The sequence below is a fragment of the Lissotriton helveticus genome, chromosome 4_1 (genome assembly GCF_964261635.1).
Source record: "Lissotriton helveticus chromosome 4_1, aLisHel1.1, whole genome shotgun sequence".
Taxonomy (NCBI): Eukaryota; Metazoa; Chordata; class Amphibia; order Caudata; family Salamandridae; genus Lissotriton; species Lissotriton helveticus.
Genome location: NC_136063.1, coordinates 1,996,527,190 through 1,996,671,368, shown reverse-complemented (window position 1 = coordinate 1,996,671,368; position 144,179 = coordinate 1,996,527,190).

The window sequence follows — 144,179 nt, the reverse complement described above, 5'->3', positions numbered from 1 at the left end:
ATTGACCACAGCGGTCAAGATATGACCACAGAAGGTGGTCAGAGATTGTTTGTCGATAAATTTGTGCACAATCTACTTCCAGACTTGTGTAGAAAATTAAAAGATTCGGAAAGTTCTTGGGCAGTCTCATCTTCAGCCCAGATATTAGCTACCGCACAGTACTACGAGAATAGAGACAAGGATGAGAAAGATAAAGTAGAGAAGAAAACTAGAGAACTCAAAACGAAGGTTTTGCTACAGCAAGCATATCCTCCACGTGGTGGTGGTAATAGAAATAATAATGGTCCGAATCACTACCGGAACACTTTTCAGCAGCCGCAGAGAAACTTGCAGAGATTCGATTACAATCAAAACCCGCGTAGGTCCGAATCAGTGTTTATACTGCAAACAAGAAGGCCATTACAAGTATGACTGTCCTGCCCTGCCGCAACGTACAAGCGAGTTTTCTGGTGTACGAGGTCGTGGTAGTCAGCAAGCGCCCAGAGGTAGAGGGCGTGGAAACACCCCTCAGGACACACGTCCCCTTCCACCACAAAACTCTATGAACAGGTTTGACCAGCAAAATAACGTATCTGATAGGACAGCTCAATACTACGTCGATGAGTATTACACAGAAAATGAGCAGTGGGAGAATAACGATTGCTAGGACAGCCTTAGACGAAGAGAGGGAGTTGTTTCAGTTCCAGTAGATCAGAGTGGACCTTACGTTGAGGTGATTACATCGGGTGTGTCAGAACCTTTTCTGTTGGATACTGGTGCTACAAAGAGTTCTATTATGCACTCCAAACTCCCTGGCGCACCTTTGTCTGGCGAAATGAACGTTTCCGTAGGTTTTTCTGGCGCCCCGGTTAGAAATCCGATTTCTGACCCTTTATCTCTTTCTGTTGGTCCTTGTGAATTCGAAGCACCCCTTATTTTGACAACAGGTTGTGGTGAAAATTTGCTAGGATTAGATTTGCTAAAAAGATTGTATGCGACTTTGTACTGTTCTCCCTCAGGAGTACAACTGACTTTAGGTAAGAAAGTGGTCTCTCCCATGTATTTGTCGAGAAATACGCTTCCAACAGAATTGACACTTCTTCCGGATATTCTTTGGGCTACTGGTCCGAATGATGTAGGTCTTTTAGAAATTCCACCGTATGTTGTAACATTTAAGTCGAATGTCAAAATGCCACGAATTCCCCAATACAGAATATCCAATGAGGGCGAAAAAGCTTTGCTAGCGATTGTTTACGAGTTGATTGAGAAAGACGTAATTGAGGAAACACGAGGCAATGTTTGCAATAGTCCTGTTCTGCCTGTTTTAAAATGAACTGACCCTTCTCAGCCACCTGTGTACAGATTTGTGATTGATCTTAGGGAGGTAAATAAGATAGTGGTGCCACAATTCCCAGTTGTCCCCGACATTACAACATTATTGACTATGATTCCAGCATCCGCATCATGGTTTTCGGTGATTGACCTGAAGAATGCTTTCTTCAGTATCCCGATTGCGGAGGAGAGCAGGGGTATTTTTTCCTTTAGTTTAGGTGGTCGCAGTTTCCGCTTTAAACGCGCTCCTCAAGGCTACTGTGAGAGCCCCTCAATATACAGTCAAGCTCTGAAAAGTCAGCTTGACGCAATGGTTTTGCCCAAAGGTTCCACTCTAGTACAGTACGTGGACGATTTGCTCATAGCTGCGGATACTGAAAAAATATGTAAAATGGCCACGTTGGCACTACTGCGTCATCTATGTGATCTACATCACAAGGTGTCACTTTCCAAGCTCCAATATTGCCGACAAGAAGTGACCTACTTAGGTCATCTCTTATGGAAGGAGGGAAGGAAACTGACCCCAGAAAGAATTCAGGCAATAGCGAAATTAAATGTGCCAAGAACACAGAGAGAAGTACGCGCCTTCTTGGGCATTACATCGTACTGTAGACAGTGGATTCCAAATTTTTCGTTATTAGCCAAACCCTTATTGGCACTAACGTGTACAAATACACCCAATCCCATTCCTTGGTCCGATGAGTGCCAGAAAAGTTTTCTCGAATTACGCACAGCATTATGTTCGGCCCCTGTGTTAGGTAACCCCAACTACAGTAAGCCTTTCACATTATATGTCCACGAGAAGGAGGGCTGTGCATTGTCTGTGCTGACTCAGTTATACGGAGATAGACAACGGCCATGCGCCTATTTTTCGGCAACTTTGGATCCAGTAGCACGAGCATTGCCAAGTTGTCTAAGGGCCACAGCAGCAGCAGCTGTTTCTATTCGACAGTCTGCAGGCCTAGTAATGAATAATACACTAATTGTGATGGTTCCGCATGCAGTAGATACATTGTTAAATAGGACCAAGACACAGCACTTAACTAGTGCTCGACTGTCCAGTTATGAATTGACGCTACTAGCGAGCCATGTGCACATCAAAAGATGCAGTACTCTGAACATAGCCACATTATTACCAATTGCTGAGGAATCGGATGCTTCAGAAAAGCACGATTGTTTCCTCAGGACGGAGGAGGAGACCAAAGGGAGAGTTGATCTATCCGATACTCCTCTCGCCGAAAGTGATGGTACATTATGGGTGGATGGTTCATGCTTTAAACTCCCAAATGGTAACGTGACTACAGCGTATGCTGTCACAACTCTGCACACAATCGTTGAAACTGCGCGAATACCACATGGTTCGGCTCAAGCCGCCGAACTCGTGGCACTGACGAGAGCATGTGTGTTATCAATAGGAATGAAAGTGACTGTCTATACCGACAGTCAGTATGCTTTTGGAGTGGCTCACAGTTTTGGTCGATTGTGGAGAGAACGTGGGTTCCTGACTTCGCATGGAGCTAAGATTCAGCATGGTCAGTTGGTGAATGAGCTTCTTGAATCGCTGACGTTGCCCCTGAAAGTAGCAGTTGTAAAATGTAGTGCACACAAGAAAGTGATCGATGATGTTGGTCGTGGAAATGCATTTGCTGACGAAACTGCTAAAGAAACGGAAAAGAATGTGATGAGCCGAATGTATGTTGCGAGCCCAGAAAGATGGACTGGTGATGTTGGAATGTGTGAAGACACGATAGAAAGTGTGAAGTCCATCCAAGCTGAGGCCACGGAGAAAGAGTTAAGCATGTGGAAAGAAAGTACAGGGAGAATGGATGTAAATGGTTGTTGGATTGAATCGACAGAGCAACAAAGATGGATGTTACCCGATGCGTATGTGCCTGCAGTGGTTACAATGGCTCATGGGATGGCCCATATCAGCGCGAAAGGGATTTGCGAGTTGTTGGCCCCAGTGTGGAAGAATTCAGGGATTCCCAAGTGTGCAGAAAATGTTGTCAAGAATTGCATGGTATGTCTGAAGCACAATCCTGGTAGGGGAACTCCAACTCCAGCTGGTCATTTTGCACCTCCTACGTATCCGTTCGAGGTTTTGCAGCTAGATTTCATACACATGGAGAGGTGCAACAACTTAAAATATGTGCTCGTGGTTGTTTGCGCCTTCTCAAGGTGGGTAGAAGCCTATCCCCTAAGGGACAATACTGCCTTGTCCACAGCGAAAGCCCTTGTGAAAGAGTTCTTCCCCAGGTTCGGAATGCCTAGAATGGTCTGGTCGGACAACGGAAGTGAATTTGTGGGTAGTGTGATGAAACGAGTGTGTGAAGGGCTAGGCATTAGTCAGAAGTTCCACGCTGCAAATCACCCCCAATCAGTTGGATTAGTGGAATGTTACAATGGCACGCTTAAACTTAAATTGGCCAAAATCCAAGCGAGCACGGGTCTTAAATGGCCCGACGCTCTACCCTTAGCACTCCCATCCACCAGAATGACTGTGCATTCGCGAATGAAACTCAGCCCCTATGAAATAGTCTTTGGTCGGCCAGCCAACATATGGGGAGTGCCTAGGCCCACGAAGTTTAGCGAGCTGCAACACCCCATTTTGCTCGACTATCTGTATGAATTGACGGCTAAATTGCGTGTTTTATATCAACAGGTCCACAACACCTTGCCTCCGGTTTCCGAGACACCGGGTCACTCCATTGACCCTGGCTCCTGGGTTCTGGTCAAGAATTTCCAGAGAACAAGAAACGACCAGCCCAGATGGACCGGACCGCACCTCGTCCTCCTGTCTACAAGGTCAACTGTTAAAGTGGAGGGGAAGGCCAATTGGGTCCACGGGATCCATTGTAAGAAAATACCCTTCCCTCTGCCACATGACCAATGGGTCCGGACAGGAGGCACTGATTTAAAGCGCACAACTGATGAACGCGTAGAAGAAGCTAAACGCGATTGTGACAGTAAGGACATTTTTCAAGAAACTACGCCGCCATCAGAACAATTGAACTCTGTGGAACCTGAGCTACTATTTCCGGACCAGACAGCACCCGGGAAAAGACGCTATAATTTCCGACCGAGAAAAACAGACTAAAGTAAAAGTGATTTATTTTTTGATCCGAGAGAAAAACCTGTGGACTAATAAAATCATGAGTTTTTTCCTTCCAAAATGCTATTTTGAAAATGCAGATTCTCCCATCTAGGTAACTTGCTTATTTTTGTTTTTTTCGAACTGCCATCCGGGTTCCGCTGCTAGGGTCGCGGTTGACTAAAGACTTTTGGGTGCAGCTGACAACAATAGGTTGCCGGTTCCAGTTGGTCGAAGGGAGCCACCCTAGACTGACGGAAGCATCCTTTAGCAGAAACAACCTACCGCCGCGGGCAGCACCTTAGAGAGGATGGAGTTTCCTGATGTGGAGAGAACTGCCAGACAAATGAACTTTAAGCAGAGACTTTTGAAAACAATGAGAAAGAAAATTTTTATAATGATGTGTATTTTTATGATATTTAGCGTAATGGTGTTTTTGATAAGCTATGCTTTATTCTCTTTTCATGTGACATTCACGCCTACTACATCGCCCATACCTCCCCCTACTGTTTCCTCTCATTCTTTCCACTCTTTGCCTGACCACGAATCAAATAGGAGATTAGAGTTCATTAATAACTCCTTCATTCAGCTATTACACCAACACCAACTTGTGATGAACACAACCAACTGTTGGGTGTGTGGTCTCATGCCCCACACCACGGATAGAGGTATCCCCTATTTGGTCCTGCCATTTAGTCACAATGGGTCAGTATGGGCATATAGGACAATGTTCATATATGCACGAGAAATCCAACCCCTACGTTCTGTAAAGGACAACCTCAAGACTAGCGCTCTAGTGAAGGGTATAGTTGACATGATCAAGGAAGTGACTTCTTACGAAGATACCCCAGACGATGAGATACTTGCATATGTAGGTTGGAATGTGACCGGATATGGCACTACACTAAGTGAGAAACAGCAAGCCAAGAGATCGTCCCCTATCTGGATCGTACCCCATCAAGGTCACCTGTGTCTGCAAGGTATTGGTAGGAATCCCATAGCTCAGCTAGGGAAGAGTGTCTGCACAGAAACGTATGTTTTTGGATCTCAGACTTCCCCTGCCTTTTTAGCCGCAAAGGGTACTTATTTCATCTGCCAGGATAGAGCCTATACATGGTTGCCCCCTGACTTCTCAGGCTCATGTTTTGTTTCATTCCTGTTACCTCCCACCTACACAGCAGCGGTGGATTACCATCGGGCAAGGGTAGTTAGAGGTGTTTTGAGTAAAGAAGACACTGCGGGTCAAGAATTTGGTGACTTTGCAATGGGTATTCTGCCGTTCTGGGGAGCCATGGTTAACAGCAGAAACATAAGGCAATTGACAAGGGTAGTTGAATCCACCGTGATTGAAACTGCCGGTGCCCTTAGTAACCTGACTGCTGAGCTCCAGTCGGATCGACTGATGACCCTTCAGAACCGGGTCGCTTTGGATGTAATACTTGCGGACCGGGGTGGGGTATGCAAATTGATCCAGTCCAGTTGTTGCATTTTTATTCCGGATAATGCTCCAACAGTGTACAGGGCCATCTCCAAACTACATAAGATTTCCGAAACTATCCATGTGGACAAAGGAGATTGGTCATTAATGGGATGGTTCTGGGGGCTGATATCTGCCTGGGGATGGAAAATTCTGATGGTCATTGGGATGGTCTTAGCCATTCTTTTCCTGTTCTGTCTATGCATACAGTGTGCTCCTGCAATATGTGGCCTCTGTGCTACATCATGTGTAAGGAAGCCTGTGTCAAGACACGAACTCAGCACTAGAATGATGTTGCAGCAACACCTCAATGACTTTATGAATATAGATCTGGACTCAGATTAACATGAGGATAGATTAATTGCCTATGTAAGGGCAAAAGGAGGGTCTGTGGTTCTGAAAAATATGGATCCGTAATAGTACCGGACTCGAGAATAAAAACTTCGTCGAAATAGGACGAATTTGGTATCAAAAGACCGGAAATGACGAGTACATCAAGTACATGTATTTTCAGTATATTCGAGTGACAATTTCACCTCGAAATCGTCATTTACCTTCTGAACCCTTAGTTGCATGTTGCCCTCTACATAGGCCTTAATCCAGTCGAATTTGATTCCACAAGGACACGTACTCCTTAATCGACTTCTTCCTGACCCCAGTACAAGTTAGAACCATTGCCCCAGGCCGAACTCGTTAGGTCAGTTCCCTCCCAGTGGCCAAGCAAGATAGTATCTAGGCCCAACCGGCCATAAAGCCATTTCAGCACGCACACCTGCCATATCTCGCTCACATCTTTCTTCACTCCTTTTCCTCACTTATTTTATGGTGGGGAGGTGACCATCTTTATTAGGGGTCCAGCGATATCTGATGAAATGTTGGGCCTTGCCGGATGATTTGTTATGGGTATCACGACGTGAAATATGTACATGTCATCATGACTCTGTTTTCTTTTTGTAATCAGTAACCATAAATGAAATACCGCGCACCCAAGGAATGTTTCGCCAAAGGGCAAATGTTATGTATAAGAAGAGAAGCCTAACTTTGTGAAAGTGTGCAGTCTCCTGAATATACTGGCATTGTACTTCTAGGACCCTGTCACCTTGGTTGCAACCAATAAACTAATCTTTGACTTCACCTAGAAGACTCTGAAGTTTCTGTGGGTCTGACTCAGGAGAACCCGAGGTCTTTGGTGTGTTGATCCCCTGGCACCGCTGGGTTACCGGTTCGGTACCGGTTCCTAAAAACCCAGTACCTCAGGGGGAGCTGCTGAAAAATCAGGCTAACCGGTGATGCCCCTTGGGCAGATAGACAAGCAGGTCCCGTTATCATCATTGTTCTTAGAACAGCTTTTAGCCAAAAGAGTCCCATGTTGTGGATTTTGGCCATCTGGGCACCTTAAGCACCACTCACAAGTTTTCAGGACTTGGGAAGTACCACTTGGAGAGTTGGGAGTCATTCAGTTTGGATAGTATAACAAAAACAAGAGCAACCCTCAAGTCCCTGTAAATATGGGTACCAAGTAGAACCTAAAACAAGCATTCACATAGAACTCATTTAAAGGCAAAATATGGTGACACAGAATTAGAATTAATCTATACCAACATTTAAATTTCCACTATTCGACAGGAAAATATTTGTCTGGATTTAGTCTATGTAAACATTAATTCAAAAGGAACAGCCAGTATCAATTTGCTTCAGCAGAACATTTGCAAATATGTGAGTGATAAAAGATTGTTGGTAAAAAAGAAGAAAAGAAAAACTCTAAGGGGCCCAGTAGGATGACGGGCGAACTTTGTCCGCCTGTCATCTTGTCATGTGGAGGGACCCCCGCCATAAGGGCGGGGGTCACGTGCGGGGTATTAGGATGCGCCCGCCACTGTGGCGGGCGCATCCTCCATTTTTAACATTGTGGCGGGCAGTGCTCTCAGCACCGCCCGCCACAATGCTAAAAATGCTTGTATGCATTTGCATACACAAAGCGGCAGGCACCGCGCGATGCCTGCCGCTTTGTGTATGCAAATGCTGGGGGGTACCACAGGTACCCCCGTGTGCACCCCCTACCTATCCTTCACTCCGGGGACCCGCAGGTGGTCACCAAAGTGAAGACCGCATGCCTTTCCATCGCCGCCACGGAAAGGCATCTCTGCAAGCCCATGCCAATATGGCTGGCGGTGTCTATTAGACACCGCCACCATATTAGACCTTTTCCGCCCCAGTCGCAAGGCGACCGGTGCAGAAATGCGGCAGATGGTATTTCTGTCCGCCGCGGACCCTTCAGCCATGCTAATATGGCGGGGGTCATTCTGGTTAGGATGGTGGGTGGATTGCCCCTGCCAGGCCGGCGGTGGCTACCGCCAGCCTGGCGAGGGCAATCTGCCCGCCATCCTAATGGGCCCCTAAGTGAGAGAAAACAAAACTAAAGAAGAAAACACTGTGCTCAATTGTGTGAGCGTGTATGGTATAGTGGTAATTGTATCAGAAAGACGGGAAATCTGTTAATGAAAGACACAGAGGGGAATTCTTAATGTGTCCTCTACACATAGGTCCGGTCTGCTTTCTTTTTGTTGATGAAATGAAATGAAATGAAATGAAAATAGATTTATAGAGCGCATGGATGCCCAAGAGCGTCCCAGCGCTATAGAACAAGAGCAACTGAGGAGGGCGCTAGAGTTTAGGAGTCCAGAGGAAACAAAAAAGTTTTAAGGAGCTTGCGAAACCTCAGATAACTAGGTTCAGCTCGAATCCTGACCTGGAGAGCATTCCATAGGGTGGCCGCGTTCATTGAGAATCGGCGCCCTCCTGTACGAGCTTTCTTGACTCTCTGAACTATGGCCATATTTCTGTGATCTGAGCGAAGGGACCTAGTGGCCTTATATGGACGGACCATACTCCCTAAAATGGGGGGTCCCTTCCCCTGTAAGGACTTATGGGCAATGCATAGGGACTTGAATTTAATCCTTTCACGTATTGGCAGCCAGTGAAGGGCTCTGACGCAGGTTTGGCTGAAGATCTACGCGAAGTGCCAATAAGCAGCCTGGCCGCCGAGTTCTGAACACGTTGGAGGGTGTTGTTGGTAGATTCCGGGGCGGCTAAATGGAGGGCATTGCTATAGTCTAATCTACACAGAATTAGTCCTTGAATAAGCAGTTTTCTCGACTGCGCTGGTAAGAGGGGAAGAATCTTACGGACAGAGCGCAGAAGGCCTACGCATATGCCAGCTGTCTTTTTCGCTTGCGTCCTAAATGAGAGGTCCTGCTCAAGCCATACCCCCAGACTTTTTAGTTTGTTCTTTGGGTTGGGAGGGACCCCCAGGTAGGAGGGCCAGGTGGAAATAGGTAAGGATGCTATATGATGGCCTAGGAGCATGAGCTCTGTCTTGGCTCCATTCAGGATGAGTAGGGATCTATTCATCCATGAGTGGATTTCAGAGAGGCAAGAATGAAGGTTTTCGATGCAATGTTTCTCTTGGGAAAGCGAGACGACTAGTTGGGTGTCGTCTGCGTAGGTGACTACTTTAATCCCAAAAGGACTAACCACGGCCTCCAGTGGGGCCATATACACATTGAACAAGGTAGGGCTCAACGAAGAGCCCTGAGGGACCCCACACTGGAGGGGGGTTAGTTTGGAGCTTGCATTACCCTCCCACACCTGAAAGGTACGGTCTTTCAAAAAAGATGAGACCCACAGCAAGGCCGTGCCCGATACTCCCAGGTTAGTCAGGCGCTGGATTAAGGTCTTATGGTCCACCGTGTCAAAGGCTGCACTTAGAACCAGGAGGATCACAAACGCTGATCCTCCCGAATCCAAGATACACCTTGCCTCTTCAGTCACTGCTATCAGGGCAGACTCTGTACCCTGACCTGGGCGGAAGCCCGTTTGAGAGTTGCGTAGTAGCCTGTTACTTTCCAAGAAAGAGGAAAGCTGCTGGTTTGCAATTTTCTCCGCAATCTTGCCAATACCCTGTAGCAACGAGATTAGACGAAAATTGACCAACTCCAGCGGGTCGAGCTCTGGTTTTTTTAATAAGGCTTTTACAGTGGCCTGCTTTTAGCTGGGAGGAACAATTCCCTGAGCGAAAGAGGCATTCACAAGGTCCGTGGCCAAGGGGCAAATAGTGGCTGACACACGTTTCAAGATATACAGGGGTGCAGGATCACTGGGGGATCTGCTCTTCATAGAGGTCAGAGCTTTTTGGAAATCCTCCCTTGATACCGGAGTAAAAGCTTCTAGGAAGGGACCAGAAATATGGGCATTGGGTTGAACATGGTCAGATGCTTGATCATTTTGTGGTAATGTTTTTAATATACTTTAAATTTTGCTTTAAAAAAAGACCGCTAATTGGTTACATCTGACTTCCGATGCCTCATGCACCATCGGAGGATTAGGTACCTTAAGGAGATCTTTCACTATCTTCAATGTCTCTCTGAAGGAGTCAGAGGACATTCTAATTTTTTCCTCAAGAAAAGCGGCCTGGGCCAGTTTCCGGGATGATTTATAAGATAGCCACTCTGTACTCGGCTTTATTATGAGAGGCCAGGTCTTTTCTCCACGTGCATTCTGATTTTTTACAGATTTTCCTAAGCTCTTTGAGTTCTGGCGTATACCATGTGATTTAAAAATCCTGCTCTTCTTTACGATTTTTTTCTTGTGTAAGACCGAATCAAGAGAGCTATTCAGCCAGTTTGAGAAGTTTTTATGCGCCTCTAAAGGGTCCGGATCAGGGAAGGGAACTGCACCAATCTATGGGTCCAGCTATCAAGAGGAAGCTTGGACCACTCTCTCTCTAGAATGCGTGGAGCCTGTACCTGTGGGTAGCCAATGCTAATGTGCCAAGCAAATAGAACCAAAAAGTGGTCAGACCAGGGTAAGGGAAGAGGGGGACTTGATTCTAAGTGTAAAATATTTGTAAATAAAGGGTCAAGAAGATGACCTTTGGTATGAGTGGCATCTTTGTTTTTAAGGTACAGCTCGAAAGATTGTAGCTCAAGCTTAAGATCCGTTGCCATCTTATCGCACGGGTCTTTAAAGTGAAAATTTAAATCCCCCAATAGAATAAAGTTAGGTGCAGCTGCGGATAGATCAATGGTAGTTTCTAACAAAGAGCCCGCAAACTGACCTGGGCTGCCCGGGGGGCGATATATCAGGAGACCTGATAAAGATTTATTCGGGGTGATTTGCAAGGTGAAGTGAACGCTTTCACAATCAGTGATGCCGCCCTCTAATATCCTGCAAATAAACTTGTCCCTATGCACAATTGCTAGCCCACCCCCTTTACCGTGGGACCTATGTTGACACTGCATAAGAAATCCCGAAGGAAGCGCATCAACAATGTCCGACTCTGAGTTCAGGGACAGCCATGTCTCTGCTAAGAACAATATATCTAGTTTAGCATCCTGAATCATAAAATTTATTTCTCAGGAGTGTTTCGGCAGGGACCTACAATTTAGAAGTGCCATGCTAAGGTCGGCCGTGGCCTGTTCGGTGACTTTCTTCTCCTGAGTGGGATCCAAACATTGAAAGCCTCTCAGAGGCGGGGCATCTGGTCTGAATATCAGATGTTCTGGGGGGTTATTCTTAGGTTGAAGTTGGAAAAGCATTTCGAGCGAGAAGGCGATGCTGTCCTTAGGAGAAACTAGGCCCGGGCCAGCAGGAACGGGCACAGATGGGGCGCGCCCGCTGCGCACGCCCGCTGTGCGGACGGAAAGTGAAGTTCGTTCTATAGTGCCTGGGCCCAAATCGGCGGCAACACTAGACTGCTAAACTCGTCCTCCCCTAAGATGGCGCCTAAAGTCTGCGCGTTGGGGAATTGAGGCCCATAGGTAGCAGGAGCCCAAGATCGGCTTTCTGGTGGCGGAAGGAGTCCCTTGATGCTGTTTCGACCCTGTTTCCCAATACTAGGATCTGATCAGGAACATGATAAACCTGAGGGCTAAAGAAATATGCAAAATTACCAGGCTGAATGAATAATTGGTAAACAGAAGAAATAGGCAAGATACATACAGCCTGAGTATCAAGGTGGTCTCATTTAATCATTTGATGACCATGAGATGTGCAGCAAATTGGGATATTAGCAGGACCAATGTGTGGTATTCACTGGTGCACTTAATTTGCAGAGTGAGTGAATTTAGGCTGGTGGCATCAAAGGCCAAGTCATGGAGGCATGGTTGTCCGCTGTATAGTTCTGCAATGTAGGGAATGCAGGTTTAGTGATATGCCCAACACAATGCTAAGAAATGGTACACACAGATAAGGGGTGGGGACCTTACCCAATTGACCCGTGGAAGAAAGCTTCCACATGGTGATTGAAAATTATGTAATTTTAAGTTGTCCGGCTGGGGAAAATTGGGCATTTAGAAAAACAGTCCATTGATGCTATGTCAGAGATAGTGACAGTGAAACATGTAGGAAAACTGTGCTGAACACAATAAGAACTCTCACTTTAATTAGGCCAATGTATAGGCCAAGCTTCCATATAGGTATTGAAAGTAGATCATTCTTAAGTAGCCCTGCTGTAGAAAAACAGGGCATTTAGACAAACAGGACTGTGCTCGCAATGTCAGTGGCAGGGAAAACTTACAGGAAAACTGTGCTGAACACTGTAACAACTCTCACTGTAATTAGGTAAAGTATTCCCGAGCAGTCGATGAACACAATCTCCCTGTCAGAGATGCTATAATTTCAACAACAGTGCTCGGCTCACCCGAGCAGGATTAGCTATAGACAACGTCCATCCGTGCAACCTCCTTGAGGGAGAGGTGTGTTGGTGGCATGCTGACAGGCATGTCAGTGGGAATGTCAGTCCTAGATGTCAGAGTGATGAGTTTCTGTGGTCGGCTGCAGCATCGTAATAACTGGCCCAATATTCTATCAATGTACACTAAGTTCTTGGGTGCTAAAGGTGAATAATAATTAAACAATAAGGTAAGAGGAAAATTGTTTTTTGTAAGACATATTTTGTTAAAAACAGGAGAGGGGGCTCAAACACTGCATGTGAAAATGCACCGCATGTACCAGAAACCTATGTCAGCCCTTGCTATTAAGTTGTTAGTTTTTTGGGGAGGTTAGGACCTCCTACTTGGCGTAGAGACTGCCAGGGAAATATACATGTCCTGGTAAAGAATATGACATGGTATAGAGATAATTCATGATTAAGCATGGGCGGATCTAGCGGATCTCGCGTACGCGAATTTGCGGATTAACGGATTCGCAATCCGCGAAAATACGCAAACTCTCGCGGATTGGCGGATTTTCCCGTTTTTTGTGTTGGCGAGCGTTCGCGAGGATTTGTGGACAATTTAGCAATTGCGAACTTACTTTTCGGCTCGCAACGGCCGCGACTATGTTGTTTCTACGTCTGGTTTATCATCACAGGTTCACAGCACCCTCTGTTTCACCACTGCCACCCTCTGGGACACGCATGCCACCCTCTGGTACATCCTCACTGCCACCCATTAGGTTTGTTTATCACTGTAGATTATGGGGGTTGAAAAAAGCAAGCACACCTCCCCTACTTCAACTGCCATGAATTAATTTGGGGTTGATTAATGTGTCAGTTATTTTGAAAGTTCCAGTCTGGCTGGCACCTGCTTCCTTCCTTATCTGTAATTTGCTTTCTGTTGCAGTGCAATTTTTTTTCACAGGACCTATATGGTCTACTTGTAGCTATTCTATGAGCCTGCTGTTTGGGTCATAGCAGGGTCATAGAATAGTTGCAAACTCTGGAGGGGCCCCTCAGGAAGCACTAGAGTGAATGTTACTAATGTTAAGTTTGAACTTTTGCACCTGCTCATTGCTTTCAGTTTAGCAAAAATCGTTTTTTCTGCAATTTCGCGCATTTTTTGGGGCGCGAATCCGTGCGAGATCGATTTCGGAAGCCGCGAATACTTGCGAATACACTTATTTTTTTTTTTGCGGCGTGTATGTTCGCGTGATTTTGTGCGTGTTCGCAAGGCGCTTGTAGCTATACGTTTGCCAAGTTTCCCTAGCGGTCGTACACGGGCGCGGCCATCTTGTTTGCGTGACGTAATTCCGTTTCCGGCCGCTATGTGTAATCTCGCAAAGTGTGCTGCTCGCTAGTACAATTTCGCGCGTGCTCGCGAGGAAAATCTCGCGCGAACTTACCCACGCGGTCGTGAACGGGCGCGGCCATCTTGTTTCTCATTCATTGCTATGGTTCTGGGCATGCTTTCTGTATCCTCTCTGAATCTCTGCCATCCTTTGCTTGTTTGAAGTTTATTTGATCTATTTTACTTATTATCTATCCCTCTATTTTTCTAGCTCTATATTTTTGTGTTTTCTGCTACTTTTAGTTACTTTTAAACTACTTTTTTAAACTCTTTTCTTTTCTTCTTCACTATTCTATTTCTTCTTTATCATGTAACTTTATTTCTGCCCAGACCATGGTAAAGGGAGCCGGGAAGCACCCTGAGAAGGGGAAGGGTCCCGCACCCCGTGCCCGGCTCCCGTGCGGGCATTTGAGGGGGGAGCAAGTGGTGCCACGGGAGATCTTTAGCGCGGAGGAGGTGGGCGCACTAATCTTCTACGTCCAGCGCCGCCTCCCCAAGACCATCCTGGGAGGCGGCAAGATCGCAACCGGCTATGGCATCCGGGAGCGCCGGAAGCGGTGGGAGAAGGTGTGCCGGGCCATGTTTAAGCTCTCTGGGGTCCGGCGCACCTATAACCAGGCCACCCACCGCTGGACGGATGTCATGGACCGGGAACGGGACTTGCTGGACGCGCTCGGCGTAGAGGTCCCCGGGCTTGGTGAGTAGTAGTAGCTATTCATCACTACTCTGTTTTATCCGGCTCTGTTATTTGCAAATCTTTGTTCTTTACCAAGAGCAATAATGCTGCCGATTACATTGTAGGTAAATTATATTTCAAAATCTTCTATGCATTTCACGTGCACTGCTCTCATTCTCAGTAGCCTTGCTTGCTACTATGCTTATTTGTTTTGTATTTTGTGTTCATTTCATTGGCCTGAGAAATTATGTATGAGTGTAGTGTAGTCTTAAATTCAGAATGAAAATTCTGTTGCCCTCATCTGAGAAGTGAACTCCATCTCCTCTGTAGATATCTTGCATGTAGTAACGCAAGTTATTGTTGTACAGGGAGCCCATTCCATGGTCTCTCATGTAAGCTGAAACAGATTTGTTTACATGCTTCCTCGACTTCTCAATTTGTGGACAAAATTGGTTTGACCACCTCCATTTCTGTCTTTGGCATATATTTGAATATACCAAGGCAGTTTGAGGAAAAAGTGCCATCAATTGCTCAAAGGTGTCCTTTAAAAGCATTTCCAGACCTACCCCAGTCAAAGTGCCCAAATCATTACCTCCACAGTGCACAATTAACAGGTCAGGTTTTGGCAAATGCATAAAGGTTTTCACCAATGGTATCAATTGGTGACATTTTAATCCTCTGTGGCCAAACCACTTAATTTCCACATCTTGTAAATTGAGGTTAGGTAAATTTCTGTTCTTAGCATACCTGTGAGCCCAGTGGATATAACTATGTCCAACAATCCAGACAGAAAACATGGTGAGAGAAGGTTCTGCTGCAGTCAGATGAAGTGTGGCAATGAAATGGCAGTTGAAAAAATGAGAGTTTAAAATGAAAAAAACGGTGGAGTTTCTGTGTTAAGGAAGCAGTAACAGTGATTGGTGGATTTTGATTGCTGAAAACAGAAAGTTAGGGTGCATGGATGAGTTCTTTGAAAGATGTATTTTGAATGGTCAATAAAAAATCATTAAATGAAAGATTGCAGTGGATACGCAGGTGCACTGAGAGTTCAGAGTTCAATTGCAACATTGTTGTGTGAACTTGCAAACACCAGAGGTCTTCCAAGAGGTGGTTGCCATGCAGAAAAGGCATGAAATGGCAGAAGGGGGAAGGGTTTTCATTTGAAAAAAAGTGAGGGAAGAGTTTTGATTGGGTGACATGAGAGATATGTGTGAAGAATTACAGCATTTCTGTGCTTTTGATAGCTGCAGACTCTGGAGTGCATACCTTTTGCTCTGCTGAAGACAAATTGGTGTGTTTCTGAGACTGTTTTCAAACTCAAAGTATTTGCTAAGGTGAGAAAATATTTCTTTAATTTAGATAGAGAATAGTGTGCTTTAAGGAGAAAATTATGAAGAAAGTTGTGTTTTTCAAATGTTGCTTTGTCTCAAGTGTTTTACAAATAGATTTTGTTTCTTTGAGAAAATGTAATTGGAGAAAATGTGAAGTATTAGTACTGACAGGGTGTTTTTCTGCATAGGAGCTGTGAAGTCTTTTCAAATTATGACTAGAAAATCGTTTTTGAGGAAAATTAATGGTTATAATATTTCTGACAAGGACATAATGGTGTATGTTTCTTTATAATGCAATTGACTGTCTCTGATGTTATTTTTCCCATTTTAATGTAAGACCTTTCTCTGTGGCGCAAATTGCTTGTAAATATGCTCCCACCTGTGCATGGCAAATTTAGATTTTGAATGTTTGTGTTACATAGCCATGTTAAAAGTGATACAAACATGCTGCAAAGGCAATCAAAAAACGCTTTTATGTGTCTTAAGGACATTTTAAGTAATTTTCCCATGTGCAGTGTTTTGAAATTAATATTTGAAAATCGTTTTTGGGGAAAAGGAATTGTTTTTAAATTTATGACAAGGACATAATGGTGTATGCTTCTTTATAAGGCAATTGACTGTCTCTGATGTTATTTTTCCCATTTCAATGTAAGACCTTTCTCTGTGGCGCAAATTGCTTGTAAATATGCTCCCACCTGTGCATGGCAAATTTAGATTTTGAATGTTTGTGTTACATAGCCATGTTAAAAGTGATACAAACATGCTGCAAAGGCAATCAAAAACGCTTTTATGTGTCTTAAGGACATTTGATGTCATTTTTCCCATATTACATTAAAAGACCTTTCTCCGTGGGGCACATTCCTTGTAAATATGGTTACACTTGTGCATGGTAAATTTAGATTTTGACTGTTTGAGTTACATAACCATGTTAAAAGTGACCCAAAAAAATTGCAAAGGCTTTCAAAAAACACTTTCATGTGTCTTAAGGACAATTTAAGTCATTTCCCTGTGGGCAGTGTTTTCAAATTATGAGGTAAAGGAATGTTGTTAATTTTTATGTGCGCCATATGCCCCCAAATTTCTTTTTCAGGGGTGCAGCAGGGTGTTCTTGAGACACCCCTGCACCTTTGGAAAAATTCCTAATTTGCGATGAGCTAATTGCTAATCGCAAATTGCACCTTCATTCCTATGGGCATCCTGGCCCATGGAAATGAATGGGTAATTTGCAATTAGCAATTTGCTCATCGCAAATTAGGAATGGTAAAGAATCGCTATTTATTCTTTAAAATTTGCTATTTTGGAAATGCAAAATAGTTTGATGATACATATGGCGGTTGATCTCTAACAAGATAAGAAGCTTAGGGATACATTTATGATGACTGGCGCAATGAAGTGGACATCACTTACTTCATTGGTAGAGCTTTACATGTATTATCTCCTCTGTATTCTTCATCAAGCGTAACTTTAATCTGCAATCCTGAGTAGACCTCACCTTAAACAAACCTCTGGATAGGCCACACCTTATCGTCATCATGAATTAATCATTTAAAATGCTAGGGACAGATTTATGATAGGTGTATGCCTCTTTTGCGCCACTTACAAAACACTGCCCATGGGGAAATGACTTAAAATGTCCTTAAGACACATGAAAGTGTTTTTTTAAAGCCTTTGCAATTTTTTTGGGTCACTTTTAACATGGCTATGTGACTCAAACAGTCAAAATCTAAATTCACCATGCACAGGTGGGAGCATATTTACAAGGAATGTGCTCCATGGGGAAAGGTCTTATAATGTAATATGGGAAAAATGACATCAGAGACAGTGAAATGCCTTATAAAGAAACATACACCATTATGTCCTTGTCATAAATTTACAAACCATTCCTTTTCCCTAAAAACGATTTTCAAATCAAAATTTGAAAACACTGCACATGTGGAAATGACTTAAAATGTCCTTAATTCAAAATTTGCTATTCCTTATTTTGCGATTGCACTGAAGGATTTGCAAATTTTGCGATTCCTTAAATGCAATGTATCAAACAAAAAATATGTAAAAAATGACATTAAGGATTTGGAAACTACCACCAACTTCTAGTTTGTGGTAATTTGCGAATTCTTTTCAAAAAGCTTTTTTTCCAAAAAACAAAAGGTGCCATATGACGCCAATACATGCCCTTAGGGCATGTATGTGCGCCATATGCCCCCAAATTTCTTTTTCAGGGGTGCAGCAGGGTGTTCTTGAGACACCCCTGCACCCTTGAAAAAATTCCTAATTTGCGATGAGCTAATTGCTAATCACAAATTGCACCTTCATTCCTATGAGCCTCCTAGCCCATGGAAATGAATGGGTAATTTGCAATTAGCAATTTGCTCATTGCAAATTAGGAATGGTAAAGAATTGCTATTTATTCCTTAAAATTCGCTATTTAGGAAATGCAAAATAGTTTGATGATACATATGGCGGTTCATCTGTAACAAGATAAGAAGCTTAGGGATACATTTATGATGACTGGCGCAATAAAGTGGACATTACTTACTTCATTGGTAGGCCTTTACATGTATTATCTCCTCTGTATTCTTCATCAAGCGTAACTTTAATCTGCAATCCTGAGTAGGCCTCACCTTAAACAAACCTCTGGATAGGCCACACCTTATCGTCATCCTGGATTAATCATTTAAAATGCTAGGGACAGATTTATGATAGGTGTATGCCTCTTTTGCGCCACTGTGCGTCACTTTTATGATGCAGCGGCGGTGCAAAAGATTTGCTATGAGGCGACAAAATTACAAATTGATGCATTTAGGCAGATGTGTCATGGTGTAAAAAAAACGTGCCACATGAAACTGATGCAGCAGTGATGCAAAAGATGCACCATGTTGCAAGACAGGCCTCACTTGGGACATATGTATCAAGCTAATTAGCATTCGCAAAGATCAAAATTCTGCAAATTTCGGCCTTTGTGAATGCTAATTAGACAAATGGTATGTATCAAACAAGTTTGATGCAAAATAAGGAATAGCAATATTTGCTATTCCTTATTTTGCAATTGCACTGAAGGATTTGCAAATTTTGCGATTCCTTAAATGCAATGTATCAAACAAAAAATATGCAAAAAATGTCATTAAGGATTTGCAAATTACCACCAACTTCTAGTTGGTGGTAATTTGCGAATTCTTTTCAAAAAGCTTTTTTTCCAAAAAACAAAAGGTGCCATATGACGCCCATACATGCCCTTAGGGCATGTATGTGCGCCATATGCCCCCAAATTTCTTTTTCAGGGGGTGCAGCAGGGTGTTCTTGAGACACCCCTGCACCCTTGAAAAAATTCCTAATTTGCGATGAGCTAATTGCTAATCGCAAATTGCACCTTCATTCCTATGGGCCTCCTGGCCCATGGAAATGAATGGGTAATTTGCAATTAGCAATTTGCTCATTGCAAATTAGGAATGGTCACAATGTGTGGTTGAGGCAAGATGGCGGCCGAGTAGCTGAGGCCGAAAGCAGTAGCAGAACAGTGGAGCCCATGATCACCTAACTCTATCCGTTTGCCGGTCAGAACACGGGAAATAAACAGGAAATAATGACATAAATCTGTGGATACGGCGCAAGCGGCTCTTCTTGCAGAGTGAATGCGGATGTTCCTTTTGCTCACCTGCGGCTCGGTGCGGCCGAACGCCCGCGGACTGGTTCCTCTCCCCGCCACTGTCCGTGCCTGCATCAGCGGTTTGGCTGGTGACGAGAGCCGGCGGAGATTGCGGTGCGAGGTTGACCTGAGGCGGGTTGGAGGGATTTTCTCGGTGGTGGTGGCGGTGTGGCCGGCGCCTGCAGCGTCTGCAGCTTCTCGGCATCGGCAGAGGAAAGGAAGGCGGGGCAAGGGCGAGACTCCGCGCAGTGGGCCAACGGGAGCTGAGCAAGGCCAGAGGCTGATACAGGGAGCAAAATCGGCAGAGCCAGGTGCCGAGCAGACTACGAGCGGAGAAGCAGTGAAGATAGAAGGCAACCACAGTGCCAACAACATAACCAGAGCAATGGCCCCCAAACTGAACACTGGTACAAAAACTGCCACAGAAAAGAAGAAAAAGACCGGGGGTGAGACGGTACCAGCAGAAGCAGAGCAGAAAGTGCAGTCCCCCCAGGCAAAGAAACAAATCGCTTCCAGAACAAGACAAGCTACGGCTGCGGCTCCCACTGCTCCTATTGCTGATTTTTTCCCTAAGGTGATCAAGGAAAAAGGCCTAAAAAATATCTTGGTAATGGAGGGAGGGGGGAATGATCAGTCAATAGCTGAAAATTCAGCCATGCCAACACCAAACACTCTGGATGTGGCAACCGCGATCAAAGATGGGCCTGAACAAGTGAAACAAGGGGAAGAAATTAATAACCAAACAAGGAAGCCCAATGTCATTGAGAGATCAGAAGATGACGGTAGCAAACCAACCGAAGGTGAGACAAAGGTGGGACCATTATGCTGTGGACAGGTTAGCTCTGAAACAGGAGATCCTCAATTGGATAAGGCTGATATGGACAAAGATGAGCATACGGCAGATGTTTTGATCGAGCTGGAATCAGCAGAGACGCCTAAAGTACTCCAGGAGCATCTGGGGGGTCGTCCTGATACGGAAAAATGCAAGGAGAACGAAAAAGTTCCAAGCGAATGCTTCTTCTCTGTGTCAGAGGGGGGCGAGTGGTCAGAGGAGGACGATAGCTCCAATCCTGGATCAGATCTGGACACAGAAAGTGATCATGAGCTGGAGTTACCGGTAACAGCAGTAAAACCACACAAAAACCGAGAGAATTCTCAAGGTGAGCTGAGTTGGGACCACTCATCAGCAATGCCACTGCAGGGCAGCCCTGGAGGAGCAGCGGCTCAGATGTCGCTTCTGGAGACCATCCATAAAGAGATTTTGGCACACAGGGAGGAAGCCCGACAGGAAAGCCGAAAATCTAGAGCAGCAGTAAGAAAGATGCAGGGCGCAGTAAGGAAGCTATCCAAAGTCTGTGTTAACCTGGGGGATCGAATGACCAATCTCGAAGATAGAGTGGTCTCAACAGAGGCGGAGGCTGCAGCAGCAACCAACAAAGTCGAAGCCCAGAGCTCACAAATAACAGACATCCAGTGGAAGCTGGAGGATATGGAAAATCGGCTCAGGCGAAATAACCTCTGGATTCTGGGGGTACCAGAGGGAAGGGAAGGGTCCGATATAAGGGCCTATGTTACTAAACTGTTTGAGCAAGCATTCCCTGAGTTATCGAGCTGGGACTGGGCCACAGAAATTCAACGAGCCCACCGCTTTCCGTTTAAAATCAAAAGGGGGGCGAAGGAGGATGAAAGACCAAGAGCAATCCTTATCTTTGTGAGCAACTTTTTGCTTAGGCAGGCGATTTCAGAGAAGGCAAGACCAGATGCTAAGAGGAATGTAGATGGGGTATCCTTCTTCGTGCGTCCTGATTTCTGCCACACAACAGTAGAGAGACGCTGGCGACTCAGACAATTGAAAAGAAGATGCAGGCCTACCTGGTAAACCCAGCCCAACTAAAAATTATCAATGATGGGAGAACAATCTATTTTTCCTCAGAAATAAAGGCCAAAGAGTATCTGGAATCTCACGGGAAATAAAGTAATAGTCGGGTAGAAGTAAAGTAGTAGACCTTAAAAATACCTTAAAAAAAAAAAAAAAGGGGGAAAAAAAAAACAAAAAAAAAAAACGACTGAACACTGATATATAAATGGAGAAGTACGGCTGGTAGGATGTAATGTAGAGGGGGGTAAGGGGAGTCAGAAATGGCAAACGATTGGTTCTGAAAGGGCTCCACTGTTCATACTGCGCCCATCACACGCACAGACCAGGTCTGAGCGCCTCACGAGCAAGGGAGGGGGAGTGGTGGGGAAAGAGGGGGGTGGGGGAGTGCTGGAAGGGAGGGGGAGGGGTGGGAAGGGCAAAAACAAAAAAAATGGAGATAAGGAGTTTTGAAGTGGAATATGTCAGAGCTAGCAGTTATTCGCAGGAAATAATGATAATCAAGATTCGACAGGGAATGTTAGATCAACATTATAGAAAAAATGGTAAATACGACAAGCATTAACATTTGTACGGCTAATGTAGGCGGCCTGAACGACCAGAGGAAAAGACTTAATGTAGAGTACTTTGTAAAATTTAACAATATTGATATCCTTTGTATGCAGGAGACCCATCTCCCCTGGGCAAAACAAAATCTGATGAAATTGAAGGGGTATGAAATTCTATCTTGCTCCACACAAACATCAAATATCAGGGGGGTCGCTATATTGGCTAAATCCTATTTGGGGGGGGCCAAACGTCATAAATCTGATAGCGGTGGTAGATGGGCGATTGCAGAACTCAACCTTGGGTACACCCTATGTGTAGTCTATGGGTCAAATCAAGATGACCCCGAAGTTTTTGATTTTCTGGAGGGAGAGTTAGCAAACTGGCCAACACCCATGATAATCTGTGGGGATTTTAATATATCGGTGGATTGGAATGATCCGGCGGGCTATTCTGGGAGGAAATCAAGGGTATTCCGAGCCTTGGACTCCCTCAAGAATTCCCATGGGCTCAAGGACGTCTGGGGGGACAAGGAGCCTATAAACCCAGGCTACACCTACTTCTCTTTCCCTAATGCGAAATATTCCAAGCTGGATTACTTTTTGATCTCCCTCTCGGAAATGAATAAGGTTGGCATCAGGAAACTCCCGAAATCAATATCCGACCACAACCCACTAATTATGAACTGTACAATTTCAAGTATGGAGAGGAAACTAAACAGCTGGTCGTTCGAGCGTAAGCTTCTGTTAGATACCAGATTTGTATAACACATTAGAAACTGGGCAGAGGAATTTTTTGATGTCAACAGATACAGCACATCCAGAAATATGGTTTGGGAAGCCTTCAAACCCTCTCTGAGGGGGGAAACAATTAGCTGCTCAGCTAGGCTCAGGAGGGAAGATAGGAGAGAGGTAGAGAAGCTGATGGATGAACTTGCAACGGTAGAAAAACAGCATATTAGAGAAATTAGTTTGGGGCAGGATGGTCATGGAGGCCTTACAAGAATTACCAATACAAAAGCTAACCTCCAGAAAATAGCTACGGAGAAGGAGGCTAGAAGCCATCAAGCAGCAAGGGCTAAACGGTATGAAACAGGGGAGCAGGCAGGAAGAGCTTTAGCCCTGCAGATAAGACAGGAGAGAACTAAAAACATAATTCCCTGTATACAGGACGAAGGTATAGAGTTTACAGAGCCTAAAGAGATACTGAGAGTATTTCATGGGTTCTACCAAAAATTATATGATGAAGAGGAGCAGACCAGAGAGCCAAGTCCGGGCTTTATAGACAGGGGTCCCAGAGTAAGTGTACAGGATCGGGAAGATTTGGAAAAAGATATACAGATAAACGAGGTAACGAAAGCCCTACATGAGTTAGCCGCGGGTAAGGCCGCAGGTCCTGACGGGATACCCCTAGAAGTGTATGTGTGCCTAGAAAAACAGATTACCCCAATATTGCTTGACCTATTTAATGGGATTCTATATACAGGGAGAGTACCAGAATCATGGAAAGAGACAAAAATCATTATCTTTCATAAGAAGGGGAAACCCAAGGAATCACCAGGATCATACCGCCCCATATCGCTCATAAATGCTGACACAAAGCTATATTCAAAGATCTGGGCGAGTAGATTGGGGGGGATGATTGGCAATCTTGTGTCTCCGTGGCAGCATGGGTTTGTGCCAGGGAGGGGCACCACGGACCATATTAGAAGGGCAACAGCATTGTTCGACGCTCAGGGTGCCGCTGGGGAGGAGATGGCCATGATTCTCCTCGACGCGGAGAAAGCCTTTGACCGCGTGGTCTGGGATTATCTCTGGGGTATATTGGTAGGCAGAGGGTTCGGTAACAATTTTTTGAGGGCAATTAAAGCCATGTATTGTAATCCAGTGGCTAGGGTCTCAGTCATGGGGCATCAATCTGATAAAATAATAATCAAGAGAGGGACGCGCCAGGGGTGCCCCTGCTCTCCAATTCTATTCTCTATGTATATAGACCCCCTTATACAAAGAATCCTGGCCTCAGGACAAATAAGCCCAGTGGTGGTCAATGGATTCACTACCAAATTATTGGCTTATGCAGATGATCTGGCAATAACTACTGTGGACCCCCACCAAGCAATGCCGGAAATTGTACAAAAGGCCAAAGAATTTGGCAACTGCTCTGGGTATAAGCTGAATGAGGGGAAAACCCAGATCATCTGTACCAAGAATATTATGAAAAGTGATCATAGGTATGTAGAGTGTGCGACATATCTCGGGGTTAAAATTAATTCATCAGTTGAGAAGATGGTTGAGGAGAACTATCTTCCGCTGCTGGGCTCAATTGAAAAAGAGCTTAGAAGAATTGATGTCCTGCATCTATCCCTTATAGGTAGGGTGAATGCCCTAAAGATGACCATGTTTCCCAAAATATTATATCTTTTTAGGGCTATTCCCCTATTTATAGGGGAGACAATGATCAGAAAAATTGAATCCACGTTTGTCAGATTTGTGTGGCAGTACGGTAAAATCAGACGATCTATAAACTATCTATCTTTACCGGTAGATAGGGGCGGTCTGTCATTTCCGAACCTTAAATTTTACCATTTGGCATGTCTGTTCACACAAATGAATATATTGATTCAATCTGAACCCTTGCCAGCAGTAGGTTATAATGAAAATCAAGATCCTCCCTCCATCTATGAGCTATTGCTGGGTAGAAAAGCATATGGGTTATTACAGTGTGAAGTGGAACGGAGATTCTACAACAGGACGAGATATAGGATTATCGAAGGGGTTTGGTGGACGTGGAAATCCATAGGTAAAATTCTAGGAATCCCCAAAATAAATGCTAATACCAATCTGTGGAAATCAAGTCTATTCATCCATCTTGGACAGAATGAGAATAGTTTAATTTGGAGGGCACAAGGGATAGATGCTTGGGCGATGTCATGATGGGAGAGAATATATATAGCTTTACTGAAATACAGCAGAGGTTTGGGATCCCTGGGAATCACTGGCTGCTATATTGGCAAGTCGCTCAAACTATTTCAGCAATAAGACCAAAACTAGTGATGACACCAAACTGCCAACTGATTGAGTATATAAAAAGAGGGGGAAGGAAGATTGGTACTGCCTATAATTTTCTGGTGTCCGGGCTCCCAGATGATCTGGATAAAACTGAGGTGGCTTGGTCACATAAGTTAGGGGATCCAGACGTAGATATAGATCTGGCCTTACTTTTAAGCAGTAAAGTATTTCGAGCTTCAAACTTAAGGGCCCAACACTACAAGACGGTGTTTAATCTTTATTACACCCCCGCAAAATTGTTTGGGTGGAGGTTAAGGGAAGACGATAAGTGCCCAAGATGTAACACAGGCCCAGCAGATTTGATACATATGTTTTACGGCTGCTCTAGTCTGGCCTCAATCTGTGGTGAGATAAGAACCTTTCTGAGGGGGCTGCTAGGTAACAATATCAACCTATCCCCCACACTGGTTCTTTTAGGAGCGGACTCTAAACTTAAGGTCGGGAAACATGCACAAGCATTGTTATTTATTGCCGCAGCAGTACTCCGTATGCTAATCTCTGCTGGGTGGAAAGATTCCAACGCCCCCACATTTCAGATGTGGATGTCTAGGCTGCTGGGTATCCACAATCTGGAAGCCTGCCTTTATGAATTAAAGGGTAGAAAGAAGCAGGAGTTTGGTAGGAATATTTGGGCACCGGTTAAGATCTGGAGAAACTCTGATTCATGAGATTTGTGGGGACTTAGCCCCTTTGCTTTTTCTTTAAGAATTATGACTGCATGTTATTAACTTTTGTAAAGCTCTGATTAATGTATTGCATATTATGAAATCTTTTTACATTCTATAATATATATTGTATCTATATATCCAGATATGTATTGATTCTGTAATTGTAACTGCCTTATCTCTAATAATAAAGAAAAAAAAAAAAGCAAATTAGGAATGGTAAAGAATTGCTATTTATTCCTTAAAATTCGCTATTTAGGAAATGCAAAATAGTTTGATGATACATATGGCGGTTCATCTGTAACAAGATAAGAAGCTTAGGGATAGATTTATGATGACTGGCGCATCACCAGGGATGTGCCAGTCATCCTGCGCCGCTGTTCCGCCACCCATGGTGTGCTGCATTTACAATGCGGCGCAGCATGGGGCAAAAATGGCACAGATGCGTGACGTATCTGTGCTGTAAAGGTGGCGCATTGCTGGAGTTGTATTGCAAGTGTGATGCAGCTCCAGCAAGGCTCAGAGGTGCCCCATCTCCACAATGTTGCGTCAAGACCTATGCCTGCTTAAAGCAGGCGCAGGGTTTTGATGCAGCTTTCTCCTATCTGATTGGAAATGCGGCACACCATGGGTGGCAGAGCAGCGGTGCACGTTAACTGGTGCATGCCTGGGGATGTGCCATTTAACATAAATCTGCCCCTTTACATTTAAGTATGTGCAGGGGACACAGAGTCGGTGAGGCTTATCCAAGGTTAAGAAGAGATGAGTCCTGTTCACTGAAAAATTAGACATAGGCTTCACCTGCTCAGCATCGCTGGACATGGCTAAATAATATCTGCAAAATGTTACTCTTGTTAAACAATTTTACTATTATAATCTCTGAGATTTGTCTCTTACTCTGCAACATCTCATTGTTGTTATCTTTCTTTAAAGATAAAGACAACATCAACATGAGCGATAATATGCAATCAGTTGATTTTGACCTCATCATTGAACTTGTAATTGAAACATCAGTGGATGTTGATCCCTTGGATAATTTAAATCCTGAGGATGAAGAAGAACGTGATGAGGATGCAGATTTGTCCGAATTATATGACATAGGGTGGGAAGCTGACCTGCTTGAGCCTATGGAACTATAAACATTTATTTTAAAAATTTATAATAAAAAAAAAGTAAAAATGTAAACCGTTTAATTTAAAAATAAAGACACCTTCAAAAACAGGTTATGTGTAGTGTCTTCAATAAAATATTAAAATATGCTCATAAAATTAGATCAGATTCACATATAAGATAGCACAGGTAACATGATTATAAATTCCATTTCTTTTCTGCTATTTCTGTATTCTAAAATTGCCATGCACTAAAAAATCTTATATGTAAAAATGTAAAGTAGTGTTTTAAGTTTTTGATTACTGTTATTGATGTACTGTTGGGTAATAGTGGTTAATAACATTTTTTAATATATTTTACCACAGATTCAACTGCAGATCATTTCAACATTTCACCATGCCAACGAAAGAAAGACTGAGAAAGGCTGCAAAACGTCAAAGACAGCAGGTGATTGAAAAAAAGCAGCAGTCCTCTAACAAAAAGATTTGTCAAGTCAACAAGAAAGCACCGGGTAAGAGTACAAAAACATTCATAAGAAATATTTGCAGTAAAAAAAATATTACTACAGAAAATGTTTCAGTCCAGAAAAAGAGAAACAATTCAAATGGAAAGGAAAGGCCAATCAAAAATGTTACTGCTAGAGCAAGAGATAACTCTGTGCATGATAGTAGAAGGAAACAACAGTTTAGGGACATTCGTAAACGAATGTTCCGCAACAGGATAATTGGCAATTTGTTAAAAAATATTAAGAAAGGTCAACAGAAAGTGGTTTTTTATAAGAGAAAAAAAAAAGTTGAGAAAGTTATTGATCAGGCATTTGAAATTAAACGTAAGTTATTTATTTTGATAATCAATAGAATTAGGAAGCTAAACAAGGCAATTTATGATTTCAAAAGAAATAGTAGATGGAAGAGAATAGTTAATCGTAGTAATTTTTGTGAAGTTTTTTCTGGAGAATGGATGCATAGTTCAAGCTGTGAGGCATTTTTTAATGAGGAGAGTTATTTCCAGGATAATGATTTGGTGCATGCAGTTGACACCAGTGGTCGTGCTTATGAAGTGAAAGATGGTTGTCCAGTTGAAAAAGAAAAACTTGTGATAACAGAGGCAGAAGAGGTGTTAGGTAATGAGGTTTTAGGAAGACGTGCTAAGGGTCCTGTGTACACCTGGAAGTGTAGTAGTATTTGCAGTGTGCGACAGGATTCCATCAATTTGCTTTGTGATTTTGTACGGTCATTTAATAAGAAAAGTTTGAAGCAGAAAATAAGGTTGTTGCAAGAATTAGATCCTTGCAGAGTGAGAGAAGTGACAGGTTTGCATGGTCATTCACTGGCTTGTCTTTCCAGGAGAGTATGCCAGAGTGTTTTTCATCATTTCAGGATGCTAGCAGTGCATCATAATAAAGTGAGGAAATTAGTTAGAATGTTGTATTATGCTAAGAGTCCAGCAATTATGCTTAAAAAATTATGTGCTGCTCTTTTGCATGGTTCTGAAATAGATGTGAAGAATATATGTGAAGAAATTGAGTTTTGTTACTTTGGAAGTAAAGAGGAGAATGTTGAAATTGACCAAGAAGAAGCGGGTAATGTGGAAGATAGTGTACAGGTTTCCAGTACAGATAATTTCCAGAGGGAAATTGCCACGTTTCAGGTCAAATCAAGTGAGAGGCCCAATTTCACTTGTGTGTGTTGTCGACGCACTTATTATAAGAATCAGACTAAGTTAGTGGATTTATATGCAAAAAGTGAAAGGGAAAATAATAGTGAATGGAAGGATTTCGCAACATACTTGATGGTAGAAAATTGTTTTGATTTGGGATTGGATCAACGTGTGTGTACTTATTGTTGTTGCAAATTAAATCAAAACCAGATGCCTGCTAGAGCAGTTCATAATAATCTGGAATTGGTTGAGATTCCTTCTGAATTGAAGGATTTAAATACTTATGAATCTATTTTGATTCAAAGTATCCATCCCTTTCAGGCTATTGTAAGAATGGAGCCAAAGACAGGGAAATTGCCTCCATCAGATTTACAGAGAGGATTAAAGGGAAGAATTGTTTATTTGCCTCTAGATTTGAAGAAAAACATTAACACAATTGGAGTAGAAAAAGTGGACGAGGAACCTCTGGTTATCTTAGTTAATGGGGTTCCGACAAAGAATAAGAAAATATGGCAAGATTTAGTAGATGTTAGGAAAGTTAAAAAGGCAACATTGTATTTGAAAAAAAATAATAAATACTATAAGAATGTATATGTTGTAGAAGAGGAAGTAAGTGAGGAAGAGGATAGCGATTTGTGTGCTGGTCAAATTGAGAAAGTAGAAACTTCTACTAGTGAAGAAATATATGAACATTATAGTGTTCATCCTTTGCATTCCAAGGAAGTCATGGGGAATGCTATTGAGTTGTTTCAAATGAAACAAGCCAAAGGGAGTCCCATTAGTGTTTGGGAGGAAAGTTTGGAAGCTCGGTGTTTCCCACAGCTTTTTCCAACAGGTCAGGGAGGAAGATATGATGAGCGACCTCATCAAATTCCTGCTTCTGAATACCGGACTTTGCGATTGTATGCAGGAGATGCTAGGTTTCGACAATGCATTCCTTATTTGTTTCATCTCCTGTTTGAAAGCGATCTGTCTGGACTGTCATATGCAGTGAACCACATCTTGAAAAGTGGTATACACATGCAAAACATCTCGGCAAGTGACTTTATGGATAAAGTCAATGTCCAAGACAGTATTTTGGATTCTCACCTGATTAATCTCATGGCGTGTCAGCGTGGTACTAATGAGTACTGGTACCGTCGTCATGGTGATTTAAAATGTATGCTGAGGAACTTAGGTACTCCCACATGGTTCCTCACTCTGAGCTGTGCCGAGTATGGCTGGGAAGACTTACTTGAATTTCTACGAGAGGCAAATGCTAACGTAGAAAACATCGAATTCAAGACACCCGGAGAACTGTGGGGTATATTACCAACAACTAGCGATAATTTTTGTCTCTAACTTGTTTAGAGACAAAAATTATCGCCGCACATCGGCGATTTTTATCGCAGATAAACCTTGCTATTAGCAAGGTTTATCGCAAATGCGATAAAAAACGGCCGCAATGCATGAATATCGCTGAAAAGTCAGCGATATTCATGCATTATCGAGCAAATGCTCTTAGCCATGTTATCCACCTCCCATTGGATAACATGGTGAAGAACTGCTCAGGGCAGGTGTTAGCTTTTGGAGATATTCGCGCTTAGCGCGAATATCTCCAAAAGTTGGTAATAGGAGATAGCGATGTTAGCGACTGTTTCCAGTCGCTAACATCTTGGCACGCCCACTTTGCATGTCATTAGTGATAAATATCACTGACATGCAAAGCGGGGCCCAAGATGGTCGCTATCTCCTATTAGCTGTCACTAACTGGTGTTAGCGACAGCTTGGTAATAGGGACATAATTTTATCTCCGCTTTCTTGGCTTTTAAAGCCAAAAAAGCGGAGATAAACCCCTTGATAATATACCCCTGTGCTCTTTGGATCCAGTCAATGTATGTAGGTACTTCAATCATAGATTTGAAGCTATGATGTCTTTCATCATGAATAAGAAGAATCCACCTCTTGGAGAGGTGTTGGATTTCTTCTGGAGAAAGGAGTACCAAGCAAGAGGTGCTCCTCATATACATATGTTGCTGTGGATCAAGGATGCACCTAAATTTGGAACGGATCCAGAAGACTCAGTGATGAGTTTTATACAACAGTATTCTACGTGTGCTGTTCCAAACGCAAAGGAGTAGAAAAGCCTAAGAGAAAAAGTTCTGCGTTTCCAAAGCCATCGATGTGGAAAGTACTGTCGTCGTAAATTCCGAAACAAGGACAAGTTCTACACCAAATGTCGTTTCGGTTTTCCACGACCGGTGATTTCTAAAGGAAGAGTAAACAGTTTGATGTCTTCGCTGCGACATAATGTGATGAAGAAATCACCTAAAAACACATACAATTTGAAGAGGAACGAAGAGTCCAAGTACATCAACGACTACAACCCGGTGATTTTGTCCATGTGGAATGCTAACATGGATATACAGTTTGTGGCTGATAACTGTATGGCTGTGGCTCGGTATGTGACGTCTTACATCACCAAAAAAGAGAAGACAGAATTGAAGGATATGTGGGAGGACATTTCCCATGAAAAGAGCCTCAGCAAGAAGTTGTACAGTTTCAGTCTGAAGATGTTGTCGCATCGAGAAATCGGAGCGTACGAATGTTCTGACCGGTTGTCTTCAGCAAGTCTCTATGCCAAGTCCAGGAGTATCATTTGGGCGAGTCTTGGTCTTGCTGCAACGCGTAATCGAGTTCTCAAACCTGTGCGGGAAATTGAGTATTTGGCGGAAAAGGAGCCAAACAGTACCGACATTTTGAAGACCAACATGTTGGATACATATTATCCAAATCGAAGCAGTCACCTCGAGAATGTTTGTCTATATGAGGTTCTGCAAAATTACATATTCAAGAGGAACATCAAAGAAGATACTGAGAAAGGAGTGTATGCTGTAATAGGAAGTGAGGGATGTCTGGTCAATCAAAGAAAATGCCACTTGGTAAACCATCGAAAATTGAGTGGCGAATCTCCTGAAAAAAAGGAGTTTTTCTATTTAGCACTTTTGCAACTTTTCAAGCCTTGGCGTGCAGAAGAGGAACTGCTTGGAGATTTTCTCTGTTACGAAGACTCTTTCAATGCCGCCAAGGAGACCATAGAATGTCCTGCTTTTCCCAAATATGTACAAATGTTGAATGCGGAAATTGAGCAGGAAGCAATGATTGCAGCCGAGATTGCCAGAGACAGTTCTCAGGACAGTCAGAGTTCTGCTTCATTGAGTCAGGATCCACTAGGAGGACCTGTTATCGAAAATGAAGCTGCCACTGCTATGAATGAAGTGGAAAGAGCCATGGCACATGCTCAGGAGGATGCGGTTAACTTAGAAGAGTTGGAAAGACAACTCAACGTTGAGCAGAGGAAAATATATGACGAAGTTACCATGCAAATTGATCATGGATTAAGTCATGACAAGAAAGAGTGCTCATGTACGTCGTTGAAGCCTGTCCGACTGTACGTGAGTGGAGAAGCGGGAACTGGAAAAAGTTTCCTCATTAAAGCAATTTCATGCTATTTGCAGGAAAGGACAGAGTCATCGCTGTCTTGTGTTGTCACCGCTCCAACTGGACTGGCAGCACATAACATTAAAGGGATTACTTTACATCGTTTACTGATGCTGCCAGTGGAGCATGACAACAAATTACAATATCACAAGCTATCTGGAGATGCTTGTTTTGAAGTTTCAAGAATCTTGAGGAAAATGAAACTTCTTATCATTGACGAAGTAAGCATGGTTTCCAATGTCATGCTTGCCTTTGTGCATTTGAGAATGCAAGAAGTTCTCAAAACAGAGTATGATGTGTTATTTGGTGGCAAACACATCATTGTTTTCGGAGATCTTCTGCAGCTGACACCAGTGAAAGGGCAACCTGTGTTCAAAATGGTCACGCATGAAGATACCAGGAAGTGCCTAGGCAGCATTGGCAACGTCAATATATGGTTAAACTTCAATTATGCTGAACTGCATGAAAATATGCGTCAGGCGAAGGATGAAGTTTACAAGACTATTCTACAAGATGTTAGAATTGGAAAAGTGACCGAGCATGGGAAAGAAGCTTTACATGCACGATTACTGTCAAATTTATATCCAGAACAAGATGTTGTGCCTGAGAATATTTTTCAGAAAATTACTGAGAAGAAATCTGGAATATGTTTGATGCCAACTCTTGCAGAATGTGCCAAATCCAACAACAAAATGTTGCATTTAGAAAAGCAAGAGATTGTGAAACTGGAAGCTATTGACAGAGTAGAGCATATGGGATCAACAGTTATTTTGTCTGAGAATCTGAAAACAAAATTGGATTCATTAGAGAAGAGTATATCTAAAACTGCAGGTTTTGAAAAGACTCTGAATGTGTGCTTGAACTGCCGTATAATTTTAAGAAGGAATTTACATGTTGAAAGAGGTCTGGTAAATGGATCAATGGGTAATGTTGTTGATTTTGTAAAATACAGAAATAGAGATGGAATTGAATTTTTAAAAATTAAATTTGATGGCATTGAGGAAGTACAGCTAATTGGTCGTTGCTCTGCTAGATTTTTGCTTGTAAAAGACTTATATGTTCGCCGTAAGCAGTTTCCTGTTTGCTTGGCATATGCGGTGACAATCCATAAATCGCAAGGTTTAAGTGTAGACAGTGCATTGGTGAATATTGGCAGTTCTGTGTTCAAGGAGGGTATGGCATATGTGGCATTGTCACGAGTTAGAACTTTATCGGGATTGTACTTGATTGAGTGTGATGTCACAAGCATTTGTGCGGATCTAGATTGTGTTAAGGAATACAATAGGTTAAGAAGAGAGTATGCGCCACATTTGCCTCAATATCCTTTGTTTGAGAAACGTGTGGTAGGCCGGAAACGAAGAAATGTAACCAATACTGGGGAGGTTGTAGCAAAAAGACGAAAAGTCGATGAACCTGAAATTATAAGCAGAAACAAAAAGAATTCTGTTGAAGATGTTGTTGGTTTTCAATTTGAAAACAGTTCTGGTGTCAACTGCTATGCTAATGTAGTGGTTAATGTTTTGTTTTCTCTAGAAAATGTAAAAGAAGAGATTGTGGTCAATTCTGATCAAAGATTTTGCAGTTTGTTAAATTCTGTGTTAGAGAAATGTAGCACTGATAGAACAAACATAGAAAGTGTGTCTGAAATTCGAAATCTGTTAGACAGATGTTCAGGCCAAACACAATTCTCTCAAAATATTCAGCAAGATTGTCAGGAGTTTTTAATGTATATGCTTGATGTATTGCATGCTGAAGGTGTAGATGTATATCAGCTGTTTGGGCTTTCTTATCAATGGCAGCATGACTGCGAGAACTGTATGGTATCAAGTACTACTAGTGTAGACTCAGAAAGATTTATATATTTAACTTTGCCAGACAGTAAATCAGTCTCCTTTAATAAGCTAGTAAAAGCAGCTGATCACAACATGGAGTGTAGCCAATGTAAATCTGAAATGATGTCCACATTATTTATACGAACATATGGCCAGTATGTCATTTTAATGTTCCAACGATGTAGGCCTGATGGAACAAAATTGACAACTTTAATTAAAAATTTTGTGGCTTCGCAGTTGTCAATATCAGGAAGGACTTTTGTAACTGCAGCAATTATATATCATGACGGTCCTTCAATAACATCAGGACATTACACAGCTTATTTAAAGTCTAGAAATGGCTGGTCATTTTGCAATGATTCTGTTTTAATTTTCAAAAAAAATTGCCGTATGACCTTAAAAACTCTTACCTGGTGTTTTTAAAACCAAAATTTTAGGGAAAGAATCTCGGGATGTGCTCTGTGGAATTTCAAGAAGTTCTAATGGCTCCTACACGATTTGGCCTTGAGGATAAGTGTAGTTCAGAGACATAACTTCTAACCATAAGACTGGACGTCATGGAGAAATAAGTGCACTTTGAATGAGTTCAGAAAAATTATTTCTTTTTATAAGCTAATTGAAGCAGCCAATCAAAACATAGAGTAGAGGGAATGTAAGTCTGCAATGCTGTCTACTGTTTTACATTGCTTTGTGATTAAAAGTGATGTAGAGAAATAAATAATTGTAGTAGTCATAGAGGTAGTGTATGTCTGCTTCAAAGTAAGCAGTATCAGTGTCATAGGAAATGTAGAACATGACTGAGCAAGAAGGGGAAGATATTACTATTCCAGGATTGTGAAAATGATCTTCAACATTTTAATTCTGAAAGTTGCAGAAATGCCAAATGACGGGATTGGCTTACAAGAAATCCAAGAGTTATAAATGGCTCTGACAAGATTTGGCTTTGTGGAAACTTGTGGTAGAGAGCAAGAAGTCATTTATTGCATGTAACATGTTTTTAAAAACGATGGAGGTTTTCTTTCAGAAAGTGGCGGGCTGAAAGTAATAACAGCACAACAGAGTGTAAGCTGTTCATAGGACATCCTTTGACGTAAGTAAGTTAACTTTAAGGAGTTCTGAATTCTGATTTGTTATGTTGTATGGGTTTTTTAAACACAATCATTTTGATTGTGTTTTTTTTCCCCGCTGTTATATGATGAATACCTTCAAGTCACTGTTTTTAGTGAATTTTGATACATTCTGAGAACAGCAAAAATAAACCATTTAACATGTATAATTAATTCTGTACTGTTTGCATTTATGATGTATATGTAGAACTGTGTAGGACGCATGGAGAAGGTGAGGCTTCTGTGAGTGTCAAAGTTGTTGCATGCAGTGCTGCACTTCTGCGTACTCTTTCATATGCTGGACTACATCTGCACAATGAGATACCTAAGCAAAGGAAACACAAGTGATGTGATTGTGAAATGAGCAAAAGAAATTGCACGTATTTCAATTACATCTCCTGTGTTTCCTATCATTACGAATCACATTGTGCAGATCAAGTTTAGGTCTGTCCAGGGAAACATAGGAGGTTTGGACTTTGTTCAAGAGTGCAGTGGACATGACTCACTTCATTGGTAGACCTTCACATGTATTATGTCCTCTATTCTCTTCAACAACTCGAAATTTCATCTGCAACCCTGAGTAGGCCTCACCTCAAACAAACCTCTGGATAGGACACATCTTATTGGCATCCTGAAGCAATCATTTAAAATTTTAGTGTCTTGCGACACTTTTCTGAGGCAACATCAATGCAAAAGATGCACCATGTTTTAATATAGGCCTCACTTCATCTGCATCAAGATACTGTTAGTTTAAAATGTATATCTTTAGGACTGTGTAGGGGGCCTGGAGAAGCAGAAGCTTCTGTAAGTGTCAAAGTTGTTGAAAAACTGTTTGTCCTTCAATCTTTTCCCTTGTCTTTTGTAATTTTTAAATACATGTTTTAATATTTTTCAAATGTTTGTTCTCTCTTTCACAGATTGAAAGTATAAAAACTAAAAGTGAGTAATTTAACGACAATTATAAGGTAAATGTTTTGTACTCTTTTCGTTACATTTCTATCACATTTAACTTCTATTAGTTCCACTGCTTCATTTCTTTAACCCTCAGTTTCCTGCCTTTGCTACTTCCCTCATTCCTTTCTCTATTACCTACTTACTCAACTCCTTCCACTCTTTTTCTCAGTCCCTCTCTTCTCATAGTTCCTCACTCTTGTTCACTCACTCCGTCTCTATTACTCTTAGTGTCTTTGACTGATCACTCTATCACTATTTGTTCATAATGCTTTCTCTGTGTAGTTGAAGCACACTAAGGGGCATATTATGAACACAGCCAATAAAATTATTGCTGTTTTTATTGGCAGAAAACTGGTGCAAAAGTGGTTTTAGGGGCAGTTTTCTGCCGCAAAAGCGGCTTTAGCGACACATTTCTGCCAATAAAAGCTGCAAAACTTTTATTGCCTATGTTGATGATATGGCTCTATGTTACTTACATTTCTTTGCTGTTTCAATTAATCTTTTTCTGTTATTTTTTGTTTTCTGTTTTCTATTTTTTCTCTCTGTTATTCCCCATGTTTTAATCTTATTTTGAACATTCACTCACATTCTCCAAGAAACTCTTCTTTGTTAATGTTATACTCTCTTTTTTTTTCTATCACTTCCTTATCTATTTTGTTTTTCACAATTATACCCTCTTCCGTCTTTTCTTCCGTAAATAGATCTATTAAACAGTATCTCTTCTTTACTCCCTATAGCTGTCTTTCTTTTAACATCACTCTCTGTTTACTTTCCTTATACTTACTCTTTTTATTTTTTTATTTTTTTGGTTAGCTCCCGGTCCGCGTACCGGGAAGCTAACCGGGAAGCGAACCAAAAGAAATAGAGCTTGCCAGAGTGCTAAACATTCTAGCAATTTTTTTTGAAAGGGGAGGTAGTTCTGAAAAGAACTTTTTTTAAAAATATTTTTGTTGTTTTATATATTTTTTTTTTGAACATTTTTTGTTTTTTTTGTATTTTTTGAACGATTTTATATTTTTTTTGGTTTTTTTGGGGGGGGAAACAACAAAAAACAGGCATTGAAAAGGGCTCAACAGGAGCAAAAAAAAAATTACTGGGGGCGGTTAGGGCAATTATGATGTTCATAAGCCAGGTTGATAGCATTTATACTCATATTACCACATGCTATCAACGCACCACAGTGCATACAAGTATGTTTCATGTGGCCAAAATTCTCTTGTATGTTTGGCACAGTTTCCCGTGCCTCTGCTGGTGTCAATGAAATTGACGATCTTGATCTGGCCACAGGAGTTGATTTTGGATTTTCCTCCAAATCCCGTATTTCCGCCCGGCTGTAATTAAGTGGATGCTTCCTGGTCATGTGCCTATGCATAGTATAGTTCCCATAACTATACTTCTTATCCGTCCCTCTTGATAATTTATCTTTGCAGATGAGGCAGGTGACATACCTCGCATTCACTTTTTTTTGGCCAGGAGGGATTGAATAAAACTGCCAGATGAAACTGGGTTTCTTATGGGAAACCCGGGGCAACTCTTCTAAGAACTGTGGTTCTTCTCCCTCCTCTTCCTCCATTTCTTCCTCTTCCTCCTCTGTGTTGGTCATGACCTGGGGAGGTGGTCCTCTCTTCCCATGAGGAGGTGGAGGTGGTGGTGGGGGTGCACCAGCTGAAGCAACTACTGAAGCCATTTCTGAAGTATTAATAAAGGTCTTCCTCTCACAATGATGAAAGTCAGAGTGAGGAAAGAAGGAGGGGTTTTCATCATTTGGGAAAAACAATAGTTCTCAACCAAAGAAAAGTGTTATTTTTAGGTCACCTGACCTAGCCTTACATGATTATGAAACCAAAAGTGAAATGAACCAATGAAAAGTTTTATTAACAAGTCACATGACCTCTCACGCTCATGTTACGCGCTGCGGAACGCGCCCCGGTTAGCTTCCAGGTCGCTGCGCTTCGCGCCTCGGTCCGCGCCCCGGAGCACTTCCGGGTGCGCTAACGCGGTACGTCACAAGACGCATTACGTGGCAACGCGATACGTCGCGCTTTCGCGACGCGCCGCGGATCACTTCCGGGGTGCTGCGTTTCGCGGCTCGGTCCGCGCCCCGGGGCACTTCCGGGTACGCTAACGCGGTACGTCATAAGACGCATTACGCGGCCACGTGATACGTCGCGCTTTCGCGACGCGTCACGATGTTGATTTCTTACCAGTTCGCGGACCGGGTCGCGGCATCAATTTGAGCTAACGGAAAGCTTTCCGGTTCGCGGACCGGGAGCGAAACAAAAAAATATTTAAAAAAAAATTATTAATAAAAATATAAAATATATTTTTGGATTTAAAGAAGAATACATTTTACAGCTATAGATATTAGCTTTTAAAAAACCAATGAAATTCACTGAAAAAACCATAGGTTATAGACCATATATAGTTAGGAATTAGCATTTACAAAACCTTGAAAATTCACTGAAAAAACCATAGGTTATACACCATATATAGTTAGGAATTAGCATTTAAAAAACCTTATTTTACTCACACAAAACCATTGAAATTCCATATATAGTTAGTTGTACTAACCACATATCGCGCACCCGCAATCCACTGCTGATCATGTCACATATTACATCATTCATGACATGGTCAGTGACATCACTGATGACATCACTGATGACATCTCAAATGACATCACTGATGACATCACTGATGACATCTCATTTGACATTACTGATCACATCACTGATGACATCATTCATGTGATAATACGATGAAGCTCTTCAGACTCTAATATAACCTTAGATACACTCAGTGTAAACAGACACTCACAGACTGTCACTCATCCATGGAGTTACTCACACACCTAGTCAGTCATGCAAAGAATCAATCACACCTCCATTTCCCCAACTATACAGTTATACACACCTTACTTATTCAAAGATATACTAAAACATATTTACTCTCTTATACAATCCCTGATACAAGTTCACAATGATCCATACAGCCACTCACACATTCACTGGCTCTTTTGCACAGTTATTTATATATGTCAACTCTCACATGTACTGTGTTTTACATATGTACTTACTTTGACATGTAGCACTGAGATATCCATTCACTCACCAATACACTCATGCACACAGTCAACCGCCCATACAGCTGTTTCCACATGCACTTTTGAACCCATACATCTAGTGAATCAACTGCTCACACATCTATGCACATAGTCATACACCTCCCAGCCACCCATACACACCCTCAGTCTCCCATACAAATACTTGGGCAACCAATCAATAACCCATATAGTTAATCATATAGCTAATGATCAACACATGCAGCAGTTTATAGAACAACAGACATAATGATGCACAAATTGAGACAGTTTAGTCACTAACCCATGCACTCAGTGAGACACATTTAATCACTCACTCATACAGTCAGTCATGCACCTACTAAATCCTTCATCCAGACATTTATACATCCACTCATTCTTAAATATGTAAGACATATTTTAACTTTACAGAAAAATACAGTCACTGGATGTTGTCATCAGTGATGTCATCAGTGATGTCATTTGAGATGTCATCAGTGATGTCATCAGTGATGTCATTTGAGATGTCATCAGTGATGTCATCAGTGATGTCACTGACCATGTCATGAATGATGTAATATGTGACATGATCAGCAGTGGATTGCGGGTGCGCGATATATAGTTAGTACAACTAACTATATATGGAATTTCAATGGTTTTGTGTGAGTAAAATAAGGTTTTTTAAATGCTAATTCCTAACTATATATGGTGTATAACCTATGGTTTTTTCAGTGAATTTTCAAGGTTTTGTAAATGCTAATTCCTAACTATATATGGTCTATAACCTATGGTTTTTTCAGTGAATATATATATATATATATATATATATATATATATATATAGAGAGAGAGAGAGAGAGAGAGAGAGAGAGAAAGCGAGAGTCTCTCTCATTTATATATATAGACTGATAAATCACCGGGGTGACCCATCATCCCTGCGTGTGATAGACTTTTAGAAAACCTTTCAAGATACATTGATTTCTTCTTGCAGGACTTTGTCAAAAGTCTTAGATCATTTGTGCAAGACACGTGTGACTTTCTGAGGAAGATACAAAATGTAACATGGAAGCCCACTTATTTATTGGTAGCGCTGGATGTGTCCGCCTTTTTGATGAATAGGTCAATTGTATTCTCTCAACATATCAATATGCTGCTCAAAATTTTATTATTCTGCTTGGAAAACAACTTATTTTTATTTGACGGAAAAATGTATCAGCAGACTCAGGGGGTTGCTATGGGGGCCAGCTTCTCCCCCAGCTATGCCTGTTTGTTTATGGGGTGGTGGGAGGAGCTCATCCTCAAGCAACAACATGAGCAGATTTTTATCAAGAGTGTGGTAACATGGCTGCGCTATATCGATGATTTGTTTACAGTGTGGGACAGTGATGCTGGGAATGCAACTGCTTTTTTTGAGTTATTGAATAACAACACAGTTAACCTTCATTTTACGTCCGAGATAAGTAAAGAAATGGTCACATTCCTGGATGTAAGAGTCCAGGTCATTAACAATAGGTTATCTACTACCCTTTATAGAAAACCTACGGCAGGCAATACACTCCTTCACGCCTCCAGTGCGCATCCGCCTCATCTTATCAAGAGCATCCCATATGGGATATGTAGCGGGAAGGTGGACTTTAATATTAAACAGAAGGAAAGTCAGAGTAGGTTTCTAGATAGGGGATATAGCTCAGATGTGATCGAGTCGGCAATTGACAAATCTAAATCGTTGGCTTAGACAAGATCTGTTGAAATTCAAGGAAAAACAGACCAACCAGGATTTGAGAAAAGAACCCACAAGGTTGATTTTTTGCTTTTCACGTCAGGAAAAATAAATTAGGGCAATAGTGAGGAAGCACTGGCCCATTGTGAAGGACGACCCAGTGATTCGGGAGTTACTACCTAATAATCCATCTGTATCCTTTAGGAAAGCCAACAGTACGGGTATGTCACTAGTCAGAAGCAACCTTGAAATGAAAGGAAAGGGTTCATGGCTTATTGTAAGGAAAGGATTCTATAAATGCTCTGTATGCAAGGCCACTATGGTGTAACCACCACGACCTACACAACAGCATTTGGCTCCAGAGTTTGCAAAATAGGTCAACATCTTACGTGCAAATCTGACTCTGCAGTGTATGCGCTTACCTGCAGCTGTAATTTGAAATATGTGGGCAGCACAAAACTACCAGCGCATAAAAGAATTTTTCAACATATTTGTGCTATTTGCAACAATGATGAGAGCTACCCTGTTGCAAGGCATTTTAAGATGAGCCATAATAGCGATCCAAAACATCTGAGATGCTATGTTATTGAGGCCATAACTCCCCAGAAAAGAGGAGGTGACAGAGAGTCAAAATTGAGGAGGTTGGAAACAACTTATATCCTGCAATTTGATTCTAAGTACCCCAGGGGGTTGAATACTACTGAATATTTATATACTTTCTTATGATGATGTGGGTTAACTTATCAATGAAGAGAACTTTATGGAGTCTTTGGGGCAAGAGAAAGTACTGATGGGATATATTTTTACCTTATGAAATGACGACTGTTGATTGGTTCCACCTTACATGAATTTATATTTTGTAAATTTTAGGATAGTATTTATATATTTATGATATTTAGGGATTGATTTTAGAAATCATTAGTGGAAAGTGTATTTTTATGCTTCCATATATTTTTTGTGATTTTCTGATGGATCTACCTATAATATTGATTGTATTTATTACTGTCCTGAAACTTTCTGCACTTTAGAAATTGATGCAATTTACACAACTTTATCCGCTCATAGTAGAGGTGGTGTCTACCACATGCGCTGCCTTGAACTGATGATTATAGGATATTGTGGAAGATAATGTGAGCCCGTTAATGAGTTGAGTTTTAAGGAGGCCACCTTACTGGAATCTGGAACTATCGAGTGTTATTAAGTCTTTTATGGGATTCACTAGGAATTGTATTACACTGATTTTGTTAAGCACTTTATTAGGTTTCACTGGTTGGACATAGTGAAGAACTGAAATAATTTTTGCATTTATGCTGTTATTATACATTGTATATTTAAATGTACATTTATGCCTTTCGGAGTGATCTGTTAAGCAGGAGTCGAAAAAGCAGGGGGTGGATGCAAGGAGCTTTTTCTCCATGTTAGTTTTCATAGGAAACTTTATACACAGCTACTGTCCAACCTGCTGAAAGAACTACACCAAATTTTTCAGAAAGGTAGCTCTTGGTCCAGAAAGCACTCCTTTTTTAAATGGTGTAAATCAGTTCTGTAGTTGCAGAAAAATGTAAAGAAATGTTCAGTTGATTCATGACCCCGTCCAGTCTCGTGCTGATATCAGATTGGCTGCCAGCACTTCAAACTAGGAAGTGTTGGCAGCAATCTTGTGACTCGCTTGAACCGAGTCACAAGATAAAAAGCAAAAATAAAAAAGTGGGGCAGGGTAGAAACACCCTGACCCCCAAGGCCTCTAGGGAGGGTCTCACAGGGTCGTCCCATGGGACAAAAGGCATTAAAAAAAAATCTGTGGGAGTTGCGTTGGATCCACAACTCCCACTGAAATAAAAATAACAACAGAAATCTTGGATCTACTCAATGCTACCCCTCCTGAGATCACTTTCCTCATGGAAACCTTGACCAACCCCTGCTCCGGACCGTACATCGCCATTGCCATCCCCACCAGCTACAAAATCTCCTGCAAGTTATGCACCAACCACCCAGGAGAAGGCACCACCATTGTCCACAAAAGCATGCTCCTACTAGCCATGCACGCTAATGACCCAACGATGACCATGGAACACCACCACTTCCACATCCGGACCAACTCCACCACCACCCTCTGTGGCACCCTCATCTACAGGACCCCCAGCCCAATCCCCCTTCACCAACTCCATTGTAGACCTCCGCGCACCCCAGGCTCTCGTATACACAGACTACATCAATTTCCCCCTGGACAACCCTAGTGACCAGAACACTGCCTCCATCCGGGAACATTGGTTCACTGCACTGACCCACACAGCCAGTCACATGCTCAACCCTGTCTTCTCCACCAGGGGGACAACAGATACAGCTACACCATCGAACTCTCCTGGACCGACCATCACTGCGTACATCTCGCCTTCGACACACCCACCTTACACCACCTTCATCATCGACCCCCAGCCGAATCAACGACACTTAAGAATTTCTCATCAACTTCCTAAGCACAACTACTCCACCAATGCACACGGACCCCAATTCTGCAGCACGTAACCTCCACCAATGGATCTCCAACTATGCCAGGCACCCCTCAAGAGATGAGCAGGCAAACAATGCTCATAGGTGGCCAGCTAGTTCACCCTCACCATCCACCAGTCCAGACACACCTGCAGACATCTTGAGAAGAAATGGAGCAGCAACAAACCCACACGCCACTTCCTGCTGAAAACCTCCAAGAAAACAGCCCTCTAAGAGATAATCAAAGCCAATGCACACAACAGCAAAGAACTCTTCATCATTGTCTAGGAGCTCGCCAGCCTTAAAAGGGAAACCACGCAGCCCCTGCCATTAACATTTTTTTAAAACAAATAAATTAATAAGACGTCTGCAACAAATTCAGCACCTTCTTTCACCACAAGAAAAGGAAGATCTACTTCAGCTTCAACACCCTCGACCAGGCCCCGTCGCTCAACACCATCGCACAAAACCAAGCCGCCTCTCAGCAGACCGTGCTCTGCTGGACACCACTCACTACAGAGAACAGGCTCAAGACCATGAAGAGCATCCACTTAGGAGCCCTGACAGACGCATGCCTGTACCACATCTTCCACAGAGCAGCCACCACGATTGCCCCCCAGCTTTGCCACACCATAAACTGTCCCATTTGAACCACCATCTTCCCCATTGACTAGAACCCCAAGATCAACCCCTAGCTGAAGAAGCCATCCTTAGACCCAACGGACCTCAAGAACTTCAAACCGATCCCCCTGCTCCCATTCCCAGTAATAGAGAAGTCCATCAAGGCCCAGCTCTACGAGTTCATCAAAGCAAACCACATCCTGGACACCTCCAAATCAGGCTTCCGAAGCAACCACAGCACAGAGACTGCTCTCCTCACCGCCACAGATGACATCCGCTCCCTCTTCAACCGGGGTGAGACCACAGCTCTCATCCTACTAGACCTCTCAGCTGCCTTCAACACCGTCTCCCACTGCACCATAATAACTGGACTCCACGACACCGGAATCTGGAACAAGGCTCTGGACTGGATCCATGCCTTCCTCACCGGCCGGACCCAGTGAGTTAGACTACCACCATTTCTCTCAGAACTCATGTAGATCAGCCGTTGAGTCCCCCAGGGTTCCTCCCTGAGTCCCACCCTCTTCAACATCTACTTGGACCCTTCGCAGCCATTCTCAGTAGCCACAGTCTCAACATTGTCCCCTACACCAATGACACTCTGCTGATCTGCTCCCTCACCAATGAACTCATAAACAACAGAACCAACTTCCACAGTGGGATGAAGGCCATTGTCACATGGATAAAAGACAGCTGCCACAAGCTCAACTCAGACAAGACCGAAGTACTCATCCTGTTACTCAACTTTCCAGCCTGGGACGTCTCTTGGTGGACAGCCACTCTGGGATCTCTGCACACCCCGATGGATCACGCTGCAATTGTGGAATCATACTGGACTCTTTGCTCACAATGAACAGCCAAATCAATGCAGTTTCCTCAACCTGCTTCCGCAAGCTCCACCTGCTCTGAAAGACATTCAGATGGATCCCCACAGATTCCAGAAGAATGGTTACCCACACACATGTCTCCAGCAGACTTGACTACGGCAACAAACTCTACACCGGTGTCACCCAGAAACAGCTCAATAAACTAAAGAACATCCAAAATGTCACTGCCAGACTGGTTCTTGACATCACCCGCCACAGACACATCATGCAACACCTCCAACAACTTCACAGGCTCCCAGTCAACAAGAGTCTCACTTTCAAGCACCTCACTCACACCTAGAAAACTCTACATGATAAAGGACCAGCGTACCTGAACCCTCACCTCACATTTCATGTACCCGCCAGACAACTCGGATCTACACAAATCTCCCTCGCCTCCACCCTTCGGATCCACAAGACCAGAACCAAAAGAAGATTGTTCTCCTACCTCGCCGCCAAGACCTGCCCCTGCACCTCAGGCAATCAGCATCATTGACACAATTCAGAAAAGACATCAAGACCTGGCTCTTCAAATGATCCTCCTCCCCGTTTCACCAGCAGACCCCTGCCCCAGGACCTTGAGACCCTCATGGGTGAGTAGCCACACTGTACAAGCCCATGATTGATTGATTATATGAGAGAGCTGCATGTCAGTAGCTCCCTGTGTGTAAACAGCAATTCTGCGTCGTGCTGGGGATAGGGAGCCGGCCGGGAGCGCGGGTGGCCTTCAGGCTCACCTTGTGGTCCCCAACGTGTAATCCCACGCTACACCCTGGTGCCCCGGTATATGGGCCTGGGAGTGGAGCCACATGGCCCGCCTTACATTTGTTAAAAAAATTATAATATAGAAAGAGGCAGGCATCAGGGAAAGGGATCCCCAGTCTGATAATGGCTTGAGAAGGGGGTGCTTGGCCCCCCACCCTTCAAATAATACAATAAGAAATGAATTCCACTGTACTTCTGAGGACCTCAGGACTAAAGTGGACTTCTTCAACAAACCAGAGGAGCACCAGGAAGCACGTTTGCAGGGTTGTGGCTTCTGACAACCTCTTAGCAATCCAACTATGTGAGTCTTATTGGAGGTAACAGGAGGGCTAGTAAGCCCTCAAGGTACCTTAATTGCCAATGGGACTTCAACCCCATACTAGCAGTACACTGCGAGGTGCGTTTGCAGGGTGTTAAAGAAAGGGGGCATGGCCTCTGATAAACTCTCAGTAATTCTGTTGTGTGGGACTTACTGGAGGTAACAGTAGGTATTGTTAGCCCCCAAGGATGTCCTTGGAGGCCAACTACCCCACCTGTTATCTGCAATGAGTCGCCCACAGGGGATTGCTAAGAGATCTTTAGAGGGCACGCCCCCATTCTGTGGTGTAAGAATGTGATGGGCATTTGCATGGCTCTGACATGTTGATGTGAGTGCACTGATCTGTTGGATTGAGCCCATAACCTGCGGTAAGAAGTCTTGTTTGTGGTGTGTGAATGGCGTGTGAATGGACCATACAGCTGTTGATGCCTTGAAGTTGCTTTAAGACTTACCTTGAGTAGTCTTGGTTTCAATATTCCAGATGCTTTGATAAGTATTTGTGCTTTCAAACCAGTATTTCTGGAGGTGCTAAGACCAACCAGTTTAAATGGTGGATAAACTTTCAAAAATGTGTACCAGATGTATATCTGTGGTAGTAAGATGGCTCTACTAAGAACTCCTTGCTTTTTTTCTCATTATCTGGAGCTGCAGGTTTTAGGCCCTAGTTAAGCCAGCATCTAGTAAAACCTGCATATTTTTAAACTAGACAACCAGGGGCATTCAGGGGTGCATGACCTGAGTGGCCCTCACCAGATAATATTACCTAGAAACCCATGCTAAAGTCATACTTTTCTGGAACAAAACACATATTTTCATCACATTTCTGTGATGGAAAGACGTGGAATCTGTGTGGACCCAAAGGTTTCCTACCACCAGAGTTCCGACATGTCTCCCAATAAGAGCAGTACTCCACTTGTGTGGATGGCCCATGAGAAAACAACACAAAATGCCCTAAATCTCTACGTTGAGAGAAACGCATTAGGGGTAGGTGTGGTTTTTGGGGCCGTGCTGTGGTGCCACCTTTGCAAATCTACGAACCACCGACATTTTTGAAAACTAGAGAACCAAAGGAGTACAGGGTGGTGGGCCTTGCATGGATCCCACAAGATTTTCTTGACTACAATGCTCTACAAACCTCAAACCTTGTCCGAAACTGTAGGAGAGTTGGACCTGCCTTCTATGGTTACACCCACTTTTTGCTTGTGTTTCACTGTTTTTTAACTTTAGTCTGGCTGGGGCCCTGCTATCCAGGACCCCAGCCTAGCTGCTTCCCTCCTAAATGATTGCATGTACTTTAGGTACACTCCAGTGTGGTTACGGGGGTATACTTGTGAGTACCTAGTATATGGTACACTAGGTACTAAGGGCCACAGGGACCTACCAGGGTCTGAAGCATGTATTATACCACCCCTTGGAAGGCTTCCAAAAAAACACCACAAGACTGCTACTGCAGCCTTTGTAAGGTGGTGCATGCACCCCTTACAAAGATATAGGTTACCTATATCTACCTTTACTCACTGACACATATAAACGTCTAAGTCACTCCTACGGCAGGCCTTATCAATCCTGAAGGCAGAGTGCTTGGTTTTGTGTGAGAAGGTGCCCATGCATGAGCTGGTCCCCTCTGCAGCGTTCGGAGTCTATTCTCTGAGGCTGTTCTGTGATGCAGCCAGACCATATACGCTCATGTGCATTATAACCTCGCAGTAAATGCTAACTTTAGGCCCAGATCTCTGTACTGGGGTGAATGTATGACATTGTGCTGCATTCTGTCCATCAATTGTTGTTTTTGCATTTGTCACCACGAGTGGGATGGGTATGCTCAGACGTGAGTCCCATGCTCTCCACACCACTGGAGTTAAGCTATCCAGGCTGATGACGGCTGATAGCCAGAAACCGGTAATTGGATGCTTGATTCCGGTCCTGGAAAGACATAGCTTGGCAGTTCGGGCTGGACTGTTCCCATGAGGCACAGGGTCAAGGCTGATTTGCATATGGCCATGTCTGACCTGGGGTAGTGTCGAGAGCAAAAAAACGATGGATTTAGGCCCAGATCTCTGTACTGGGGTGAATGTATGACATTGTGCTGCATTCTGTCCATCAATTGTTGTTTTTGCATTTGTCACCCCGAGTGGGATGGGCATGCTCAGACGTGAGTCCCATGCTCTCCACACCACTGGAGTTAAGCTATCCAGGCTGATGACGGCTGATAGCCAGAAACCGGTCCTTGGATGCTTGATTCCGGTCCAGGAAAGACATGGCTTGGCAGTTTGGGCTGGACTGTTCCCATGAGGCACAGGGTCAAGGCTGATTTGCATATGGCCATGTCTGACCTGGGGTGGTGTGGAGTGCAAAAAAACGATGGATTTAGGCCCAGATCTCTGTACTGGGGTGAATGTATGACATTGTGCTGCATTCTGTCCATCAATTGTTGTTTTTGCATTTGTCACCCCGAGTGGGATGTGTATGCTCAGACGTGAGTCCCATGCTCTCCACACCACTGGAGTTAAGCTATCCAGGCTGATGACGGCTGATAGCCAGAAACCGGTCCTTGGATGCTTGATTCCGGTCCAGGAAAGACATGGCTTGGCAGTTCGGGCTGGACTGTTCCCATGAGGCACAGGGTCAAGGCTGATTTGCATATGGCCATGTCTGACCTGGGGTGGTGTGGAGTGCAAAAAAACGATGGATTTAGGCCCAGATCTCTATACTGGGGTGAATGTATGACATTGTTCTGCATTCTGTCCATCAATTGTTGTTTTTGCATTTGTCACCCCGAGTGGGATGGGTATGCTCAGACGTGAGTCCCATGCTCTCCACACCACTGGAGTTAAGCTATCCAGGCTGATGACAGCTGATAGCCAGAAACCGGTCCTTGGATGCTTGATTCCGGTCCAGGAAAGACATGGCTTGGCAGTTTGGGCTGGACTGTTCCCATGAGGCACAGGGTCAAGGCTGATTTGCATATTGCCATGTCTGACCTGGGGTGGTGTGGCGTGCAAACAAACGATGGATTTAGGCCCAGATCTCTGTACTGGGGTGAATGTATGACAGTGTGCTGCATTCTGTCCATCAATTGTTGTTTTTGCATTTGTCACCCCGAGTGGGATGTGTATGCTAAGACGTGAGTCCCATGCTCTCCACACCACTAGAGTTAAGCTATCCAGGCTGATGACGGCTGATAGCCAGAAACCGGTCCTTGGATGCTTGATTCCGGTCCAGGAAAGACATGGCTTGGCAGTTTGGGCTGGACTGTTCCCATGAGGCACAGGGTCAAGGCTGATTAGCATAAGGCCATGTCTGACCTGGGGTGGTGTGGAGTGCAACAAACGATGGATTTAGGTCCAGATCTCTGTACTGGGGTAAAGTTATGACAATGTGCTGCATTCTGTCCATCAATTGTTGTTTTTGCATTTGTCACCCTGAGTGGGATGGGTATGCTCAGACGTGAGTCCCATGCTCTCCACACCACTGGAGTTAAGCTATCCAGGCTGATGATGGCTGATAGCCAGAAACCGGTCCTTGGATGCTTGATTCCGGTCCAGGAAAGACATGGCTTGGCAGTTCGGGCTGGACTGTTCCCATGAGGCACAGGGTCAAGGCTGATTTGCATATGGCCATGTCTGACCTGGGGTGGTGTGGAGTACAAAAAAACGATGGATTTAGGCCCAGATCTCTGTACGGGGGTGAATGTATGACATTGTTCTGCATTCTTTCCATCAATTGTTGTTTTTGCATTTGTCGTCCCGTTGGGATGGGTATGCTCAGACGTGAGTCCCATGCTCTCCACACCACTGGAGTTAAGCTATCCAGGCTGATGACGGCTGATAGCCAGAAACCGGTCCTTGGATGCTTGACTCCGGTCCAGGAAAGACATGGCTTGGCAGTTCGGGCTGGACTGTTCCCATGAGGCACAGGGTCAAGGCTGATTTGCATATGGCCATGTCTGACCTGGGGTGGTGTGGAGTGCAAAAAAACGATGGATTTAGGCCGAGATCTCTGTACTGGGGTGAATGTATGACATTGTGCTGCATTCTGTCCATCAATTGTTGTTTTTGCATTTGTCACCCCGAGTGGGATGGGTATGCTCAGACGTGAGTCCCATGCTCTCCACACCACTGGAGTTAAGCTATCCAGGCTGATGACGGCTGATAGCCAGAAACAGGTCCTTGGATGCTTGATTCTGGTCCAGGAAAGACATGGCTTGGCAGTTCGGGCTGGACTCTTCCCATGAAGCACAGGGTCAAGGCTGACTTGCACATGGCCATGTCTGACCTGGGGTGGTGTGGAGTGCAAAAAAACGATGGATTTAGGCCCAGATCTCTGTACTGGGGTGAATGTATGACATTGTGCTGCATTCTGTCCATCAATTGTTGTTTTAACTTTGGGATGGCTGTATGGAAACATGTTGTGTTTGGTGTCAAACACTTTGGAATCCTTCCCCCCCACCAGTCCTGTCACGGGGATAGAATTCCACCTTTCTAGAAGGAGAGACATGTACACACTGGTCTAACCGGTAATAGTTTAGAAGTGCCCTGGCATCACAAAATGGATGCTGCAGCCACAGACACAAGTCTGGCCTCCCGCTGCTGACCGAAACTCCGGCAGGGGAGGCCTAGAAAATAGGTTTGCTGTCACAGGGAGGTGTAACCACCTCCCAGACAGGCTTTAGTGTTCTGGGGCTGGGTGGGTGCACTCTAAGAGTGCTTTGATGTCAGCACTGGGGACACATTTGGTGTCCCTGTGCATAGCCCAGTTCAAACCGGTTGCAGGGGCTACCGGCCCCTGCTCTTGTGCGAAACTGGACAAAGGAAATGGGTGTAGACACCCCTCTTTCCATACCCTCCCATAGGTGGGTCGCCAAAGTATGTCCAACCCCTTTCTTAGGTATAAGTAAGGAACCGCTGGCAACAGGACTTTAGATTACACCTAGACGAAACTCTGAAACTTCGACGCTCTACTAAAGACTAGAGGATGGAAGAATCTCCCTTTGGGTCAAGGAATGACTCCCCTGCTCAATCAGGCACCAACAAAGCATTTGCCGGTCTGCATCTTCAAAGCTCCCGCCGGACTCTGAACTATTTGCAGCCCAGGAAGAGGATTTCTAGACTTCTCAGAGGCCGACCCGAGTCCCCAGCAAATCGGACCCCGCAGCCCTCACAAGTGATGTGGAACTAGAACCCCTGGACACCTTGCACATTAGCTAGTGCATTAACTTCCTGACATTTCCTGAAGTTGTGCTTTGGGTTACTTGTAGCTCAAGCCTCAGCACTATCGGCACTGAAGATTGTGGGTCTGCACTCCACGAGTGTTCAGTGAGCCCACTTCCTGCATTTCAGCTGAAGGCTCATTTGCGATCTCTGGTCCCTCGACTGGTGGGTCCCCTCAAAGGCAACACTGATTTTCCTTGGGCTTCCCTGGTTGCGCCAGATGTGCCCTAACTCCCCACCATGTGGTGAGTCCTTTGGACCTTGCGTGTCCACACCAAAGCATTTCTTTACTTGCCAAGGCTTATGAGATGCAATCCGGGCATCGACACCGCAGCACTAAACATCCTTTGTGGAACAGCTCAATTCCAGGTCCTGGTTGTCATCGATGCCTCCTGGTCCTCGTGGCTGAAGAGTCTCTTTCACCTGAAATCATCCGACATCGGTAGGCATGCGACTATCGTGCCGCTGGTCACTGGCAAGTGGCCCATACTCTGTCCCCTCTGCTCTGTCCCCTCTGTTTTCAGGTTCTTCTCATCTCCGATCCAGGCTTGGTTCACACCGGACACTTTCCTCTATGACGGCAGCAGCACTTTGCAGCAGATCGCCATTGAAAACAGCGACAAATCCTAACACCAAAAGACACCTATGCACCTGGCTTCCTTTGGTGAGGTAACTCGAGTACTCCAGTGCTCCGATGGGTGAGGGCCCTAGAACCCCTTAAGTCTAAAGAGGTTTGCTCAAAGTCCTCTTCTAAGTGTCCTTAATCTCTAAATTTCCAAACGTCACTTTCCCCATAGAAGTTAATGGTGATTCGAGGTTGTATTCTCACACTGCACCCCCCCGTGGGTCCCCTGTGTCACTACCTTGGGTGGTTCCTGGTGGCCCCAGCGGTTTTACAGGCTCTAGGCCATGTGTCTATGCAAGTCGTGGTTCTTATACAACTTTCTTAATATATGCCTGGAAGACTATAGTGCAGCATATCTTGATGATATTGCTGTCTTTCACTCCACCTGGGAGGATCACCTGGTCCACCTGAGAAATGTTTTGGAGGTCCTGCAGAAAGCATGCCTAACTATCAAGGCTACTAAGTGCCAGATAGGGCAGAGTCAGGTTTTGTTCCTGGGCCAGCTTGTAGGTGGAGGCCAGGTTCAACCATTGCAGAGCAAAATCCAGACCATCATGGACTGGGTTGCTCCAACTACCCAGACTCAGGCCGGAGCTTTCTTGGGCCTGACTGGGTACTATGGAAGACTTGTCAAGGGGTATGGATCCATTGTGACACCCCTGAATGACTTAACTTCCAAGAGAATGTTTAAAAAAGTTCAGTGGACTATCAGCTGTTAAAAGGCATTTAATGACCTGAAGCAGGCCATGTGCACTGAACAAATTCTGCAAAGTCCTAATTACTCCAAAGACATCATTGTTCAAACAGATACATCTGATTTGGGGGTAGGGACTTTGCTGTCACAATTGAATGATGAAGGTCAGGACCAGCCAGGAGCTTTTATTAGCAGAAGGCTGATCCCTAGAGATAAACTTTGGTCAGCTATTTAGAGGGAGGCCTTTGCTGTGGTTTGGGCTCTGTAGAAGCTGAGGCAATACTTGTTTGGCACTCACTTCACTGTTTAAACTGACCATAAATAAGCCCCTCTTATGGATAAAGCAGACGAAGGGAAAAAAAACCAAACTTTCGAGGTGGTCCATTTCCCTACAGGGGAATGACTATACCGTGAAACATAGACCTGGGAGTAACCATGCCAATGCAGATGGGCTCTCCAGATATTTCCACTTAGAACATGAAGACTCAACTGGTCAAGGTTATTATACTGTCCCTGCGTTGGGGGGTGGGGTTGTGTAGGAGAGTAGGATCTGCTTACTAGGGTTACCACTACTTTTTGCTGGTGTTTCACTGGTTTTTGTACTTTGGTCTGGTTGGGGCCCTGCTATCCAGGACCCCAGCATAGCTGCTGCCTCTCTAAAATGATTGTATGTACTTTAGGTACACTCCAGTTTGGTTACTGGGGTACTCTTGTGAGTCCCTAGTATATGGTACACTAGGTACCAATGGCATAAGTACCCCAGAGGCCTACCAGGGGCTGAAGCATGTACTATGCCACCCCTGGAAGCCTTCCGAAAAGACACCACAGGACTGCTACTGCAGCCTGGGTAAGGTGGTGATTCACCCCTTATTAAGATATAGGTTGCCTATATCTACCTTTAATCACTGACACATATAAACCTATCAGTCAATCCTATGGCAGGCCTTATCAATCCTGAATACCAAAGGGGATGATGGACAGGGTCGGACTGATTTGGATATGGGCATGTCTGAACTGGGGTGGTGAATTGAGCTAAAGAATGATGATGGATTAAACCCAGATCAGTTGACTGGGGGTGAGTGTTTGATTTGCTCAAGCACTCCGTCCATCATCCCCTTTGGTATCGCTTTGTTCACCCTAAGTTAGCAGGGTATGCCCAGACGTGGTTCCCTTGTTTACTTTGCCACTGATAGCCTGGCTGATGAGGGTTATGAACCCGAAACCGGTCCCAGGATGTGTGTTCCTGGTCCAGGGAAGACATGGCTTGGCAGTTTGGTCTGGACTGTTCCAATGAGGCACAGGGTCAGACTGATTTGCATATGGCAATGTCTGAACCAGGGTGGTGGAGTGAGCTAAAGAATGATGATGGATTAAACCCAGATCAGTTGACTGGGGGTGAGTGTTTGATTTGCTCAAGCGCTCCGTCCATCATCCCCTTTGGTATCGCTTTGTTCGCTCTAAGTTGGCAGGGTATGCTCAGGCATGGGTCCCTTGCTCACTTTGCCACTGGATTCAAGATAACCTGGCTGATGAGGGTTATGAACCCGAAACCGGTCCCAGGATGCTTGTTTCCGGTCCAGGGAAGACATGGCTTGGCAGTTCGGGCTGGACTGTTCCCATGAGGCACAGGGTCAGACTGATTTGCATATGGCAATGTCTCAACTGGGGTGGTGGAGTGAGCTAAAAAATGATGATGGATTAAATCCAGATCAGTTGCCTAGGGGTGAGTGTTTGATTTGCTCAAGCGCTCCGTCCATCATCCCCTTTGGTGTCGCTTTGTTCGCACTAAGTTGGCAGGGTATGCCCAAAAATAGGTCCCTTGCTCACTTTGCCACTGGATTCAAAATAGCCTGGCTGATGAGGGTTATGAACCCAAAACCCGTCCCAGGATGCTTGTTTCTGGTCCAGGCAAGACATGGCTTGGCAGGTTGGGCTGGACTGTTCCCATGAGGCACAGGGTCAGACTGATTGCATATGGCCATGTCTGAACTGGGGTTGTTTAGTGAGCTAAAGAATGATGATTGATTAAACCCAGAGCAGTTGACTGGGGGTGAGTGTTTGATTTGCTCAAGCATTCCGTCCATCATCCCCTTTGGTATTGCTTTGTTCGCCCTAAGTTGGCAGGGTATGCCCAGACATGGGTCCCTTGCTCACGCTGCCACTGGATACAAGAGAGCCTGCTGGATGAGGGTTATGAACCCGAAACCGGTCCCAGGATGCTTGTTTACGGTCCAGGGAAGACATGGCTTGGCAGATCGGACTAGACTGTTCCCATGAGTCACAGGGTCAGACTGATTTGCATATTGCCATTTTTGATCCGGGGTGGTGGAATGAGCTAAAGAATGATGGAGGATTAAACCCAATTCAGTTGACTGGAGACGATTGTTTGATTTGCTCAAGCGCTCCGTCCATCATCCCCTTTAGTATCCCCGTATCAATCCTGAAGGCAGAGTGCTTGGTTTTGTGTGAGAGGGTGCCGGTGCATGAGCTAGGCCCCTCTGCAGCGTTCGGAGTCTATTCTCTGAGGCTGTTCTGTGATGCAGCCAGACCATGTACTCTTAAGTGCAGTATAACCTTCATGGTAAATGCTAACTTTGAAATGGCTGCATGGAAACATGTCGTGTTTGGTGTCAAACACTTTGGAATCCTACCACCCCACCAGTCCTGGTGGCGCGGGTAGAATTCCACCCTCCTAGAGGGAGAGACATGCACACACTGGTCTAACAGGTAATAGTTTAGAAGAGCCCTGGCATCACAAAATGGATGCTGCAGCCACAGACACGAGTCTGGCCTCCTGCTGCTGGTCGAAACTCTGGCAATGGGAGGCATGGACAATAGGTTTCCTGTCACAGGGAGGTGTAAACACCTTCCAGACAGGCTTTAGTGTATTGGAGCGGGTGGGTGCACTCTGAGAGTGCTTTGAAGTCAGCACTGGGGGCACATTTGGTGCCCCTGTGCATAGCCCAGTTCCAACCGGTTGCAGGGGCTACCAGCCTCGCTCTGGCGCAAAACTGGTCAAAGAAAATGGGTGTAACCACCCCTCTTTCCAGACCCTCCCATTGGTGGGTCCCCAGAGTATGTCCAACCCCTTTCTTAGGTATAAGTAAGGAACCCCTGGCAACATGACTTTAGATTGCACCTGGACGAAACTCTAAAACTGAATCCTGGAACTTCGATGCTCTACTAAAGACTAGAGGATGGAAGAATCTCCCTTGGAGTCAAGGATTGACTACCCTGCTCAAGCAGGCACCAATGATTTCCAGACTTTTCAGAGGCTGACCCGAGTCCCCAGTAAAGCTGAGACCCACAGCCCTCATGAGTGAAGTGGAACTAGAAACCATGGATAAGTGCACATTTGCTAGTGCATTGACTTCCTGACATTTCTTGAAGTTGTGCTTTGGGTTACTTGTAGCCCAAGCCCTGAGCACCATCTGCACAGATAACTGTGGGCATACACTCCACGAGTGTTCCGTGAGCCTGCTTCTTGCATTTCAGCTTGAGGCGCCTTCGCAATCTCTGGTCCATTGACTGGTGGGTCCCCTCAAAGAAAACTCTGATTTTCCTTGGGCTTCCCTGGTTGCTCTAGACGTGCCCTGACTCCCCACCATGTGGTGAGTCCCTCAGAGCTTGCTGGTCCACATCTAAGCATTTCTTTACTTTCTGTATGGTTTGCTGTTGCCAAGGTTTGTTGGGTACAATCCGGGCACCAACACTGCAGCACTCGACATCCTTTGTGGGACAGCTTGAATCCAGATCCTGGTTGTCGTCGACGCCTCCTGTTCCTCGTGGCTGAAGAGTCAATCTTCACCTCTTTCACCTGAAATCACCCAACATCAGTGGGCATTCAACTATCGTGTCCCTGGTCACTGGAAAGTGACCCCGACTCTGTCCCCTCTCCTTTCAGACACTTCTCATCTTCGATCCAGGCTTGGATCACACCGGTCACTTTCCTCTATGATGGCGGCAGCACTTTGCAGCAGATCGCCATTGAAAACGACGACGATTCCCGACACTAAAAGACACGTATGCCTCCGGCTTCCCTGGGTGAGGTAACTCAAGTACTCTGGTGCTCCCATGGGTGTTGGCCCTAGAACCCCTTAAGTCTAAAGAGGTTTGCTCAAAGTGCTCTCCTAAGTGTCCTTAATCTCTAAATTTCCAACCACGACTTTCCCCATAGAAGTTAATTGTGATTCGCAACAGTGTTCTCTCACACTGCACACATCCCCCATGAGTCCCCTGTGTCGCTACCTTGGGTGGTTGCTGGTGGCCCTAGCGGTTCTACATGCTCTAGACCATGTGTCTATGCAATTCCTGGTTCTTATTCCACTTTCTTAATATATAGTTTGGTACGCCCCTAGTGCTCAACGTATATTGTGCTATCCTACTGGGTGGTATTAAGTTTACTGTATGTACTTTTGCCTCTAGCCTCATAAAGAGACTAGTGGGATGTGTTTAGAATAAATACATATATTTTATATATATACCTGGTGTGGTTCCCCTTTCATTTGGTCATTCACAAGATTATAGACTGGTAAAACAAGATGCTTTACATTCCTCCAAGACTTAGCCTGTAGGCTGCTCTCCACAGCTACCACTAGGATGGCTTTCTATAAAGGTTGTCTTTAACCTACCATCATTAAGGGTCGTTTGGACTGGTGCAAGGTGCCCACTAGAATAGTGGACAGCATATTCCAGGCCAACTTTTCACAGAAACCACACATTTTCCTTCCAAATCCTGCAATGAAAAATTCTGGAATCTGCAGCATTACATGCTGGTTTCCCTGGTTGCTGGCAGTGCTAGGCTCCAAAATCTAGAGCCACCCATGTTGGTCAGTTTTCGGTGGAAAAATGGAATGCATCCATGTTGCACTTTGGACCGTTTCCCGTTGTGGCCACTAGGCCTACCCACTCAAATTAGGTACCATTTTTATTGAGAAGGCTTGGAATGATAGGTAGATGGATGTTTGTGGTACCCCCTAGTTTCCAACACTTTCCATCACGGAAATGTATTTTTTATTTAAAGGGAGTGGAGTTGGCCTAACTGCTAGAGCGGTCGACCTCAAAGCTGGGGAACCGGGTTCGAGTCTCAACAAGGATGCACGACATCTTGTGATTCTTGGCAAATCTCTTAATTTCCCTGTGCCTAACAAAAATAAATGTGTCAGCATGTAACACAACTGGTTCTTGTGTAAAGATGTAAGATACCAGATACCCTCGGGTCAAGTTTGCGCTATGTAAAGGTCCGTAAAAGAAAAAAGACAAAAAAAGGTTTGAATTTGCAAGGGATTCTGGGTAGAAAACATGTAAGAGCCATATAAGTCAGCCCCACCTAGTTACCGCTAGGTGTCTACTTTTAAAAAATGTACAGGTTTGCTAGGTTTTCAAGGTGTCAGCTGAGCTATGGTCTAAAATCTAGAGCTACCCATATTGGTAAAATATAGTTAATTTTCAGTGGAAAAATGTGATGCTTTTATGTTGTATTTTGGCCCACTTCATGTTACAGGCACTAACCCTACCCACACAAGTAAGGTACCAGTTTTGTCAAAAGGCTTGTGGGAGCAAATGACCATGCAGTAAAATCACCCAAGTACCATGCAACTTGTAATTTGAGCACTAGGAGGCACTATCAGCATGTTGTGCATATTAACACCATCGATGCTCATGACGAGCTGAGCTCGTCATGAGGCACGGCGATCCCCAGCACAGCGGGGGAATTACCCCCACACAGAAGGGGTTACACAAGGATATCTGTATTGGCTTGAAGGCTGTAGATTTTGCATAGAATGGTGTGACTAACAGTGCAAGACAACAGAACAAAGTTAGTCATTACGTCACTTATTCACAAAGCTGCATATTGATTGCCCTTGGTTTGCAGCTTTGCACTGTCATTCTCATTCAGTGGGAGCCTGTGTCTGCTAACCAAGGACATTTACCAGTGAGTTCAGCAGTAGCCTAAGCCCTACGTTTAGTACTAAATAGTGGTGATGCACAGCACCTCTACTATTTACAGTGGCTAAAATATATAGGTATCACATGTGGTCTTCGCAGAATTTAGTAAGGATTCATTTTCAAGTTGTATACTGATATGGGGGCAGATGCTATACAAGGCCCTGATTGAAGACATTCAACAAGAGGAGACTTTATACAGCATCCATCCAGCTCCACAATGTAATTTATCATTGGTTAAATTAAATGATTACTTGCTAAGAGATTGAAAGTACTAGAGCGAGTGAGAAATGCCTATATTACTGTTCAAGCTGTGTTCAAGATGTCAGAATGAAATCACATAGAATATATTTTGACATTTACTTATTTTAGGTTATGTTGGAGAGGTAGACGAGGAGTATTAACAAAAGGTGGCATAGAGTAATGATTGCTGAGAGGCCATGACAGTAGCTAAGTAGCCATGGGAGAGGGTTGATAAGTAGGAGGTGGGTGAAACATTGAGCCAAATTTTGGAAGAAGCAGAAATCATAACTTGTTTCTGCTTGTTGAGTGGAACTAAAGTTATTCCATCAGCAGAAAAAAAGAAGAGGCCAAAGCTCAACCCAGGTGCTTTTCAGAGCATTGTACATGGTTTGGCATAAGCAATTTACTTAATGATAATTCCATCAAGATAAATGCATTGTCCAGGCCCCTGGCAGTGCTCTTGAAATCAACTTGTCCAGCAGGGAAGCTTATATGCTGGTGCCTCCTGGTACCCTAGCAGGTAGGAGCCACACATTTGACCCCTTGCTTTTTTTTGTCCTCATCCCACCAATAAGCTTCTTCAGATCTTAAAAAGTTGTCTTTCTCCAAGTGGGCTCCCTACGACGTACTGCACTTGCTTAGGTTAGCCTGGCCAGCCCCGTTTGATGAAGGCTTGGTGTAATCATAGCACCATGGGGAAAGCCAGGAAAGAATTATATTAATCTCAAGGCGCGCCTCCAGCTCATAAGGGGCTGTCAGATGTTTATAGAACTATCACCAGTCCTATCCTGTTCTAGGCGGGCAATAGCAAATGAAGCTTGAAGCCAATCTTCTCTCTTCGGGAGTTGGGGATCTTTCCACTTCATACATCTTTCATCTCTGGGCGAGCAACACCAAGTATAGCAACAACCTGTATGAATCTGTGATAGGTTCGAGGTAGATAATCCATCATTCCTAAAAAACACTAATGATGAGTTAACCTCGATGTGTACTTTGAAAATATCACAGAGAGAACCTCCCACTCCCTTCTAGAAAGATCTTAGTTTGAGGCACTCATGGAAAATATTTATGTCATTGGCAGTGGGAGTCATACTTCTGGGGCATTTAGGAATAGGCACTGGGGACATTTTGGCTATCTTAGCAGGCGTGTAGTAAAGTCGACTGGTAATGAAAAAGTGGTTCTTTTTTAAACTGGCTGGTTTGAGGAATTTATAGAGTAATGTCAGAGAGGGTTCAAGTAAGTCTACAATGTTCGGCTCAAAGGTGGATATTTTCCAGACCGCAGATTGTGGTGGAAATACTATGTCTTCTGCATCTAGGAACTTCGTATACCAAGTGGAGATTTCTTTCTTCTTTGGCTGTATTGATTGAAAAAGAATCTCCATGTCCCAATCTCCACTTATGTCCCCCTTTTCTGCTTTGAAAAAAGATTTAAATTGTAAATACTTAAACTTAGAAAAACCAGGGCCTATCTTAGCTCTTACTTGCTCCCTAGGGTGAATTCCTTCTGCATCTACCAAATCAGACCAGATGGTTATGCCAGCTCTGCTGATTGGTACCGCCAAACCATCTTGAAGACAGAGTGGGGTCCCGGGAGAGTCCCATATAGGGGCAAATCTGAGTAATATCCGATTCCTCAGCTACTTCTTACTTTATAACAGGTTTCCAGGGCAGCCCTGAGAACCTTCAGACGCACTTGTTTAAAGTAACTCGGGCCCCAAACTTATATAGCAAACCTTCTCCACCTCCTCCGCCCTCCACCGTGGTCATCTCGCCCAATAACCTTCCCCATGATGTCTCCGCTGGTTTGGAGAGTAGCATACGAACACCTTTAAGTTGGAATGCAACATAATACCATCTGATGTCTGGGAGAGCCAACCCCCCCTTAGTAAGCCTAGGCCTCAACTTTTTCCATGATAGCCTTACACCTTTATCTCCACCGACTACATCCTCCTCAGAGACCTGAACTTTCACCTTGTCTTCTCCTCAAGCCCGCACGCCTCCGTCAGCCACTCCACCGAACTCCTCTGAACTGCCCACCGCTGCATTCATTTCACCTTCCAGAAACGCACCACACACCACCGCACCCAACAGATCCGTTGCCGCTGCTGGAGCAAAATCACCAAAGACCAACTACATGCAAACCTTGCTCTCAGCCCACCCACCGAACCCTCCAACACCGACGTCGCTGCCCACAACCTCAGACGCTGAATCGAGGACTGCGCCAACTACCTTGCCCCGCTGCAGAAACCCCCCCACAGAGACACCAGCAAGAGTGCCAGCTGGTTCACCCCCGAACTCCTAGATTCCAAGGAAGCCTGCCAGAAACTAGAGAAGAAATGGCACAGTGAACAAACTCCGGCCAGCCACACAGTACACAAGGTGCCGTCTGCAACCACCACCACCTCATCAGGGCTGCCAAGAAGACCTCCCTCAAAAACCGCCTAGACAACAACGCACATGACAGCAAGGAGCTCTTCAACATCGTGAAAGAACTCTCCAACCCCAGCTCCAACACCAACGACATCCCACCGTCACAAGCCCTGTGCGACTCCCTCGCCACCTTCTTCCACCGCAAGATAGCAGACATCCACGACAGCTTCAACACCCAGCCAGCCCCAACAGACAGCAACACAACAGACCCTCCACACACCATTGACCACATCCCCTTGCTAGCCTGGACCAGCGTGAGCGTTGATGACACCATCAAGACCATGAGCACAATCCACTTCGGCTCACCGTCAGACCCATTCCCGCACCACGTCTTCAACAAAGCAAGCAGCTGCATCGCACCCCACCTACGCAACGTCATCAATCTCTACCTTGAGACCGCAACCTTCCCAGAGAGCTGACAACACGCCGAGATCAACGTCCTACCCAAAAAACCAAAGGCAGACCCAAAAGACCTCAAGAACCTCCGACTCATCTCTCTGCTACCCTTCCTGGCCAAGGTCATCGAGAAAATCGTTAACAGACAGCTAACACGATACCTCGAAGAGTACAGAATCCTGGACCCTTCCCTGTCAGGGTTCCGCAGCAACCACAGCACCGAGACCGCCCTCATCACTGCCACCGACGACATCAGCACCCTGCTAGACAATGGGGAGACTGCAGCACTCATCCTCCATGCCGCAGGGATCTGAGACATGGCTCTGGAATGGACCACCTCCTTCCTCTCCGGCAGAACCCAGAGTGTCCGCCTCCCTCCGTTCCGAATCCTCCGAGATTATCTGCGGGATACCTCAAGGATCCTCCCTCAGCCCGACACTGTTCAACATTTACATGGCCCTGCTCGCACACGTCGCCCGACAGCACGACCTCAACATAATCTCCAACGCTGACGGCACTCAACTGATCCTCTCCCTCTACAAGGACCTCATCACCGTCAAATCCAACCTCCATGAAGGAATGAAGGCCGTTGACGACTGGATGAAGATCAGCCATTTGAAGCTGAACTCGGACAAGACGGAGGTCCTCATCCTCGGCTCCAAATCGTTAGCCTGTGACGACTCCTGGTGGCTAACGGCACTGGGGCACCCCCGACCCCCACTGACCACGCACGCAACCTGGGAATCATCCTCGACTCAATGCTCTCAATGACCAAGCAAGTCAACACTGTCTCCTCCTCCTGATTCAACACCCTCTGCATGCTCTGCAAGATCTACAGATGGATCCCGACAGATACAAGAAAGACAGTCCCCCAGGCCCTCAGCAGCAGCAGAATCGACTACGGAAACGCCCTCTACGCGGGAGCCCCGACTAAGCTCATCGATCGACTACAACGCATCCAAAACACCTCGGAACGACTGATCCTCGATGTACCACGACACAGCCACATCACCCCCCACCTGAGAAACCTACACTGGCTCCCTGTCAACAAGAGGATATCCTTCAAGCTCCTCATCCATGCACACAAGGCACTCCACAAGACGGGCCCAGCCTACCTCAACAGACAGCTCTCCTTCTACAACCCCAACCGCCAGCTACTCTCCACCGATCTCTCACTCGCCACCGCCCCGCGCATCCGAAGAACAACCACCGGCGGAGATCCTTCTCCCACCTTGCCGCCAAGACATGGAACAGCCTCCCACTGAGCCTGCGACAGATCCAAGACTTGCTGACCTTCAGGAGGATACTAAAGACCAGGCTGTTCAATCAGTAGCACCCCCCCAAGCGCCTTGAGACCCTCGTGAGTATGTAGTGCGCTTAACAAATGACTGATTGATTGATTGAATGAAATAAAGCTCCTGATCTTGCTTTGGACCTTACGTATACCCGTATTGGAGAAAACCAAGGGAACTGCATTAAACAGATAAGTCAGCTTGGGGAGGATAACCATCTTTACCAGGTTAACCTTCCCATAGATAGTCTGGGTAAGATTCCTCCATCTGGCGAAGAGGCAATCTATTTCCTTAATGACTTTATTCAAATTATTCTGGGGGATTTTATAGAGTTCTTTGACAATATATATACGCAAGTATTTTAACTGTCTACTAGTGGGGCCCTCCCATTGATTGATGTTCCAACACATCACCTCCACTTTTGAAGAATTGGCTAAATAGCCAGAGAGAATGCCAAATTTCTCTAAAAGGACTTCAACCTGCGGAATAGTCGCCCCAGGATTACTGGTGCATAATAATATGTCATCTGCATACAGAGCTAGTTTACATTGATAATGCTGAGATTTAAAGGGGTAAATAATTATTAATTATCGCCGTTTTATCGGCGGGAAACTGCCGATAAAACGCCGATAATGGGCTTGTGAATTCCCATAGAAGCCCATGTTAACATCAGAACATGATTATGCACCGACATAGGCATGCATGTGACTGGCAGAGAGAATATGGTGAAACAGCACCCAGCCGACATACCGTACAAGATGGAAAGAAGAGTGTGTTCAAATGGATTCCAAAACACACCCGACAGGCCGGACGTGCGTCGGAGTTTCGATAGCGCAGCCGATATGGAAGATATGGCGCATAAAGTGGTGACCTTATATATCCGGAACTGGAAACATGTCCGGTACAAGAAGCTATAGTGGAGGTCGATGATGGACTGACCTCGAAAGTAGATAAAAATGAATAACGGACTGAATAAACCATAGCCGAAACTATATGATAAATATAGATGAAGGACTAAAGAATGAAAAAAGGAATAAGTATATGCCCGCAAATGACCACACCTGGAAATAAGCGGGGCCACACCTGAAGGTGAAGAATGATGATGCCAAAAATCTGGAGATAAAGTAATTACTGATGACAAGAAAGTTAAACCGGGAGTGCGAAGTTGATGTAAATAGAAGTATACATACCACTAGACAGAGATAATGACAACATAGGGATAAGAGTACCATGGAGTATGGAATAGAAGGTAACATGGATCGAAAATAAAAGGAAATAGAGCAAATAAAGAGGTAGGACCACAAAAATAGGAAATACGGGATAACAGATTAACAAAACAATAAAAAGGACCTAAACAAAAAAAAAGGGGGGGAGGGAAGAAGTGGTGTTCGTAGTGTTCAGGTGGTAATATCCAACAAGATACTGAAAAACAGACAGTCAAAATTATGGCAAGAGCAATAATAACCCCTTAGAGTAAATACAGTAATTAGACCAAACACACCAATATATGGAACTATTTACTCAAAGTATATTCTACAGAAAACTTGTATATGTGTGTGTGTATGATACACATTCAGTTTCAAACATAGAGATAATGTGTATGGGGTAACTATACATATACAAAAGTGGTTTCATGTGGATAGTCAAGAAAAAAACTGATAGTGAATAAAATAAAGACATCAGATAATAGCTTGATCCCAAGGTATTTCCAGATTGAGTCCATTAAATGCAGTTTCTAACATGAAAATGTAATATACCTGACGTTTTTTTCTTATTTCATCTGAGCAGATCCCTGCTTTGGATATGATTTTCTCTAACACGAACCAGCATAAATCGTCAGCTGAATGATGATGTTCAATAAAATGACACACCATAGGTGCAGCTAGTTTCTGAGTACGAATAGCTGATCTGTGCTCTGTGAGTCTTACATTCATAGTGCGGGAAGTTTCTCCAACATATGCATCTCATACAAACTCCATGGTCGTAGAGCCGATGTTAAATACAAAATATTCTTGGGAGGATGATTCAACAGCCCGAATAATTTCAGGGTCTAGCAACGTTGCTCTGTTAAGTGTCCATCTAGTTTGTATCGTATTTCTCTTTCTAAGAGAGGAGAATGACACTGGAGCATGATCCGAGAGGCGACTTGGTAATACTGAGAGCCCAGTCAGACTATCCATGACATGCCTATTGGTTAAATTAGAATCAATCATGGATAATTGGTGATATTGTTTACTATAAAACGTGAATCCCTGAAGATCTCCCTTTTTTGCCCTCGAAACATCTACCAGGTCCAAGTCATGCATTAGATTTTCCATTATTCATCGGATTCAAGGGTAACCCTGGGCGTAGTGTGCGTAGTGGGGCTCCGAGGGGCTACGCGAAGTGGGTGCAAAACTACGCCCACCCGCGCACTCCGTGTAGCCCCACTACGCGCCGCCCGCCTCCCTCCCGCCCTCCCTAAATTAAAAACACTTACCATGAGAAATGCGCATGCGCGGCCGCCCGCGCATGCGCATTAGTATCCGAAATGGCGGCGGCGCGATTTCAGGGACGGGAGAGGGAGCCCCGGGGACGCGGCGGACAGGTAAGTGTTTTTAAAACCTTTAAATCCTTTTATTTGCATATTTAGGGAGGGCGGGAGGGAGGCGGGTGGCGGCCGGCTACGCTCCGTCTGCGGAGCGCGCGTAGTGCCGCCTGGCTACGCCCGCTACGCAAAATGCGAAGGAGACGGCACTACGCGCACTCCGTGCACGGAGCGTAGCTGGCCGCCCACCCTTATTCAAGGGGCCCCTTTTTAACAGCCCTGGTTTGACCTATCTTTAAGAGGGTCTAGGAGGACATTAAAATCTCCACCTATGATCAAGGGAGTAGTTACCACAATTAGTTTAGATTGCAACTTGCAAATATAGGTTGGATCGTCAACATTAGGTCCATAGAAGGAGGCGCAAGCTAATTCAGTCCCTCCAAGATCGAGGTGTGCCACTATCCATCTCCTTGTCTGATCGGTCTGCGCAGATTTAATAGAATGAGAAACCCCTTGTTTAATCAAAATCGCAACACCCCTGCTATTAATCATTTGTTGAGGGCAGCAATGGCTTTTAATCCAGGTGGCATTCTGGAGAGCTCAAATGTGTCTCTTGTAAGAGACAAACCTGAGCTGGGGAAAGCTCTAAGTACTTCAGAATCAACCTTTGTCTACGTGGGCATCTTAGCCCGTTTACGTTCCAGGAGACAAAGTTGACCTTACTATCTCTTGTAGAAATTCCTGCCATCAGCTTGCAAATCCTTGGCGCTGGCTAAACAGATATTTCCTAAAATTCAGATGAGACAAGGTATATTTTTTTATTTTATCCACTGCTCCCCACCCTGTGCACCCCACCATCCCTCTCCCCCACACCCTGTGACCCCCCTCCCCCATAAGGAACCCTCCCTTCCAATAGGTTAAGCCTATTCAATTACTGCTCTCTTGGATTTCTGGAAAATACCAAAATACATATTAATGATTGATTCTGGGACCTGATGCCGAGAAGCCCCTATAATGTCAGCACCCTCCCCCTCTACCCTCCTTCTCGATCTTAATTTTAACCATATAGGCATCAACCTCCTTAGTCGTACGGAATTGGTGCATGTGATTGTTCCACATGACATGCAATGACGCAGGGAACCTCAACTGAGCCTTGGCTCCCAAACCTTTTAACTCCTTGAGTCTCTTTCCCCAACTCCCATTGCCTTGTTGCCGTAATATGTGAAATAACAGATCTTATAGAAAAGGAGAAAGGTGTTTGACCCTTAGATGTACCGGTAATGGTGCCTTCCTTTAGAGCAGAAGATAAAATTAGCTCCTTAACGGCGTATGACAAAAAGTTAACAAGTACCTTCCTGGGTCCTTGCCTGCCAGGGTTCCTCTTAAAAGGATTGTGATGTACCCTTTGAATCTCATGCAGTAGAACTATACTGGGAGAGTTTTTCAAGACTGTCCCTTGTAATAAAGTCACCACAGACCCCTTTATTTCTGACCCCTTAAGATCTTCAGGAATGTTTAGGAGCCTTAAGTTATTCTTCCTTGAATGGTTTTCTAAACGTTCAAGGTTGTCTTTCAATTTCTTATTTTGAGCTGATAACTTTGCCAAATCCATGGAAGTGGTATGTATGGTTTCCTTAAGTTTAGGGATCTCTGTCTCTATTGCACCTGTTCTCATAGGGACTTCTTCTAGTTACTGAGCCAGTACTTGACAGGACGATTGAATAGCAGCCTGGTTTGCTTCTGACACAGAAAATCTGCTGGTCATCTCAGTCTGGTTCGCCTCTGACACTGTAAACCTGCATGCCATCTCGTCTTTCATGGCAAGAAGTATATCTTCAAAAGAGCGTGATGTGGAATCTGAGGCACATAGTTGTCAATTGTAGCATCGCTTATATCGATAGGGCTGTTAACGACTTCCCGCTGATCTTTCTGGGTGTCTGGTAATTCCAGAGCGGAATATCTGTTGGAAAGGCACAGGAGCCGGGTGGATAGCAGTTGCAATCGCAGATGCAGTTCTTACAAGTGCCCGTGGGGTATCGGAACTCCCAATGCGCCAACGGCTCCAAAACCAGGGCAAAGAGGGTCAGGGACAGGGGGCATCCCTGTCTCGTGCCACGCCCTAATGGAAACTCCCGCGACATGGTCCCATTGACCCGAACCCTCGCCAGTTGCCTCGTGTACAGTAGCTTCACCCAGGAGCAGAAGTTCTCCCCAAAGCCCAACTTCTCTAAGACTGTATAGATGTAGCGCAATTCGATACTGTTGAAGGCCATATGGGCGTCAAGAGAGAACAAAGACGCCGGCACCTCCCGGCGCTTGGCCACTGTCTGCAGAACCCCGAATAGGCGGCGCAAATTGAGTCTTGTGCTCCTGTGGGGCATAAAGCCTGACTGGTCCGGATGGACCAGCGACTGGATCACCGCACCCAGGCGTGTGGCCAGGATCTTCCCTAGAACCTTTGTCTCGTAGTTAAGGAGGGAAATAGGCCTGTATGAGCTGCAGTCCCCCCGTGGTTTCCCTGCTTTATGAATCACGACGATCGTGGGCAATCGCAGGTCCCTCGGGAGCTGCCCAGTCTCCCGCGCCTCCAGGAACATGCTGCACATATGGGGCGCCGTGCAGCCAGCCACACAGCCAAATGCTTCCGTTGGGAACCCATTGGGTCCGGGGGCTTTTCCTATCTGCAGGTCCCCCATGGCCTCCTCCACTTCCTTGGCCGTAATATCTGCTTCCAGCACATCCCTGTCCGCGGGCATCCAGTACCGGTAGTTTCAAAGGGGCCAGGAAATCGCGACACTCCTGGTCGCCCCTTTTCGGGTGAGACTGATAGACTGCCTCATAGTACCGCGCAAAGTCTTCCGCAATTGCCACGCTCGTGGTGCTTACTGACCCATCCGGTCTCTCTATCTGCGGCACCCAGCTGCGGTCCCTGTCTCTCTTTTCCAACCAGGCTATCATTTTATTTGCCTTGTCCGCAAGGTCGTACACCCTCCGCTGGGTGGCTAAGGCACATGACCGCACATGTTCTGTCAGGACATCCCGTATTTCTTTGCTTAAGAGTCGCGCCTTACGGAGTTTGTCCCGCTCTTGATCCGGGGTGAGCCCTGTCCCACTGTCCAGAGCATGAAGCTCCAACTCCAATTGCTCCACCTGCGCATGCCTGGCCTTACGCCTCCGCCGCACCTCGGCCTGTACAAAATCCCTGGCCACGGTCTTGTATGCCTCCCACACTATCCCGGGGGAGCTCATAGAGCCTACGTTTTCATCAAAGTATTGACCTACCATCTCCCTGAACCTCTCCTGAAATTCTCTGTCCTTGAAGAGAAAGCCGAGGGGGGACGCTTCAGTTTCTTTTGGGACCCAGCAACTGAACCCCCACGGCGCATGGTCCGAGATCCCTCTGCCCTTATGATGTCCGTCCCGAAACAGGTTCACGCAGTCCGCTAGTGTGAATATGTAATCAATCCTAGAGAAGGACCCATGGGCTGCAGAGATGTGTGTATACTGTCTCATGTGTGAGTTATGTGTCCTCCACAAATCGATCAGGCCCATTGCCTGTACAAAGTCCCTGAGGTGGCTCACCCCTCCCATACCCAGTGTAGGCGACGTCTGTCCTAATCTCTAGCCATCACATCGTTCATGTCCCCACTCCGGACCAACGTCCCCTGGGGCATTTCCAGCAACAACTTCCCCACATCAGGGAGGGTGGACGCGTGCAGCTTCGGAGGTATGTACAGCGAACAGAAGTTGAGAGTGCGACCCTCCCATTGCGCAGGTAGTGCCACATAGCGACCCAAGGGATCCGACCAGCATCGCCCCAGGACCAATGGTAGGGAGTTCTTAATGAGTGTACCCACACCGCTGGAGCCGGTTGTAAAGCCAGAGTGGGCACGCAGGGTGTAGCCAAACCTGTTGAGGGCCTTGCAGTGATTCCCCAGCAGATGTGTCTCCTGTAGGAGGACAACATCCGGAGCGTGTCTGCGGAGGTACTGCAGCACAACCGTACGTTTGATCTTGTTCTGCAGGCCGTTCACGTTCCAGGATAGAACGTCTATGTGATGCGTCTTAGGTGTGTGTGACCCTGCCATTGTCCCATCTAAGCTAAGGGGTAGTGACCATCCGTCCCCCCACCCCCTTCCCACCTGCCCATTGAGTGTGTCGATGGAGTCAAAACAATCATACAATACAAAAACAGAAGATGGAAACTAAACATTTCCCCCATTCCCCCCCCGAACAACCCCCTACCCAGGGGTGAGCGGAGCAACCAAGTCCAGCATCTGGGCTCCCCCCCGACCCCCCTTTACCGTTCAATAGGTACTCCAAATATCGTCCTAAAAGTAAAGCAGTAACCCATACTGGAGAAGGAAAGACCCCTCCTCAAACCGCAGTAATGCCCCTTGGCCAAATTGGGAGTTGTCACCATTAACAAGCACCAGTGCGGGCCTTCTATCAAGTCCTCCAGAACCCCCAAGCAGGTTCAGGCCCCCCCATTCACCGCAGCCCTGCAGGAATAACATTTACAGTGCCTTCATACATTACATGTCCGCAAGATCCTGCCAGTCCGAGTCTACATAGTCCACCTCCTCACTCCAGATCTGGTGACGCCGAGAGGCTACGGGCCCTTCTCTTCGCCTGTTGGAGCTGGCTCTCCCGGCGCCGCCGCGCCTCCCCCGACAACCCCACAGATGAGGCCGGACACTGGGGGGCCGCGCTCCTCCAGCTTCCCTCGCGGTCCGGGCCCCTCCGCCGCTGGCCGCGCTCCTCCAGCCAGGTATGTGCCTCCTCCGGGGTAGGGAAGAAGAAGGACTTTCCCTCCACCAAAACCTTGAGCCGCGCCGGGAAGAACATCATGTAGCGGAGGCCACGCTCTCGAAGTCTCCTCTTGACTGCGTCAACTGATTGGCGCTCCTGCTGGACCTTGAGCGTAAAGTCAGGGAAAAAGCGTATTGTGGCGTCCTCCAAACCCAAGTCTCCATGCTGTCGTGCCGCCTGCAGGATTGCATCCCTGTCGTGATAGTTAAGTACCCGCATGATAATGGTTCGCGGCGAAACCCCCGGGTACGGCGGCGGGACCGGCGACCTGTGCGTACGCTCTATGATGAAGAACTTAGACAGTCTCTTGGGTTTCAGGGTGTTCAAGCTGAGGTCCTCCAGGAACAGTTCCATACTGGCCCCTTCCATTTTTTCTGGCACACCTACCACCCTGAGGTTGTTCCTTCGGGCTCTCCCTTCCTGATCCTCCAGCCATGCCGCCATCTGCTTCTGTTGTTGCGTGAGCTGTTGGACCTGCTGTTGCAGTGACTTGGCGGCCCCCTGTAAGTCTGTAATGTCAGCAGCGTTTTGTGTAGCCTTCTCAAATGTTTTGTTCAAATCCGCCCGCTGGAGCGTCAACTCAATGGACACTTTGTCTATTTTAGACTCCAATGTAGTGCCCAGGGTTTGAATGGCCTGCATAATGGAGGTGAGAGATGGTTCATGGGGCTCTTCGGATGGCCCGGGGTGGGGCAGATCATCACCGCCCGGCTCCGCCGTATAGTTATCCATAGTGTTGGATTGAGTCGCCGTGGTCTTCTTGTTCCTCATGGCCTTAGAAGATATCGGGCGGCCACTCCTGGGCCCTCCGCAAACCGCCCGCTATCGGTCGTCATTAAAAGGAGCCAAAGCAGCCCTTGTGCTCCAATCGCCGACTTCCAACCTCTGAGGTAGGTAGGGGCCCTCTCACCCGTGGAACAGGCCCTGCCACTGTTCAACCAGAATACTGAAACGTGCAGTATGTTTGATGCGGTGAGCCTCTGTTAAGGAGTCCAGTTGTGGAACGGGCCCCCTCCGGCAGCCGAGCAGAGTAGTATGCCCCCTGTACATCCTCCTTCTTCATGGCCAGCCTCATGTACAGGGATTCTGCCCTCAGGTGTCCAGCGTCATGACTGACCCCCACTGTCGAGGCGGGCCCTGCCTGTCAGGATATGCAGTGTCAATCTAGGCCACCGCCTCCTGTTTCCCTCTAGGCCTCTGTCCTGCTCTCCACTGGGGCGTATCAGCAAGGCCCGGCACACGCGCGGGTGTACGCCGCTTCTGGCCCATGTGTAGGTTGTCCTGCCCCTCGAGGCCAGCTGATCAGAGGGCCTCGTGACTGGTGTCGCGGTTTACGGCCGTCACTCTCCTCACTCCTCCGGAGGGGGGCCCCGCTATGTGCCCCAGACAGTCCCCCGGTGTATGGAGGCCTCCCAGCAACGCTCCCGGGCCCGCGCCGCTCTCACTGTCACTCACTGTATTGGCCCACAGAGCGGCCTCGGGAGGGATGTGTCGCGTCTCTTCTAGGGGTTTCCCTGGGAGGTGTTGGCCGTAGATTCCGCCACCTGGCCGCCGCATGTGCCCGCGATGTCGCTGCTAGCCCGGTCCGGCCACCGGGGACCCAGGCAGGGCGCCCCCCTGTTCACCACCTTCCGCTGTTCAGTCACCGCCTTAGTGCAGGGCAGGAAGGAGAGGGTCACTCCGGGCCACGATCGAGGGCCCCTCGGCGCCAAGCACCGCCCTCAGCCGCCGTCCCGTGTCCCCGCCCCGGCCCTCTCTTCACCCGAGGCCAGTGCTCCAACGCTGGGTCTCTACAGCAAAGGCCACGGCCGGCCCCCAGGCGCGACTCCCGTTTCTCCGTCACCCAGGATCGGGTCCGAACCGGGAAGGCACCTGCAGGCGTCGGAGGAAGGGGCCCCCTCAAATCCGGCGTGGGACGTCGTCTGTTGGCCGGATCAGTGTCGGATTTCAGGGGTCGAACGGATCGCCACCGGAGCGCCGCAATACTATGCGGCCATCTTGGTCGCCGCCAATCCACGCCCGGTGGCCTTAGTTCTTAATATTTCCAAAATATAGTGAATGTTTTTAAATATGTTCTCTTTATTAAAAATTAGGCAGAAAGTTTTTATTGAGACTATTCTCTGTTTTAGTTTAGCAAACAAATGTACTATCAAATTTAATTGACCCAGATTGTTCATGCTATTTGCTTTGATTTGATTTGAGTTTGGGAAAGTGTGGTGATTGCCCATGGGCTTCCTGGTGCTGCAATCTGCTTGATACGACGGAGAGCTGTCTAAATTCTAGAGTACATGGGAAGAGTAAACAGCCAGGTTTTAAGAAGTTTCTGAAGATCTGTAGGTTAGGTTGATTCCTCAAATGTCATGGCATTTGATTCCAGAGACGGGAGGTGGCGTAGAATAAGCTTCTGCCACCCAAGAGGCTTTATGAATTAAAAGGACTGACACTTTTTTGGCTGTGGTTGTTCGAAGGTATTTATTTGAAATGTACATAAGAAGGCAACGCTGGGGAGGTTGAGGGTTTTTTGTGCTTTGCAGAGCGCTTGAAGGCTACTGTTAGAAATGGGGTCTCTAGTTGGCAGAGGTATGCACCTTGTCCAAGTAGGGACCCTTCCTTCTAGTCAGGGTAAAGGGGATTACACTTCAAAAAATGTTCCTGCTCATCCCCTTGGTAGATTGGCACGCGGAGCTTATTTCAGAGGCAATGTGTAAAGCATTTGCACATATCATACAATGATAGAGTGAGTGAAAACACTACAAATGCACACCATACTAGTTTTAGAAAAATAGCCAATATTTATCTGTGTAAAACAATGCCCAAACTATAAAAATCCAAAATACAGTATTCAAAATGTGAACATTACAAAAAAGATACTTAAAATACAATTCCTTGAAGTTAATACCTTCATCCGGGGCTATCACGGCATCATGAATAGATAAATCCAACAGTTCAGACTGACTGCGGTGCTGCAGGCCAGCTACGGTGTTTGTAAGACCCGCATTCAGTACATTGGAAATGCAAGGCATCATGGAGCTTGCAATGAGCTCCAAAGAAGTTGGTGAAGGAGTTGTCGCCCCTTGAAGTCATAGGTGTAGTAGATTTAACTCCGTGAGGCTGAGGACAGGGGCGCAGGCAGGCTTTAGGGGTGCAGTGCTAAGTGGAGCTGCAGCATGCGGTGCCCTCAGGTCGTGGAGCAGGCAGTGGCTCGTTGATGGGATTCAGATGCATTGGTGAGACCAGGGCTGCGGTGCGAAGTTGGGCGGTGCTCATTGTGGTACTGGCAGTCACTGTGAAAGCAGCGGAGACATTGTTGTTGAAGAGCTGTCATCAGTAGCAAATTTGTAATCAATTACTCAGGTGTCGGTAAGCCAAGGCTGCAGGGTGTTGGATGGGGCAGTGCGTTGATTAACTTACAAGTGGTGCCCCCAGGCCACAGTGCCAGCAGCTGCGTCGATGCCGGTGTGGAGTGGAGTCATTGTGGATACCAGGGTGGCAATGTGAATCGAGAAGGTGCGAAGAGCATTGCCATCAGATCACAGTGCAAGCAGTTGTTTGGTGGCAGCATCAGGTGGTGTATTTGGTGAGACCAGGGTTGCTGCGCAAAGCAGGGCAATGCTCTCTGCGGTGTCTATAGGTCACAAAGCTAGCAGTGGTGTAAATATTGGGGTGGGTTACTTTTTTTTCTGTTGCAGCACAAACAACCAGTTCCCAGTGCTGTTGGTAGCTAAACCTGAAGTCTTTAATGTTCCTGAGACAGGGAGCAAGCTCTACCTCGAGCCTTTGGAGAAACTCAGGAAATAAGTTGGAGAAAGTTCAGTCCAGTTCTTTCACTGCCCAAGACAGAAGCAGCAACTGCAGGACAACCCAACAAAGCAAAAGACAGCAAAGGGGGCGGTACTCCTCCTGGCAGCTCCACCAGCTCTTCGTCTTGGCAGGTACTTAGTCCAAAAGAGTTCTAAAGACCCTAATATTCATACTGCTTTCCCCTTTGAGGTTTTAGGCAGCAAGTCCCCCTTGCTCAGTAGAAACCAGTTCTGTCCTCTCTTGTCCAGCTTCACTACAGAAGGTGGAGACAGCATTGTGCAGAACAGGCACAGCCTATTTAGGCAGCTCAGCTGTGGGACCCCGGGGGCGGCGGAGGGTTGTTCACCTAATCACTGCTCTCGAAAAAATATGATTACAGCGTGGTCTCATTATTTGGGCTGCAGTCAGAGTGGCTAAATGTGCGCCGGCGGGACTTTTGCAGGAAGCAGTGCAGATAATGTAACATTGTAGGACTAGAGCAGATATTTAACAGTTGAGCTGCTGCTGCTCGAGTCGCAGGTGAAGTCTTCTGCGGCCCAGGGCACACAAAGGTGGCGCTGGAGCGTGCTAGCACCTGGCGTAGGTGCGGCCGCCTTTATAATTTATATGGGGACACTGTGTTCGTTCCCAAATAAATTATAAAGGAGGCCGCAACAGATGGCCGCCCCTGCCCCCCCTAGCTACACGGGTGCCCCGGTCCAATGTGGGGCTTATATGGAGTGTTCCGACTCTACGCCGGAGGGAACTGCTTCACCCTCAGCTTCGCTAACAGCAGCTAGAAACCTTTCAGATACTCCAAGGAGCTTCCATTCAGTTGCTGCTGATGCAGGTTCCTCCTCCTAGCTTTCTGCAATGCCTTGGCGGGTCCATAGTGTACTTGCTCTGCCCTCTGTTTTACTTCTGTTTGTATTTTTATTGTCAATTCCCCCCTAGTTTTGCTGATGTGGGTGATTTATTTAGGGTGACAGCTGCTTCCTGGGGTGAAGTGTGGGGTAGGGGATTTGGGGGTGGGTATGTTAGCTAGGCCTCTGAGTCTAGTTTGTTCTTCTACTGTTTTATCTTAATGATGTTTTTTTTAATCTCAGGTGTGTTATGGCAAGCGCACATATACCTATTGCCACATACATATGGCACAGCCATGTAGTTTCTCAAACTATCATGTATAAGCCTGCTTTTTGGTAGGAATCGCCTACCGTCTATGTCAAGAACCCCCCTAAACTGTCAGTGCTCTCCTGGAATGTGAACTACTTGCCAAACCTGATTAATCAGTCTGCAGTATTACGGTATTTCAAGCGATTCAGACCAGCGGTCATTTTCTTGAAGGAGACCCACTTGCTAGACACAAACTGCCCCTTTTTGGACCGGTTTAGCTATGACAGGGTTTACCACTCCGGCTTTATGTGCGGCGCAGAGGAGCTGCCATATTGCTGCACAAATCTTTCCCCTCTAGCAGTCACACCGCAACATACAGATGCTTAGGGACATTATGGGGTTTTGAGGGCCGATTAGATGCCATAGATTACAACTTTGTATCCTGTTATGTCTCTCCTCCCCTACTACAGCCTTCCCTGCAATCACTGCAATCTTTCCTCCTGACTCAGGGCTTTACGATGGTTGAGGGAAATTTTCACACAGTTCCTGATCCTGAATTGATTGCCTCAACTGCCCCGTATCCTGGTAGGCATTCCTAGTCTATCTGTCTGTCTTCATGGGCTGACTCAATGGGCCTCTGCGATGTGCGGTGCTCCTGTCATCATACCCAGCATGCCTATACTCATCCCTGTGCAGTGCACGCAGCAGAATCCCATAGAGACTTGCTGTGGTTGCCCACATTAAATCACCTTTCGATCTAATCTGTGTGCATTCTCCCAGGGCAATTTCTGATCATGCCCCACTTCTGTTGTCTTGGGGAACCCAGCACACTGCCCTGCGCCCTGCCTGGAGGTTCAGTGCCTGGCCCCGAAAAAGCACAGAGTGTGCTGCTTTTGTTGAAGAAGAACTGTAGGAGTTCTTTAAGCTAAACGTAGGTTCAGTTTCTTTGGCAGTGATGCTCTGGCCCTAAAGAATGCCTTCCAAAAGAGACCGTCTTAAAGGCTGTGTTCGTCGGACTGAGGCACACTGTATGGCAAATACGAAGTCTAGAGACCGGAATGCATCATCGGGACACTGAGGGCACTCGTGGTTTCCTGAATGAAGCCCGCACAGAACTGCACCAGGTTTGCCCTGAAGAAGCCAAACAATGTTAAATGATGACAAATCGGGTAAATTACTGTATTGGCCGGCAAATTATGGTCTCCAAACTGCTGGTCCAGTGATTCGAGATTCCTCAGGCTGTCTCCAGGAAGAACTCTCAGCTCTTGCACAAGCATATGTGGCTTTTTACCAGGGGTTGAACGCACGGCATCCCTCACCACCTGCAGAGGTCACTAAGCCTCTTCTGGGTCCATACCACTGCCTTCTACACCCAGTTCTCAGACCCAGGAATTGGACCAGAATGTTAACACTGTAGAAAGTGAATTCCATGGTGTTGGGATTGTAAGCCAGAAAGATGGCTGGCCCCCAAACGGTATCCGATTGAATACTATAAACACTTTTGCGACATCCTTAGCCCTCATCTTCTGAATTTCTATGCAGCTGTGCTGCAGCAGGGGTCTTTTTTACCTGACCTAAGCAGGACCACTATTGTGGTCTTGTTAAAGTAGGGTCTACCTGGAGACTAATGTTCAAGTTATCACCTGATTTCCCTAATTAACATTGACATCAAGACTTCAGCAAATGCACTATGACACGGTTGGGTCCGGTGTTAGTGTATCTGATTCATTCAGATCAATGTGGAGTCATGCCAGGCCGCAGCATGCATCATTTTATCAGGAGGGTCCATGCACCATTATCCCTTGCACAATGCCTGCATGGCACCCTGGCCTTCTTGTTAGTTGATTTAACTAAGTCATTTGATACAGTGCCATTGGCTTTTATGGACAGGGTCCTCCATTGGGCAGGGATGGGAGAGGGGTTCCACCACATGATCCAACCCTTCAGGTCCAGTGGGGTTCTGTCTTCTCTGTTTTGCATGCACCAGTGGTGTCTGCTGTCCGCTCCGCTCTTCACCTTGGTGATAGAGCCCTTGGCACTACTCATATGCTGCAATACCCAGGTCTGGGTTTGGTGGTGGGGGGCTTTCTTTAAAGACCTCATAGTGTTGTATGTGGATGACATGGTTCTATTTTTGAAAGAGTCTCAGCATTTCAGTCCCTGCTGTCTGTCACTTATTCGGCTATTCGGTGAAGAGTCGGGGCTCTACTTTAATTAAAGCTAGTCGTGTCTGGTTGAGGTGAAGGGAGATTCCCTGGGCAGGATTTGGTGTCCCAATATTCACAAACAGCACAATTCTTTCATGGATTTAGAGATTCATGTGTCCCTCCTTCCGGATAACTTCTGGGGGCTGGACCGCATGCTAGACTGTGATCTGGGCCACTGGAACACCCTGCCATTGAACACCATGGGGCGTACCACCCTCTTTAAGGTGGTGCGTCTGCCACGGTACTTGTACACTCTGGGCAACTACATCCACCCTCTCCTCCACAAATGGTTTAGTTCCCTGACTGCCAAGGTCACTAAGTTTGCATGGGCGGACAGTAGGCATAAGGTTGCCTTTCAATCACTGTGCAGATCTTACTATGATGGTGATTTGGGCCTATAGAATTTTTACCTATACTACCTCCCAGCTCATTAGTACCAATTAATGGCTAGTTCATAGGCAGGTGGGATGATCCTGCATACTGTCTGGTGATTTTGCTTGCTGGGTCTGGATAGTCTACTCAATATTCTGGTTGGAGCTCATCTGCCCACCATATTACCTTACCTGCAAGCGGGTGTACCTTACCTCCTGGAGAGCAGCCCTTCGGCTAACTGACTCGGATCACCGCCATAGATGAACCCTCTATGGCGGGGAACTTGGCTTAATGAACGGTCAACCCTAGAGGACTTTGTCCCCTGGGACTATTTTGGGATTTCCTACTTGTGAGATACCTACAGAGGAGGTAGTCTTATGACATTTTAGGAATTGAAGGCTACATATACCCTGTCAGTTCTTTCGTTACCTCCAATTGCGCCACACCCTACAGGTCCAAGATATCCCAACGGACTCGCTACCTGAGTTCAGCAAGCTGGAAGCAAAGGTCTTCTTTGGGTGGTTGGGTAAGGGGCAACCGCTGTGATCTATCATTCATTGGTCATCCATTCACATGAAGGCCTTGAGCAGAGTTGGCAAATGTAGGAGGCCTGGATGGGGGGAACTGAATGAAGAGGAGTAGAGGGGGGCTTGTATGGCACCCCAAAAGTTGGCGATTTTGTCATGGCTCCGTGAAATTCAATTCAATTACTTGTACGCGACGTATCTCACCCTGCTATACCTGCAGCCCTTACTCATGCACATATTGCGCACTTTCAGCAGCAGATATATTCCATGCAGCCTGGGAGTGTCCAGTACTAAGGCCCTTTTGGGTGCGGGTGGGTCAGGTGCTCTTATCTGTCCTGGGCTGTGGACTTGAGCCTACACCCCACATGGTGCAGTTGGTATTGATGTAGGAGGCTAGAGGCCCTAGTGCTGAGCGAACCTTTTTAGCTGTGGCCTATTTGATTGCCAAACGGGAAGTATCTTGTGCCTGTAAACAGCAAAAAACACTAACAGTTGGATGTTGGCGCATGGATATGGACCAGTGTGCCCACCAGTAGAAAATGATTTTTGAGGCTAGGGGTTGAACCCAAAAGCATAGCGGAGTATGGGGGAAATGTTGTAGCTACTACGGCTGATTTGACCCTGTTATGTGTTGCAATGTGAATGACTGGGCTTGCTGGATCATTGTGCATATGTCCCTATCTTTCCTGAAATGTGATGATATGTGTCTTTTATGCAAGAATGGATGCTGTTCCCCTAACGGTGGTGCCTAGTTAACCTCAGTAAGTGAACCAACTGCCAACACGTGAGTGGTGGTGGAGGGATAATACTAGGAGGAAAAGGGATATGGGGATCCCGCTCTTACGGTACTAGGGTCCTAACACACCCAGCGAGCTAGGTGTCATGCTTCATCATCTGGACCTGCTCCTCGTTGGGTCGACGCTGCAATACCCAACGGGCACGGGCAAAGGGGCTCTTTATCGGAGATCTTTTGTTCCTTCGCGGTATGATGAAGTGGGGGGGGTTGGCCCATGAAGGTGTAAATATGGTGAAGTGCAGTGAGTGCGTTAAAAGAGGTTAGATATTCCAAATAATGTTTTATTCTGGTTAGTAATCCACCTTGTTAAAAACGTGTAGGGTGGCAATTACCCTAGGGAAGGGGGTCAATTGAAACTATGCTCATCTCTTAGGGTCAACATGTTTCTTGCCTGCTGGTTGCTAAATACCGTGGCATTTCTTCAGGTTAGGTCCTGAAGAATTGCCACGGTATTTAGCAACCAGCAGGCAAGAAACATGTTGACCCTAAGAGATGAGCATAGTTTCAACTGACCCCCTTCCGTGGCAATTCTTCAGGTTAGGTCCTGAAGAATTGCCACGGTATTTAGCAACCAGCAGGCAAGAAACATGTTGACCATAAGAGATTATTTGGAATTTTGCACCGACATCCGTGAATACAGATATAAAATAGGAGTACACGAAAAGACAAAAACAGCACACATACAGGCGTAAAAAACACATCGGCATAGCTGTCAGAGGTTCAGTACCACGTAACCAGTTCAGCTTTTCCTAGGTTTCAATTTGACATGTTTAGATTTGTGTAATTAAGCTTATAACGATAACAGCATAACGCCCAGAATTCATATTTATAGGTCTGTAAAGCCAGCATTGGATGGCCGTGTCTTGTATCACCTCAGGTAAGATTTTTCCAAGTGTTTACATTCCAAATCAGGCACAAACCATTCCATGCATAATGTGTTCTCCTGAAATGTGAAAAGGATAGGACTCTGAACCCTGACTAGGCAACGCCCGGCCTAATTCAAATTATATCTGTCATGTATTCTCAAAGGTTCACCAATAAAAAATGTGTATGGCATTTAATGAATTGAAATGCCATTGCAATGAAAACTATATTACTCTCTTACTCAAGAATGGAGCTGGCAGATCAAGTAATATAATCACAAGGGAACTCTTCTTGCATCACGGCCAATAGTACTTTCTGTTGACTTAGGCATACTGCCTTTGCAAACAAAATCTTTGAAATGTAAGTCCCTCACATAAAAAGACAATGCAATTGCTCAAGATTTACTGCTATCTGTAATTTAAATAAACATGTTCCTAAATTCCTTTTCACAGACGTGCCAGTCCTCTGTCTGGATGTTGCAGGCTCTACGTACCATCTACTTTCATTTTGTATTGCAAGTAGCTCTGGAGAATAGTTTCACGTTTGATTTATTGCAATAAAAAATCATACTGCTGATATTATTTTCAGTTTTGGTGCACATTTTGGATTAGATAAAATGTTACGTTCTGCATTTTCACGTTGACGCTCCGGCCTCGTGTGCTTTTTGTTATATTTCTGTCAGAGTATGCAGGTGTTCTTTAGTGTACTTTGCATTGAAGTCTGAGTAGATGTCATCTTTCAATAGGGTTGTTGCTGCTGAAAGTCGCCTCAGTAGAACAAGTTTTTAATTATACTTTGACACTGGATTCCCATGGCAGTTGTGCTAATTGTATTTGTGCCCTAATAGATGCTGACAGTTGCTAGAAAAAAGGTAATGTATTCAAGTTAAAGCCTGCTTTATGTTCAGGCTCCGTTGACAGCTGCGGTATGCACTTTCTCGCCCTATTTTTGGATTAGTTAAAAATCACAGCATCTGTATAGGCGTGTTTTAAAATATTTTTTGATTACTGACAATGTAAATATTGTTGCCTGATATAACAAGTCCTTTTCTCTGCAATTTCATCTGTGGAAATTTGAATGCACTATTAGGAGATTTTTGTTATGGGACTTCATACTACTGTTGTGAATGGCACGTGCAATGATATCCGACATGATCTTTTATTTTATCAGTAAGGATGGGGGAATTTCAAATCGGGTGGATTTTGGCATGATGGGCCAGATGTATCAAGCCTTTTTCCAGTTCACAAACGGGCCGATTCTCAGAAACGTCCCGTTTGCGAACGGGAAAAAGCTCTCTCAAAATAAGAAATCGCAAAATTAGCGATTCCCTATTTTGCGAATGCATTTAAGGAATCGTAAATTGCGATTCCTTAAATGCAATTCTGGAAGAACCCAAAATTTGCGACTTAGCCTTAAGGAATCGCAAATTACCACCAACATTAAGTTGGTGCTAATTTGCAATTTCCTAGAAAAATGCACTTAGGGCATGTACGTGCGCTACAAGTGCACACATGCATATTTCAGGGGTGCAACAGAGTGTCCTTTTGCACCCTTGAAATTGCATTCGCAATTTGTGAGTACCTATTGGGTACTTGCACATTGCGAATGTCTTCCCATTCATTCCTATGGGCCTAATGAATGATTGGAATTTTGTAATTTGCAATTCACAATTAAGCAATATGTAGGAATCACAATTATTATTGCGAAACCTACATACATTGCAGTTTGCGAGTCCTCAATAGCGAATCTGTAAAATTCGCTATTAAGGACCCACAAAGTACAATGATGATACATCTCCCCCAAAATTTGCTCCATATTGAATCGTAGAGTAACCATATATCAGCACAAAATAGCCTATGAAATTGAAATAAATAGAACATTTAACAGAAAAAAATTGTATTTCTCAGGAAATCAGTTTGATACAAAAATGAACCCTGATTTCAAAAATGTCTGACAGAGGTACTTTATACTTAGATAAAAAATATTTTTGAAAAAAGAACTGATTTGCAGACCAATGAAATAAAAAAATTAGCAAATAGAACTTTCTAATTTGCACTGTAGCAAAATAGAAACAATTTCTTATTTGAAACACAGGTTAAGACTAGGGCACAAAAAATAACAAGTCAGAATTTCTGTGATTGATCTTCAAATTCCATTATAGAGAAGAAAGCCAATTTTAAAAGGGGAGTGTTGGACCTGGCCCTCTGTACAGGGTCACCCTCCACTTTTTTGCTGAATTCATTTTTGTTGGCTGAGCGGGGCCCCCACATTTAGAGTGTTCATTGCCCCAGGGAGGTGGCTTTGCATTAGCCTAAATGGAGGGGCCCATGAGCCTGCCTCTTTCATGTCCTGGGATTTGGCCCACTCGGGGGCTTTAAAACAAATACTTTTTTTAATTTTGCCACAATTTGCTGATTCACCCGTGAGTATGCAACAAAACTTTTATAAAAAACTTTTTATCCCCAGTGGTGTCCGTGAAGGATCGTCCCACCATATCTAGGGGGTCAGGGTATTCCTAACCTGCCCCTTTTTCTTTCTTTTTTACTTTGGTTGTGGGGCTTAGCTTCAAGCCGGGTGATGCAGTGAGTGAAATAGTGAAATCGTTTTGCTTCTGCTGCAGCACAGCGGCATGAAGAAACTATGTCTGGAATGCACAAACCAAAGACATGGTGTGTTTTCCACTGCCCTCTCAGTAGCCTACTACTGCTTCACTTCATTTTGTCTCTCTGTCCCAGCCTACCGAAAAAAGTAAATTCTATTGCGCCATGCAATGTCTGTGCCACATTTCTTTGCCAAAGTAAAGTCATATTTCATGTCTTCCATGATGGATTGATGGTTCCATTATTTTTCCTCCCATCAATCAATGTGACTAGGAAGCTAAAGTGTAGTACATGATCAGTTACAACTTCTTCCTAGTCCAATCCCTATAACTTACCTCCCTGAGAACTACTTTCCTCACTGCCAAGTGAAGGTATTTCTTGAGAATAATCTTTGTTGAAATCCTAGGTGTAATGTTGGACTCTTGAGATCTCAGAATGACACTGGGTAAAGACATTGGGTGGCATTGAAAGTTTGGCGGGCAAAGTACTACACCACGAATGAGGGGGAGTGATATTTCAAGTGGGAGTGGAGACACTGGCATTGCCATAGGACACCCTACTGCAACGGAGCTGGGGCCTAGGCACATCAGACGGTCTGCATTATTTAGAGTAGGTGGGCTGATGTACTGGTTTTCTCAGTTTGTGACCACCAGGCGAAACCTGGTGGTCTAGAACAAAAAACAAAAATAAAATTGTAATTAACCCCCACTCTATGGGAATTTGTTTTTGAAAAATCTGTTTAAAGCCTATAGAGATAATAAGGAACCTTAGTCAACACTACACATAACTATAAATTGACTTTAACTCCCCAACTCACCTTTAAGCAGAACTCTGTGTAAGAATGCTGTTACTTTAACTTTCAGTGAGAGCATGGTAAATACAAATTGGGATTATGAAGGTGTATTCCATGCACTCGGGTACCTGTTCTGAGCGCATGTGTCTCACATGCTCCCTGGTCTGTTTGGGCACCTGAAGTCAATTTGGTTTTACGCTAGGCACCATTTGAAATTAAATTCTTATCAGTGGTTCTGGCTTCCTCAATTTTGTCCTCCAACAAATGCCCAATTACATGGCTTTTTTCAAGTTAGTATAAACGCTTAATAATCATAATACTGTAACAGGAAATTTCTGTTCCAATAAATTAACAAATGGTTTATTTTCAGATTTAAAAATCCATTATGATATTAGATACAAATATCCTCAGAACCAAGAACATAAAATAATTTCTCCAGCATTCAGGTCCCAAGATCTGGTGCACCATGGGCACAATACAAAGAACACCATTGATAGTGGGGTCAGTGCTCTGGGCTTTATTCCAGGGAAACCTCCACCACCAGACAAATCTCAAGGACAATAACCTGGCAAAGATCCAACATTCTGTTGGAAATAGTGTGAGGACCAGCCCTCCGATCAGGTGGCAACACTTGCTGTTCCCCAGTTGTAGTAAAATACTCCAGCAGACACCAACAATGTTTGTTCTTCCAGTGGATGGCAAGTAGAGGTTTTCCTCTTTGAAGACAAGCAGAACAGTTCAAACACTTGTGGGATGTTGGCAGCCATTGTGGTTACATGAGTATTTAAACTGCACACCTGGTAAACATCTTTTACTTGCCTTATCTATAATACAGAGCCTGTGTGGATCTTAGTTGTGTTCTTCCTTCTCTCAATTCTGCTCCATCTGATTCTTCATCCTCTCTCCTACTCCTGTTCTATTGTTCAGCTGCTAGCTCACCCACAGCTTCCCAGCCTTCATTTTGAAAATATGACATTGCTTCGGTACTCCTAGCAAAAATAACTCCTGATAGAGCAAATAACAAGTGTAAATCTTAACTGACAAACTGTGATAATTTTTATTCAGACTAATGACACTTTACCACCAACAAAACTAGAAATAACATAACAAACTGTGGACACATTTTACAACAATATTTACAGCTTTTCACCTTGAAACATTAAGCAGAAGATAAATAGCTGTGAAGGAGGGATATAGCAGCCATCAGCAAACACTGTGTAGGGCAAACATTGTATGGTGCAAATATTGTTTCCAGGAGCATTATGTGTGCATACCGGTGCTTTTGCAGGAGTGTTCTGTATCATCATCATCATATAACTTTATTTTGATCACAAAGATCCGAAAAAGTACACAGCACAGATAACAAAACCAGAAGTATAAAAAAACTATCAGATACATATTTTTAAAATTTCAGTGCCATAAAATAGTTTAAAAATACATAGCAAACAACCACTTTAAAAAAGGGTCAAATGCAGTGCTTCATTCTAAACATTTTCCATGCCTGATCCACAGTGCATACCAAAATCTCGAGCGGCCAAAAACCATTACTCTTCGTGTATCAATACACAAGATTCCCATCACCTCAAGCTAGTGTCTGGGGCCTCCCATTTCTTCAAGGATGAGTAATGTGGAAAAAAGAAAAATAGGTGAACAAAGGATTCTGTGCAAGCTTTACACGAAGGGCAAAGATCATCAATAGCAATGCTACAGCGCCACTTAGAACAAAACAATTTAGTGGGTAATGTCTCAGAGTGGAAGTGTAAACAATGTTTGCATGCCAATGGGGGAACAATTTCATCAATACTAGTCTGAAAACAAGGATCAGTTTTACAATTCATAAAATCATTAGTCAAAGTACTCATAGGTTTTGCCAGTTCCTTTTCAGATATCAATTCCCAGGACCTGTCTTTGAACTTTTCCCTCGGAGTCTGGACCATACTTTCCGCAAAAAACCAAAATGCTGCCATCCCCATCCTCCACAGTAGTTCCCTCAGAGAAATAAACCACAACATCGATGTGGCCTGGGGTAATTCCAAAAGGTCAGACAAGCATTCTCAAAAGGATTCAAGTTCTTCAACATTCCATAGCCTATACCAAAACATAAGAAGTTTATAGTTCAGCTTATGGGCCAGCTGTCTATGGGCACGGTCCAAGTACAGGGTTGTCAAGGGGGAGCTAGAGGGGAGATCTACCAGTGATCTTAAAAAACAATTTTCATTTATAGAAAGGCAAGTTGTATTGCCTGTACCCAACAACTCTGCTCTATAGAGTACCCCCATAGGACCTTGATGTTATGAATTTCAAGTGCTGGAGCAATTTGGCAAGATACCGTCTTCCTATGAATTTTACTAATGATGGCGGACTGCTGGGTTAGTTGTAATTTCACTTTCTCAATGTGGGCAGCCCAATGAATTGATGGAGTCAGACGGATACCTAGATAGTCAGAAACTTCAACTAGCTCCAGTTTAGTACTACCAGCCAACAGAGGTCTTTTGGACAATTTGGCCATTGCTCTGTTAAATATCATATACTTTGTTCTGGCCCCATTTAGAACCAGGCCGGCTCATCGCGGAACCTTATAAAATCATTCACTCTTCTTACGCATATTGTATCGGCGTCACGCCCATCTCCGTCTAAAAAATCAACCAGCCCATTAATAAAAAAAGAGTAACACACATCCTTGTCTCACTCCACGTTGGACTGGGAAAATTCCTGTTACTTGATTGTTTTCCCCCACCTGATCTGTGCTAAGTTAGATTAATGTAATCTAATTAAAATGTCTAAAATGTTTCCCGGGAAACCCATCTTTTTTAATAGTCTCCAAAGGCTGGCCCGAGGGACAAGGTCAAACGCTGTACATAAAGCCACGTATTGCTTTCCCCACTTGACAACAACTTCCTTCCAAAAAATACAAAGAAGGCGAAAGGCCTGATCCAGGGTAATAACTTTTGAATGGAAGCCTGCTTGGAAATTGCTCAAAATTCAAAACTCAGACATCCAATCCTGTATCATTCCTAAGATAATACAAACACATTTCTGGCTGGCTTGGCTCTGTCCCCTTTTTTATAGATAGGCACTATTTATGCAATCTTCCATGATGGAGGTATGGAAGCACCGGACGTAATTACGTTGGGTACCACGTTTATATAAGAGCCCCAGAAAAATGTATCCACTCTACACAAATCATGGGCATACCTAAGGGACACTGGGTCTAATCTTCCTTGGGTCTGTACCTAATAGATAGAGATGCATTTGCAGGTGGGATAGTGCGGGAGTCGATCACCAGTAGACCAATAACCATATCCTTGTCGAAGAATCTAATTTCGATCATGTCCTGTTATGACCCAGGGAGACATAAACTTTCTACAGATTTAATATAACCTCTAATGATAGAATAACAATGGCGGGTGAATCTAACCCAGTGAATAACTTTATTTTTGAAGGAATCCTGGCCTTCATACTCAACCACAGAGGGTTTAGGAACCTTAGTGAGGTAGACCACATCTTGAACACCATGTTAACTAGATCTCGTGTAAACACCATCCCTCACTGCCCCCTTCCCCAGTGTCCCCCCATAACCTAACGTAGGTACGTGCCCATCATCTAAAATCACCTCGCCTCTGTGCAAAACCCTAGGTCCAACCCTGGCATTGCCAGCTCCAGAGCGATTTCTTGCAGCTAAGCTAGATATATCGTTGGGATGGTACTTTCTAGTGTGGGCAGAAGGTTAGTGTAAGGTGTTAGTAATGACAGCTTTGTGCGGGAGGTCCATGTTCCCAAAGCAATGGGTTCCTATACACCTGTCCTCTGTTCCTTTTTGGAATGCAGACAGGTGGACCAATGGAGACTCATGATGTACCACCTTCCTACAAATTGATCACTCAGTAGTAACCTCCATTCTAAGTGCGACAACCTCTTCTCTCAGTGACTCAATTAATAATGTCAGTACCTGCACCGCACTAGCTGGGAATTTACAGAGCTCCTCTGGGTCATCTAATCGGCTCCTGGTCTCCCAACCTCTTCATGAACAAGGACATCAAGTCTATTGTGGCACTCGACTTGAGTGACATGTACCACAACAGGGCACCCACTTGACTCAGTACATGATCGAGATACAGCCGGATCAGACTGTGGATTAAAAGGCCTTTTTACCAGACCCTTGGTCCTCCCTTTAGTATGTTGATTGAACATTTGTTCTGTATCTCTTTTTCATGGTCATCACTGTGAACTCAAACCCCCGGTGCCCAATCTATTCAACAAGCTTGCAGAGGCTCTCAAGATTTCATCCTTATTCGTCCTTCAGTCCCATTCCACATCCACTGTTGCACACCTTTTCTCAATTTATTTTTGAGGTTCAGACAGAATATGAATGGTCAGGTTTCTGCAACACTCCTGTATTATCCAGGAAAAGCACGTTATTCGTTTTCTGTTTCTGATGCTTTTCTTTCATGTCAGGAATCTAGTTGTGTTCCTTAAACTGGAAAAAGTAAGGTTAAATCCGGTTCATACAACCCAATAACCCAGTTGAACACAGAGTATATGACATATTAACTATAAAATGTACTTCCATTTAACTAACAAACACATCTCCTTTGATCAAAAAAGGGTCATACCCAATCACCTTTTTGGTACCAATATTCATTATCTCTTGGCAACTATGGGTTATTGTGATATCTCCATGGTATTAAGGTGCAGGTAATGTGTCTGATCTGGTGAACCGGTTAAATTAGGTCCATGTTTTGGAAACTTTGAGGTTTCCTTTCAATTCAAACAGGGTCCTCTACTCAAAATATATGAGCACAAATAAAAGTCATCACTGGAGAGTGTGGCATTAGTTCGGAGAAAGGCCATCCCTTAGTACTTGCTGATACTCTCTGCATTGATTACTCAATGTATAGGCTGGCACTCCGAAATACTAAATAGACCTGACATGGAAGGCATGTCCAAAATGTAGTTGTACACATGTGACAATGCTGTGTAACTTATATTAAAGTGCCCACATTTAAAAAGTTTTGAGAAAGTGATTCCAAACGTTGTAGGAGCTCTAAAGGGCATTCCAGAAGTAGTAATGTGTAGATCATCTAAATCAATTTTAATCAAGTTGTTTCTCAACCCAGAACATTACTTAAGTAAAGCATAATTGGGGAGGACCTATATAGTGTAAGCTGATATTTTACCAATAATTCATGTGAAACACATTTAAACAGCCCAGTCTTTTTTACCCAGAATGCAATATGTTGCGTGAAATGTCAGGGATGACTGAATATGTCAGGATTTACTTGGAAAATATTGCAATACTCTTAAGGCACACAGCCTGTAGCTGGCGACTGAGGGGCTTCTTTACATGTCGAGTGCGGGGCGGGAACATCACTTTAATTGATGTTCTGGCAGCGCACTGGGCTTTCTCATACCGAAGAGGCCTGGGAAAGCCACCCTGTGGCTTTTCTTGGCCTCGTAGATATTGTGTAAGGCAAGGCAGCCCAAGTTGCAGTTTTGCATCATACTGCATGGGGGAGGTGTGCCATGGGCATTGGGGTGGGTGTTCCCACTGAATACCAGTGCGCCATGGTGCAAGGGTGTCTGTTTAGCACATGGCAGTCATCTGTGCACCAGCGCTCTGAAGAAGGACAGGAATGCACTGTATCTCATAGATGGAGGATGAAACAGTGTCCTGGTACAGTACAATTTTTTTAGATATACATGTTCAAAAAGGCTCAATCCTTTATTCTTGCTTGTCAGTATACAACAAGATTATTACTTTGCCGGCTCTCCATCCAGATGCAGTTTATCATAATCTGGGCACGGGGATGTGGTGCACACTTCAAATGTTTTGCAGGATCCACATGGGTGAGGGAGGTTTGGGCAAAGTAGAGGTCCTATGGCAGGTACCCCAAAGTTTTGTCTTTACCCATCTGTAATTTGAACACATTTTTCTTCACTTTAAGGTCTTTGAGCACTTTACCACTGCAAACCAATGCTAAAGTGCTACTTTTCTCTTCTTAAAATCTGTTACAATTGGCCAATAACCAATTGGCAAATTTAATTTACTTGTCAGCCCCTGATAAAGTGGCACTACCTTTGCCCAGGGCCTGTAAATAAAATACTTCTAGTGGGCCTACCACCTACTTAAGTAGATATTTAAGCATGTCTCGTCTGCCATTGCGGCCTGTGTATGTGCAGTTTTAAATTGCCATTCCCACCTGGCAAAATAACGCTTTTGTCTGGCCCAATCCTTCCTTTTTAAGCATATGTCACCCCTAGGTTAGGCCCTGGACAGCCCAGAGTGCAGTTTGCAATGTATTTAGAAAGTTTAACATGTCCATTTTAGTTTCACATGTCCTGGTAGTGGACATTCTTACATTCATTTTTCACAAATGCAAGGCCTACCTCTTCCATAGGATAGCATTGGAGTTTTCTTATTACATTTATTAGACTGTAAATAACAAAAGGAAACAGGTAACCAGTACATGTTTTGTGTTTTTGGAACTGTAATGAAAAATCCTCTCTTGTTGTAAAGTCGGTCTTTAAATTGCAATTTTGAAAATACTACATGTAGAAAGTTGATATGCTCCTGACTTAGCCAATTAGTGCCTGCTGCCTGTCGTTGGGTCTCATTACTGGGTGTAGTTGTCAGTTGAGCTTTGTGTATTTCCTCTAGACACCCACATAAAATAGAGGGCTTAAGTGTACCTTAATGGGCCATCACAGCCAGGATGGGAAGGAAGAGATGGGCACAACCCTACTTACATTAGAACAGACTGTGGACCGCTTCCACACAATGGCCAGCACACTGCTTGTAGTTACTCTGGAGCCAGGGTAGGGGAGGCAGGAAACCTCTACATGGTTCCCCTACTTCAAAGGAGGCACAAGGTATACATATTGGACCTCAGACGCCAACTCTATAGTACAGGAATTGGACTGATGTACTGCAGAAAGGACTGCCACTCTGATGGGCTGCCCCCCTGTTGGACTACTGCCTAGCTGTACTGCTGCCCTGCTGCCCAGAGAAAATGGACCTGTACCTCAACCCAGGGCTCCCACAGTGTCTTCAAGCGATAGTGTGCTGAATTCCTGTTCAGAGCCACAGGGAAATAACAGGCTTCCAAACACTTGAACCAGCCCTCAGATCCAGTTGGAGTGAACCCCAGCCCCCCAAGTGGTGCCGCTCAGGTCCTAGATCCGTGTTGTGGCATCAGTTGATCTTAATGGAAGTTTTAGGGCTCTTTGTGACTGCAAACGGCCTGTCACTTGCACTATCCACCAATGTGAAGTTCCATCACCCCAACCATTCGTGCTACAGCATCATCGACCCCCAAAGCTATGGTCTGACCATTCGTGATGACAACAGGATCTTAGCACTACAGTTATGACTGTACATTATGACAGACTTGCTCTATGAGCTACATCAATGACTGTCCGTGGTCCAAGGGGGTATTAGCAGAGCCTGACGCCGCCGTGAGGGGAACGGCACCTGGCGAACCGGCAGTATTTCCCGCGCCCGGAGGCGCATTTCCACCGTCGAGCGCCAGCGGACTACCACTTCCAGCAGCCCTGGAGAGGGCGTGTCACATCATCCCGCGCCCGGAGGCGCCATAAGAGCATCGAGCGCTGAGCGCTCCTGGGGTTATTAGCAGAGCCTGACGCCGCCGTGAGGGGAACGGCACCAGGCGAACCGGCAGTATTTCCCGCGCCCAGAGGCGCATTTCCACCGTCGAGCGCCAGCGGACTACCGCTCCCAGCAGCCCCGGAGAGGGCGTGTCACATCATCCCGCGCCCGGAGGCGCCATAAGAGCATCGAGCGGCGAGCGCTCCTGGGGGTATTAGCAGAGCCTGACGCCGCCGTGAGGGGAACGGCACCAGCCGAACCGGCAGTATTTCCCGCGCCCGGAGGCGCATTTCCACCGTCGAGCGCCAGCGGACTACCGCTCCCAGCAGCCCCGGAGAGGGCGTGTCACATCATCCCGCGCCCGGAGGCGCCATAAGAACATCGCATGCCGAGCGCTCCTGGGGGTATTAGCAGAGCCTGACGCCGCCGTGAGGGGAACGGCACCAGGCGAACCGGCAGTATTTCCCGCCCCCGGAGGCGCATTTTCACCATCCAGCGCCAGTGGACTACCGCTCCAAGCAGCCCCGGAGAGGGCGTGTCACATCATCCCGCGCCCGGAGGCGCCATAAGAGCATCGAGCGCCAAGCGCTCCTGGGGGTATTAGCAGAGTCTGACGCCGCCGTGAGGGGAACGGCACCAGGCGAACCGGCAGTATTTCCCGCGCCCGGAGGCGCATTTCCACCGTCGAGCGCCAGCGGACTACTGCTCCCAGCAGCCCCAGAGAGGGCGTGTGACATCATCCCGCGCCCGGAGGCGCCATAAGAGCATCGAACGCCTCCCGCGGCACGGGACGCGCGCGGGCGACGCTTGACGAAGCCCGGACTAAGGGCGGACAGTCTGTGACAGTCCGGGACTGGCCGAGGCTGGGCTGGGCCCCCCCTGACTTCTACCGGTGAGGTATTTTGTTGCACTAAGTAAGAACTCTCTCACCGATTTCATATTGGAACAGTGACTGCCTTGCCTCATATTGTATATGAAGGATTTTCCTATTATTTTTATTACTGCTGATTTTCTTAACTCAGCTTGGTTGTAGTCCATGTAAGCTTTGTCTCCTTGATATTTTTTTTTTCCGTATTTTTGTTGTTGTTGGTCATTTTGTTCTATTAATACATAATGTCTAAACAAAAGGCTCCTTAAAATCCTCCAGTAACCGCCACCATGGACAATTATCTTGTGAAAGTGGTCAGCCAAATTAATAAGGAGCGAAGGATGTCGCTAGGGAAGGAGAATCTTCCTATTAACTGCTCTACCCTCCCTGATCCTGCTCCTAATATTATAGCACTTATGGATGATGACCCAGATCTTGTCAACCTAGATATCTCGATAGAAACCATAGCCCAACCTGAAATTGGTCCAGATATTTCTGCTGTTCCTTCCGTATCCCCCAGTGTATCGCCTGCCCAAAACACACCGGCTCCTAGAGCATTAAGAGCCTGCAGGAAAGCACCCATTACACGTGGGGGGTACCATACTCGCAATAAAAAAAGAGGTGAGACTGTATTAAAAATCTCTCCCGGGGTTGAAGATCTGACTATCAAGAATGCCTCACCCTTTATGAACTCTGAATAGTTTGATCTTTTAATAAGCATTATTGATTCTAAGGTTGATAAGATCATTAAACCCTTGGTGGACAAGCTGGATAGCTTTCATTTGAAGTAAATAGACTAGGGGGGTTGCTTGAAGCGCATATAGCTCGGGTTAGAAATTTAGGCCCATCAATGTTGACCTAGGTCTTACTATATTACCTGTAAATCCACTGACTAGGGGTGGAACAGTTAAAGAAGCAGCAATGTCGGCTTCATTACCTACAAAGCCACCTCCCATCTCTCTCCAGAGTAAGCCAGCAGATAATGGGGTGGGTCCACCGAAACCAACCAGATGAAAACATCCTGTGAATCTACCTCCAGCCGGTGCTCCTTATGTGACCGTTTTGACCAACGTCCCTTTTTATGAAACTGATCCAAATAGACCCCAACTTGAATCTCATGATTCATTAAAAAATGAAACGGTCTCTTGGCTACACAATAACTGTGGCTTTCCAACTACTTATTCAGACCAAATATTAACCACCAGAAGGGTTGATTGGATAGGTACGTCTAGCAAAACATGTAGGGGTGATTGTGTTATCGTCAATTATAAAGACCCCCAACATGCGGCCACAGCTTTGCTAAGGGCTGAATCCTTAATCCCCGGGGATGACAAAATAAGTGTATGTCCTCTTGGTTTCTTTTATAGTCATTTAATTAAAGACTCCCCCCATAAACCAGGAAATAGAAATCCCCAGTCTAACTACTTTTTGGGGTCCGGGATTCCTGTTCAGAACAGATTCCAGGCACTAAGCTCTCTGGACTCTAATGATTGACTTGCCGGGACAGGGGTTAGTGTCTCGTGCCAGTTGATTATTGCCCAGGTCCCCGAAGCGTGTGTTCTACCTTCTGACACCGATCCAAATACGGTGGAGACCCAAAGTAAAGAAAGTTGCATTGGCCCTGGAGCATCAGGGAACTGTACCAATGTGGTAGCCGTAGGTAACACTGTCCCTCTGAATAATACCAGAGCTAATGTATTTAACGGCATCTCTATTGTAAGCTGGAATGTTGCTGGGCTAAAATCCAAACAGGACACCTTGAGTTGGAAGGATTTTATTAACACTCATGACATTTTGTGTTTCCAGGAAACTTGGTGTCAGGAAGAGGTACATTTTGAGGGGTTCGTAATGTTTAACTTACAGGCTGTTAGCTCTGGATCAGGGAGAGCAAAAGGAGGTCTTATAATTTTGGTGTCGATTAACAAAAACATTAGGATTGTGAAATATTTAAATGTGGGACCTCATGTGCAGTTATTGTGGCTCCGCAACGATCAAGGACGACACGTCCTCCTAATTAACTACTATAATAATATCTTCGATGACAGTAGGATATCTGTTGTAAAAAATGTAGCTAGTGCTATTGATGACTTAATTGACCAATGTATTATTTCTTTTGATTTTATATGGTTAGGAGATTTTAATATTTCTTTATGTGAATTGACCTTTCAGAAAGCTTGTGGGGTTGTTAATAATGCTGGTGTTGTAGACCTCCACTTCAGGCATAATAGATATGGAGAAATCCTGTATAGATTTATTAGTAATTATGATCTCGAAATTTTGGATTTTGGCAAAGATGTTAATGGGATGATTCTTCCTACTTTTAAAAACTGGAGGACAAGCTCGGTGATAGATCATGTTATTGTGTCATCGAGTATTACCCGCTTCCGTGAAACCCCCAGGATCGTAGTTACATCCTTGAGTGATCATAATTATATTGTTCTAGACTGTACGCTATGGAGTGAGAGTCCTGTAGTTGTGGGCCATACTATCACCAACGTAGAACCCCACAGACCCAATGGCGTTAGAGTTAAATGGGTTGGGGACAGAGCAGATGAATCAACAGGTTACATCGTTTCTGATTGTTTAACTGACATCACCCTAATTCTCGAAAATAACACTGGGTCCGATGTGTTTTAACTGCTTTTAAAAATATTAATTTATCAATTGATGCAAGGTTTACCAATTAAAGACAAAAGTAGCCATGGACAAGGTTGGTTTGACCATACTTGTACCAGGCTACTAAAAGAGCTTAAGAAGGCCTTGGCCATAAAACCTAGGAACACTACTTTAATAATCGAACGAAGAGCAGAATATCAACTCGCATTAAAAAAAAGGAAAAGAGAGTTACAGCAGGAAGCATGGGAATTATTAAACCAAGCTGCAGAAATTCACAATAACACTTTATTCTGGGCTACGGTTAATTCCCCCTTCCTCAGAGACAATAATACCCCTGTATTGAGCTCTAATGTTTCTAGTGATTGTTGGGTAACTCATTTTTCTAATATATTTGGTTCAGATTGTGGTCCAGCTATCACCCGATGTAATTGGCCCATACTACCTTTAAATTTTACTGTGGTCAAGATCGAGATAGGAATTCGTGCAAGCAAGGGGGGGAGGGCCCAAGGACCCGATGGGGTTCCAATAGACGTTTATAAGGCTGTTCCGGAGATCTGGGGCCCCCTCCTTGCAAATGTGTTGAATGCAGCTGTTTGCACTGAAGCTCCGACCACATGGTGGGAATCAATTATTATCCCTATTTTCAAAAAAGGCAATCGGTCTGAAGCAAAGAATTATCGCCCCATTTCCCTTTTGGACTCCTCTGTAAAGGTTATGAGCAGAGTCATGTTAGCTAGGCTCGAGGAGTGGGTTGAAGATAAGGCAAATTTGTCCGAAAGTCAGTTTGGTTTTAGGAAAGGTAGGGGCACTTTGGACCAATGTTTGAATCTTGATCTCTTAATTGGGAAATATGTAGACGCTAAAGGTGGCGCTTTATATTTATGCTTTGCTGACCTAAGCAGCGCCTTTGATATGGTTGATCATGGAATTTTATGGCCCATTTTGCTGCGGATGGGCGCCCCGAGGTATTATTTTCTTCCTTGCTAGGCTGTACCAAAATTTGCAAACCTGTGTACGTTTTGGAACCAAGGGAGAATGTACTCCCAAATTTGACGTATGACGCGGCATAAGACAAGGCTGTGTTTTAGCTCCATTATTGTTTATTTTATTTATCAATGAAATTGACGAAATTTTAAAAGGTGTTCAAGCAGACGCTCCTAGGTTAAAAGGCGTATCATTGCCGGTGTTATTATATGCTGATGACGCCGTGCTTCTTTCTAGGACCCCGCTGGGTCTGCAAAGATTGATGGATAGATTTTCTCTGTTTATTAGGGACAGGAAACTACTCATCAATAAGGATAGACGCATATTATGACCTGAGGGGCTAAAAATAAGAAACCTACTGCCTTTTTCATTGATGGTAATAAGGTGCAATCAGTCGATTCCTTCTGTTATCTTGGAATAACCTTTTCCCATGATAGAAAGTGGTCTAATGAATTTAATAATTTCAGTAATTAAATGGCGAAACGTGCCCATGGTATTTTTAAATTTGCAGCAAAAATTGAGGACAGACGAACAAGAGATATGCTGCAAATTTATCAAGCGAGATGCGCTAGTATCGCATTATATGGGGCGGCTATTTGGGGTCATAGTAGTGCCCATAAATTACAGCTTGAGGAAAATTCCTTTTTAAAGAAACTCTTATGTCTGCCCTCATCAGCCGCCACTGCATTGACCCATCGGGAACTAGACATTAACTATTTGAATGATCTTTTAGCCTTAAGACCATTAATGTTATGGCGCTCTATCTGGCTTCAGGAGGAAAAGACCTTAAACAGATCCATAATTGCAGATTGTCTCTCATTGGACATGTATAAGAAAATCCCGTGGATAAAATATGTTACAGATTGTTATTCACAAATATTTAATCTCGATGTTCTGGCCGACCCTAAGGCTGCACTGACTATACTGAAATCAAATGTGAAAGCAATCTTCTTGGAGAATATGGCAAAGAAGAGGGCTTCTTCGTGTTGGTCCATGACAACTGTTTCCTTTTGCAGTAAATACTCCCTCACTGATGGCTTTCCGCCGTATCTTGTGTTGGTAACGAGGCCTTTACACAAATTTGTCTTAACCAGGCTCAGGTTCGGAATTGCCCATGAGTTAGTATCTCTGCCTAACATTAAGCAACACCCTAAAGGACCGTGTCAGTGTGATGGTACATCAAAACAGAGCACCCTGCACTTTTTACTTATATGTAAATTGTACTTGAACCCTCGAATTTTGTACCTTAAGCCTTTATTTGTTAAATATGGGGTACGCACAGTGGATGAGGCAATGAGTCTTATTTTTAACATGACGTCTGCTGACATTTGTTTTTATACTGACGTTTTTATAATCAAATCCATCAGTATACGTAATAGTATGATATTTTAGCACATTGGTCTGTATTGTATTGAAACCTTTTTACTAATTTGTAATGATTCTTTATGTATTTTTCATATGTGCTTTTATGGTCAATTCTTTTGTACCGAATAAAGCTTCATGAACTGAACTGAACTGACTCTCCGAGGTGCATCCCTGCTTTTCATAGTCCTTCCACTGTGAACAGGCCTCTGCGCTGAATTGAGAATGCAACCTTTAGAAATTGGGTCTCTATGTGGCAGAGGTATGCACCCTGTCCAAGTAAGAGCCACAATCCTGGTCAGGTTAAGTCAGTTCCAAACCACAAATTATCCTGTGCTGACCCTCTGGTAGCTTGGCACTGACCCTGCAGGCTTAACCTATGAGGCTATGTGTAAGGAATTTGTGCAACACAACACACAGTAACACAATGAAAACACCACAAAAAGATTCCACAATAGGTTAGAAAAATAGATCTAATTTGTATAAATAAAATGGGACCAAAATGACAAAAGAAGTCGAGATATGAATAAAAGAAAAAACATTGCTCAGAAACATTAAGCTGGCATCTGGTCAAGCTGTACCGGGAAAGCCAAGATTTCAGAAAGACCGCGAAGGAGCGCGGGCCAGATACATTGAATCTGATCAAACAGCGAGATGCGGGATTCAGCCGTGAGATGCATCACTGTTGATCCCGCAGTCAAGGTGATGCAGCAATTTTCTTCATGCAGTGGAGGAGGTGTATCAGTTCCAAAGACAATGCACCGAGCTGAGAAGTGCTGGTTCTGTAGATGATGCGCTACAACCAAGGGAATGTGTCGATCATCCCACACTGCAGCAGTGGCGATGCATTGCGTCGGTTCCTTAAGGCGATGCGCTGGTTCCCAGTGTCATGTGCTGATTCTGCTCCTGCAACAGCCTTGATGCTTGAGTTCTGCTATGCATAGACAGGAGATGCGTCGGTTTGTATGGAGCAAGGCTCTGGGTCCACTTCCAATGGACCAGGCATCAGAGCAGTGGGTGAGACTTTGCTATCCCTGATTCTCATAAAACAGTCCAGCTCTTCCTTAGCAGGGTCAGGGGCATCAGGCTTTGTAGCAGCAAGGCATAAAAGCAGCTCTTACAGAGCTGCAGTCCAGCAGAGTGACAGTCCCTGTAGCAGCACATTAGTTCTTCAGACAGATATTTTTTATAGGTCCAGAAGTGTCTGATTTGGTCAGGTCAGAGACCCCGTAATTATACCCAGTTCTGCCTGGTGGTGACTGCAAATAACTGTCTTTAAAATGTCTTTTATTTCTAGACCTGTTTCCAGACTCACTGTAGGGGCTACGCAACCCTTTCTGTGGGGACAGTACACTGCCTTTCAGATGTTAGTGTCAGCTCTTCACTCCCATCCTGCCCAGGATGGCCCAACAGGATGCAGATGGGCACTCAGACGCACCTAACCTTCCTTTGTGTATGGCTGTCTAGAGGGAATGCACAAAGTCAAACTGTCAACCACCCCAGACATAAATCTGAGACAGGCTTCAGGCAAAAAGAGCTTTAAAAGTAGAGAAATGTCAAATCCAACATTACCAGTAAAGTGGATTTGTCATTACCATTCCAAAAGATAAAATACATGACTTAGCTACTCCCTTCTAATCAGGAATTATGGCTTAAACGTGTCAATTGGAATTCCCAATGTAACCAATGGTAGGAATATGCCTTACAGTGGTGAAACATGAATTTCTTTGTTTTTTACTGCCAGGACATGCTAATCTTAAAGTACATGTCCTACCTTATACTTAAGTAAATAATCAAAAGATGGACGAGGAGAGATATTTAATGAGGTCCTAAACCCACATTCCTCCTAGCATATTAAAACAAAACAATTTGATGGGGTAGCCCCTCTTTAGGGGACTCATTCGACCCTATATAGTGTGGAATCAATAGTCTGATCCCCAGGATACCAAGGGATCCAAGTGCTCAGATCATGGAGCCCTCGAATACTCAATCGGCTGTGATGTTTCTTCATAGGGCGCACCTCGTCAAGCCGGCACTGCAATGCCTGACAGCCTCGGGGCTCTTAATCAGAGATCATTTGATCTGTAATTGCTGTTAAATGCATGCATGTCAGAGGTCTCAAAAAATTGGGTGGTGAAGAAAAGTGTATTATGAAAGAGTTCTAAGGGAACCAAAGACGTTTTATTAGGGTGGTTGCCCCTTGGCACAATAAAAAACAACAAGGGTGCTACCTTGGGGTAATAATGAGCCCTACGAGCTAGTATGGAAGTAATATAGTAGGGTTGACATAGTTCATGCCCCTAACAAAATTAATGCGGAGATTTATGTTTTGAGAGGTATATCAGGTGTTAGAGATGTCACTAAAAGTACCCATGTTGCATCTGTGCCACCTCGTGACCAGGAGCAGGCCTACTGTAATCAGAAGCATTTCCATTCCATCAATGTGTAGGTAGTTTGTACTGCGGGCCTCTACATCACCATTGTCTTTGCAAATATCCTGGTTTTACTCATGACTTTCTAGTTCTACACACAAGCAGCTTACCACAAAATATGACAATCCTTCTGCCATGGCTTGCTGATTCGTGTGAACCACATTGTTCAGCCATTTTAATTGTGATGAGGTGGCAGTGACAAATTAACTGTCTAAAGCTATTTTTTGTGTCTCCGATTTTCAGGAGCCTCAATGTATCACAGTTGCAGTTGGTCATTGACACATATGAGGATCCCAACAATGCCAATTTAGAGGTGCATAAGAGTGTCAAGTACAGAGAGGCTCTCCTCTACTTTTCAGGCAAAGTCTGCAAGATTGTGGTGCTCCACTGTCTTTTTCACAACATTGCCCTGTGGAGGAATATATTTGAGATGAGGATTACCAGTGGCAGCCCGATGGTGATGTTGGGGACTTGGTTTTGCAAGATGACAGTGACAAGGATGAAGATAATTATCTCAGGTGTGACCACATTGAAAACATCTTTGCCTGATGGTCATTGACTGTATTGACTGTGTGATTTTGTCAATCGTCACCACCCAAAATAATGTTTGGGGATAATGATCTTTGTTGCACATTTAAATGTACTCTTGAGATAAATTGTGGTAGAGCAGTTCTTAGCAATAAAAATTGCATTATGTCCATACATGATAAAAAGCATACTAGTTCACCTGAAGCCTTGGAAAATACTGATGCAGCTATATAATATGAAGTCAATGTTCACCTTATACCCCTTATATTATCTTCTGATTCATTCCAAGGACATGTCATCCTGTCATCTTCTAGAGTGCAAAGAAGTCATTGATGGATGCTCTGCATTGCAATTTGTCAGCCCTTTGGTGGATAGTGATGTTACTGTTTGCTGTATACTTGATCTTAGTAATGGAGTGATGCCAATATAAATAAAGGGACCTGGCTCATTATGTTTGTCTCAAAGCCTTGAACTGGTGTTTGATGTTATCAGGTGTATCCAATTCATATGAATTGATGATGTATGCCTGTATCTGAGCATGTTGTTTGTGGAGAACATGAGGATTGCCACATGTGTTAGTGAAGAATCCAATTGGGACTCTTAAGTTAGGTACAGAGTGATTGATATGTGACATTGACGTAGGATCTTTACAATATGTGAATTGAAATCAAAGAATTCACGAGAACATTTTTACTAAAAACTGAAAAGGACTCATTACATTATTAATTAATTTCTTTGCATTGTTTTCCTTGTCTGCAAAGTCTATATTTACACAAGTGTATGTACACAATCTTACCATCCCCATCTCTATTTCTGGTGTTTAGGATGTCTAATGTGTTTGGATTAAAGACTTTTTGTGACTCGAAATGTTTGCTGCTTCTTCAGAAACAGCTGTTAGTTTGACTTTGTTTGTGTTAAAGATGTGCATTGTCTGACAAATTGGATGCCAATATGTCAATAACTGTGATGTGAAGTATATATGAGTTGTGACATAATTAATTTTAAGCAGATTGATTCCAAGCAGGAGGTACATATGCAAATTATGTGCATCAGCATTTATTTAAAAAACACTTTGAACACACCCACACCCACACACAAACGCTCCGTCCATCATCCCCTTTTGTATCACTTTGTTCGCCCTAAGTGTGGCAGGGTATGCTCAGATGTGAGTCCCTAGCTCACTTGGCCACTGGATTCAAGATAGCCTGGCTGATGAGGATTATGAATCCGAAACCGGTCCCAGGATGCTTGTTTCCGGTCCATGGAAGACATGGCTTGGCAGTTCGGGCTGGACTGTTCCCATGAGGCACAAGGTCAGACTGATTTGCATATAGCCATGTCTGAAATGGGGTGGCTGAGTGGGCTAAAGAATGGTGATGGATTAAACACAGATCAGTTGACTGGGGGTGAGTGTTTGATTTGCTCAAACGCTCCGTCCATCATACCCTTTTGCATCGCTCTGTAGATGGACCCATCAGGTTTCTGGTCAAGCTGGTGCGATTGTGCACCTTTAAACTCCCTCACCAGTGTAGGTCCCGCCCTAGTTGTTTCTTTACCACCTGCGACCATGTGGAGTGGCCATTCATGTTTATTGTCCTGGATGTACAGGGGTTGTAGTTGCTGTTTTTCTTACAGGAGCCAGGACAGGGCTGTTCATCGTTGTTGGGTCAAGGTCGGGCTACAAGGGGCCTGTGTGAGCACTGATCTTAGCAGTGGGACCTGTGCTCTGCTGTATTCCCTTGATCCTGTGTCCTCAGAGAGAGGGAGAGGTCTAGACTGCTGGCCAGCTAAAGGTAATGGTCCATTGGCTGGGTATAGCTGAAATTATCCTACCATTCCTGAAAACTTGTGATTTTGAAACTTCTTCAATTACAAGACCTCCAGAGAATGGGGGTAAACCTTCCAAGCCAATCACTTAGGTGATTTGCTGCTGGGCTGAAGATTCAAGTTTCTTTCACTTGGAGGTTCTCTGCAGCAGCACATCCAACTTGTGAGAAGCTATCTGGCCTCATGTAGCCCTGTTCGTCTACATTCTGCAGCCTTTTGTCTGCAAAAGGATTCCAAGCTTTGAACGTGACTTAGTGTGAATGTAGAAATCTTTACAGAGTGAATACATTGAAAGTATCAGGCCTGCAACAGACCCTGACTTTATTACTATTTTGGTACTGCATAAATGCCTTACACTGCCCCCATTTAAGACTGTATACCATAGATTCCAGGGGATTGAGCTGAGGAAAACTTAGTGTCTTGGAGGGTTCACCCTGATGAGGATAGTGATCATTACTCAAGGTCACCTGCTTGATTAAAAACCTAACTTCTTATAATAATCAGTTAAACTACCAAGCAAATGAATTGATTAGTGGTGGTATCAATTAAAAATCCCATGATGTCTAGTCAATTTGTGTCTTTCTCTCTCTTTTCAATGGTGATATCAGAATGATTGTGGACGTTGGAGATGGCACACTCCAGATTGTTTTAAACCTCTGAACTGCAGTCAACAATGCCACTACACAATACTCTACTGGGTTTTCAAAGAGCTAGAAGTTTGGCTTTAGCCAAGATAACCGCACACTTACCTGGCCTGATTCATGCAGTGCCACATTTCTCCTCAGTGTCTCTCATTTATTTTGTCAAGACCTACATTCAGCTCCTGCCAGACCTTATCAACATACAAAGATACTCCTTTTATATGTAGACAGAATATTCTTCAGTTTGATCACCCCCATTCTGGATCTCTGTAACAATCTTTTTCAATTCTGGAGTAATACATCATCTCCATTTACAATTTCAGCTTGCAACCAGGTCCAAGGGACATAGCTGAATATTTCCTGATATTATGTAAAGATGTAATGCTAACAGATGGCCCCTGATCACCCCAGAAAAAACTGCAGCTGACATGAAATCCATCCACTCAGGAACCCATCGGTAACTGCCCCACCACACCTACGTCAGAGGAATGCATTCCCCTCAGCAAAATGCTCACACATTCTGAATCTCTCCATCTCTTCTGTGACATTCACAGAAGCTCAGAAACATGAAACTGTCCTCCATTGCTGATAAAACTCTCTGCGGACTATTCAACGCTGACCAACTACAGACTGATCTCCCGGCCATCATTTCCGGATAAAGTCTTATAAAAAAATCATTTGTAGAAACCTCACAGAATAACTAAACAACCACCAACTCCTCAACACCATTCATTCTGGTGTTAGACCCAACCACAGCATAGAAGCAGCCCTCTTCTCCACCATGAATGACATTCCCATGACTCTTCACAGAGGAGAAATGGTGTCCCTCATCCTCATTGTTCTCTCCTCAGCATTGACATAATCTCCAATCCTTATTCAATACCTACCCAGCGCTGAATCACTGGACATTTACTACAATGGATCTGCTCCTTCATGACTTGCCTGGCATCATACAACTCTTTTTTTGTAAACACACTTTATTGCATTTTTCCTTTTCTTTAACCAAACAATATATATATTATGTATATTACCTATTCAGCATCATAATTCTATGACATATAAGGCCTGTTACACAATAAGTTACATTATCAACATTGTGTGTTTCTGGAGATGCTTCATTTGTTGACTGATTCTGAACAAGCTTGTCCTGCAGTATAGTGTACAGGTCGCTTGTAAGAATAGTTATATTAAATCAATACCCTATGGCCCCACCCTCCACCCTTCTAATGCCCACCCCCACCCGTAAATGGCTCTGGCTGTTTTGTATATAATTCAATTAACCATCTCCATACAATGCATTACTTTGTGTACAATTGCCGGTCACACTGCTCCTTCCATAACCACCATGAGTTACTATATTCTATACCATACTATTTCAATTACTATTGGGTACTTGGAACGGTAGGAGCATCATCCGGGTTGATATTTTTGTAGGCTTTCACCATTGCATCCCATTCCAGGGAGATTTGATTTTTCCTAGGCCGTGGACCTACTCTATGCGCAATGCCGCGCTTTCAGCTCCTGACCATCTAAGCAATTTGCTATGCCACATAAATATAGTGGGGGCTCTGAATGACTTCCAGCGCATAGTGATCGATCTCTTTGTGACTATAAGTGCCAAGTCTAAGAAGCGTAGCTGTACCTTGTGTGTTTTTTGCCTGTCTACGAACACCTAATTGGTGCTCTAGTGCTGTGTTCCCCATGGACAGGTGTGTCACCTCCTCTATCATTTGTGTAACCCCCCTCCAGAACTCAGCAAGACCTACGCATGTCCACAACATATGAAGTAGATCTGTTTCAGGCAGTTTAGATCGGAGGCATTGATGTGATGTTTCTGGGTACATTCTGTGTAGCCTGCGAGCAGTCAGGTAAGCTCTGTGTATGATCATACATTGGATAAACTTGAACTTGGCATTGCGTGGTATTTTTCACAGGTATTCTAATACGTCACTCCATTCTCTGTCTGTTAAGTCCCATCCCAAATCTGCCACCCATTGCGTCATTGTGGTGTCTAGCAGGGGTCGGGCATGTGTGCGGATACTAAGGTATAACCATTTGACGAGGTGGCTTCCACACCCCAAGTAGTAGAGCGATTAGATAAGTGCATTTGATTGTTGTTCCTCCCGCTGTGGCACCTGTGTCTTTCAATATAGTGGATTAGTGCTGCATTTGTCCTGTACAATATGGTAGGCACTATGGTAGAGCTATTCACGATCAAGGCCCCCACTACTTACGAAAAAGGTTCATCTGCTATACCCCTTCCCGCATCCTCAGATCATCCGCTCTGTTTAAACTGACTCTCCCCCGTTTTAAACGAGCAAGGCTCGGCGGACAATCAATCTCGGTGACTGTAGCCCGAGCCTGGAATGCCCTTCCTTTCCACCTGCGCTCCACGCAAACTGTGGCCTTATTTAAGAAAAATTTTAAAACACACCTATTCTTGAGTACAATTTAGAGCGTTCTTTTGCTGTTTTTCTGCTCTTTGTCTTTCCCACACCGCGCCAGGATACTCACAAGTAATGGAGCGCGTTATAAAATGGTTTATACATACATACATACATACATAATACGTGTGAAGGTGTCATGATCCATAAGTGTCCCGTCACCAAAGAGCGCCCCAATAGACTCCACCCCCACATCCTTCCAATGTCCAAGCACCCGTTGAGTCAGCCTGCCATTCGCCAATGGTATTCCTACCAGTGGCATGTTATTGACGTATCTGCCACCCCCAGAAGTGTATTGCAGCGCTTTTCCCCAGCAGTGTAGTGCTGGGTGGAGAAGGTATGGTAGTCGTGGCGGTGGTTTACTATGTGGTAGCAATAAGGCGTGGAATGTTCCCTGCTCAATGTGCCTGGTACTATAATCAATCTCTTGTAAGTTGCGACCCGACGTCCAATAGGACAACGAGTGTACTTGGCATACATAGTAATAAGCTCTAAAATATGGTGCCACCAGTCCGCCCTCCTGTGTAATGATTTGAAGCTTCTTAAGACTTTTCCGTCATCGGCCCGTACCCCATATTAAGTCTGTCAGGATAGTATCTAAAGTACTAAATATTGTTGCGGGAATGAATAATGGCAAGTTTGTGAAATAATACAAAAGACGGGGAAGTAACACCATCTTAGATAGAGCCACACGTCCCATAGCTGATAAAGGCAGCATGGTCTAGAAAGCTACCTTCAAATGTATTCCGCGAATAGCCTTGCCCAGGTTGCCCTCTATCATGTTCACTTGTGAGCTATAGACGTTAATTCCCAAATATTTGAAAGTGTGTGGGGCCACTGGCAGACGGAGCTCTCTGCAATCAATATAATCTGGGTGCATTCGGTCGTGGAAGAAAGAGGCATGGGATATACGGCCACATGCATCAATGTTCCCGTTTGCGAATTCTTAATTGCAAAAATTAAGGAATCGCAATTAAGAATTAAGAATTCGCAAACGGCTCTGCATTAAAAAACTTGCAATTTATTTTGCGATTCCTTAATTTTCCTTAATTGCGATTCACAAATTTGTGAATCGCAATTAAGGAATCCCTTTCCATTGATTCCTATGGGCCTAGAGACCCATAGGAATGAATGTAAAGGCATTCTCAATTTGCGATTCGCAAAAAAGGAATCGCAAAATGAGAATGGACCCCCCCTGCACCCCTGAAATGTACCTTAAAGTGCTTTTTTTACACATCGTTTTCGAAAATTACCATGAAGGTTAACTTCATGGTAATTTACCACTTCCACTTTGCGAATTCGCAATTTAAAAAAAATCATGCATTGCATTTAAGAAATCGCGAAATTGCTATTTCTTAAATGCAATCGCAATTTAAGAAATCGCAAATAAATTGCGATTTCTTAAATTGCGAAAAAGCCAAAAAGGTTAATGCATCCCAAAATAATGAATTGCAGTCGCAAACGGCCGAATTTTGCGATACGCACCGTTTGCGAATGCATTTCAGTTTGATGCATGTGGGCATTAGAGTCATTAACAGAGAAGACTGATACTAGTGCAAAGTCAGCAAAGATACGGGGAAGCAAGCCCTAACCCTCCAACATGTCTGTGAGATATAAGATAAGGTCATCCACTTACGGCAACACAAGGTGCACAGAAGTGCCTATGGTGATTCCAGCGCCAAAACGAACAGTATTAGGCCTGGTCGTTAAATGTCATTCCGCTCGCGGAATTTGGGTAATTTCGTGTTGCGCTGAGGACGCAAAATTGCCCAAACTTCTGCGTTACGCGACTTCGTGACATTTTTTGCTTGTTTGCATTCTCAAATGCATGTTAGTAAGATATTTCCCCCCGAGCAGGCAAACAGCGATTGCGAACAGTAAAAAAGCATTGCGAACAAGCAATTCCGCGTGTTCGAGAAATTTCTGCGTGTTCGCTGTGATTTTTTTACCATTTCACGGAAATTTGCGTAATGCAATTCCGCAAATTCCGCCCACCCCTAAGAGGTATCAGGAACCGGGGACAGCCTTGGCGGGTACCCCTGTGGATACCATATTCTCTGGAGACTCTTGCGGTGGGTGCCGCAAATAACAATTTTACCCATTGTATATGTGCGGGGGTAAGCCAAAGAGCGCAATGGCCCTGAACATATATTCCAAAGACAATGTGTCAAATGCTTGTCGCATGTCCAAAGACATGCAGCCAGCGTTTGGAAAATGTGTAAGATCACTATACATATTCTGGTGCAAACTGTGAAGTGTTAATGAGGTACTCCTAGCAGGTATAAACCCACATTGATTGATGCATAGCAGTGACAAGGGGCGATAGCCAGACATGTCGGTCAAGTCCCTGCCTGGTTTAGGCAATGACACCTCCAGTGCCTGAGCAGTGGTACAAGGAAGATGCCCCAATTCGAGCGATTTCTTATAGAGCTCTTTCCGATGCAGGATAAATATTTTTGCATATGCGTCAAAGAATTCTACCGGCAAGCCATCTGGGCCCGAAGTTTTATTACACAAGAGCCCGGCTATAGCTGCCTTAATATCTGCCCTAGTAATAGGTCCCTCCGGGTCCTTCTTCATGCCTGTCGGAGATTGTGGGTAAGGTAAGTCCGTGAAGAAGTCATCGATGGAGGACTCCTCCAAAATGGGGGTGCACTGTACATTTCTTCATAGTGTTTACTAAAGGCTTCACCAATTGTATATTGCACGGTTGCGGTTGCTCCCCTGGCACGTTAATATGGCTAATGACAGTAATGGGAGGATAATTTCTGATCAGCCTCGCTAAGAGAGTATCTGACTTGTCTGCTTCCCAGTGATGCTTTTGTGTATAAGATCTGTGATCTATTAACCTCAGTGTTTCAAGTAGTTCTGCATGTTGAACGTATGTCTCTTTCAATCGTGCTCATACAACTCAGATGAGCTACACAGGGATCCTCCTTGAGCCCGATCCTCTTCCATGTATACATTATCATGCTAGCCATTATCATCTGCTCTCACAACATTAACATCCTTCCTACTCCAGTGACATACAACTCATTTTCTCCCTTACAGGCAAGCAACCAGTACTCGGATCAAGTTAAATGCCTGAGTGACTGAAATCATCTACTGCATGAAGACCAAGGGCCTGATTTAGATTTTATCCGGACTCCCTTTGGCTCTCCATGACAGAGTTTAGAAGTATTCTGTCGAGCTTATGGATTCCCGCCCACCATACTCAGATTTTGGCTGGTTGATCTGTTGTCCATGTTGAAAGACTATTTTCTGTTGCATAAAAGGTTCACTGCTGTCGACGTGGCAAACTTCCCTGCTGTATAGAATTACTTTATCACCATTAGGGTGGAGTGATTGCGCTGAGCGGATTGCCGGTGGAGTGATTCTGTTGTGAGACGTGTTCACCATAGTACTATTCCTCTGGCTTTTGGATGAATGCTAGAATAACAACCTGATGTGTTTTGAGTAATTGTTTTCACCTGCATACTATCCTTTAAAACACACTCCATTTCAGATCATGACCCTTTGTCATACTTTTGAACCAGAGCAATTGTTTTTTGCATTTAGGACTCTGGTAAAAAAAACTGAAGGTCCCGTTCTACAAACCACTTCTCACCATGCTAGCGGCAAAAATGCTGCCAACAAAATCTTATGCCAGCATTGCCTAACATGGCAAAGACTATGCACTCTTAAATAATCTGCTAGTTACAACTTACAAAAAGGTCTTTCAGCTCCCACAGTTACCATCACCGGTTCAGGTGCGACTTGAATTTGGGCTTATAAATGAAACAATAGGGAGAATGGACTCCACAAGTAAGCTTTGGTATTGACTGAAACCATACTCAGTGTATTCCCCACTTAATAAGGGCCTTTGGTCAGCACTTGAAAATGACAAAAAATCAGTGTATAATCAATATCTCCACACAGCTTTAAAAACCACATGCACTGCTGAGCTATGGAACAACAATCTCCCTTTTTTCATATTTTAAACAAGTTATAAACAAAGCAGCAAAAGTTCACTCATTGCTACTTGAGAAAAACACATTCAGCAATAGATCACCCGCCTGGATGGTAATTAAAAATTACAAGACCCTCACACCAGCACCCTACCTAAACATCACATTTTCAGTACAACTAAAAAGACTGAGCTGTGTACATATACAGGCAACAGTATGCCGGCTATGTGGCAGCAAAAATGAGGACCGTATCCATTTAATCTGTAAATGCCACAAACAATATATAGCACGTGTCACTTTATTAAGAGGACCCCTTATTATTAGAGGCATAAGGACATGTAGAGCTGCTATAGTGCACGTGCTAGATGCGACAGATCGCAAAATGAATATTTTGAATGAAAATTTTCCAATCTCTACGATCAGGCTTTGAAAATTGTAAATTAATAGGAGCACTGACTTTATCCTTCTAACTGAAATGGTGGTTTATCTTGCTCCAATGGCTTTAAATACAAAAAGAAATATGTAAATTATACCACTCACTGAATTTTGTAAGCTAGTGCTCTCACGTCTTTGCCACTTGAACAAATGATCTTTTATTTCACCTTTGCCTACACAATAACCATTTTGCTATGATTCTTTATTTTAAAGTAAAGTAAAAAAAAGTCTGCCTGCTGCAGAAAAAGCCTTGCCAACTTGGATAATGAAATCAACCACTGAACAATTTTTAGATAATCTCATACTAGGACAAAGTTTTACATGAATCCTGCCTTTGGCAGTATCAGATTGTATCACCTAAGATCAGGAACACTCTCGGATGGTAATGAAGACTACTGTTCACAAGGATCATGGGTGTACAGCGTAAAATCATTAAATGTTCTTTTATGAAGATATTTTATTGTATTATTATGAACTATGCGAAAATTGTTAAGGTTTTATTTAACTAAACAATAAATTGATTACTGATTACATTCCACTGCAGCACAACATTGTCAATCAGAACATTTGTCAGTAAAGTCAACTGTTTTTAGCTTAGTCTGTTTCTTTAAACCTTTATTACTTCTTTCTTTTGTTTTCTTTATGGTTATAAAAAAGTATTTCATTTTTTGTTTATAATGGCAGGGAGGAGAAATCCTCATTCCCAGAGGGAGAATTGTCAGTCATGGTGAATGAAATTATTAGAGTAGAGCCACAGTTGTTTGGAGTCCAAGAACAAAATACAACCACAGCTAAGAAAAGGCAAAAGTGAATGCTGTCCCAGCCACCCCTTACAACATTTGCACTGGGAGGAGAAGGTCTTGCAGATCCTACATCTTGAAGGCTTGAAAGGAATCCCCTAAACCTAAAAATAGTTTTTGCTGTTAAAAATGTGTTTTGCACCTTTTGGAAACATAAAAACCCATATATATTTGTATCTTTTTTTTATCCTGATTGTTTGTGTCTTTGCATTGTGTTGTATTAAAGATTACAGATTTCAATCTTCATTACATTTCACATGATGTAATGATGCTTGTAAGTGTTTTTAGACCAAATAACATATTTCATATATCTGTTTCATATTTAGTATATCTGTTTTATATTGTAAATGTCAGTTTTTTTACCTCATATTTTCGTAATTATGTTTAACTTACAATTTTGCAAGTGTTGTTAATGTTTAATTGAAATGACTACAACTATCATGATAACTTGTTTTTGTTTTGGGAAAATAATATTGCAATGTTATCGTGCTCATTCTCTCTTTTCTATAATAATTTCCACATATGTTAAAGTGTTATGTATTTATCAATCTTTATTTCATGCTTTTTGTAAATGTTATAATGAATAGTCGAAAAGGTGTGGGCAGCAGCCAGGATGCCCGACTCCAGACCACTGGGTTCACGGTTCAATTCCTGGTGTTGGTGGCAGGTTAGCCCAGCCTCATGCGACTGTGGGCATTAGCTCGCTTAATCTTCCTGATGGCCCACAGCGCCGGGACACCCCTCTGGAGGTAGCTGTGCACTTTACAAATGCTGGTATTTCAATGAAATATAAGTGTTTTAGTTGAAAAATATATTCTGCAATGTTTATAAGATGACTATTGCACTATATCAGTCTACTTAATTGTCAGTGTTTAGCCAGCCAGGCCTTGGAATGGTTTATGTCACATTTCTCCTCTCTACTGTGTTCAATCTTTGGTATATGTTATAAATACTTTGTAATTAATATTATCATTTCAGGACATCTTTTTACCTGCTACTTTGAAGTAATTTTTGGTGTAATTGAAACTGTTTGTGTATGGTATTATAATACCACTGAAATGTGCAATCATTATATTAACTTTCTTTTCCATTTAGGTTGTTTAATGTATAGCTTCAAACTTCTTTGATGTATAAACCAGACATTTACAATGTTTACTTTTTTTAATTCATAATAGATCCAACACCCAGATCACGTGGACAGACATCTGCAAATGAGGATACCTCCACTACAGACCAGGAACAGTTCTTCTGTGAAGGATACTCTCCTGCAAGTCCATATATCAAAGAGATGCCTGGTCCATCTGGTCTGCTTTGGCAAACCGCTACTGTGAGTCTAACTTCGCCTACACCTCCCACCTCAGCTGTTAGCACACCTCTCCCTATGGATACCTCAACTTCCTGTTTGCAAACCATCACCCCAATCTTGTGTCCCCCAGTCCTGGCTGCTGTCAATTCTACATCACCACCCCCTCCAGTTCAGAGGGATGGGGCACACTGGATCAAGGGCACAGGGTAGTGGGTCAAGGGGTAGGGTGAGGGAATCCATGGACCATAAACATGAGGCTACTGAGTTCACTGTCACCCCAGCTTCCAATGACCAAGTCTTGGGATCCCTCCAACAGTCCCAAGACATGATGGGCCAGGTCCTGACAGAGCTCTGAGAGATAAACCAGTTGTAGAGGTAGCCCAATGTACAGATGAAGAATCTGAACTCCAATATCAGCTCCCTAACTTGGGTGCTGCATAATATGTTTACCAATGTTTACCAATATGTGCAGGGCTTTTCCAGTAACCCCCCTTTCTGTGGTCCAATGACATCTGCGGCAACTGCTGCTGATTTTGCCCTATAAAGGGAGACCCTGCCACAAGATGAAACAGCTGCATCAACCTCAGTCCATGCAACTGTGGATCCACCAGCCTACCTCAGGGGGGACATTCAGCCTGACTAGCAGGAGAGGATGGCAAGACCTCCACTACCACCAGCAAGAGACACAGAACCTAATTCCCTCCAGTGTGAGTCTGCCATTCAATCTGTGGACTATTTTCTAGACACAAATTCCTTTTTGGTGGCAGTTTTAAGTTGGACATTGGATTTCAAACAATGTTTGCTCTTCAAAATTAGTTTCTTTCACCACGATTGGCTTATTATTTGTGTTTGTGTTTTGTTATCATCCTGTTTTAGTTCATTTGGTTTTATTGAATTTAAAAAAAGACTGGTGTTATATTTGTTTTCTCAATTTGTTGCTTTTTTATACTTCCATCGTACATTTTAAAATAAAAAAGATTTTTTATTCATTATTAAAATCCATTTAGGTAATGGTGTTCACTTTTTTTAAAAGATGAAAAAATAAAAACACAAATCACAAAGTAGGTTATGATTCAATTGAAATAAAGACGTTTTTCATATTTTCCTAATGAATGATAACCCATGCATATTCAAATGAATTTGTGTCATATTTTGTTTTATAGTTCCAGACCTTGACACCATGGAAGAATGGGAAACATTCTCATTAATCAGATGAAATAGGCAAACTCTTATTAATGGATCACATCAGCTGGAGCTGGATCTTCTGCCTCCCAATAGGTAACACACATCAACAACATAATTTGTGAAAATAATGGCAGCATTCTCTTTTGTGGTCACAGGATCATTCCAATATACTGTTGCAGTATCTGATGGAATGTCCCAACCAACTATCACTGGTGTGCTATAAGACTTTCTTCCTCCAATGATGAGACACGTCAACAGCTAAATTTCCTTTGTACCATAAAATGTAAGGGAACAAAAATACTAGATGTTGTAATTACACCTGACATGAGGCAAGCTGAACAAGTCTCACAGCTGAGAGACACTGCCAGTGCTTTGTGCTGTGGCAGGTAGGCACTTTCATCTGTGGTGTCAAAGTGGTGGTTGAGGCACCAGCAGCAGGATTGGGCAACACTGCACACCAGGCACATGTACAGCCCTAGCCTTGACAATAGCCCTAGTTGCAGTCACGCCTCTGAGACCATGTGCCACCAAGTCACAGAGCAGCATTCACAAATAATGCTGACTCACTGGATTACCATCCCCAGGCATCATCAGCACCAACCTTCTATCACGAGGAATCTGCTGTGCATATCACAGTGTGTGCGTGGAGTGCTGCTTTATTGTAGCCATCCTAGGTTAGCTTCAAATTCTGTCATCATTTATGTTTTTCAAAAGATCCACGTACCTTATGTTGCACTCCATGGGCAATCAGTGCATTACATTCCATGCTGTGTGTAACAGAGACATCTTCATTAACATTCTCCTGGTTAGATTACAATATCATATCATGTGCAATTAGATTAGCTCCTAAACCACTATATTGCCTCCACAAAGTACTAGCGTGGTGAAAACACAAATCTGAAGTCATTCCTACCAGTATTTCTAAGGAACTTTAAGTATTTTTTTCAAACCACAGTATGGGCTCTGAAGAAATCTAGCTTAAAGTCAATGAAGCTGGGTAAGGGTGGTCTCACAAAAATATGTGAGTTGCTTGGCCTTTAGTAGCTCCCGATGATTTTCAATGATCAGAAGTAGCCCTCACTACAGAAAAGGTTGGAGACCCCTGGCTTAAAAAATTAAAGAGACAATTAAAATTTTATAACATAGAGACAATACACTTGTTAAGGGGGAATGTTACATTATTTAATATATAAGATGATTTGAGTTTAGAACGAGCATTGATATTACAGTTATAGAAAACAATGTCACCTTGTCTAGTGCAATTTCTACATTATAATATATTTTAATTATTCCAATAATATGTAATGTATATGTTCATAATTTGACAGTTTATGAAAAATAATTAAACACACCTGAATGGACACTTTTTGATTGATGTAAATGTTTGTGTAAGGGTCCATTATCATAAAGGCAGCTTGCACCAAATTTAAAAAATAAAATACAATTATACAGGTGTGATTATTTAGATTTCTTAAACAACCACATTACACACATATGCATTATAGATAAGTAAAATATTGCTTGTTAGAGTGATTTAAAAATGCACGAGTCCAGAGCTAATGTAAACTGACAATTGAAAAGGTAACAAGGAAAAAAGAAGTTTACTTTTGATTCTGGTGGTCAAGTAGCAGCAGCAAAGGCAGGACATGGCCAATTGGGTCCATGACCGAAATGGAATTAGATCCCTTCAAAACCCCCAACTCAGGTGTGGAGCTTGCCTACCACATTTACATCGGCAGGAAGGCACATTGTGATTGGCCCAGCAGAAATACTGTCTGAACTCCCTCCGACTGTCGCTTTTACCTATGGCTCTATCGACACATGTGGAAAATATGGCAGAGATGGTGGCACTCGGACTGACTTTAGTCCATCAACCCACCAGCATCTAAATAGAGCAGGCAGACCACTTGAAGGCAGGAGAATCAGATGGGAAAGTTTCTACAGGACCAGATATGCCAAGATCTAAATCAGGCTCTAAGTGTCTAAAAGTCAACACAGACAAGACTGAAGTCATGTACTTCGGGGACAGCACATAACCATTGGACTAAACCTGGCGGCCAACAAAGCTATGACTGCTAGAACTGGGGGTCTCTAGTTGGCAGAGGTAGGTACCACTGTCCAAATAGGAACCCTTGCTTCTAGTCAGGGTAAGGAGGAAACCCTCTGAGATAACCCCTGCTAACCCGCTACGTAGCTTGGCACAAGCAGGCAAGGCTAATCAGAAAGCAATGTGTAAAGTATTTGTACCAACACTCACAGTAATACAGTGAAAACACCACAAACTGACTCCACAACAGTTTAGGGTCGTCAGTCGCCCAGCAGGAGGTGGAGCCAGCATTGTGGAAGGCAGGCACAGCCCTATTCAGGCCCAGGTGCTATCTCCTCCCACCACTCAAGTTGCAAATGCAGTCATTCAGCCTAGGGCTGACTCAGCCAGCCTCCTGGGGAATCCCCAGCCCCTGTCACTCTCAGACCAGACAGTCAATCCACAAACAGGCCAAGGCACACAGAAAGGTCAGACAAGAGAACAGCAACTTTCTAAAAGTGCTATTCTCAAACACAGGAGTTAAAAAACACCTTTCCTAAAAGATGTGTTATTAAATTCTGAGTTCAGGGATACCAAACTGTTATGTCCTATCTTGCTCCTATGGGAAGATATGCTGGTAGCCACTGTAGCCAGCTTCCCCCATGATAGCCTATGGAGCAAGATAGCCTTGCAGCAGTGAAAAATTAAAATGGCTGTAATTCACTACCAGAGCATGTTACCTGCACAAGTTCATGCTCTACCTTTCACATACACTGCACCCTACCCAAGGGGGTACCTTGGGCTTTCCATAGGGGTGACCAATGTGCACAGAAAGGGAAGGGTTAGGCCTGGTCAGTGGGGACACAGACCGCACACAGGCACTGCGGTGGCAGGCCTGAGACACCATTTTAGGGCTACTCATTTGGGTGGCACAATCAGTGCTGCAGGCCCACTAGTAGCATTTGTTATCACCAGCCCTGGCACACTCAGTGCACTTTACTACGTACTTCTTAGTAATACAAATATGCCAATCATGGATAACCAATTACAATAGCAATTTACACAGGGAACACTTACACTCTGAAACTGATCGGCAAGGGTAGAGTGTCCAAAGCATCTAAACCAGCAACAACGAAATCCAGCACAGCATCAAAAATACAGAGGCAAAAAGATAGGGGGAAACCACACCAAAGATGCCAGGTCTAACAATGACCAACACCAACCACCATCATCAAAGCAACACACCACCAATCAACTACAGCAAATTCAACATGACTTTCCGATTCAATGCCATCACCGTCTCACCGTCTCAAGCTTCCACAACCTGAAAATGCTAAGGAAGAGTTTCAAATGACTCCCGAACAGCACCCTGGAAGCATCAAGAAATGCTCTGGTCATAAGAAAGCTGAACTACGGGAAAGCCCTCCATACTGTGATCAGCACAATATTCACCAGAAGGCTGCAAACGATTCAGAAATTGGCAATCAGAATCCCTCCCAACCTTCCATGCTGCACTCACATCACACCACACCTGAAGAAGCTCCAATGGCTCCCCATTCACAAATAAGAACAATTCCAACTCCTCACCCATACTTTCAAGGAACTAACATAAATTAACACTTGCATCTGCATTCACAAACCTCCCAGACATCACCAAAATTCCGGACTCCTACACAAAGCTCATGCATACGGAAAACCAGTTCCAACTGTTGAGCATTCTCCTACATTGCTCTTAGAGCATTGCTCGACCAGCTGATACACAGAAGAACCTCTTCCTCACTTCTTGAATTCCACAAGAACCTGAAGACTTGACTTTTCAACTAGTTCCAGCAGGCTCTAGGTGTGGCTAAATTCAAACCTCCTCAGCACAATGATACCCTCCCGGGTGATAGGATGTTCTACAAATCTGCATAATGTAACACAGTGGAGATGTGCCTATAAACACTGTCTGTTTTTGGGAATGCTTAACAGACATGAATAAGTGGATGGAAAATTACTTCCTGTAGCTGAATTCAGAGAAGACAGATGTGGTGGTGGTCATAGAACATAGGAGCCTTTGGAAATATAATATTTTACCCTGAGACGTGGGTGCTTGCATCACCACATTGAGAGTTGTCTTTAAACCTGAGAGCCTTTCACTGACCCACATAGTGAAAACAATGGACTTATTTTATCGTGATCATCATTTAAAAAATTCACAGATAAAAGCTTCTACTCTAAATGAGGCAGGTAAATACGGTCACAGCATTTCATGAATTCTGACCAATTTACTCACACTACTGTAAAAGGAGGTAGATTGTGGGAACTCTTAAAATCAAGCACATCCTTTTCAGTTACTTCAAAATACAGAAGCCTTTGGACTATTAGTGAACATCTTTTTCACTTTACATATTTTGCCCGGCGGTGCTTTATTTGAAAAAAATAACAATAATAGTGCATAGGTCCACAGTTTATCTGCGCAACTGATCACCAAACCTGTAAAATCAAGGTGTTATCAAATTCCAATGCTCCCCCTAGTCTTGATTCCAGCTCGTTGGTCTTCCTTCCATCACTCTGCATTTCTTATCGTATTCTCTCTATCTTCTTTTTTTTTTAAGTTTGATTTATTGAAGAATAGGAAAAGGGGATAATGAGGGAAGGGGGGTGAAAGGGAAGAGTTACAGTAAGCGGATGGAAGAAATAAACAGTATAATAGAAATTTCATAAAAAGTAAGCATTACAAGCATGAAAAATTATGAACATATCATAGAAATACAAATACAATAAGCAAAACACAGTATATAGAGATACAATAAGTATAGCAATCAAATATATAGAGAAATAACAGGTTATAAGAATATCACAGGGGTTTGCGAACTTCAACTGTTTCAGGAGTAGGAGAGGGATGAACAGGAGCAGAGGGAGAAAGGTATGTTACCAAAGGAAGCCAAAGCAGGTCACGTTTGATAGCTAGGGAAATGGGAGATACATAATTGGTGTCTAAACGATGGTTAAAACAGATTGCATTCCACCAAGACTGATAGGAAATATTTGCAGCCTGTTTCCAGTTAGAAGTGACAATATGAAAAGCTACAGCAAGGAAAAGGTCAAGCAAAGGGTAGTGATTGGGGGAATGAGGAAGTTCCGACGAGAGGGAGCCAAGGAAAACTAGTGAGGGTGAAAAGGGGATCTGAAACTGGAAAATCTTTTGTATTTACTTCCAAACCAACTGCCAGAACTGGGAAGTAGGAGGGCATTCAAACAACATATGTTTAAGATCAGCAGAGGGGCAGGGACAGGACCAACAGGAAGAGGGAGTGTCTGGTGAAAAACGGGATAAGGCAAGTGGAGTAAATAATGTTCTGTGATAAATGAAAAATAAAGTTTGGGTAGTGTTAGCAGCTCTAGAGGTCTTGTGGATTTTAGTCCAAATTTTATCCCCAAAAAGTACAGGCCAGTTCTGAGAAAAATCCAGCTCCCATGCAAGTTCAATGTGAGATTTCAATCTATCAGTAGTAGAACGGAAAGAATTATAAAGAGCGGAAGCAGAAGGAGAAGTTTCCAATAAAAGGGAAGTGGGTCTGTGATCTACAGGAGTATCATTGGAGGATGGAAGAGCTTGAATATAGGAGAGCAGGACTGGATAAAGGGTATTGTATTGTGCTCGGGCAGAAGTGGGCAAAGAGAAAAGAGATTAAAGATCCTGGAAGGAGAGAGGTGTACCCTGAGAAAGTAATTGAGAAATCCAAGAGATTCCTCGAGAGTGCCAAGTTTTCCAATATATGGTACGATTACGAATTTTGAGAAGAGAATTATTCCAAATCGGTTGTTCATGAATGGAGAGGAGGGATGGATAAGATGAAGTTAAGTAGGGAGAAAGGAGATTACGAGAATGCGAAAGAATAGGCGAGCGAAGACGAGTTAAAGAGGACGTAAAGGACAAGAATTCACGGAAGGTAAAAGGAGAAATGAAAGAAGATTCCATACCTAGCCAGACAGGGGGATGATAAGGCAAATTAGATGAAAACCAGCGAGCCGATTGTTTCAGGGAAAAAGCACGGTGATATTGTTTGAAATCAGGAAAGCGGACTCCAGATTGAGCTTTGTCCTTACGCAAAGAAGCAAGAGCTATTCGACGACGTTTACCATTCCATAGGAATTTCAGTAATAAAGAGTCAATCTTCTTAAAGAAAGAAAGGGGGATGTGTAAAGGAAGCATGGAAATAGTATAGAGAAGCAAGGGGGAGAGCATCATCTTTATAGAGTTGAGTCGACCCTACCAGGACAAAAAGAGCGGATGCCAACGAGTGATAGCCATATCCATTTTCCTATAAACATAATCAAAGTTTAGTTTGAGAGTGTCATATAACAAGGGAGCAAACCAGACCCCTAGGTATTTGATTTTGGATGGTTGCCATGAGAAACCTGTACAAGAATAGAGATGTTTCTGACAAAGAGGATTTAAAGGCAGAATTTCACACTTGTCAGCGTTCAAACGATATCCGGAAACTGCAGAGAAAGAAGAGACTTGCTGAAGAAAAGAGGGAATGGAAGTGGCAGGGTCGGAGCAATAGAAAAGAATGTCATCGGCATAAACCGAAAGTTTGATTTGCTGGGAACCAAAATGAAAACCAGAGATAACGTCATCTAAGCGAATTTTAGTAAGGAAGGGTTCTAAGGCTAAAATAAAAAGTAAGGGAGATAATGGGCAGCCTTGTCGAACCCCTCTATGTAGAGAAAAGTAACCTGAAGACATCCCATTAACAAAAATAGAGGCTTGAGGATTAGAGTAAAGTAAAGAAATAATAGAAATAAATTTAGGAGGAATACCAATCCAACGTAAAGCCTGAAACATGAAGTCCCATCCAATCCTATCAAATGCCTTCTCCGCATCTAGGGAGATAGCTGCGAAAGGAAGAGTGAGAGAAGAAGATTTGCTAAGAATGTTGAGAAAAACCCGGGAATTATCAAAGGAGAGACGTCCCTTGACAAAACCAGATTGTTCTGGACCAATGATATCCGGTAAAAGGGGATCCATGCGTAATGCTAATATCTTCGCTAGAATTTTGTAATCAGTATTAACCAAAGATATTGGTCTATAATTCTTGCATAAGGAGTGATCTTTATCCTCCTTTGGAATTAAGCAAATTAAGGCTTGTTGAAAGGAACCACTAGAAGAACCAGCATCAGAGAAAGACTGAAATAAAAGTAGGAGTTTAGGAAGAAGGAGAGAGGCAAAGTGGCTATAAAATTCAATTGTGAAACCGTCAGGGCCCGGAGATTTACCAGGGTGAAGTTTAGATACAGCATGGGATAATTCAGAAAGTGAAATGTCCTGTTCCAAAGTGTGAAAATCAACATGTGAAATCGGGGGAGATGGGAGAGATTGAAAGTAAGCAAGAAGATCGTCAGATGTAGGAACCTGTTCTGGAGTATAAAGCGTATCGTAGAATTTGACAAATTCCGTAAGAATATCTTTATCTTTAAATGTGGATTCACCGGAAGAAGTTTTAATAGATTGGATTTTTGTGCGTTCCTTACGGATCTTTAAGTAGTTGGCCAAAAGCTTCCCCATTTTATTCTTACCCCCATAGTATCTAGAATTACATTTTAGCAGGATATTAGAAGCAGCATCTGTTGTGAATTTATTAAAAGAGATTTTTGCTTCAATAAGAGCCTTTAGGGAGGAGTCAGATTTAGAGGCGTAATAAGCATGTTCTAAAGTTTTGATGTCAGCCAAAATTTTCTCCGACTTGGCCTGTCATAATTTTGTTCCGCTGAGACGCAAAGTTAATAATAAAACCCCTAGAGGCTGTTTGAATGAGTCCCAAACCATAACAAAGGGGGAATCAGGGGTTTGATTTAAAAGAAAAAATTCCTTGGCAAAAGCAGTAAATTCGGAACAAAAGGTGGGGTCCAAAAGTAAAGCATTATTAAATCGCCATCTGCCAGAATGTGGAGAGGATGGGAGTAGGTCCAGGTCTACAAAAACTGGGGCATGGTCGGAAAGTAATATGGAGCCAATCTCAGAGCGAATAGCGTGTTGGGATAAGGGTTTACTGAGAAAGATATGGTCAATACGGGATTGGGATTGATGAGGAGGTGAGAAAAAACTATATTCTCGAACATCAGGATTGCACAGTCGCCAAATATCTACTAAGGCATTATTTTGAAAGGAGTTCACAAATTGCGTGTGCATTCTAGAGGGTACAAAAGTGACTTTTGAATGTCTGTCAAGGAAGGGATCCACAATCTGATTACAGTCTCCAGCAAGAAGTATGTAATCTCCAGAAAGGGAGGACAACTTGGAAGAGATAGCAGGCCAAAAGGATCTATCGATTGCAGTAGGAGCGTACACATTAAAGAAAGTGAGTAGGATGTTATCGATGAGTAAATTAACAATAAGCCAACGGCCATCAACATCACATTCATGAGTAATCGAGGAAACATTTAACTTTTCATGTAACAAAAGTACAACACCATTCTTCCTAGATGTCGTAGGAGAGCAAAGAAGATGACCCACTCAAGAGCTTTTAAGTTTCAAAGCCTCCGGTTCAGCAAGATGCGTCTCTTGAAGGAGGGCAACATCAGTTTTAAGTCTTGCTAAATGTGAGTGAACCCTCTGTCTTTTAATGGGATTATTTAATCCCTTAACGTTCCATGTCTTTACACGGAACGAAACAATTTAGAAAAACAGCTAAAAGCAACATGCTCAATAATGCATAAGAAGTACAATGGAGAGAAAATGAGAAAAATAGAAGAGAAGAGTGAAAAGATAGAGGAATCAAAGATGAGAACAATGGTAAATCCAAAAAAAGAAGAGATAAGAGCAGGGAAGAAGAAAAGAAGAAAAAGAGAAGATGAAGAAAAGAAAAGTTGAGAAGAGTCCATGATAGGAGAGGTAGGAAAGAGGACAGCAACAATAGCGAAGAAAGAGACAGTACATGTCCAAAAACGAACGACTGAAAGACTTACTTACGAAAATGAGAAAACCAAAACAGAAATGGGGGATGGTGGTGGCAGGAGACGACGACGACAACATCCAGAGCGAACACCAAAACCTCAATTACTGTGACATCAAATAGGCGGCACGAGGAAATAGTAGGGTAAAACAAGGTGATGGAGTGAAGGAGAATACCTGTTGAGAGAAGAGAGACATAAGGATAAATACATGAGTTTTAAAATAAACAAGAAGAGAAATGGGTTGGACAAGAGGTGTACAAATAAGATAAAACATATAAGAACAACAATGGGTGTTTCATAACATCAACAGTGCGAACGATGAAGAGATCAGAACCACATTATAATGCAATGAAAAAAGAAAGTTAACAGGGCCAGTCAACCGGGATTGGACATATCCATGACATCAGGACCATGCCGACGAAGAAAAGCCTGTAGGGCCGCAGGATCCTTGTAGGTGGTTGTTTTGTCTTTATAAGAAACCTTGAAGAGACAAGGGTGCAAAAGACCGTATCTAGCATTAAGGGTTCTGAGTTGCGGCCTCATGTCCAAGAACTTCTTCCTGCGTTCCGCGGTGGCCCTGGAGACATCCTGCGATATGTAGAGACGATGACCTTCCCAAGTGATCTGTTTCTTCAGTTTGGCGGCTGAGATGACCTGAAGAAGGTCGGTATATTGGAGGAAAAGCATGATAACACCTCGAGGCTTGGTAGCGACTCTAGGACCAAGACGGTGAGCTCGTTGAATATTGATGGACGATAGAGCTGGTGCATCTGAGATCTTGGCAAGGAAGGACTGGAAGAAGGCGGTAGGGTTAGACCCTTCTGAAAGTTCCGGAAGGCCGTATAGGCGTAGGTTGTTCCTGCGATTCCTGTTCTCCAAGTCTTCTGTCTGTCGTTTAAGTAGTAGGATCTCCGCCTCCATGGACGGAATACTAGAACAAGAGGATTGCAAGGAATCTGTGGATTGTTCCAAGGTGAGAACACGCGCATCCAGAGACGACCACTTCTCCTGCATTGCCTGCATATTTTTGGTGGTGGCTTCCATAAAATCCCTAAAAGCACGTAGTTCCACTAATATGAGATCCATAGAGGAAGGGGAAGAAGAACTCCCAGGAGAAGGTGGATCTTTTTTGAGACGTTTAGAAGAAACCAAAGAGGATGCCGCTTTACCCACGTTGGAAGCCTTTGGAATGGCTCCATGTGCTGAGTCAGGTTTTGATGACCGACCTTCCTCCATGTCTTGAATAGGTGAGTCAGAGTCTGAACCGACCGGAACTTTAGAAGTAGAGATGAGCTTCAAGTTGTGAAGCTTCCCCATGAAAGCTTGGACAAGCAATTGAGAGGAAGCAATGAGTCAAATGAAAATACGCAGGTGTCCAGGCACAGCAAAAAGAGAGCAAAATGCAGGCACTTTAGTAGCATATAAAGAAAGGTTCAGCAAAAGGCCATGAATGTCTGAGAGAAAAGCAGGGTCCGCAATGTCATGTGAAAATCATAAATGGCATCGTCACAACCGGAAGGAAAAATCTGAATGAGTCATATCAAAAAAGAAAAAGTTCACGCGAGTGCCTTTGCGTGAATAAAAAGGAGCGCCATGCAGGTAGTAGAACAATGATGAGGGGTTACGAAAATGGCAGAAAAACAAACTGCAATACTCCAATAGACCTTGTGGAGAGGAGAGAGAGCCCACAAAATGGCGGATGAATCCAGAAATATCAATTTACAGCAAGCACAAATGAAGCAAATATCAGGAGCCACAGCAGACTGAAAACGAGGGCTCCCCTCTGATGTAGGTCGTAATTCAGGAGGTATGTTTAACAATGCATTGGTTCAGGAGTCTCACAAAGAACCCCTCCGCCGGCCGCCGTGTTGGGAATTGAAGAAGACCTTGTGAAAAATTGTGGGAATCCACAAAATGGCGGGTGAATCAAGAAAAGTCAGGTCGCTTCAAGCGGAAATGAAAGAAGTGTGAGGAGGCACAGCAGACTGTAAAACGAGGGCTCACCTCTGAAGAAAGCCGAATTTCATGATGCTTGATGGACAATGGGGCATATTAGGAGCCTCAGAGGAACCTTCCCGTCGGCCACCGTGTGGAAGCGCAGCCGGCGAACAAAATGGCGGCAGCGATTTCCGGCATTGGCACCTCCGCAGAAAACAGCTGAAAAACAATGCGGGACCGGGAAATGAAGAGGGCGAGCAACGCGCCTCACGCTCCGGTCCGCAATTCCGCCTTACAGCATGCAAAGGGTCCCTTCAGTGCCACGAAGGAGAAAGAAGCGCCGAGCCTTGATGCGGAGCTCCGGAGTCACGCCGCCATCTTGTCCGGCGCTCAAGCCACGCCCCATTCTCTCTATCTTCTGGGTTGAAAATAATCCTAGTGTTCTCCAATTAGTGTTGTTTCTGGGTTTTTTTCTCCTGTTTCTGCTTTCTGACTATCGACTGTATCAAAATAATTCCTGTTCCTCAAAAAGGAGTCTCTAACACACAAAAGAGGGGGGACAGGACAAAGAGCAGAATGGAACCAGAGGTCCAGTACCCATGCTCCCTAGAGTCTACATTATGGTCACTAGAGGGTAGCTGTTCCAGTCTGGTCGATAAGGGGACAGGTGAGGGGAATTCTATCTGGGGGAATAGGTTGGCTGTTATAGAGGGGGGAATTCCTCCTTGTTGAAGAAGTGCCCTCACACACCCAAGCAGGTGTCATGCTTCATCATCGGGTGTTGCTCCTCGTGGGGGTGATGCTGCTGTCCCACATAGGCCCCCGGAAAGGGCACTCTGTCAGAGATTTTTTTGAGGAATGCCACCGTGGTGTGTGCAGGTGTGCGGGGAGAAGTTCAGGTGAGTTAAAAATATCACTCAGGTACCCTAAAGTAACATTATTCTGGGGTCTGTGTGATATGGTTAAAAGCAAGAGTCAAGAGAAATGCTCTTGAGCATGTAGTCACAAAAAGGAGTATTGTCCTTCTGCGTATCTTAGTGTAAGGTGCAGATAAAGTGGAGATAAAAAAAACATTGACATCAGGTTGACATGTTTGACACCTTTTCTGTTCCCTAGTGGATCCCGTGGCGTTTCTTCAGGACCGTGCAAAGTGTGAGAGGTGAAGTGCAGGGATCTGAGACAGTGACACTCTGTAATGGTACCAAAATTCTAGGTGTGGTCAGGGCGACTCTGACCCAAACGTATACGACCACCTTAGTTGTGAAGTCCAACCTGAAAGAGAATTAAATGAAAAAGAGAAAAACAAATACTTGACCATGATAAATTAGTTGCATAATGCAGATCATGTGTGTAGTCAATGTCATATACTGCATCCTTCTCTAATGTGGTTAAGAAGCTGAGTAGTTCATCTCAGTGTGAATGTGATGTTACAAACGCATACTGGCATATAGATGGTACTAATACGTGAAACTTGCTGTGAAGTGGTTTTTCACAATGCTCACTCATGCCAGTACATTGGTGTGACGGGTAGTGAGCAAACAGAGATGTGCCCACACAGATAGGGTGTCTGAACGGGAGTGGCATGTAAGCTGTGAGCAGTAAGGTAGTAAAATACATCGCACATTTAGTCCAAAGTTGGTGTGACAAATAGTGAGTGAACAACAACATGCCACACTCACAGGGTGGCTGCCCGGGTGTGGATTGTGAGCTGTGATCAGTAGTGATGTTACTTAAAAAAGGCATGCTCCTGAGGGCTGGAACAAGTATAAAGAGTAGTCAATGCTCAATGCTGACGTGGATCATAATCACACAAAACACAGACAAAATATATTATATTACACAGGTCAGTACTGATGCCCCTACCCAAGAAGTAGTTAGGGATGGCCTCATCGGTACTTGAGTGCGATGTAAGGAAGTAAACCTGAAATTAATAGTACAATCGCTCTCAGGATGTTGTCCTCTGTCTTATCATTGAAACGGGAGACAGTGACATTTTCGCAGTTGTCGATAACAAGAAGGAAAATACTCACATTGACTTCCCCAGTGGATAGTGAATTACCTGCCCTCTGCTGCTCATCTGCTGGTGTGAGGCAGGATGCTGTTGCTGTCTATATAAAATTTGCAGGTTCCTGCACATTAACCCTTGGAAACGGGGTTACGTGGTGGCATAGCGCACATCATGGTGCTCACAAGTGGGCATGTGGTGGCCATATTGGGTGTGCTCCGCATGGAGTGACGTGGGTGGTGAGCACGTATCGTAGCATTTGCGTAATGACAGAATGGTGGCCTTATTAGGTGTTTCGCTAGGGACGCAGGTGACCGTGTTAGAACTATTTAGTTGTGATGACTGGTGCTATGTTAGACCAGAGAGTGTAATGGAAATATTAATTCACAATGGCCTCATAAAGCACAGGTGCGAAATAGTTTACAGCACTAAAACCAGAGTAGAAAGGAAAAAGTCTAAAGGGAGAGGTAACAATCATTAGGTGTAGGGGTGTTTGTAATTACTAACATAGGGGAGAGACACAGAACCTAAAACAGCGGTAACTGTGTGACACTAGTCCCCTTAAAAATGAGTGACTGTGCCTACCTTATACAGTTACCTGTCCAAAATGATAATTGAAACAGGACTGAAGTAACATCCAGGAACAATTATTCATGTTAAAAGGATATTTATTGATAATCTCTACCAGCTAACAGGAAACGCTGAGGACAAGTCTACAGCTACACTTAATCTGTCCACTACATTCCAAGCTACTCCAGAATGCAGAGTCAAGTAACGATCGATAGAATACAAACATGTTCCACCTTCTGTAATATAAACTGATCTAATACAAACCCATTACTACACATCCCTTTTCTTCAATAAAAAACATACTGACATCCTCCCTTCATTTAAAAAAAAAAATGAATAACAATACATTTCTAGTGAAATCAAGTGGAACAAATATAATCATCAGGTTTTTTCGGTTAACAATGTTTCTTCCAAAACTACTGACTTTACCATCAATCCTCCCATCTGGAACATTAGGTTGACTAACAACATCTTTATTGATCTCACTGTTGATACATTCAGAGGTTTGAGAAGAAACAGGTTCAAATATTTGACCACAAGTGGTATTTGGGGTTTTCCACCAATATCTGTCAGAATTACATTCTAAAATATTGTCATGTACAGTTTCACAAAAATCAACATTTTCTGCTACAGATAATTTACTCAAATGATAAACAGAACCATCAGATAATTTGACCGTATTTTTATACACTTTAACAACTTTCTTAGGAGAACTAAACTTATCTTTTCCTTTAGCAATTTTTTAACTAGATTTAACGTGCACCCATTGACCTTCATGTAAAGTAACATCTTTAACACCTTGTTTTTTATTGTAATATGCAACATTTTTTTGTTGTGACTTCACAATACGTTCCTTAAAGTCATTAACTTCCCAATTTACTTTGTTATTTTTGTTCATCCAACCTGGATTGAATTTCGAAAGGGGTATTCTGCCTCTCATGACACTAAAAGGGCTATGCCCAATTGAGTCATGAACAGTGACTCTGTAGCTCCATATCATTTTCATTAGTTCAATGTCCAAATTCTTTCTATTATGTAAAGCCTGTTGTAAAGTACCTTTTATGACTCTGTTGACCCTTTCCACGACAGAATTTCCTCTAGGATGATAAAGTGTTGAGAATTTGTGCTCAATGCTAGCATGATTTAAAAATGGTTTCATTTCTAGAGATTTAAACTGCACACCATTATCGGTGAGTAAAGATTTAGGAAAACCTTCCCTAACAAAGATGCTTTAAAGAAATTTTATCATGGAACGTGTGTCAACTTTTGTCTCAATGTCCAATTCCAGCCATTTCGAAAACATATCCATCAAAACAATAATACATTTTTGAGAACCATCACTCCAAGATATGGGACCCATAATATCTAATGCTACATCCTCCAAAGGTAAATTAGGACAAGGAACAGAACTCAAAGGAGGATTCAGAGTTTTGGTGATTTGTTATCTGTTTCACAATCAATACAAGATCTGATAAAACGTTCTGCTTCAATATAATATTTTTGGCCACCAATATAAGGATTTCACATTTCGTTTGTTTCGTGAGATACCAGGATGTCCTTTGTGACAAAACTAAACAATTTTATTTCTTAAATTAGAAGGAAGAATAATTTTCTCTCCTCTAACTAAAAACGATCCTTAAGTACCTAATTCATTTCATACTTCCCAAAACGCTTTCAACTCACCTGGAAGTTCATTTTTATCAGAAGCGAGCCATCCATTCTCAACTTTACGCTTAACTGTTTCTAATACCTCATCATTAGATTGGGAATCCATCCATTCTTTCTCTTGTAATCCTTTGCAGTATTCACTGACAAAAATCCCTGCAACACAAACATATTTCCAAGCATTTGTGTCAATTTCTGTTAACGGTAATGACATCCTGCTTAAAAAATCTACAGTGGTGTTCATTCTACCTGGTAAATACTGGTCTGTGTAAATAAAATCTTGTAGTCTCATTGACAGCCTTGCAAGTCTTGCAGTTGCCCTTGATAAACCATCAGTAGAAAGGACCTTTGTAAGAGGTTTATGGTCGGTTCTTACCACAAACTCTCTTCCCCAAACAAACGTTCTAAAATGTTCAAGGGCCCAAACACACACCCGTGTCTCCCTTTCTATGACCGAATATTCTTCTTGAGCAGGAGAAAATGACCTGGAAGCAAAGGTAATCACATTTTCACCACCATTGATAGCAGCTTGTGAAAGAACTGTGCCTAAGCCTTTTCTACTGGCATCAGCGGTAATAAAAGTCTTTCCTGAAGGGTCAAATCCTTTCAAAGTAGGAGACTTGGCTATGGCTGACTTGATCTCAAGAAATGACGATGGACATAAATCTGACCAAACAAATTTGCTCTTGTTCTTAAGTAAAGAAAGCATTTTGTGTGTTTTCTCGGAAAATTGTTCTACACATTTGGAGTAGTACTCCGCAAGCCCTAAAAAAGAACAAAGTTCATCTTTGTTATGAGGTGATGGTGCCTTGAGAATAGCCTCAATGAATTTCTTTTTAGGTGTGATATCATCACAACCAATTTCATGACCAAGATAGGTAACTTTGGATTCAGCAAATTTGCATTTACTGATCTCACCAGTCAATCCCTTCTTTTCAAGAACCTGCAGCACCATTCTTAAAGTGTCATCATGATGTTTTCTAGTTTTTCCCATGATGAGAATAACATCGCGGATGTTGCCAAACAATTGAGTCATGAGTCTTTGAAAGACTGCAGCCGCCAATGCCAACCTGAACGGCATGCACCGCAATTGGTAACATCCGTATGGTGTGCAGAATGCTGTCAATTGTCTACATTCACAATTAAGCATGATTTGATGGTATGCTGAAGATAAGTCAAGTGTGGAGAACCACTTTGCATCTCTAGTTAAAGAAAGCATTTCATCAATACGGGGCAGTGGAAATTGGTCTACTATAATATTGTTGTTTAACCCTCTTAGGTCAACACAGAGGCGGACCTTTCCATTGAAACGTCTTGCGACGACCAATGGAGAGATCCATTCTGAGGATTCTATAGGTTCTATTATATTAGCTTCAATCAATTTATCTAATTCAAGTTTCACTTCATCCCAATAAGTGGAATGTTCCTTGCCTTGTGAATCCTTGGAATAGCCTTACTTTTCAGTCCAATTGAATGTAAAAACCCTCTTAATTTTCCAATTCTTCCACTAAAAACATTTGAAAATTCATTTAAAACCCATTTCTTTGTGTCTTCTGCATCACAGGCTACTAGGACTTGTTCTGGACTATTTGGATCCAGGATTATGTTTAGTTTGCGTTGATCTTTCCACTCGAGTACGGATGGTCCTTCGATGGCCACAGATAATTTACTACCTTTAAATCTAAAAACGAATTCCCGAAATCCAATAACATCAATCTTTTCTCAGTATAACTTTCGGGATTAATATCAGGTACTTCTAAATGGCATCCAATGGTGGAGTTAAAATGCTTCACCCAAACGTTTTCTTCAACTATTGTGTAAGGATGAGCCTGAGTCCGCAGCAAGGTTTGTTATCACCCTCACCTGAAATTTTCAAAACAACTTTCTTTTTATATTGCTTACTATTGCTTTCATACTCACTATCATCAGATGAATCTTGTAATTCTTGCACCTGCATGCTTTTGCAAAGTGCCCAATTAACCCACACTCTAAACATTTAGCAGTTCTAGCTGGACATCTATCATACCAAGCAACATGAGAATAACTGCCACAGCGATAGCAAATGTACGTATTTTGTTGTTTCTTTTTAACATAACAAACTCCTTTTTTTACTACTTTCTTATCATTTTTAGATTCATTATTTGTGAGAAGACTTGTTCTTAGTATCAAAAATGTTGTTGACTGAATCAGAAGAATCTTTCTTTTCAGTAGATAAAGTAGCTTTAGCACAACGCTCAGACAATTGTGCTTTTTTGACAATTGCAATGATGTCCTTTAAGCTTGAGTCCCCTTCCACCCACCATCTATCTTGAATAGCTTTGTTGTTGGCATACATAACAATTTGGTCTCTAATTAAATCCTCATGTAAATTACCAAATTTGAAATTAATTGACAATTTCCTCAGAGCTGAAACATAGTCTTCAATGGACTCCTGTTTCTCTTGCTTCCTTTGAAAGAAAGCATGACGCAAAACACCCAAACAGACTGCAGGAGAAAAATGTTCATCTAGATCTAATTATGCAGCGATAAAAACATCAAAATCTCCAGATCTGTCATGCTTATGTAGTTGACCATACACACGTAATCCTTCAGGACCAAGACAGTACATTAAAATTCATTTTTTTCCCTCTGGAGTATATAATCCACTACAATCCTCAAGATTGGCAATGTAATTAAAAAAATATTCTTTCCATTTGCTCCATTGAATAATAGGTTCTCCAGGAGAAGATAGAAATTCCTTTGGGGTGCTCAAAAGAAAAGCAGAATCACCTCCTGGGGTTGCCTCACTACGTGTATAGGTGTCAGTAGACATAATGATGGCAATCTAGTAGCAAAAGTAGCTAAAATGATGCCGAAAATGTACTTACTTCCCTCCCCTTTTTTTCTTTTAATAATATATGAAGAGAAAATATCAGAAAGCAAAGTCCTTGAAAATCCGGTTGAAATAGACAAATTGCACAGTTGTCAGAGTAATACCCAAAATGAACTTACTTCTTTTTTCCCCTTATAAAGAGAGTAAATCAGAAAATAAACTCTGTGAAAATCCGATTCTGAATATCACCAAAAGAGCTGCGAGTGTCCGTAGTATTAACTGCGAGTGTAACCTTGTTTATGAGGACTCAAAATGGTGCCACGCAAGGTCACGGCCTCCGTGATGACATCATCACGCATCCGGCCATCTGGTGACGTAGGCGCACGATTAAGAGTCTGCATTTTCAAGGTGTCGAAGAGACGTCATGAAGAGAGCTCGTGAACAATGTCACTCAAGCTTTCCGAACGCTCGTCTTCAAAAGATGCAGCTCCAAGTAGCCATTGCAGCAACTGGCAAGTAGTTTCTTTACTATACAAAGAAAATATCCAACTTGGTTACTGGAACATGGTAGTTGCTGTATAAATCAGTAAACTTACTCCTGGCTTGTTCCTTTCCTTTTTCCTGTCTTTATATGCTGGATTCTTGTAAAAAAAAATCACGTATGAAATCAATCAATATTAAAAATACGTGGATTCGGAGTGAGGTTACCTCCTGCTTGTCACCATATTCTGAAGGAATATCCAGGAACAATTCTTCATGTTAAAAGGATATTTATTGATAACCTCTACCAGCTAACAGGAAACGCTCAGGACAAGTCTACAGCTACACCTAATCTGCCCACTACATTCAAGCTACTCTAGAATGCAGAATCAAGTAACACTCTATAGAATACAAACATGTTCCACCTTCTGTAATATAAACTAATCTAATACAAACCCATTACTACAAGGACCTTTTTTTTGCAAGGAGAGATTGTGGTCTTTAATGCCCTCAAGATAGTTCAATGGGCTTTGTATTACAATGGTCATGTGTTTTTAGAGGAGAGGATTCAGTTGTATTACCTATATGTACTCAGCTCTTTACTGCTGCTAAATTGTATAATCCATCATTCTTCTGCCTGCCTCATTCCCTATACAGCTCACTTCGGTTTGACCCTTTCCTCATCCATCTGTACTATTTTATTTCTCTTTCTGTCTTTTTTTGCAATGTTCACTTGAATCTTAACTGTAGTTTTCTTTTTTTAGTTTTCAACCCTCACCACCCAGTCATTGCATTGGCAGGCAGTGGGTGCTATTCCTGTTGGTGCCATGCAGGGATGACTCCTTAAAATATGTTTAATAAGGAGGAGGTGGTTGTGCTTATTGCTTGCATGTAGTGCCAGCTCACCACCATGTGGGCGGTAGGACCAGCAACGGGTACAGCCTTGCAGAAGGCACACTCTGCTGAAGGTGAGTGCAGCACAGTATATGCTACCACACCAGGATATCCCACAACCAGTGGCAGTTGCACACCTCTGGGCTGACATTATCGACTGTGAGCATGACCCTCTTATCATAATTTACTCCTCTTTGATTTGTCAATAATTGATCTCACCTCTTTCATAGAAACCATGGCCTTATATAGTTTACTTGTTCTGTTTGTTTAACTTTTCCTTTTATCTATTTTTCTATCTGATATCTTAACCCTAAATACATCTTTGAGCATATACTTTTTTGTTCCCTTCTATTTACTTAGCCTAGTTTCTCCTTTCTCTCTTTTGGTTTCCTTTTCCCAATTTCTTACTCTGACAGTGGCTACTCCATTACACTTATTTTAGTTTTGCTCCCTTTCTTTTTCCTCCTCCCCTTATGTGTTCTGTTCCAGATCACAGCTTCACTATTTTGCCTGTTTTTTAAACTTTTTAGTGTGTGAAATTTTTAAAGTCATTGATTATAAAATGTAGAAGAAAGTGTTTTACATGATAATTTGGTTAACAATTATTTCGAATTATGTTAGTATTTTTACTTGTCCAATTAGTAGTGATTTTATTAACTAAGTACATTTTCTAGAGCTTGCCAAAGAAGCCTTGAGGGCCAAGATTACTAGGAGGATGATGGTCAAGAGGTTGGGAGGATCAAACATGGGGCTACTGGACATCAAGATAATTTCTTAAGGGGAATTGTTGCAATGGTTACGATGTTCCTTTCTTGCCCCTCATTTGGCCACTACCCAACCCGTTTTGTTTTAATCCATTTAGTATGTTTCTATCTCAGCCAGTCACTGTAATCAGTAGTGTGCTATCAATGTCAAAATATACATATTACCTCCATCCCATCCCAACATGACATGCGCCACATTTCTCTCTTGCCTTCTTTATACTTTTTTTCTTATGCATCCGGTACACTGGTACTCCTTCTATGCCACCTAACCTGTCCATAACCAAATATAGCCCTAGCCCAAGCCTTGGCTTAAAGTCAACCTTATCTAACACAGCAACAAAGGCTCTCTCTCTAACCCAAGTGCAAAATTGTCTGTACTAATAAGGACTTATGAGGATATTGTATTGTGGGTGGAGATTTAGAAGTTAGGTGGGACACAGCAGGGCTACTGGAATTATCATATGCCAAAAGAACAACAAAAGTCATTAAGCCCAGTTAGCTCAAATAGTTATGATAAATGTACATTCCAATAAATTGTGTTTCCAAACTAATATTCTCTTACTAGATTAGAGGTCTGCTTTAGCGTTTACTGTTGACTCAACAGCATCCTTGGTAATCCAAAGAGCTCTGTCAAACTACAACCAGAAGGTCAAACCTGGACTAACACAAAGAAAAAATATGTGCCATCATTCTCTCTGTAAATGAGTTCCCTTCCTAGGCTAATCTATCTCTACTGCAGTCCGGAGCCCTCTTCCAATTTGTTATAGACACACTACCCTGCAACCACTTTCAAAACGTTTTAAACTTGAGCTGATTCTATTTGTAAAGGCTGTGACCTTGCTCTCTTAAATAACCACTAAATAGCTGTACCACTTTTTAATTATCACTCAAATACAAACCTCTCTATCCCCCTCTGAATATGGATGACAATAAAGTGCTCTGCCCTGGAACGCCTCTGCCCTGGAATACCTAGTGCATTCCAGAGTTGGCGCCATTTTGGGTTGCACGGTAGTGCTGATTTGCGCATTTGCGTCTGCAGACCTATTTAAAATAGCCAATGCAAGTGCACAGCCTGTTAGACGATAGTAGGGCGCTGACTGCCTCACCGCGAGAGGAAGGTCTTTTAATGCGGCATGTAAATTGTTATGTTGCTGTTTTTAAAAAGAAGTGTTGGAAATTGTTCACTGCCTTATTTTTAATTCTTTGATATACTCACTACATTTAGATGCCTCTTTCTGCTTACCCACATTTAAAATTCAAATACACATCTCGCTGCTTAGCGAGAATCTAGGGCTTTCACAATCCTCTGACACCATCTTGAGTGAGGGACCACACTCTTCGCAGGTTTTGCAGTGCCATTTTGAGTCACTCGCTAGTGCTGATTTGCGCATTTGCAACTGCAGGCCTATTTAAAACAGCCAATGCAAGCGCGCAGCCTGGTAGACTGATGATAGTAGGTCGCTGACTGCCTCACCGCGAGAGGAAGGTCTTTTAATGCGGCATGTAAATTGTTCTGGTGTTGTTTTTTTTTAAAAAAAGTGTTGGAAATTGTTCACTGCATTATTTTTAATACTTTGATATCCACACTACATTTAGCTGCCTCTTTCTGCTTACCCGCATTTAAAATTGAAATACACATCTCACTGCTTAGCAAGAATCTAGGGCTTTCACAATCGCCATCTTGAGTGAGGGACCACGCTCTTTGCACGTTTTGCGGTGCCATTTTGGGTCGCGCGCCAATGCTGATTTGGCGTTTTTGTCTGCAGGCCTATTTAAAACAGCCAATGCAAGTGCTCAGCCTGTTAGACTGACGATAGTAGGGCACTGACAGCCTCACCACGATAGGAAGGTCTTTTAATGCGGCATGTAAATTGTTCTGTTGCGTTTTTTTAAAAGAAGTGTTGGAAATTGTTCACTGCCTTTTTTTTATTACTTTGATATACTCACTACATTTAGCTGCCTCTTTCTGCTTACCCGCATATAAAATTTAAATGCACATCTCACTGTTTAGCGAGAATCAAGGGCTTTCACAATCCTCTGTCGCCATCTTGAGTGAGGGACCACTCTCTTCGCACGTTTTGCAGTGCCATTTTGGGTCACTCGCTAGTGCTGATTTGCGCATTTGCATCTGCAGGCCTATTTAAAACAGCTGATGCAAGCGCACAGCCTGGTAGACTGACGATAGTAGGTCGTTGACTGCCTCACCGCGAGAGGAAGGTCTTTTAATGCGGCATGTAAATTGTTCTGGTGTTGTTTTTAAAAAGAACTGTAGGAAATTGTTCACTTACTTATTTTTAATACTTTGATATACTCACTACATTTAGCTGCCTCTTTCTGCTTACCCGCATTTAAAATTGAAATACACATCTCACTGCTTAGCGAGAATCTAGGGCTTTCACAACCCTATGTTGCCATCTTGAGTGAGGGACCACGCTCTTCGCACGTTTTGCGGTGCCAATATGGGCCGCATGGTAGTGCTGATTTGCGCATTTGCGTCTGCAGGCCTACTTAAAACAGATAGTAGGGCGCTGACTGCCTCCCCGCGAGAGGAAGGTCTTTTAATGCGGCATGTAAATTGTTCTGTTTGTGTTTTTAGAAAGAAGTTTTGGAAATTGTTCACTGCCTTATTTTTAATACTTTGATATACTCACTACATTTAGCTGCCTGTTTCCGCTTACCCGCATTTAAAATTTAAATACATATCTCGCTGCTTAGCAAGAATCTAGTGCTTTCACAATCCTCGGTCGCCATCTTGAGTGACAGACCACTCTCTTTGCACGTTTTGAAGCGCCTTTTGGGTCGCGCACTAGTGCTGATTTACGCATTTGCGTCTGCAGGCCTATTTAAAACAGCCAATGCAAGCGCGCAGCGCACGTGCAGTGGAGTGCGCAGATGGCACGCCAGGGGCCCACCACAGGCAAGCCTGTCTGCGCCCGTCCTCGTACCAGCCGCGCCAAGCGCCAGCCATGCTGCCCAATCCAGCCTAGACCACGGTAGGATTATATATTCCAGGGAGAGCCTGCTCAGTATTGGCAAGAGGGAAGAGGGGGAATTCCCAACACCCAGTAATTTCGATGGTTGATAAAAGATTTATAAATTGTGGGCTGATGAATTGTAGATCCTTGATAAAACACCATACCGAGATCTCTAGTATGGTGGACAATATGGACTTGGATGTCCTATTCCTCACAGTGACTTGGACTCGCACAGATTCTCTGGTAGAACTGGGCCTTGTCTGCCCGGAAGTCTTTAAATTTTTTCACAAACCTAGAGTGGTGGACAGAGGAGGAGGAGTTGGGGTGCTATACAAGAAAAAATGGGACTTTACACCCCTAGAGATAGAGATAGTTACGGGGGTACAACTACTAGGCTTCTCATTGCAGGAGGCTAAGGGGAGGCTAATCACGGGTATGGTTTGTTACAGACCCCCTGGATCAGATACTCAGTATCAAGTACTTTTCGTTATCATCACTGACCTGACCCTAGCCCACTCCAGAGTGATCATATTAGGGGATTTCAACCTATGGGATAATGGGACTCTAGTCAATCATTTGATAGACCTAAAGCAAATGCGTGAGAACTGTAACCTGTTCCAAGTGGTACAAAAGCCGACACACCAAGGAGGACACGTGTTAGATCTCTTATTTGCCAACCAGACAGACACCAAGATAGTGGACATACTACCCCAAATCTGGTTGGATCATTCCCTAGTTCACCTCCATATATTAAAACCCCGATTGCAGAATAGAAACAACGGTTGGACAACCTACCTACAGACAGAAACTCTGCAATACGATTGGCGCCCATTTTGAAGACAAAATCAGCGGAATTGTTGGTGAGCTAGGCCCCAATATTATCAATAATTGGGTTGAACTGACTGAAAGACCAGTGAAAGAGATTATGGCAGTCACCTGTCTGGAAAACTTTCAAGCCCCTTCAGAGGACCTTTTCAATGACCTGGCTCAAAGTATCACCTCAGGCTCCCCCCAGGACTCCCTCCCTCACAGAATCTGGAAAACATCTGGAAAGGATACCCTCCCCTGGCTGCGATTAATCTAAAACCAATCCTTGGAAGAAGGAGTGGTTCCGGAAATTTGGAAGAAGGCGGTAGTCACCCCTTTGCTTAAGAAACCCTCCCTTGATCCTGTGGTCTCGGCCACTTTTAGACCTATATCCCTTCTGCCATACCCGGTCAAAATTCTTGAGCAAATTGTCAGTAAAACCTTGTCTGGATATTTAGAGGACAATTTCCTATTAGACAAGGAACAATTTGGCTTCCGCCCCGGCCACAGTACTGAGACAGCCTTGGTTACCGTTATAGATAATTTAGGGATGCGGGCCGACAAGGGAGAATCTTTTGTCCTAGTATTGCTAGATATGTCGGCAGCATTCGACACGATGAACCAGACAGTACTGATGAAAAGATAAAAGGGAATAAAAGGACGAGCCCTGCAATGGATACAATCTTATCTAACTGGGAGGCAACAGGTAGTGTCTTTGCCACCGTATGAGTCAAGTCAGTCCTTAGTACATCATAGGGTTCTGCAGAGATCTGCGATAAGCCCCATCCTCTTTAATATCTATTTGCACCCTCTACTCTCTTTGATCAAGTCTAACAACATCGACCTGGTTAACTACGTGGATGACACCCAACAGGTGTTTTCCCTGAAAGGGAAACAGGCGGTGTCGATGGACAAGTTTCAAAAGTGTATGTGCCAGACAGTAGGCTGGCTCAGGCAACATTCTTTGCAATTTAATGGGGGAAAAACAGAGGTGCTTTTTTGTCCATCCTCCAGCTTACATCAACATTTAATGCCAGAGGATGACCCCATGGTTCCGGACAAAACTGTGTGCAACTTGGTGGTACTAATGGATGGTAGTCTCCAAATGTAATCCCAGGCTAATAAAACTGCCAACGTATGCCTTTTGCTGTTGAGGACGTTATGACAGATTCTCCCGCTTCTGCCTAAGGACACGCGCTCACTTGCGGTACAGAGTGTAATTCTTAGCAGACTGGACTACTGTAATGCTCTATATTTGGGAGCAACGCAGTTCATCGTACAGAGATTACAGAGAGTCCATTCTATGGCAGCAAAGTTGGCGCTGAAAAGGCAACATAGGGCCTCTACGACCAGAGCCCTGAAAGATCTACATTGGTTGCCTAATAAAGTGTATATTCCCCTATTCACCTACGGGAGAGGTTTACCTGGAATAATCCAAAAAGGCAGCTCTGCTACTCTAATGTAAATTTGCTAAAGACTACTGGTTTTAAGAGAATCAGGATGGGGGCAGAGCCTTTGGCGTGGCAGCCGCACAACTCTGGAATGACCTTCCCCAGACCATCAGACAGGCCAATCGGCTGATCTGTTTCAGAAAGCTTCTGAAAACTTGGTTGTTCCCTAGGGGGGATATTTAGACCTTCTATTCCCAACGTGAGTCTGCTTAAGTGCCAAATAGTCTGAAATCTAAGCGCCAGGATACCCGTAGGGTGACAGTTTTGCACTAACTGCTGATTGTCCCAAACATATAACATCGATATATAAAAATGTATGGGTAATTCTAATGTACATCCACATACTAGTCAAGAATCAGGAGGACGCTTGCCAAATTCTAAAAGTGGCATTTCAGAATTGTGACTCAAAATCTGACTTTACCATTAAAGAGGGTTTCAAATTACAATTATTTAGACAATAAACATGACATTTCTACGTACTCCAAAACAAAGTTATCACTTATTACATTTAATAATGTAGCTCAGTGATATCCTGTGAGAGCTGTAGGCCTCACATTACTGAACATCACATTTTTTCACCCTCAGAACATTTAAAAGGTACATGTCCAACTTTTTAAATACTATGCAGTCTACCCTATGGGAGACTTATATGTATTGAAAAGGATGCTGTATGTCTCTCGAAACGGTTTATCTTGACAGGTCGAAATGGCAGTTTAAAATTGCACACAGGCTGAATTGACAGGCTCAAAACGTGTTTTAATGGCTACTTACACGAGTGGCACAGTAAGTGCTCCAGGCCTACTAGCAGCATTTAATTTACATGCCCTTGATACATGTATAACAACTTTACTAGGGACGTGTAAGTAAATTAAATTTGCCAATTGGGTGTAAGCCAATTTTGCCATGTCTAAAGGAGAGAGCACCCACACGTTAGCAATGATACAGTGCAGACAGCCCAAATGCCAACACAAACAAAATTCAGAAAACTGGTGGGGTGAAAGTCAAACCCAACAGAGTGGGACAAGTCCAATTATTCTTACAATGTGATCACTAATTTATTTGATTGAATGCACAATATGTAATATTCCAGACAACCACAATGTGTTTTCCCTCTTCTGGGGCACAGGTGTTAGGTATGGTACTCCTACTTGGCTGAGGTATGCACCCAGGTCAGGCAGGAACAACGACTCTAGTCAGGGTAAGCTAAATTCACATTAATAGATAACCTGTGTTCACCCTCTGGTGGCTTGGCACAGAGCAGTCAGGCTTATCTAAAGAGGCAATGTGAAAAGCATTTGTGCAACACACACACAGTAACACAAGGAATACACCACAAAAAGATGCAATACAGGTTTAGAAAAATAGTGTGTTACATTGTAAGCAAACAAAGACCAAAACAACAAAAATACAAAGTCTAGAAGTTGAGATATTGCAGTTTTATAGAAGAAATGAAAAACAGTTCTTAAAACCAAGTAGTGTTAAAAGGTTACTTTAGGTTGAGCTGGACCAGGGCAAAGTCAAATTGTGGGCAACAATAATGGAGTACCGGCTGGCTACAGGATCCCCACAGGCACAGATAAACAAAGTGCTCTTCCTTGACAAAAACAATGAAATGCGTAGATGTTGTGTTCTGAATGCACAGGATATGTCAATCTTCTCCACACAGTGAAAGACTATGGCCAGAGACAAGAGGGATCAGGTGATGTGCCTGATTTTTCCACATGGTTGAGGGGATATAGTGATCTCGCCAAGCAGCAGTGTCGGTGATACACTGTCCAATGTGCTAACCTCTGGAGGCAAATAACTAGTTCCGAAGCAATGCACCTATTTTACTCCTGGAACACGGTTGATGCACCTGTTCTGCTACATGCAGGCAGAAGATGCATCATGATCTGTGTTGCAGGTATCTGGGCCAGGCATAGGATCAGGGGTAGAGGCTTTGATATCCTTGAGTCTTGAGCAATAGCAGGCAAATCCAACAAACCCTGAGAGATCACCTGTAGGGAAGGCAGAGTCCAGCTCTCCTTCAGCAGAGTCAGGGCACAACAGGCAGCAGGGCAACAAGCAGAAAAGCAGTCCTTCTAAAAAAAAGTAGTCCTGTTGAGTCCTTTAAGCAACACAGCAGTCCTTCTGACAGAGGTTCAATTCAAGATCCAGAAGTGCCTGATTTTATGTGGCAGAGGCACAGTACTTACATCTATAAGCGCCTTTTATATAGGGGGTGGCTTCAAAGAACCTCTCTGAAATTATCCCTTTCAAACAAGTCCTGTCTGGCAGGCTATCTGTGGGGGTAAATCGGTGCTTTGTGTGTGGACAGAACACCACCTATTGAATCGTAAGTATCAGCCGCTCCAATTCCTCCCTGCCCAGGGAAGACCCATTAGGATGCAGATGAATGTAGATGGGTGCTTAGACACTTCTATCCTTCCTGTGCTGGGGCTGTTTTGAGGGATTTCACAAAGTGTAGCTGTCAACCAAACCAGACGTTTTTTGGAGACAGGCTGCAAAGCACAGAGATTTATAAAAATGTCCGCTTCTCAAACTGGCATTTCTAAAACAGTAATGTTAAATCAAACTTCTCTAGTAAAGATGATTTGAAATTCTCATTCTAAACATATGAAACATGAGAAAACTACTCTTCTCTGATGCAAAATTATAGCTTAAAAGTGTATTGAGGAATTACCTTTTTTTTTATTGAAATTTTATGGCAGCAGCAAAACGAAAAACCAACAATGTTACAGAAAGAGAAAAACACAAGAATAAGAGACAAAGCAGAGGGGAAAAAAATGATGAATATCCATACATATTACTGAATATCTTAACTGTTGACATTAATTTCCTATACAGTTAGCAATTGGGGACCATAAATTACATCCAAAAGTTTTCTTTCTAATACCCTTCATTTTATATAGTGCAATTTCTAAATGATACATAGACAAGAGTTTAGTTTGACACATAATAAGATTAGGTGGTTCCTCATCTAGCCAACGAGAGGTAATACATGAGCGATATACGGACATGCAAATAAAAATAAATCCTTCATCCGCGTCAAGGCCTTGATTAACCATATTCTCTTTGCTACCAAAAATAAGCAGTGGTGCTGTTAATTTAATTGAAATGCATAAACTTTCAAAGAGGAAACGCTCTACCTCGGCAATAAATAGACCCAGTTTCGGGCACAGAAAGAACATGTGGACAGCATCCGCTGCATAATGGCTGCATCGATTACAATTGTATGGCAGAGGCAAGATGGCGTCCGTGTCGTGGGCTGTGTAGGCAGCTCAACTCCTCTCTCCCGTCTCCGGACCAAACCGGAGTTATGCTTTTTGGTCTTAGCCGAAGATGAAGCGAAAAGACGTACAACGAAGAAGGAAGTGCCATGCAATACGAGACTAATCTGGGATGCTAGATTTGAAAGTTTAAACCGGTAGGCGCTTTGCTGGTTTGAGAACGCCAAGTGGCGACCTGGAGGGCTCAGAAAAGCTCCAGCTGCAGTACAGGAGGCGGTTCAAAGAGGCGGGCTGAATCCGGAGCTGGTTCGGTGGTTTGCCTGCTGAGAGGCAGCTGTTGCAGATTCTCAGAGAAGAAGGCAGCCTTACCTGGATTCTTTCACGGATGCTGGGAGAGCTGATAATGTTCCGGCGTAGAACGCCACTTTGGAGATTCCCTCTGTTTCTGCTGAGTGGATATCAAAGCAGGGTAATTTGTGGCCAAGAAGGCGCCACGAAAAAAAAGATGCTGGCTAATGGCATGGGGAAGGTGAATGAGACCGTGAAAGTCACTACCCGTAGTGAAAAAAAATAAGGACTCAGGTACGGGGGAAAACAGTGAAAGAACGGGTGATAAAGAAAACAGGGGTGTCAATAAAGATTGTGAGACTATTACCGACTCAAACAATACTCCTACTAACATTTAGGGGTCTCAGAAAAAGAATGATGAAAGTAAGGGGAAGGGCGCCGTGGGTTAGCATTCGTTGAAACAAGGCACACAGAGTTTGACTCTCCCAGCCATGTTCGAGAGGCAGAATGCCCGCAATGCCGATACCTTGGTTGAGCCATTTGAAGTAGGGGCAGCTTCTCCTGTTTTAACTCAAGGCTCCCTGGTCCATCTGGAAGAAACAGCAATGGAAGCTATGGATGCCCCTGTAACACTTACAACGTCTGCTATAGATTCAAATGGAGAGCAAATGCATGCAGAGCAGCTTCAAGTGGGACAAGGGGAGCGAATTAGTCTTGAAAGCTGTGTGCAGGGAGATGGAGTTATGGAATAGGACAATATTTTATTAAAGCAGTCTAACCTATAGGCTCATGAGGTGGGATCACAGGAGGCTTTGTCCGCGCCAGAATCCGGCAAAAATGTTTACTCATTATCGGAAGAATCAGCGGATGAGGGCTCACATTTGAGTAAGGATTGGGTGGATGACGAGAGTGAAGGCAGTAGCCTGGATGAGGCGTTTGGAGATAGTAAGACGTCTCCTAACTGCAGCGTTACCACTATAAAGAAGAAAACTAAGAAAAAAGGGTTGCAGCAGTCCACATTAAATTGTCCCCAAACATCCAGTACAGCTACAAATGAAACTGCCAAGGAAACGCCAGCAGAGGAGAAGGAGATTTCAAGTCTATCAGAAACACAACTCCCACAGGAAATTACTTTGGTAACCATATATGAAACTATGATGGGCCATAGAGCCTAGAGTAAAGCCGAAATTGTTCGTGTACAAGTTACCTGCAACAAGGTAAAAAATACAGTGTGACGGGCGATAAAATTAGGAGTTGAAACTGCAGATAGAGTTACAGAAGCAGAGGCACGAATATCCGCTCTCGAGGACTATGCTGCTGTACAGAAAGAGGAACTGGAATGCATCAAGGCCCATCGCGACGATTTGAGCTATAAACTATCTGAACTCGAAAATCATTCCCTCAGGAATAATTTTTGCTTCCTTGGGGTTCCTGAGGGATTGGAAGGCCCAAACGTTCGCAAATTCATCGCCGAACTTTTGAAAGAAGCCTTCCCGGAGCTGATAACCTGGGATTGGACTCGGGAAATTCAAAGGGCACATAGGTTTCCGTTTAATGTAAGAAAGCCCATCAAGGAGAAGAGAGCCTTCCTAGGGCGATATTAGTTTGTTTTAACAACTTCCTAGCCCGCAAAGACATTTAGTCCAGATAGGATAGCAACAGCCAAGGGTTGCAACTTTTTCGTCAGACCGGATTTCTGTCAGTCCACAGTCTCTAAGAGGTGGCATCTTCGGCAACTTATACCGGATTTTCAAAAGAAAGGGGCTGTGGTGTACTTACAGAATCTGGCGAAACTTAAAGTTATGTCGAAAGGCCAAACTAAGTTCTTTTTGTCAGAGATCCAGGCTAAAGAATTTTGGGAAATTTTGAAGGGGGTGGGGTTGTAGGTAATAGTCTGGAATAGTGTCGAAAGAAAGGGGTCTAGATTAGGGTTATGGCTTGCTTATTTTCTTGGATTAGGTTGTTGTTTTAATGTATATATAAATATATTTTTTTTCTTCCTTCTTTTCTCAGGTTCTTTCTTTAGACGAGGTTTAGGTCTTAGGGGATAGCGGAGAGAGGGAAATGGTACTCTATCATTGCAGGGACTGATGGTCCCTGGGCCTCATATGTTGGGAAGGATGGGTTGGGGGAGGGGAGGGTGGGGTAGAAGGGAAAGGGAGGTATGGGCGGGGCACGGACTTTTGGTGTTATGGGGTGAAAATGGCAGCAGCAGGTAATCTAGATCTGTTTTAAGGGTATAACACATGTTGAGGCGAAGAAACGAGATAAGCACTATGAAAAATTGATAGAAAGTGGCAAAAGATGCAAGGTAATTAAAATGTGTTATTTCTGCAAGGAACTGGTTTCGAATAATAAGGGCAATGGATAGGAAGATCAAGATCTGTACATTAAACATTTGCGGCCTAAATGACCCCAGAAAACGACAAATCCTAGATAAGATTGTTCAGATATTAGGCATAGATATCCTTTGTCTGCAGGAAACCCATATTGCCTGGGCCAACAGAGAATATTCAAAGAATATGGGAATGGAGCTGGTAGTTTGCTCTAAGCAAACTGGTGTTAAAAGAGGAGCGGCGATACTTAAAAGAGGGGACTGGAGGATTGTGTAAAGACTGCTGCAGACAAGTGGGGCCACTGGGTAATTGCTGAATTCAAGGTGGGTCAGCAAGGGTTCAAACTTTGTAATGTTTATGGGCCAAACCTGGACGACGCGGAAGTCTTTAACTTCCTTAATTTAGAACTGGCACAATGGATTACTCTGGTGTTACTGTGTGGGGATTGTAATGTTAATATTGGGGCAGGCTTGGATATTAGATCCAATCCAGTATATATAGTAGAAAGAAGTTAGTGTACACGGCCCTACAAAGACTGCTTATGGATCATGGCCTCTACGATGTGTAGCACGTTAAGAGTCTGAATGATTTGGGGGTTTACATTCTTTTCAGTCCCCCATTCAAAATTTGTACAATTGGACTACTTCTTTACCACATCCGTATTTTTAACTAAAGCTTAAATACAAATCCACCCGAAATTGGTCTCTGATCACAACCCTATGGTACTAGAACTGGCTTTTGACATGGATGGTAAAATGGATCTCCCACGATGGTCTTTTGAGCAGAAATTGTTATTGGATGAGCAGTATTGTCAGTTTATGTCCAAATCAATTGAGGGATTTTTTGCTATTAACAAAGGCACGGCAACCCAGGAGGTAGTCTGGGATACGTTTAAATCTGTGGTTTGTGGAGAGACCCTTAGCTTCTCTGTATTTAAGCGCAAACAGCTCCTCCTTAAACAACAGCAGGATTTTGATCTGGTCCTGAGGACGGAGAAGATGTTGGCAGAGGTATTGAGGCAAGGAGCAGAGGGAG